Below are 144,179 nucleotides of genomic sequence, written 5' to 3'. Positions count from 1 at the left end.
TATATATATATATATATATATATATATATATATATATATATATATATGTTATGGTTTCGAAATGCTTTGCAAAAGGTTTTAATTCCCGGGATCCACGTAAGCTGAGAGTGAAACACTGTTCCTTGCAGCCGAGGGAGAGGTCCTCTCTTGTCGGGCAGTGTTCGATCATTATGGGCTGAGATGTTAAGTGTAAGACCATTAAGGATAATACCTGATGGGTTAATCTTGCATCTGCCCACAGTCCCTGGGTGTTACAAGGTGGCTTGGCCCAGGGACCACTTAGGGTAAGTGTTGGGCCCATAGAGCCCATAAGATGGGTTTCAGGGTGTAAACTGTCCATAACAGTGTATTCGGCCAGGCCTTGTAACAAAGGCTGGGTTGAACCCATGTGGCTGATGTGTAGATCAATGTTTGGGTCCCACGCCATACAAGGAAACCCAACTAGGCAGCAGTTTGGAAGGCTAAGTGAGTACATAACCTTAAATGGGCCTTAAGCCCATTTCGAACTGGGCTGATTTGATCAGTCAATTAAATTAAAAAGGGGGCGAATTCTGAGATGGATCAGCTGGTAGGATTGGGCCTAGACCCTATCCACTTAGAGAGTCCAAGATCTAAATGAGATTTAGATCTAGAAACCTTCTAATTAGATTAGGAGATGGCTGATCTGATCTGTAGATAAGATAAGGGTTATCCCTTATCACTTAAAGGGACTTCTAACCCAAATATGATTTGGGTTATCCCTTATCACTTAAAGGGACTTCTAACCCAGATAAGATAAGGGTTATCCCTTTCTGAGCCCCTCCGGTAGAAAGAACTGACTACACACCCCTGAACGCGAAGTGGTCTGAGATCCTCATGGCGATCAAGGACGCCCCGTATGTGAAGTGGCCACCCCGATTGAAAGGGGACCCTAGTGTAAGGAATAAGAATCTGTATTGTAGTTTTCATAAAGATCACGGTCACAGTACCGAAAGTTGTAAGAACCTCCGCGATGAGATAGAAGAGCTCATCCATCGTGGATACTTAAAGAATTCTGTACAAAACAGTAATAATAAAGCAGGTCGGCAGGGGGAGCAAGGTAGAGATGCTCCCGAGTCCAGTAGCAGGCAAGCAGAGCAGCCGCAGAGGCAGCCCCCTGAAGAGAGACCAGTTCGGGGGACTATTCATGTGATCATCGTGGGCTGCATTTTGGCTGCAGCTCGGATTTCAGCTCGAGAGGTCAGAAGTGAGGAGCAGAACCCCCCGAAGCGGCCAAGGACAGAAGACCCGATCTTCTTCACTGAGGACGATGCGCGTAGGGTCCACTACCCCCATGATGATGCGCTCGTCGTAAAGATAAGGATTAATGACTTTGAAGTCAAGCACGTCCTCGTCGACTCCGGCAGTTGGACAGATATTCTTTTCAAAGCAGCATTCGACAAGTTTCAGCTCCAGGAGAGCGATCTCAAGCCCACAAGTACTCCCTTGGTAGGCTTCAACGAAGAGGAGGTCAGGCCCCTAGGGAGAATCACAGTACCTGTGGAGGTCGGCACTTGGCCTAACATAGTAAGGCTCAACCACGACTTCTTGGTGGTTGCAACTCCCTCCCCGTACAACACCATAATAGATCGGCCCATCACCCATGCTCTTCGTGCGGTGGTCTCCACCTATTATTTGGCGATGAAGTTCCCCACGGACTTCGGAGTTGGGATAGCGCGAGGCGATCAACTTGAGTCTCGCAAGTGCTACATCGCCGCCCTCAAAGGGAAAGCCAAGGTGGCCGACGATCTCGATCTGGAGCGACCTACGGAGCAATGCGAAGAGCAAGCTGCACCTACGGAAGAGACTGTCTCCGTCCCAACCTCGGCAGAGGACCCAGCTCGGACAATCCAGATCGGTGCTTCAGTCAAGGAGCCTCTGCGATCTCAACTGATTTGTTTTTTATTTGAAAATTTAGATGTTTTTGTGTGGTCCGTAGTAGAGATGCCCGACATAGACCCTAGCATCATAACTCACAAGCTAAATACTGATCCTGTAGTTAGGCCCGTTAGATAGAAGAAACGCAACTTAGCCCCGGAGCGCTGGAGAGCAGTTGACGAGGAGGTTGGGAAGCTCCTCGCAGCCGACTTTATCAGAGAGTTCCATTACCCGAGCTGGGTAGCCAACCCAGTCCTGGTAAAGAAGGCCAACGGTAAATGGCGCATGTGCGTCAATTATACCTACCTCAACCTAGCTTGTCCGAAGGATTGCTTCCCACTCCCCAAGATTGACCGCCTGGTGGACGTGACCTCAGGGCATGAGTTGTTGAGTTTCTTGGATGCCTACTCGGGCTATAACCAGATAAGAATGGACCTTGCCGATGAAGAAAAAATAGCTTTTATAACCGAACTAGGCTTGTACTGTTACAAGGTCATGCCCTTCGGACTGAAAAATGCCGGGACTACCTTCCAAAGACTTGTAAATAAGTTGTTTGAGCCGTTGATCGGCAAGAAAATAGAATGTTATGTAGATGACATGGTCGTCAAAACTAAGTTTTCAAATGATTTAATAAAAGATTTGCACTCTGTTTTTGAAATTTTGCGCAAGTTTAACATGAAACTAAACCCAAATTAGTGTGCCTTCGGTGTCACCTCGGGTAAATTCCTAGGGTACATCGTCAATCGGCGTGGCATTGAGGCCAACCCAGATAAAATTAAGGCTATCCTAGATATGAGACCACCCCGAAAATTGAAGGAGGTTCAGAGGTTGAATGGTCGTATAGCCACCCTGACCCGCTTCATGTCCAAATCGGCAGATCGCTGTCTGCCTTTCTTTAAGGCGATTAAAATCAAAGGCTTTGAATGGACTGATGAGTGTCAGCTCACGTTCAACGAGCTCAAAAGGTACCTCGCCAGTATCCCAGTCTTAACCCAAACCGAGGAGGGTGATGTTTTGGAGTTGTACCTCTCTGCAAGTAACGAGGTGGTAAGCTCGGTACTGATAAGAGAAGTAGACCAGGTTCAATGACCTATCTACTATGTTAGTAAAGTGTTGCAGGGGGTAGAGATGAGGTATCTGGAGATCAAAAAATTGGCGTATGTTCCAGTTGTTGCAGCTTGGAAGCTTCGCCCGTACTTCCAAGCTCATACTCAAGCCCGAGGTGTCTAGTAGGTTGACGAAGTGGGCCATCAAACTCAGCAAATACGACCTCCAGTACAAGCTGCAAACTGCCATCAAGGCCCAAGCCTTAGCTGACTTTGTTGCGGAATGCACTTTTAGCACCGAAGTCCCCAAGCCAGTCGAGCCCGAGGACCCTAGGTCGGATGAGCCTGAGGTTCCTAGGCCGGTTGAGCTCGAGCACCGTGAGGTAGCAACCAGTGCAGCTTCTCTCCTAGTTAGATCGAACCCAAATTGGGATGAGGAGCCCTGGATCCTTCACGTGGATGGCTCATCAAACCAACAGGGCAGCGGAGCTAGAATCGTTCTGTATGGGCCAAGCGGTGTGAAACTGGAGTATGCACTATGCTTCGAGTTCGCAACGTCCAACAATGAAGTGGAGTACAAGGCGTTAATAGCCGGGCTGGCTCTAGCGAACAAAGTGAAAGCCAAGCACATCGTCATCTGTAGTGATTCTCAGCTCGTGGTCAACCAAGTTACAGGTGAATATGAAGCTCGCGAGCCAACCATGATCGCCTACTTAGCCAAAGTAAGAGAGGCTCTGCTTAACTTCCAGTCACACTTCATCAAGCAAATCCCAAGATCAGAGAATGTTGAGGCCGACGCCCTATCCCAGTTAGCTAGCGCTAGTGATAATACCATGAGAACCGTGTACATAGAGAACCTGCCTCGGCCTAGCATTCTTGGGGGGGCTGAGGAGGCCACTCCTGTCGTACAAGCAGAGCCGAGCTAGATCAATCCGCTCGCGAGCTTCCTGCTGCACGGGACCCTCCTTGCGGATCGTAATGTTGCTAGGCAGGTAAAGCGTCAGGTGGCCAAATACGTCATAATAGAAGAACTGTTGTACCGAAGATCTTACACGCTCCCCTATCTGCGTTGTTTGCGACCTTTCGAGGCCGAGCTCGTGCTCCGCAACACTCATGAGGGCCTGTGCGGCGGACACTTGGGGGGCAGGGCTCTCACCCAGAAAGCGCTATGACAGGGATACTACTGGCCAACGATGAAGGCAGATGCGATCAATCTCGTCAGAAGATATGACAAATGCCAGAAGCACGCCAACATCCACCACCAGCCTACCGCCGACCTGAAGTATCTCACTAGCCCGTGGCCTTTCGCACAGTGGGGGATCGATATACTCGGACCATTTCCGCCAGCGACAGGGCAGAGGAGGTTCTTAGTGGTGGTAGTTGATTATTTCACTAAGTGGTTAGAAGCTGAACCTCTCACAACGATCACAACGCGGAATGTGTAAAACTTCTTCTAGAAGAATATAGTTTGTCGTTTCGGACTACCCCGAGTACTGATCTCTAACAATGGTAAGCAGTTCGAGGATATTAAATTCTAGAACTGGTGCAAAGATATGGGAATTCAACAAAACTTCACCTCAGTGGCGCACCCTCAAGCAAACGGCCAAGCGGAGGTCCCGAACAGAGCCATCATCCGCGGACTGAAGGCACGCCTTGACCGACCTAAGGGACTATGGGTAGATGAGCTACCTAGTGTACTATGGGCTTATCGGACCACGGTAAAGACCGCAACAGGCGAAACCCCCTTCAACCTCACTTATGGCACTGAAACAGTCATCCCAACCGAGATCGAGGTTCCCACGCTACATCTAGAAGTGTATGTCAACAAAACAAACGAAGACGAGCTACGCACCAACATCGACCTACTTGACAAGGTACGAGACCTCGCATAGATTAGGACCGCGGCCTACCAGCAGAGAGTATCTCGGTACTATAACGCCAGGTTCAAGAAGCGAAACCTCCGTGTCGGAGACCTGGTTCTTCATAAAGTTATGGTGCCTGAGCCCGGTGTTGGTAAGCTCGGGCCAAATTGGGAAGGACCCTACCGAGTAAAGCAGGTGCTCGGGGAAGGAACGTATGAGCTCGAAACCCTAGAAGGGAAACAAGTACCTCGGGCATGGAATATTGTCAACTTAAGGCAATATTACCTGTAATCACCGAGCTGAGTGGACTACAAGTCGCTCCCAGAGCCTAAGGGCCAAAACGCCGAGCTAACAAAGACCTCGGCACTATAAGACCTAGTCGCCTCTTCGGCATGGGCGAACTCCAGAAGGGGGTGGACTGTAGTCGCTCCCAGAGCCTAATGGCCAATACGCCGAGCTAACAAAGACCTCAGCACTATAAGACCCAATCGCCTCTTCGGCATGGGCGAACTCTAGAAGGGGGTGGACCGTAGTTGCTCCCAGAGCCTAAGGGACAATACGCCGAGTTAACAAAGACCTTGGCACTATAAGACCCAGTCGCCTCTTCGGTATGGGCAAACTCTAGGAGAGTGGACTATAAGTCACTCCCCTGGCCTAAGGGCTAAAACGCCGAGCTAACGAAGACCTCGGCACCGTACAAGACCTAACCGCTTCATCGGCATAGGCTAAGTTTTAATACCAAAGGCGTAGGCAGCTCAGGTGTGAATCCTGTGATGCATAGCCTGCCCTGGTATACAAGTTGGACTCGTTAGAGACAACCAACTTCAACTTCAGTAACCCAGGTGTAGACAGGTCGGGCATATGCCTTTCTATGTTGCTCACCTCGGTGTACATCATAAAATCACCCCTACTAAGTACGGGGAGACAGCTTGGGGTGACGATAGTCGAGAAACCCCACTTCGGGTACTTTAGCCCTAATAGTTCGAGTGAAATAGTCATTTCGGCAAAAGAGTAAATCCAACAACACTTAGCAAAAAAAAAGAGAGAGAGAGAGAGAGGAACATTTCATTACTAGTTCTTATAAAAAAAATTAGCCTAACAGCCCGGGAGAGTACATCAAGGCAAAAAGAAAAAAGAGAACCGAGCTCAACCGCCCGGGAACAACCACTTCAAAGATTCATTTAGAAGAAGAAAAAAGAGCAACCAGCCTCAAGGTCCCACCACCTCTACGTCCTCATCGCTCTCCTCTAGGGAGTTGGGCTCCTCCTCCTCCGCAGTGTCCACCGTCTCTAGGGCCAGGTCCATCATTGTCACGCCTTCAAGGTTAAGGCCGGAGAACTTCTTCCGAACCAGCCATCGGCAAAGCTTGAACCCCGAGCGGTAGGACTTCAAGCCGTACTCGACCTGGAGGTCATGGAACTGCAGGGACTCTTTAAAGTCCTCCACCGCCTTAGCCCGCTCTTCCTCCACCACGGCGTCGAAGTTTAGGGTCCGCTCATGGAGCGTGGACTCCAAGTTCTGGACCTGTTGACAACGAAGCTCCCTATTCGCCGTCACCCTCGAAGACTCCTCCCTATAACGGGCGTTCTCCTCAGACAATCGGGAGATCCATGCTTCCTGGTCCTTAACGAGCAGCTCCTGGGCCTTGCTCCCCTTTTGGGCATGGAGGACCTCACCCCGGGCCTGGTCGAGCTCGCATTGGAGCCTCCACACTTCCGACCTCTGGTTGGTGGCATCCTGGGAGTGAATAGCAGTCTGACAGATCATGGCGTGGATGGTGGAGTTCAGTTGCCAATAGAAAGCCGAGGTAAGTAAAAAAAAGGGGGGGAGAAAACGGGAAGAAGCAGACACTTACCACCATGCAGTGAGCCGAGGTCAGCTTGGAGAGCTACCTAGGGGGCATCCCGGCCCAGTCTGCGATCTCCTCATGACTAACCACCTGTCGGCTCCTCCACGAGGCCATGAGGAAGTTGGTGATGTTTTCATCCCTCCCTTCGGTAGGAAACCGCGGGAAGACAGTGGGGTCGGACCGGGTGGTCGGAGGGTACTGCTCCTAGGGTGGGACCTCTTCTTCTTCGCCGCCTCCCACGGTTGCTCCCTCAAACGGCATAGGTGGGACCTCTGGCAGCGGAACAAAGGCTAGGTCTGCAACCTCGAACTCGGCGGCCCCAGAAGTGGACGCTTGGTCGGGGTGTGACCTCTTCACACTACGCTTCTGGTTGCTCGACAACAGGCAACGTGCATCCACACCAGACATGTTGGCTACAAGAATCACAAGGCATTAGTCCAGCTCGCAAAAAAAAAAAAAAGAGAAGGTGACCTAAAGGTAAACTACCGGAGCTCAGCCAAGTAATCCAAACAGAGAAAGCCAACCCCCGCCCAAGACTCAGCGTTTCCTGAACCTTCGGGTCCAAGTCAATGCCTGGATCTTGAATGGCGGCCCTCTAGTGGGTCGGAAAGGGCCACCCCTCGGGGTTGCGAACTACAAAATAACCCCGCTTTCAGGCTGGGATCCTTTTAGGTAGCTCATGGAGGAGCTTGAAGCCAGGACAGGGGGAAAGTAATAAGAGCGCATTTCTAGAGGGGCTCCGGGGGAGGCATTCTTGATCGACAGTATAGAAGCAAAGGTGTTGAGGGAAAGAGGAAGACAATACTCAAAGAACAGGGAAATAATCCCCACCAAATTCCGAACAGAGTTTGGGTGCAATTGGTGTATGGTGACATTGAAGTGGGAAAGAACCTAAAGGGATGAGAGATCCATCGTATGGATGACCAAATCTTACAGAATATGGTGGACGAATTTCAAAAAATTTCTCTCCCTTCAACTGGGAATCTAATTCACTATTTAGGAAATCATATTTTCAATGATCAATCTTGAACCTTAAACTGAACCATATATGAACAAAAGCAGTAGGAGAGGATTATACCTGATATGGAGAAATAATATCTCCCAACGAAGGTGTTCACGCCCAAGGAAGGATCCAAAGACTGCTCCTACTGAAGATGGCGTAGTGTAGGATGGAGCAGAATCAGTAGTGTTCTTCTCCAAGAACCTAGTCCTTTGCAAGAAATAGCAGGATGGCATGTGAGCACAACTTCCTATCAGTCCCTTCACAAGGAACTGATATCAAGATCGAATCTTGATTTCTCCCACTGAAAAGGAGGTCGAACTAGTAGGTGTGGCAGCAGCAGGAAGGAGGCGGCAAGAGAGAATTTTTGCAAGTATGCTAAATTATTTCTTCTGTGATTTCAGTTCTCAAGACTTGCAGTGATGTTCTTGTATTGTCTAAAGGCTGCCGCCCCATCCTTCTTTTGTAACCTTAAAGGATCAGCTCCTAATCCCATTAGGAGTTGCTGATCCAAATCATATTTGGATCAAACATCCCTTTAGGTGATAAGGATAAACCCTTATCTTATCTGCAGATTAGATCAACCTTCTCCTAATCTCATTAGGAGGTTTCCAGATCTGAATCACATTCAAATCTGGACTCTCTGAGTGGATAGGGTTAAGACCCTATTCTATCTACTAATCAATCCCAGAATTTGCCCCATATTTAACTAATTAAAATAGCCCAGCTCGAAATGGGCTTTAGGCCCATTAAGGTCAAGTGCTCACTTAGCCTTCCTAACTGCTACCCAGATGGGCTTCCTTGTATGGCGTGGGACCCAAGCATTGATCTACACATCAGCCACATGGGTTCAGCCCAGCCTTTGTTACAAGGCCTGGTCGAATACACTGTTATGGACAGTGCACCCCTGAAACCCATCACATGGGCTCTATGGGCCCAACACTTACCTTAAGTGGTCCTTGGGCCAAGCCACCTTGTAACACCCAGGGACTGTGGACAAATGCAAGATTAGCCCATCAGGCATTATCTTCAATGGTCTTACACTTAACCTCTCAGCCCATAATGATCAAACACTGCCCGACAAGAGAGGACCTCTCCCTCAGCTGCAAGGAACAGTGTTGCACTCTCTGCTTATATGGATCCCGGGAATTAAAATCTTCTTGCAAACATTTTGGAAACCGTAATATATATATATATATACTTTGATATCTCATATAAAATATATTTTGCAAAACGAATCTCAATGATTGAAATCGGATGCCGGCATTCTTGGTTTCCATCAGTGAGAGTGCATCCCCGATCATTACCTTTGTCCGACAAAGGGGCTGATCCTGTCACTATGATCACCCACTCAGATGAATTCTCAGACTGCCCCAACATACCCAGGTTTCGACCCCCGCTAAGGATCTCATTGATTGGTACATCAAAGACAGCCCAATCCGACACCTAGTGTAGTATCTTAATCAAGTCTAGGGGTCAGGTGTAACTTTCCAGTTTTGCTCATTAATCTCCATGGTCCAGGGTAATACTGGAAATCTGGTCCGGTTCAAATATTCAATTAATCCTACACTACATGTGCCTAGGGTCTCACCCTGGCGGCTGAGACAAGCTACCCCAACCGACTTGGTGGCACATCAGTGTCAGCCTTATCAGGATAGGTCTCCCTAGACCGATCCACTGGCTGTGAACATTCTAAACTAACATGAGTCTCATTAAGTGTCCAGTTTAAGGGTATTACACAGAAACACACCAAAGGAACATGAATCAAATATGTACTTTATTCATTTACAATAAACTCATAATGTACATCATTCTGATTGGAGATAAGGGCATACAACTGTCTAACAGAGCCTCCACTATCAGAGGATGTAGAGGGAGTCGGAGACCAGCCACGAGCTGCTCTTCAAAAATCATGATCTCGTCATGATCGTGTTCCTAGGGATAGTTGTCAGATGGGATGCTGTAAATAACATCCCTGGGGAGGTTGTAATGAAAGACTAGGGCCTGAAGTCTCTCCATAGACATGGAGGAAGGGCCGAAGCTATCCGGCTCCCAACCCCAGGAAGTGGAAGCGAAGTTACCAGAGGCTTCCCGAGCCTCTAAAGATTGCCCCTCGGGGAAACCCCAAACTCCCCCCGAGCTCGAGGGGACCTCACCCTGGTTACCGTCCCACGGGTACCCAGACATTGTTGGACAAGACATGGGACTCACTAGAAAAAAAAAATGAACTGAGAAAGCGACGCGAACGGGGAGAGCTCAAGCAAACAAGGCAAAGGCGCGACCTCAAAACCAAAAGCAAGGCAAGTTGGCGTAAAAAAAATGAGGCCTGGGGCCCTCCTATTTATAGCCACTGTGCCCGAAAGACAATGACTTCAATTGAAGCGAATCCAACAGCTCACAATGAAGACGGCCGCACGTCTTCTGAAACTGAAGGTAGTTTGGCGCGCTTTTTGGCACCCGAAAAACCTGAAAACCACGCACGGTCGGTCAAAGTAATTTGAATTGCAAGTCAAATCCATCCATCATTTCATGAACTCCCCGCGCTAAAGCAAGACCCTTAGCCCGAGGAGTGGGGGGCAATTTATGGAGGGTGATTTGACCCGACCTCCTAACCAAAGGACACGTGGATATGACTCGATGTAAATGACAGCTCAGCATGACAGCTTGGCCACAACTCGGCGTAATGAGCTCGCTGAAATCCCAGCAGAACAGCTCGCCACAAGACAGCTCGCTACAGAATAGCTTGCTGCAAGGCAGCTCGTTATTGGAGCTCGCTACGAAGGAGCTCGCTACGAAGGAGCTCGCTATTGAGTAACCCGGAGTCTTCGGGAAATTTCTCATCCGACAAGATCGTGCTTGTCAGACTGCTTACACGTCTCTTGTATGACGGCGCAGCACCTACCAGTCCAAAGGACTATGCCCACGTCTCACGTCAGGCGGCGTCATGCACTTCAGCTCTGCATAAGGTCTCTCAACTGACAGGACCGTACTCTGCGACGGTTACCTACACCAGTCGAATCAGCCTGGCGAATAACGGCTGTAGCAGAGAATCAGAGGCGGTTACACCCGATTTGGTAGAGCATCAATATATAAAGGCCTCGATTCCCTAGGGGCAAAGGTGAATTCTTCTGAGTAAGTGCTTATCTCCACTCTTAGCTCATTTTCCTTTACAACTCTCTAACTCTCCACTGAGTTCTAACTTAAGCATCAGAGTGTTCCCGCCGGGCGAGCTCCCCAGGAATCCTTCGTCTTCTTCTCCTTCTCAAGTGTTGTCCGTTGCTAGATAGGAGTGAGGCCCCTGCCAACTGGGAGTGACCAGATCGCGCTACATCAGTTTCATTTCTAGTCAATTTTAAATTTTATATTCTATTTCCACCATTATTTTAAATACTTGTTATTTATCATATTCATTTTTATTTAATATGATGAATTATAATGCTAAGATGTGCCCATTCTTTTTTTTATGAATTTTATTTATTTTGTATTTATGTATTTTCAAATTTTTATTATTTAATTATGGCATCATTGATTGACCCATTTGACCGATTGAATATTTACCTACAATTAGTGGAAAAATAGGGTTTCATTTCTAAATTAATTTTACAAATCTAGGATTTTATACTATTAGCATCATTGCATATGGATTTAATTAGTGGGATTTGATGATGAAAAACAAAAATTGCTAAAATATAGAATTAAATGAGAGAGAATGGTACTGAATTCTTCAAATATGAGACTTCACAAGATGAAGTTGGATGAACTTAATAGTAATATTCAAATTAATTTTCTGCTGTAATTACATTTTCTCCTCACTCAATATTAATTGCTAAACTTTTAGAGTATGTGATTCTTGTATGCCCATATTCTATTTATTATCATTTGATACCTACTCTTTAAGCAGAACCTTTTTTCTTTGTCTTAAGTACTCGTTAGGTCAATTTCATGTGCAAAACAACTTTTAAGTGACAAGGCCCACATAGTTGGATAACAATTAGTGTTGTGTGTTTAGTACCATTGGTGTTTCTACTTGAAACATATTGGGTTCATCAATACAAATTGATGAAAAATATGTTTTGTCACATCACATGTGAGAGCTATTTCAGCTGAAAAGGTGCCTATATATCTAAGACTGATGATGTTTATAATTGAAATGCTAAATTGACATATTTCAAGTTGAAACAACGATCTGTATTGATGAATCCAAAACATTTTACCTAAAAATACGTATAGTAATTTATGTTGATTAACCTAAAATGTTTAAGGTAAAAGCAGCACGGATATCAAAAACAACCTATCAGACAGTCACTACATTGTTTGCTTCTTCCTCAAGCCTCTCTTTCCACTGGTACATGTCCCAACAACACATGAAGACGTGTGTAATTGGATAAGCAATAATAGGATACATTTATGACCCTTTGTCTTATCTGTTTCTTCCATGAATACCACTCAAATGTATGGCTAGCTTCCCTTCAAACTATGTTTTCTTTCTGATGATAACTATTGCTTAGTGGTCAGTGCACTTTGTCCTCAGATTTTGAATTCTGGTACTGTTTATCATTAAGTTCTACAAGACCAGAAGTCGACCTGTGATAGAGGTACCGATAGCTAAGGACTGAAACTTGCTGAGTTGGGTCTTCAAACTGGAGAACCGAACTGATTGGGTCTACATGAGTTAGAAGGGTAGATATATAGATTTAGGGTTGGGTTTAGGGTTGCAAATGTTATTTATCTATCCGATCCAGTTAAGGGTGATACCGAGTCCATGATGTCTATCTTTACATCCAATTCGATTCAATCTGATGTATAGTTAAAGTCTTAGCTAGGGCCTGTTTGGTATGTATTTTCATGAAGTCTTTCGGTTATTTATAAATTGGGTAGATCAATTTTTGGTCTATTTCCGTTTGGCTTGTGGAAGATCTAATCATTAAAAGTCGGAATGCCGAAAAGACACAAAAAATTCATTTTGAAAAGATTCAATTCAAATAAATTTTTTCACATCTTTCGAATTTTATTCTCGCACGAAAAGACACAGAAAGACGCACGAAAAGACATACATCTACTAAATATGCTTTAGGCTGTTCAAATCTTTATGCAAAAACACAATGTATCTTTTAACTATTAGAACTATGAGAAAATCTTCCAAAAAAACATGCCAAACAAAACTCTAATCTGCCAAACAAGACTCTAATTGGATTATTGGGTGAGCTATTGCCACGCCTTACACCCTACACATAACTCATACGAACAGACAGGGGCATAACGTTTTGGCACATGATTCACCATCGATGTGCATTGCACGTGGTGGTATCTGACTACCTTCTCTCAAGTTTCAATCAGCACGAACACGACTACACACCATGAGAGAGAGAGCGAGTGAGCAGGGCTTTATCCGTAAGCCCAAAGGTGCGGAGATTTGAGGGTCACGTTTTGCCCTTGTGCTCAGGGCATCGCCCAGGCAGGCCACTTGCCAGTCACTGTGTGTACGCCATCCTGCAAGCCAAGGACTCTAAGGGCACCTTGGTTGATTATGACTCAAGATAGCTCCTAATAAAGCAAGCGGTGTTCTGGATCAATCGGATCAATTAGAATATTAGGGGCCCGTTTGGTTTGCAGGAATAAGAAAATAGAATTAGAATCGAAATGATCTATTCTGACTCCAACCATTCGTTTGCTTCTGGTAGAATGACATTTTTTCATTTCAGAGAATGGACATTCTCTCCCCCACCATTGGGTATGAGATTTCCATTCCTTCCGATTTCTATTCTGATTTCAATTTCCGTCTAAATCAAACAGACTAATGGAATATATCATTCCGATTTTAACTCCAATGTGGACCTTAAGATATATCTATATATCAAATATTTTGTGTAAATTTATATTTTTTCTTGAAGATAGGAAGAAAAAACTAATTAACAGAAAAAGAACTTTAAAAAAAGGGCCTTGACAACACAACAACAAAAAAAAAGAAAAAAAAATCAAAACAAAACAAAGGCACACCACACCCAAAGCCCTAACTTGAAAAAACACCTGCAAAGAGAAAATCAACCCTTCCAAAGAGAAGAACAAACAGGGCCCCACCCTTGGAAGCCAAAAACCACACCACCGACATCCAACCAAAACAACCTCCCAAGTCGACCTAGAACTAAGCAGTCCCTCTGTCTCTCATGGATTTCCTTAGGCTGTGTTTGGTTGCAATGTAAATAAATTTGCACTGATACAAAAACCTGGCAATGCAAATTATTTGAGTGTAAATTTTGACATATTTTTGTTTCAAATTTTAGTTTATTTTGTTTGATTACAATACAAATAAATAAATTAAAACATAAATCAAAATAACGTGAAATCCAAACAAAATTAAACAAGAATTTGCATTTTTTACATTTATATTCCCATGCATTTGTGCTAGTGCAAATAAATTTCCATTGCAACCAAACACAGCCCTAGGGGTGCTCTCAAAAACTGAAAAACAATTGAATCGATGACTGAATCAAGAAATTGGAAGTTAACCAAACCAATATATCTATATATTTGTATTGATATTATATAATTATATATCTATTTATATATATATAATATAATATATCTATCTATATATATATAATATAATATATTACATATTGTATTGATATTATATAATTATATAATTATTGATAATATATTATAAATTAAAAAAAAATGAAAAGCCAAAGAACCTAACTGGTCAATTGGTTAACCAATTGCTTTCAGCTTACTAAAAGACCGGTTCAATTTATAAAATGACCCACAATTCAGTTTACCCAACGTTTTAAAAAATGATCTAGAAACGGAATTGTTTTGACCATCGGTTTTCGGGTCAACTGTCCGATCGTCCTAACCTTCTGTAGTATATATTAATTAGATGACCCTGACTAGTAATTTCATATCTGCTTGTACTTCATCAGATACAAGCAGTTCTCATATCAACAGTCCGGATGAATGAATCATATGGATCAACAACTTCTTCTTTCAATATTCGGTGCTATGCACTATTAAATCTCCCCTTGACCCCTTTTCTCCCCAAAGTGATGGTTGTGGGATTAGATTCCGCGTCATTGTTGGAACAAACAATACACCAGTGAGACCTCTTGGTTGGTTCTAGCCATCAAATCCGTCTTATAATGGTGATATGAAGCTACAAACTACACTTTGAAAAAGAAATGAGCCCTTAGGTTTAACCCATTGCAACTTATCTTCCATCACAGGTAGTTGAAAATCCAGAGCAATTGACCACATTGTGGGTCTACTGATGTTACAGGCAAACTTTAGTATCATGTGCAACACGATTATCTATACGAGAAGTGAACGTGACAGAAGCATTTAATCAAGGGAACACAAGTTTTGGATCCAACAGGAGAGTTGTAATCTTTTGAGCATCTCCTTCAAATTAACTTGAAAAGCCATTGGTTAGAGAACGATATCTTCAATATTAAAGCCAATAAAGCAATTCATGTTAGAGAAGAAGTAAAGGGTGCCAAATTTTGTGTAAATAAAATCTGGGGCTGTCAAGCATGATAACGGAGTCTGAATCTTCTCCTCACACCAACTTCACAATGTCTCCTATCCTCCTATCGGGAACAGATGTTACCAATACACCGGGATGGGGCTGTGAGGTGCACTCTGTATGAAGCAAATCGCGATTCATGATAATGGAGGTTCGAGCCTGAGTGCGGCCACCTTGTGCTAAAGTGTCGAAACTTGGGACCCAATCCAATCTATCCCTCCCAGGACCAAGACCCTAGATAGCTAGAACCAAGTAGGTACATTCACGGGTTCAGACACGTAGAAAAGAAAATAAAGCTTTCAATTAATATGGTTTCCATATGAAGTACATTGGACATGACCAGCTTCAATTAATTACTAACTCTCCGAGTCCGACTACCAAATGCATTGGACGCTCATATTTTCCCATGAAAGGGTTTTCTTAGCAGTTGAAAAACTTTTCAAAACTGTGAGTTATTGGAAAGAAAATACATTGGACCTATCCTAGATTTCCATGTTAGGATTTCTTTACCGCCGGTGATCAGTTGGCTTTATACCGCTCTTTTTGAAAATATCTCTTCAATTACTGCTAACTAACAACTTCTCTCTCTCTCTTCTTTTATTAGAGCACTGTTATAAGCTGATTATGATCAACAATTTAGTTTCTATGTCAAACGTGTAAGGACCCATTTCAATTTGACAAGAATGGATATCCCTCTAGAATTAATGGACGACTCTCTGTCAAGTTAGCTTGAAAGAAGAAAGCATTAAACAGGCAAGAGGTTGGGCTAGCTTTTTCATGAAAAGACAAGCAAGGCCTTTTAACTTAGAAAACCAAATTAATGGGTCGACCACCACCAGATTTTATCAGGAGGAAAGAAGGCTAGCTAGTGACATCAAGCATTGGTCCACACAAGCAAACTTGGATTCACCAAAGGCCTATATATCTTTGGATGTGAACTCCATGGAGTCACAACTACTTGAAGGATTACCACTTATTAGGATTAACTCGCAGCCAGTCTCAACTGATCTCCGTCTCAGAAAGTCTAGAATAAGGTTCAAGTTAAGGTAATCTCCTAGCTTTTGTCTTTACTTCTTTGAGCGAGCGAGCGAGAGCGAGAGAGAGAGAGAGAGAGGTTATTTGATGAATTAGTTTAGTAGGTAAGCTATGGCGGAATCATTCTCTCTGATCTCTAGAAGGTCTAATGACTCTTTTGTAATTCTTCAACTTCTGCCTTTGATTATAATTAGAGATTTTGAAACTTCATTCGCGTTTTGTTACAAACTCATCATTTTCTATTTGTGTAATTAGTTGTTGGACAAATGGAGGTGAAGCAAGGAATTACAGTAACAAAAACCAAGCTGCAGTCTCAGAATTTTGATGAGATAGGTGAAGATGTATCCAGATCAACGTCAACCCAACTTTCCATATCCATCCCTGCAAAGAAAGATGCTAGCAGCAGCAAAACCTTGAGCATAACTGGACAAGTTGACAGTCACAGTGAACCTGAGGATGGAAGCAGAACAGCAAGAAAGCGAAGCCTTGGAATGAAAATGGACTCATCAAGCGAAAAACTTATCCATAAAACGAAGTCACTGAGTGCCCATTTTCTTGTGGATATAGATAAAGTTATCAAAAATGACACTGGAAGCTTTGGAGAAACAAGTTCTATGCATGATGGAGCTTCTAGAAGCCATTTGGGCTTCTCCTTCTCACTTGCTGGAGCAACCGTGGGTTTTGATGATATCTCAGATGTTAGGAGACTGAAGAAAACCAAACACAGTAAGAGTTTACCAGTTCTACTTCTGCCCTGTTCTACTTCTGCAACTGCTCTTTAGCTTGCACAGCATATGCACTATTGTCAACTCCCATTACTATGAAACTAATCTTCAATCTGACCTCCCTAGTTAATTAGTAAGAAATAATTATTTCTCCAAATTAACTGATAAACCAAGTGAAACATAATTGAATAGTAAAAAAGATGGGCCAAACTGCCCAATTACTCTTAGTATCTCTACTACCAATTTCTTTCGTCTTTCCATTTCCTTTTTTTCTGAAGCTAGGCGACAATTCTGACAAATAAAAAAATTAGATGACAATGCAGTAGCCGACTTCCCCTTATCTTATGATGATGATGATGATGATGATGATGATGATCAAGATCAATGCAATTGGAAGAAAATTCAAATTGAACCTACTTTGCCCATATGTCTAAAGGTAACTTTTAAGACTCTATCTCTTTTGGGCTTAAAAATTTTCAAATACTGTTCAAAAGGGTTTTAACTTCCGTGGCTCATACCTTAGTTCCAAGATGTGAGATACAAGGTGGCGCTGAATGGAAGGAGGAGCTCTGATGCTGAGAAATACATACTCCATGGAGTTACAGGTTCGGTGCACCCAGGAGAGGTGCTTGCTCTGATGGGACCATCAGGAGGTGGGAAAACAACATTGCTTAATCTTCTTAGTGGAAGAGTGAAAACGGACGATGTTAGCTGCAGCATTACTTACAATGACCAACCATATTCCAAGTCATTAAAGCGAAGGTACAAGCTTATAAATACAAACTACTGCAACAAGCTAGCTAAAAACGTAGATAGTTAAATAATTTCTATAACATGATACATGTATATATATGCATGGATGAGCATATACAGTCGACCATGTAATTTAATGTCTTGTGTACAGAGAGCTGCAATTTTGTATCTTAAATTCCATGGGAGTGCAATAGTGTGTCTGCAATATTGTGCTCAAGGTGAAAGATTTATAGCTCATGGTACTGTTACCAACTGTGAAACATGCTTCTATACTGTAGAATTAATTGCTTAGTACTATATAAGATTGATTACTGAGAGATTGAATGCTACTACAATGATGAACAGGATTGGTTTTGTGATGCAAGATGACGTGGCTTTTCCTCATCTCACGGTGAAAGAGACTCTAACGTATGCTGCTCTCCTACGTCTCCCCAACACACTAACCAAACAACAAAAAGAAGAAAGAGCTATGAACGTGATCAGCGAACTTGACCTTGAAAGGTGACCTCTCTGTTTATGATACAAACGCAGAACCGGGTATTTATGTACTCTAATTCGTGTTTGTGAGTAATTATTTTCCATACTAAAACGTAACGATTAAGTTTAACATCACCGTGATAAGAGCACATTACTATACCCATTTTTTGGGATACAAATTAGTGCTCTTCTGATAATGGGTGTGCTTGACCGAACATTTAAGGTTTAATTTGGACGGAATACAAGTGCAAAACTTTGTATTTTGTATGTATTTACATTGTACATATTTGTATTTGTACTCTTTTCAAACTGAACTTAAGGCATTTAATGAGGGGGCCTATGTTTAATTTGCACCAATTTCAAATAAATAGGAAGAATACAAAAAATGGGTTACACTTTTCATTCTTGAACGGGAAAGGTATCTATGCAAAGTATATATTTGAGTTTGCATCACAACCAAACGCAACCTAAGGCTCAGTTTGGGAAGAGTACAAATGCAAATATACACGATGCAAATGCAAGGTCTAAGAATATAAAGTAATACAACATACAAGGTTTAGGAATATAAATTACAAGGTTTTGCATTGCACACATTTGAATTTGTGCACTCTTCCCACAAGGAAGAGTACAAATACAAATATCAACTGTACATATTTGTATTTGCATCCCAAATTGGCATGGTCTAATGATAGACTCTATTGTAATATTTAGGTCCTGTTTGGCGCGTCTTTCTACGCAGTCTTTCGGCTGCTTACAAGCCGGGAAAACTGAAAATCGGTCTATTCCCGTTTGATACGTGGAAGATCTCGTCGCCAAAAAGATGCGGGAAGCCCATTTTGGGCTGATTTCGGGAAGCTCCAAATGAAACTTCCTGTGTCTTCCGTGTTTTAATCTTGCACGGAAAGATGCACATCTGCCCAGATCTTATGTCAAAAGCTCAATGCGTCCATTGATTGTCAGAACTACCAAAAGATCTTCTCAAAATGACTTAACAAAGGGGCCCTTAACCTTTGATTGGTAAACCCATTTGGAATTCAATAACAATCAAGTTGCTATTTAGGGTTTACACTAGGGACCCATAACACAGAATCTAAGATCAGTACAAGATAACAAGAGAGAAAACAGATGGTCTATTAATACATAACATACTAGCTAGTACATAGCTCTGAATTTGCACGCGGCTATTGTGTCTGTACTTGGCTGGTTGATACTCATGTCATGAATCTCTTGAAAACCTGTAACACCCATCTTATCTTTTAGAGAAGATGTCCCATATTTATCCATAACTCAGAAATTTTACTTGGACATGAAATGATAGAGATCAACTATGGTAGCTCTATTATTTTATACCCATAAAACTGTTTCAGTTGCCTGTTTCTCACAGCAGACAGGTTGACAGACCATTTAAACACAAAATAGGTAAAGATAACATTTTCACATATTAGCTTCCGGTTGTAAATTGAAAAGTTGGTGCAATTTTGGCACAGGTGCCAGAATACGATAATTGGAGGGTCATTCGTGAGGGGGATTTCAGGTGGGGAAAGAAAAAGGGTCTGCATCGGCAATGAAATCTTGCTGAACCCATCACTTCTTTTCCTAGACGAACCAACCTCTGGTCTAGACTCAACTACAGCTCTTAGAATAGTTCAAATGCTACACAATATTGCAAAGGTAATAAACCATGGCATTTCTTATTTTCTTTAATTTAGAGGACACCTTTCAATTCCTTGAATTTCAGTGTGGGGTTTTGTAGGCTGGCAAAACAGTAGTGACTACAATTCATCAGCCATCAAGCAGACTATTCAACAAGTTCGATAAGTTAATTCTCTTGAGCAGAGGCAATTCATTGTACTTCGGAAAAGCCTCTGAAGCTATGCTGTATTTCTCTTCAATTGGTTGCTCTCCTCTGATAGTTATGAACCCAGCAGAGTTCTTAATTGATCTTGCAAACGGGAACATAAATGACAAATCAATCCCATCTGTTCTGGAGGATAAAATCTTACTTGGAAGCCAATTTCCTGAAAAACAAGATGGAAGGCCATCCCCTGTGGACGTCCATGAGGTTATAAATTGATCATATGGCTAATCTTATGTCTGCTTATTTAATTCTTTTATTTTTCATGGAATTCCTTCAAATATATCTGCATTCTGTCTTCTCTGCAGTATCTTGTAGGTGCTTATGAAACAAGAGTTGCAAATATAGAGAAGCAGAAGCTTCTGAAACCTGTGATGGTTGATAGTGAGTCAGAGATACAGGGAATGTCACATTCAATAGATTGGGGAGCATCCTGGTGGGAGCAGTATTCAATTCTTTTCAGGAGAGGTCTCAAAGAGAGGCGCCATGAATATTTAAGCTGCTTACGAGTCACCCAAGTTGTATCCACTGCGATAATAATAGGACTCCTCTGGTGGCATTCTGATGCTTCATCTCCCAAAAGGCTGCAAGATCAGGCAAGTATTAATTATTTTCCTAGTCCTGTTCTTCTCTAGATGCTGCTTTTTCGAAGTTGTTCAGTCAATAACAACGAAGAAGGCTTGCAGGCAGGGCTGCTGTTCTTCATTTCTGTATTCTGGGGATTCTTTCCTGTATTCACAGCCATCTTCACATTTCCACAAGAAAGAGCAATGCTTGCAAAAGAGAGAGCAGTAGGAATGTACAAGCTTAGCGCCTACTTCATAGCCAGAAACGCAAGCGATCTTCCTTTAGATCTCATTCTTCCTATTGTGTTCTTGGTGATAGTCTACTTCATGGTCGGATTAAAGCAAACCTTTTCTGCATTTTCCTTAAGCATGCTTACATTATTCCTCACCATTGTGTCTGCTCAGGTAAGAAGTAAAGGGTATTCTCAATTATCAGAGTTGTATTATTTTCCCCAGGAATATAGAAGTCTACATGAAAACTCAATTAGCTTAACTCATTGATTGATAATTTTTCCATTGCAGGGTCTGGGATTGGCCATAGGTGCAGCATTCATGGATGTGAAGAAAGCAACAACATTGGCTTCAGTTCTTGTTATGACCTTCATGTTAGCTGGTGGTTTCTTCGTTCAGGTAAGATTATTAATCCTGACCCATATAAACCACTTTCACCATATTCTTGCTACTCCAGCTCTCAAAGCCAGAGCTTCTGTGTCTCAGTTACAAGCAACAGATTCAGCGCTAATGCAATAGCTGGATGTACCAATTATCTGTACACTTTCTCATCTTGATATGCATAACCTGCCCGTTTCTTACCACTACAATGATCGATGATTCACCTTTTTTTACTCTAAATCTAATCTATGGTTGCAGAAGGTCCCATCTTTTATGTCTTGGATACGCTACATCTCCATCAACTATCACACATACAGACTACTTCTTAAGATCCAGTACAGTTGCTCTGGTTCGGGTCATGGATCGGCTGCATGTGATTCCCCCTTCATTAAGGGACTTAAAATTGATGATGGTGGGAAGGAAGCAGGGGCCATGATTACAATGATTTTTGGGTATCGATTATTAGCGTATTTGTTTCTACGGGGAATCAAACTTAGGAAAAGAGATTAGACCACGGACCAAACTGTTAGATCAGTAGTAAAGATGAAGATGTTTCTTTGTTATTCTTTTACAAGGTTTCAAGGAATTAGTGATTGTTCCAAGAATGATTGGTTCTCTGCCGTGAAGCTTCTGCATTAATATTAAACTTTGTGCTATTGTATGTTCTTTTTATTTTTTATATTTTTAAATTTTGAGCAAACTTATGTGACGCTATTATTCGTTTTAATAACAGTAGAGATATTTCACAAGTTCACGCTTGAGAATAGATCTAATGAATCTAATTAATCTTTGGTGCTACTATGTGCTAGCTAGGGTATAAATGCAGATCATAATATTAATAATTAATAATATTTTAAGGGACAAATACAACGTCTTTAGAAATTTAAGGGAATAATACACTTAAAGTGCCTTTTTTTTTTGGATTTTGAGAGACGGGAAAGTTGGTCCATAGTGTTAGATAGTGTATGCCCTTAGCTCCAATCAGATTGATACACATTTGACATTTATTGTAAATAAATAAAAAATACATAATTGATTCATATTATATCTGGTTTGTATCTATGTAATTACCCTTAAACTAGATACTTATGAGACTCATGTTAGTTTAGAATGTTCACAGTCATTGGATAAGTCTAGGGAGGTTTATCCTGCCAAGGCTGACACTAATGTGCTAGGGTGAGACCCGAAGCACATGTAGTGTGGGTTTATTTGAAACTATGAATCAGACCATTTTCCAGTTGGGCCCTAGACTTTAGAGATAGATGGGCAAAACTCGAAAGTTACACCTAACCCCTACACTCGATTATGGTATTGTACTAGGTGTTGGATTGGATTGTCTTTGATATGCCAATCAGTGAGATCCTTAGCGAGGGTCAAAACCTAGTTATGTTGGGGCGGTCCAAAAATTCACCTGAGTGGGTGATCATAGTGATAGAATAAGCCCCTTTGTCGGACAAAGTGAATGACCGGGGAACAACACTCTCTCTGATGGAAACCCAAACTACTGAAGTTGAGCCTATGATCCATCTTGAGCAGAGAATGCGACACTGTACCTTGCAGCCGAGGGAAATGTCCTCTCTTATCGAGCAGTGTTTGATTATTATGGCTAAGAGGTTAAGTGTAAGACCATTTAGGGCTTTTACCTGATGGGCTAACTCACTTAAGTCCATAGTTCTTGGGCCTTCATAAGGTGGATGGACCCAAGGACCATTTACTGAATGTTGGGCCTGCTAAGAGCCCATACTGATGGGCTCAGGGGTTCACTGTCTTCAGCAGGTGAATTTAGCCAGACCTTGTAACAGAGGCTAGACTGAACCCATATGGCTTTGGTAGAGATCAATGTTAGGGTCCCACACCATACAAAGAGGGTCAAGCTAGCCAACAAATTAAAAGGGAAGTGAGCCTAATAACATAATGGGCCTAAGGCCCATTTCGAACTGGGTTAATGAGATTAATCAAAAGTGGGTGAAAGTGGGTGAATTTGAGTTAAAATCTACTTCTGGATCAGCAAGAGGATAAGATATGTCTTATCCACTTCAAAGTTCATATCAAAATAAAGATTTGGATCAAAGAACACTTTCCTGATAGGATTAAGAAGCTGATCTAGAGAGGTTATAAATAGAGGGTGAAATCCTTCTATTAAATACTTTTGCATATCCCGTTCTTCTCTCTTTTTTTGCCACCCTACCCACTTCAATCTCCATAGTCTTGGACTAATCAATAATTGTTCTTGATTCTAATTCTTGCTAAAAGAATCAGATCTAAAGTTTGCTCACATCCCTTGTGTGATCTGTTGAGCAAGAACTAGAGAAGAGAGGAGAGGATAATAGAGAGGGAGAGAAGAGAGGAGACTCGAGTGGACTAAGAGCCCTCCTTAACTCAATGGGCGAGAGTCAGTATTATTATTTATACCCCAGTCGTACAACATAAAGACAAGAGAAATTTACAACAGTACCCTTGCGGTACTAAACCCGAGAACATAAATAACTGTTAACATTCCCCCTCAAGTTGGAGCATAGATATCAATCATGCCCAACTAGTCACACAGATCATGATGTCTAGAATGGTTTAGACCCTTTGTAAAGATGTCTGCAAGTTGGTTCTCAGAATTAACATAGGGAGTACACACTTCGCCTGTGATGACTTTCTCTCTGATAAAATGCTTGTCAACTTCAATGTGTTTTGTTCTATTATGTAGCACCGGATTGGTAGCAATGTTTATAACTGCTTTGTTATCACAGAATAGAGACATAGGTTTGTCCACTAAGAAGCCCAACTCACTCAACAAATTCTTTATCCACATGCCTTCAGCTACCCCGTGGGCCATAGCACGATATTCGGCTTCAGCACTGGATCTAGCCACCACATTTTGATTTTTACTCCTCCATGTAACAAGGTTCCCTCCTATAAATGTGCAGTAGCCACAGATAGACTTTCTGTCACTTTGGGATCCAGCCCAATCTGCATCTGTATAAACCTCAACTTTTAAATGTCCGTGCTTTTGAAATAACAAACCAGCACCCGGATACTTCTTTAGATATCGGAGGATTCTCTCTGCTGCTTCAAGATGAGAGGACCTAGGAGCATGCATGAATTGACTGAGGACACCAATAGCATATGCAATGTCTGGGTGAGTCATAAAAAGGTATAACAACCTCCCTACAAGCCTCTAGAACTGTTTCACATCCTTGAGAGGTTCACCTCGACTGTCACCTAATTTATGGTTGGGGTCAATGGGAGAGTCAACTGGCTTCACCCCCATCTTCCCTGTGTCTTGAAGTAAATCTATGACATATTTCCTTTGAGAGATGAAGATACCCTTCTTTGATTGGGCAACTTCAATTCCAATGAAGTATCTAGCAGGTCCTAGATCCTTCACTTCAAACTGAGTGGCAAGAAAGAACTTCAACCTCTGAATTTCATCCTCTCAGTCACCAGTAACAATTATGTCATCTACATATACAATTAGGGCAGCAATTTTACATTCTCCTCTTTTCACAAACAGTGTGTGATCTGATTGACATTGCTTGTATCCTTTCTGCTGAACTGCCACATAGAATTTGCTGAACCGAGCTCTTGGTGATTGTTTCAGCCCGTATAAAGACTTCTTTAACTTGCACACTTTCTGTTCATTGCCTTGAGACAGAAACCCAGGGGGTTGAATCATGTAAACTTCCTCTTCAAGGTCACCATTCAGGAAAGCATTCTTGATGTCAAGTTGATGTAAATCTCAGTCCAAATTAGCAGTAAGGGAGAAAAGGACTCTAATAGAGTTCATCTTGGCAACAGGAGCAAAAGTTTCAGCATAATCAACTCCATACACTTGAGTAAACCCCTTTGCCACTAAGCGAGCTTTGTACCTCTCCATTGTTCCAGCAGCCCTATGTTTGACAGTGAACACCCATTTACATCCAACTGGAACATTTCCCTTAGGAAGATCAACAAGATCCCATGTCCCATTCTTATGAAGGGCATTAATTTCTTCCTTCATGGCATTTGTCCATTCAGGAACTGAAAGAGCTTCTGCCACATTCTTAGGGATAGGAACATTGTCAATGGAAATAAGAAAAGCATGGAATGAGGGTGAAATGTTCTCATAGGAAACAAAGTTGAAAATGGGATGTTTAGTGGTGCACAATCTAACACCCTTCCTATGAACAATAGGATGGTTAAGATCATTAGCAGCAGAGGAATAACCAAGAAATATGCAAAGGATAGCATGAGAATCCAATTTCCCACATGTGGAAGACAGATTTTGGACAAAACACCGACAACCAAAGACACGAGGAGGAATAGAAAGAAGGGGAGCCTTAAGAAAGAGAAGTTGATGTGGGGCTTTGTACTCTAACCAACGAGAGGGCATACGATTTATAAGGTAAGCGAAACAAAGAAAAGCTTCAAGTCAAAAACGTTTGGGGACATTCATATGAAGTAGTAAATCCTAAGCCACTTCAAGGAGATGTCAGTTCTTCCGTTCGGCCACACCATTTTGTTGTGGCATGCGGGCACAAGATTTACGGTGAAAAGAACCACACGAAGCAAAAAATTCTTTGGCATTATTTGATTGAAAATTTTGAATTTCAGTATGAAATTGAGTAAAGACCATCCGCTGGAAATTTTGAATGATTTTTGGTACTTCCTCCTTGGTTCGCATCGGGTATACCCAAGTATATCTAGAATAATCATCAATGAGGGTAATGAAATACTTATAGCCACTCTCAGATGGTAAAGTAATAGGGCCCCATACATCAGAATGAACAATATGAAAAGGAGATTCAGATTTACTATTTCTTTGAAGAAACTGAGTTCTACAATGTTTACTTAACTGACACGTTTGACAAAAAAAATCAGAAACAAACATTAACTTAAACAGTTCTGGGAATACAACTTTCAAAGACTAAAAAGACAAATGACCTAGACAACAATGCCATAAATAGGCTCTCTTCTTACAGGATTGACTCGTAGACTCTGTAACATGAAGACCAGCCTTATTCTCCAGCATGTAAAGTCCATCAACCATACGTCCCCTACCAATCGTCCTCCCCGAGGCCAGATCCTGAATCACACAATGAGAAGGGAAAAAGATCATTGAGCAATTCAAGGAATTAGTAACACTACTAACAGAGAACAAATTAATGGGAAATTTTGGAACATGAAGGACATCAAAAAGTGTAAGACCAAGAGGAAGAGATAGGGTTCCTTGACTAGCTATGGAAGTATATGATCCATCAGCTAGTCTCACCTGTCTTTTCCAGAAATAAGGTGATAGGTTTGAAAGTAAGAGGACGTACCAGTCATGTGTTTTGACGCTCCAGAATTAATGATCTATGGAGAGTCAGGGGTGTGAGAAGTAACATGGAAAGTTGTGGCAGGGTTACCTGACGTAGATGCAAATGAGGTTAAGGGAGGAGCATCCATCTGACGAAGTGCTCTACCATAGATCTCTAAATGGTCACGAAAGGAATTTATAATATCCTCCCTCGAGTCAGATCTAGTGAGATGTGTCTAAGTCACAGTAGAAGTGGAGGGTTGATTCTCCCGAGTAACCATGTTGGCCATGTGATGTTTCTTTGTACCTTGCTGTTCGGGCATCTTATTCACCTCTGAACCTTGCTTCTTAGTCAGATCTTGAGCCCATTTTGGTTTCCCATGAAGATCCCAACAGGTATCTTTGGTGTGTCGGGATTTCTAGCAATAAGTGCACCACAATTTATCCTTATCTTTTGTTTTTTTTCTAGAGATCTCCTTTCCTAGAAGATCCCACACTAGTAGAAGCACCCCCTTTTGCTACCAACACAACCGCATCCCCACCAGGACTGTTCATCAAATTTCTTCTACTCTCTTCAGATTGTATAAAGGCATAGACTTCTTGAACTTATGGGAGATCCTTAGAGCTGAGAATCTGGACTCTGATAGATTCATACATAGGATTCAGACCATGTAAGAAGTTAAACACCCTTTGTTGAGAGACAAGTTGCTTGTACATTTTTACATCCTCATCACACTTCCAATCCACACTCTGGTAATGGTCCAACTCTTTCCAGACAGAGGTCAAGTCAGAGTAATATGTAGATAAAGACTTCTCCCCCTGTCTACAAGTGGATGATGCTGCCTAAATAAGTAGATTTTGCTTCTTCCCAGATCTCATTTGCAGTTTCAGCCCACATGAAGTTTTTTCTTATTTGTGGTTGCATGGAGATCAAGAGCCACGACATAACCATACTGTTCTCCTGAGCCCATCTATTATATTCAGCATTCCCAAAGGGTGGTTCTTTGATTCTTCCATTTATATAGCCTAATTTCCCCCTTGCAGTGATGTATAATTTGATCCCTCTTGACCACTCTAGGTAATTTAAACCATCAAGAGGGACAACAGCCATAGGAAAGGATAGGTCACCCCCACCCATTCCATTCAGCATTGAGGAAACTCCAGATGTAGCTGAATCTTCACTACTCATGATATCGGGATTAAAAAAAGAGGAACCAAATGAATACTACCGTACAAGGCTATTGCTGAAAACAGCTCATTCTGACCTACGGTATCACTGGGAGTAAAGGTTGAACCCTGTTGATGCAACACTAGAACAGGTCTGTACAACCTACAATCCTTTTAGGAAACTAAACATAATACTGCAGTTGTAGTACATCACCAGGTTTGAATGACCTACAAATGAACCGAGGTCATATGACCTCCCAACAAAATGAAAAAGATGGTGGAGTTCACCACACAATCGGCAAGCCTGATAGCCAAACAGTCATTGAGATTAATAGGGTAGTCGAATAGCCAATCAATAAGATCAATACAACATCAGCTTCAGGGCATCAACAATCCATCATAGGGTTGAAGGAATAAAAAAAAAAACTCAATTGAATACAGCAGCTTGTTAAGGATACAGTCAATCAACGGTCCATCAATCAGTTGAACATTCAATCAATAACCAGTCAATCAGTAGGGCAGCCGAATGGTAGATGACCAGTACCTCTTTTAACTTCAGAAGATAGCTTCTCTATAAGCTAGAACTCCCTCTACGAACCTCAAGAGATAGCCTCTCTACAGTCAAACAGACGGTGGATGCAACTTCTAGGCTGGAAGATGAAAGGTCTCTATGACTTCTAGGTCGAACTGAGTACACCAGATTAGCAGTTCGATGGAGCCAGCTCTAGAAGATGAAAGGTCTCTATGACTTCTGGGTCGAAATAAGTACTCCAGTTAGCAGTTCAATGGAGCCAGCTCTGGGAGATGAAGAGTCTCTATAACTTCTGGACTAGAAGATGAAGAAGACCATCTGCTCGACATTGAACAGCAGGTTTACTTGACACCACCCTTCAGGCATAAACGACTTGCTCTGATACCATGTTGAGAAAGAACTGGAGAAGAGAGAAGAGGAGAGGAGAATAGAGAGGGAGAGAAGAGAGGAGACTCGAGTGGACTGAGAGCCCTCCTTAACTCAGTGGGCGAGAGTTAGTATTATTATTTATATTGGCCCAGTCGTACAGCATAAAGACAAGAGAAAATTACAATAGTACCCTTGCGGTACTAAACCTGAGAACATAAACAACTATTAACATGATCCTTGGTGAATGATTGCAATTCTTGCTGAAAAATTGTTTTGTTGATCCTGCCTTATCCTAAGTTGTGCCATCTTCAGTGGAGGTGGGATTTGGTGACCTATTTAGGCGTGAACACCTACGGTGGGAGCTACTTTCGTGGATCCCATATCAGGTATATCCCTCCCTTAATCTTGGTTATAGATTTGGTTCGGTTTGTTTCAAGAACGAACCTTGGAAAATGCAGTTTTTCTAAATCAGGGAATACGATTCCCGGAAGGGAGAAAGAAAATTTTTGAAATTTCGCCAAGCCACTCTACATGGTTCGGCCATCCATATGATGGATCTCCCTTCCCTCCAGTGCTATCAGAGCTAGGTTCAAATCTTGAACCAAATTTAGACCAAATCTGAACCTACGCAAATCGGGAGTTTATAGTTTTCTGAGAATTTGGTTCTCAGTTTGGGGCGTTTGATCTGAAATTAATTCTTTATTATTCCGATATGATTATGGAATTGTTCTGTGATTGTTTCTTGATTATTTGGGTTGTATGTGTGATGGAGATCGAAATCTTTTATGGCGCCAAGATTTGCATACCCTGCATTCTTTATTCTATTATTTTGGTTTGTAAATATATATTTTTTATTTTCTAGACAAAATGTATAAGATTTGATTTGATGTAATTAAAAGAAAATTAGGGTTTTCTTTGTTTACATTGGAAGAAGTGCTGGTTCGCGTAGAAGAGAAGAAGACTTTTTCAGATGCAAGATCTGCAATCTGCGATTTGCAAAATCCGTTTTTGCTTTCTGCGATTTACTTTTGTTTTGTAGGTTTGCAATCACACATACAACCCTCTAATTGTGTTTCTTGCTAATTCTTGATTGTCTTTAATCGGTTGGAATTAATCTCATATCATAATCTTGAATTGAATCTTGTAATGAACATGGGTTGTGTTAATAATGAGGAGATGCACTATAAAATTGGGCTATCCATTTGCTGATCCAATCTATTTGATTGCTTCATAAGATGATAAGGATGTCATAAACCGATGTGAGAGGGGTATATCCTAAAATGGAAGACTCTCTCATAGTACCTTGGGGTCCACAAATATGATAGGTCAGCACTTATTGGACAAAAAGGTTTAACCTAAAATGACAATGAACATTGTTTTACAGAGGCCAAAGGGAAAGCTCATAAGATGAGTGGATGTGATCCTTCATAGAAAGTGGTGGGGCTTTGCAGTTGAAACAGTTGGCTCTATGCACCTATGTGATTTCTCACATTTCTAGAGACATAACCGCGTCTCCGTCATTGAGATAGGAGAGAAATCTCAGAGATAAAGAAATGGAAATGGAACATAGATTAAAAGCCTTTTCTATGTAATGCAAAAATTAGGCCTAATCTCTCGAATAGAGAATTTGGATGTAAAGGAATCTCACAATGGGCTGACCGAGGAGGACAGAGTGTTAAGGAGACAATTAAAAAAGGAGTTGGAAAAAGTGTTATTGAGAGAAGAAATCAGTTGGAGACAAAAATCTAGACACAAGTGGATTAAGGAAGGCGATGGGAACACTAGATTCTTCCATGATTTGGCCAATGGGAGACGAAGAAAGAATTTTGTGACCAAGCTAGAGATAAGAGAGGAGGTGATTACCAACCAGGATGACATAGCCAGAAAATTTGTGGACCACTTCAAATCGATTTATAGAAGGCATTTGAGTGAGAGAACAGTTATGGAAAGGGTGGATTGGCCAAGGATTGATGAAGGAGTGGCAAGGTGGTTGGAAAGAGATTTCGAGGAAGAAGAGATTAAGAAAGCTATCTTTCTAATGGATAGATCCAAGGCTCTGGGTCCAGATGGCTTTACAATGGGTTTTTATCAAGACTATTGGGAGGTGTTAAAAGAGGATATAGCTGAAGTCTTTAAGGACTTTGCAGACAATCACACTATAAGCCCTGGAATTAATGCCACCTTTTTGGCCTTGATACCTAAGAAGAATGATGCCAACCACCCAAAAGATTATAGGCCTATTAGTCTAGTGACAAGCATCTATAAAATTCTTGCTAAAGTGCTCTCATTGAGAAACAAAACAGTCCTCCCTACCATCATTAGTGAAACTCAAGGGGCTTTCATTCAAGGGCGACAAATAACAGATCAGATCTTAATTGCAAATGAGTGTGTGGAAAAAATGAAAAGGTCTAGTAGGAAATGATTCATTTATAAATTGGATCTTAAAAAGGCATATGATTTGGTGGACTGGGAGTTTCTATTAGAGGTTATGCGGAATGGTGGTTATGGAGACAAGTGGTGTAGTTGGATCTTTGGGTGTATCAATACTTGTCACTACTCTATTCTGGTAAATGGTACGGTGAGGGATTTTTTTTCCAGCTTGCAAGGGTGTCAGGCAAGGGGATCCACTTTCACCATTCCATTTTACCTTAGTAGCTGATATGATTAGTAGGATCATTACTAAGGTTGACAGCGAAGATGCCTTCAAGGGTTGGAGAATAGGGAGACACCAAGTCCCCGTCACCCACCTTCAATTTGCAGACGACCTAATGACTTTTTTGTGAAGGAGGTATTAGTGAAAAGGTAGCAAACCTAAAGGAGCTAATAAAAGGATTTGAAAGTGTCTCTAATTTGAGAATAAATCTGGAAAATAGTTGCGTAGCAAGTATAAATTTGGAGGTAGGGGAGGTCGAGGCTATTGCGGAGTGTCTTGAGTGTTCCACCTCTGCTTGGCCTCTGTCATATTTAGGGCTTCCTTTAGGGGCAAATCCTAAGGAGAGTAGATTTTGGACCCTAGTGTTAGAAAAATTTGAGAAGAAATTAGTCTCTTGGAAGATGAACTATATCTCTTTAGGAGGAAGAATTACCCTAATAAGAGCTAGCTTGGCTAACTTACCTACCTATTATTTGTTTGTCTTTAGTATACCAGTTAGGGAAGCTAGGAAGTTGGAGAAGTTGATGAGAGACTTCTTATGGGAGCCGGGACAAGAGAAAAATGATCACTTGGTTAATTGGTAAATTGTGTGCAGAAGTAAAGAAGATGGGGGTTTGGGAATTGGGAGGGTAAATAGAAAGAATCAAGCTCTGTTAGGGAAATGGTTGTGGAGATGGCCTTTGGAAAGAGAGAGATTGTGGCATGAGGTGGTGGGAAGCATTCATGGGAGGTCAGAGAATGGATGGGATGTTGGTGTATCGAGGCAAGCTAACCTAGCAGCACCTTGGAAGGCTATTCACAACACCCTTCCTCAATTCCTCAATTTTATCAGGTATGAAATTTGTTCTGGTAACTCTATCCTTTTTTGGGAGGATATTTGGGTAGGAGACTCACCGTTAAAGGATTTGTTCCCCTCGCTTTTTTCTATTTCTTTATACAAAAAAGAGGTGGTCTCAAAATTTGTCTCATCCTTGGGAACACCCTTAAATCCTACACTTGGGATTTTGGTTTTCGTAGAGAACTTAGGGATGCTGAAATTGAGTCTCTTTCTTTTTTGCTTGGGTGTCTTAATCAGGTTTGTTTGGATCCCTCCAAACCAGATAAGAGGGTTTGGACTCCTAAACCCAATGGAACATTCACTTGTGCTTCTTTTTTCAAGTCCATCTCTCAACTTTCCACTCACCAACCCTTTCTGTCAAAAGAAATTTGGTGTAGGCCAGTCCCCCAAAAAATTATGGCTTTTTGTTGGGAAGTTTTCCATGGAAAAGTAAACACTTTAGACAACCTATAAAAGAGAAGACCTTTTCTCTATATTTCTCCTAATTGGTGTATCCTCTGTAGAGCTCACGGTGAGGATTGTTACCATCTATTAGTATCTTGTCCCTTTTCTGCAGACCTTTGGGCTTGGCTACTTTCGTTGTTTGGGGGTAGTTGGAGTCTACCAACAGAAGTTCACATGCTCTTCAACCATTCTACCTTTTATTGGCCTACAAAAATAGGGAGAATTATGTGGAGATGTGCTCGTGTTGCCTTGACTTGGACTCTTTGGGAAGAAAGGAATCTCATAATTTTTCAAGATAAGGAAAGGAACAACCAAGATTTGAAAGACTGTGTGTTAAACAGGGCAATACATTGGCTGAAGACCTTGGAAATCTTTCGTCAATTCTCCTTTAATGACATTTGGAGAAATTGGTTAGCAGTAGCAAGGTACTCATCTTTAAAGGCCAAATCAATTACAAGCTGGTCTCCTCCACCCGAAGGCTCAATTAAGTTGAACTTTGATGGAAGCAATATGGGCAATCCAGGATTATCCGGAATGGGGGGTGCTTTGAGAAATGAAAAGGGAGAGATTTTGTTGCTCTACTCGGGTCCTTTGGGAATTGGGAATTCCATCAGGGCAGAACTTTTAGCTGCTATACAAGGGGTCAAATTTGCAAACCAGCTGGGGGTACAACAACTAATACTCGAGGGGGATTCCAACGTGGTGGTGGGTTGGTTGAAAAATTCTGAAGAGGCTATGTGGCAATACAAGAATGAAATGAAGAAATTTAGTTGGTTGACAAGGAATATGTTGGTCATTGTACAGTGGATGGGGAGATCAGCAAATGCCTTGTCAGATGTGTTAGCTAAGCAAGGGGTAAATAGGGAAGAATTATTTTGGGCTCAATTGTGATTCTTGTTTTTCTTTCCTAGTTTACTTGTAAGTTTCAAGGAGGGGCTGCAGCTCGCGCCTCTCACTGGGATGATGTATGAACTCACTCTAATTTGCTTCTAAATCAATAAACTTACTATTATTCATAAAAAAAAAACATGAATCAATTTAGGTTGTGGACTAATATTTTGCCTTTTATTAGAAATGGCAAACGGACAATTTGCCAAACTATTGGATGATAACAAGCTTAAGGGCCCAAACTACGCTAACTAGTTTCGTAACCTTATGCTGGTTCTGACATCCGAGAAATTGGACAAGGTTGCTAAAAACCCTGCACCAGAACGTCCGGGTGATTGGGCTTCTGAGGCCTGTAAGAAAGAGTATTAAGAATGGGAGAAGAACTCTCTTGCATGGTGTTACATTATAGCATCCTTAGACAATCTGATACACAGATAGTTTGATAAGATCGAAGTGTCCAAGGATATCATGGATAGTCTAAGGACCATGTATGAAGAGCAAAATCATTCTAGTCGACAGAAGGTCCTAAAGTTGTTTATGACCACACAAATGACTGAAAACCAACAATTTCATGACCATTGTCTAAAGATGATGGGCTACATTAATGAACTGGAGGCTCTCGGGTCTGGGCTAGATAATGACACCAAAATTGATGACGTCTTAAGTTCCTTGCCTCCTTCCTTCAATTAGTTTATTATGAATTACAACATGAATAAGCTAAAGGTTGGCCTTCAGGAACTTAGCAATATGTTGTAGAAGGCTGAAGAACTGATAAAGAAGGACAGGCCGATAGCCATGCTTGTTGAAGAAGGCAAATCGGGCAAGAAAAAGAGGAAGGCTAAGAAGAAGCCTTAGAAGAAAGCTGGTAAACCTAAAACGCAGAAGAAGGATAAGATATCAGATGCCTGTCATTTCTGCAAGTAGACGACCATTGGAAGAGGAATTGTCCTCAATATCTTGAGGCCAAGAAGCAAGGTAATTTCGAATCATTTGTCATAGAAACCAATTTGTTGATTACTTCTACACCTTGGTGTATTGACTCTAGGGCTTCTACTCATGCATGTAATACAATGCAAGGGTTCAAGGCAAGTAAAAGGCTGAGTGACGAAGAAGTGGTACTTGTGGACTTTTGCAACAATTGTAGCTATAGCCATAGGAAATGTAGACTTATTTTTCAGATAAGGCATTACAGTACTTAAAGATTGTCTTTATATATCAACATTAAGAAGAATGTTGATTTCAGTTTCAAATTTGTGTCGGGATGGTTATTCTATTTTGTTCAATAATATGATTATTATTAAGCTAAATAACAAATTCCTCACTTATGGAGAACTTGAGAATGGTCTCTATATTCTCCATCCTTCTCTGGAAACAAACATCGAAAATTATACCTAAGAAGGGATCACGTGATATGGTTAATCCCACGTGCCTGTGGCATTACCGACTTCGCCACATTAATATAAATCGTATCACAAGGTTGGTAAATGATGGTCCTTTGAATTTTCTAACTATAGAACATCGTCCAACCTGTGAACCTTGCCTTTAGGGTAAGATGACAAAATGGCCATTTACGAAAAAACTTAAAAGATCAACAGACACTTGACTTGATACATACTGATGTATATGGTCCCATGAATGTTAGGACACGTAACCAGCACATTTATTTCATAACATATACCGATGATTTCTCTTGATATGGTTACGTGTACCTAATGAGACATAAGTCTGAATCATTTGAAAAGTTCAAAGAGTTTAGACAAGAGGTACAGTTAGGGAGACAAATCAAGGCGAATATCTCTTCGACGAATTCAGGGACTACTTAAAGGACAATGGGATTCTATCACAATTAACTCCTGCTACACCACAATTAAACGGTGTATCGGAAAGGAGAAACCAAACTCTATTGGATACGGTCCGTTAACTTCTCATCCACTAAGAACTACCTATATCCGTTTGGGGGTATGCATTGTAAACTGCGATATACGTGCTAAATCGGGTTCTAATAAAATCCGTTCCTAAGACTCCCTATGAACTTTGGACCGGTAAGAAATCAAATGCAAGACACTTGAAGATTTGGGGTTGTCCGGCACATGTTAAAAGAACAAGTGCTAACAAATTGAAATCCAAGACTATTCGTTACCTATTTGTAGGTTACCCCAAAAGCTCTGTAGGTTATTTATTCTATGACCCAAAGGAGCAAAATGTGTTTTACAGTCGAAATGCCTATTTTTTGTATGAAGACTACATCTTGGACAATCATCGTCATGAAATCGTTCTTAATGAGGAAAGGCCAAGAGTAGTGAGAGATGTTCCACATACTCTAGATAATAACCAACCTATAAGATCTACCCGGATTTCTAGGCCTCTAGTTCATTTCAACTATGATCAAGAAATTACTTAATAGAAGCCACGATCAGTGAGGAAGATCCCATAACTTATATAGAAACTATGTTGAACATACATTCCTTGAAGTGGATAGATGTCATGAAAGCCGAGATGGACTCGATAGAGACCAACAAGGTCTAGACTATTGTAGATTCACCCCTGGTATAAAAGCAGTTGGTTGCAAACGGGTCTATAAGAAGAAGATAGACCCTAATGGTAAGATTGATACCTATAAAGCTTGTCTTGTGGCATAGCGGTACACTTAAAAAAGGGGAATCAATTATGAGGAAACCTTTTCGCCAGTAACTATGCTTAAATCCATAAGGATCTTACTACCTGTAGCAGTACACTATGACTATGAGATTTGGCAAATGGATGTCAAAATCGCATTCCTAAATGGAGATCTTTTTGAAGATATCTATATGCAACAACCGCGAGGATTTATTGTTATAGGTCAAAAACACATGGTGTGTAAACTCAATCGATCCATCTGTGGACTTAAGCAAGTTTCTAGGAGCTAGAACATCCGATTTGACTCTACCGTCAAATAGTTTGACTTTGAGCAGAATCCATATGAGCCCTGTGTTTATAGAAATATAGTGGGAGATAAGGTTATGTTTTTTGTTCTTTATGTAGATAGCATTATACTCATTAGGAATGATATAGGAATGTTAACTACAGTGAATGTATGGCTTTCGTAGCAATTCTCCATGAAAGATCTTGGAGAAGCCTCCTACATCTTGGGACTTCAACTCTATAGAGATAGACCGAAGAGGATATTATGATTATCTCAGTCTACTTACATTGACAAAATTGTCAAAAGATACAGCATTGGTCTATCTTATTTGAGACTTCAGATAAGGTTATTTGGTTGTTAGAAGAGGGTGTTCTCATCCAAATCTGTTCAACATTACAATCAACCTCCTAGTTGTAAGAAATATTAGTCTATCTTATTTAGTTCTTAGATAGCACCCCTTGATATACCTTCATTGCCTGACTAGCAACTCGTCGAAGCTTGTCTACCCATGACACCTAGTTTCCCATGGAATCACCTCTTCTTCCAATGGTGTGTCAGAAAGAATGAGTAAAGTCCCATAATAAACACTTGTTTTTCCTATGCACCTTCTTGGCTCTAGTGTGGAGTAGATTTTTAGCCTAGGGGGTCTATGTTGGTCTCCTAGGATTCTTGCTTTGGAGCTACAATGGTTGGGTTAGCATTGTGTAAAAGAAATAAGCTTTAGAGGGGTGTGATTCGAGCTGCCTTCATAACTACTATCTATGGGCAGTGAGGAGCCTAAGATGTTTTTATAAATTATTAATTAATATTTTGATTTACACTTGAAAATTTAATATTTTGTTTATTTTTTAATATTAAAAAATTAAAATAATAAAATAAAAATCATTAAAATATAATAAGTATATATGTTTACTTGTCCTAAATGGATACCCATAACCTAACTTAACCCAACCCTTTTAATTTGACCCAATGGGTCTGCTAAACCAAATTTGTTGTAAAGGGCTACATAGGTTGGATAGGTCTCCCCAAACCCCTAGATCCCATATATCCCAAGTGAAGGTGGGACTTGGCCCCAAGTCTTTGCTACAACCAGTCAAAGACTTTATCAATAAGCTAGCTAGCACCTTCCTGTCCTAGTAGGGGTGGCAAATTTTTACCTACCCCAACTAATCCATCCAACCCATCCACTTGTAACCCAAACCCTTCCATTGTGACACTACAAGAAAACTGACCTATAGTGGTGGATCCACCACTACAGCATCCAATATATGCTACTATAGGAGTGTAGCGGCGTATTAGTGGCAGTTACACTTCCGCTCCTACAAGTTGCATAGATAAAAACAATTTGCGGCAAATAGAACATCCATCGCTACATCACTATAACTTGGCGATGCAAAGGCAACAATTAGCGACAGAAATATGTCATTAAAAACATGACATTCATTGTCGGATTAAACGATTGCGGCAAACAATCAGCCACTATAGATCAGAATCACAACATATGTATATAATATAACGGCGTTTGTAACAACTACTAAAAGTGATACTCCATTAGTATAAAACATATACCAACAAATATAACCACCGCTATAACCAATTCTGTGGTATATATATTACATATAGCAGTGATTATATTCGTTGCTATAAATTAATTTATGACATATATTGTATATATAGCGACAGATATAACTGCTGCTATAAACTACTTTGTGTTGTATATTCTATGTATAGTGGTGGTTATATCTGTCACTATATATAAAAGTTAATAGATTTATAGCAGTAGATATAAGTAGTGTATAGTGGCGATTATAACCACCATTGTATCAATTTGTACAAATTAATTTAAATAATAATGAATTCGTAAGTTGTCAAACCTGTAATACCTGTTGATGCAAAATATCATATTTTTATATTTGTAACTTTAAATTACAAGTAATTCAATAACAAAATATAATATATCCATATATATCCAAATTTTAGAGTTTCTCTACATCTATCATAATAAATGTATAATAGCTAGTTGTTTTGTTTCATATTAAACAAAAAAAAAAATGTAAAAACTATGACTTCTTCAAATTATGCTCCCATATGCCTATTGTTGTGTCTTATTTATATATTCAACTTAAAAAAAAAAGAAAAAAAATTAAAAAATTAAAAATTAAAGTCATGTAGACTAAATTGCATATAAAACATCATTTAAAAGCAAATATAATTCAAATATAACTTACACAAAATGATGGTTAAGCGATAATTACTCCAATTGCATCTTCAATTGTTTTAAAACAACCATATAGTCGAATTAAAGCTTCTTTCTGTATAATAGGCACATCAATAGATATCTCATAAAAATCTGAACCTAATTCAATTCCTACTTTTGTTGATGGATCTTTATTCAAAAGAATTCCTCGAGCCACAATGATTCTAGAGTTTTTAAAACTCTTGAGATGAACATTTATCTGTTTTAAAATGAAAGTAATGAATAATATATAACACTAGTAAGGAATGATTTAGTGCAAGTAGTAAACTGTAAAATCAAAGGGAAGGGCCTTTATTGTTGTAATGATCATAATATGAAAAATACTTTCATGTCATTTGAAAATTTAATATTCTTTGTTTTCTTTCTTGGTGACACCTGTAATTCAGAAGTTAATTTTCAATTATTGGATTTAAAATATCAAGAGTTATTTTAATTATAATATGCCTTATTCATACTTCTATGGGATTCATGGGTCCATTATTTTAAAGTGGGGTGCTCAACATTGCTCGAGCAAAAGTTACCTAATAATATCAAGTTTAAAATAATAATGTTAAATTTCAAAAATATAGTTATAAACTAGTTTGTATATGTTTCATTACTTACCTCATGGGTTACAATTAAGTAGCTTGATGTTGAGGAATAATGTTCTCGAGTAGAATGTGCAACTGCATTTTGATTGATAAGATTAATAGATGTATATTCATTGAAACCAAAGTTATCACTATTTTCTCCAAGTGTACAACATTTTCCTTATATTCATCCAGTTCCTTTCTCATTTCAATCACATTCTTTTTTTGAGCAACATTATCCATCTATCGACTTTGAGACCATTTAGGTGTTATACCCCATAAGCACTTAAGAGTGGGGCCTAAACTATAAGTCCAAACACGGCCTGATCGCTCTTCTCCCATTACTTGAGAGAAAATATCATCCTTGCCAATATAAGACTTTTCAACTGCAGACATTTGAGATGTTCACTCATTAAGCATTAACTACAAGAAAAAATAAATATTGAAATTAATTATGTAGTTATCTACGTAACATAATACCTTAAAATATGAAAATTATCAAAAAAAATAAATATTTATACATACAATTATACGTGAAGATTCCTCATCCATGGGCTTCCCATCTTTGCGTGTTTGTGCCTTTATAAAATTTCTGCCCGTGATGGTTTTTTTCCATCTACACTCTTCTGTTGTTATCATCATTTAAAAAATGTTAAATATCAAATAATTCATTAAATTAGCATATCGTGTGGGTCCACGAGTTTTTCTAGTATATCCTATCACAAACAAAAGAGATATCAATATACATGGCATATGAAACATGTGTATAAATTTGGAGATTAACATTTATCATATTAGTACTATGATCCATAGAATCAGTTTGTTAAGGTGATTGTGATTGGATAGAGTCCTCTTCAAGTTGTGGTGCATTTGTTGGGCTCTATTGTGGTGGTAACTGCTGTGGTGGAGTAGGTTCATCAAATTGGGGCACATTTAGACAACTATAATCTGCATGATCGTCGCCCCATATCAACCTAACACATTAAAATAAAATAAAAAATAAAAAAAAATTCAGAATGTAAAATGGAAGGAAACTAAAAATTCAATATGGCTTCCAAGGGTAATCTTGTCTATCATAGTCCTAAAAAACTAAAGAATTCAATGTGCATATAGAAAAAAGTCCCAAATAAATGAAAGGGGGGGGGGAATGATGCAAGTTCCTTGTGCATCTAGATAGCCGAAACTCTCCTCGATGACAAATGTACAGATCCTAGCTCCAACAGCATGTTGAGGGAAACTTTCTACTATAAGCAGTGTTGTTTTTCCACACAAAAGCATTAATTGTGGATCTATCTAGGGGCCTAATAGAGCGCAGATTTATAATCTCAATATTGAGCCCTTCTTTTGCAAGCATATTTGTAGCCTTAGCTTTTCCGATTGGCAGGCGAAAAAGAATCAAGAGCTTCTATAGAAATAGGAAAAGATTCACCATATAACAACTCATTTTGAAGGAAAACAACAAGATCAAGGTCCTTAATAGTGGCTTTTAGAAGGCCATGAGCATCCTCTGACGAGTATGGAGCCAAAACTTTTAACCCATGACAGGAACCATTACCATGCTACATTACAATAGGAGTGTTGGTCAACAACAGCAGCAACGCTATTTGGTCCTATGAAAACAATGGGTATAGATATATGACCAATAGACATGTAGTTTGATTTTGCAGCAGAAATAATAATATGGTCAATTGCCTACATGGAGAGTTCAATGTTATAAACTCTATTACAGGGTCATAATAACTAGTACCAACTCTAATTCGAACAAACCTAGCCTCTATGATTGGAGTATCAAGAACCCTATCAGGACCATATTTCTCCAACAGACCTTTAGATATCTTGTATGTGCCTTGGTATTCTCCAACCTCTTCACCAATCAAAAAGAGTACTTTAGGGTTAGCAAACATTTCCTCATCAAGTGCAAAATTTAACACTTCACTCATTGTCATCTCTTTCAGCTTAGAATTATAAGATGAAGGTGATTTTTGAATTATATCTTTCTTTCACTCTTTTTTTTATTTTAAGTTTCTTTAATATTTATATTTAAAGAGGTTTATTGCATTTCTGTCCCTTAAGTGCTTTTTTTTTGTTTCTTTGGATTGCATAAAGTAGGGTAAATTTTAGTATGATTGGAATCTATTTCATTGGGATTTCAGTTTTCTTAATTTCTCTTCTTTGGTTTCAAAGATAAGTTTTCATTTCAAGAACAAGGAACTTTAACTAAATAACTTGCCATTCAGTGTGCATATGTAAAACAGGAGGAAAATGCTAGAAACAATAACACTACTATAGGGATATTAGTGGGTTGGGTCTAGTACAGGTTTACCTCAACCTGAACCCAAATTGAAGCAACTCCAATTTTGAACCTGACTACTAAATGGAGGGGGGGTATTGAACCCGCCTTGTTCCACACCATAATGCTAATCGACTGGCTTTAGGATGGGCTCACCTCAAGATGAACCCAGCCGAAAACACAATTAAGGATGACATAGAATTTTCATCAAGAAACATGTTTTTGAGCTTGATCTATACTGATGCATTTTGCCTTTGTTTTGGGGATCCTTAGCTTAGAGCTCAGCCAGGTGGCTTGTTGTACTATTATCCCATGGTCGTGCATGACGATGTTGCCACTTAAGAAGCTTCATATGTTCCCTATATGTGAATTAAAATGCGTAAGATAATTTTATCTTCTAATTTGATAAAATTAAGAGTGGAAGTTTAAGAATTACTCATGAAAGGGACAAAGTTTGTCATGGTTAAATAACACATATCGATGAGCTTGTATATATGAATCATAATCTAACTTCAATGTATCAACCTTTCCTACAACACAACCTCTTTGTAAGAAAATAGATGATTGTTCTTCAAGAGTAAGGTTGCCATGGTCATCATTCCGTATAAGTTGGCCTAACTTTGTCTCTACATTATGCAAATATCTTGAATAAAATGTCAAGCACTCCTCTACTATATATCCTTCTACAATAGAACCCTCTAGTCGACTTCTATTTCGCACTTAGGACTTCAATGTGAGTAAATACCTATAATTAACATTTCTATCTATTAAAAGACATTTTATAACATAACATAAATCAATGAAGAATTACCAATCAATTTAATTTTCAATAGGATGAATTAGCAAATGTACCATGATATCAAAAAATGGTAGAGGAAAAATTTTTTCCAGTTGGAAAAGTGTAAATATAATTTTAGAGTCCAATCGTTCAAACTCCTTTATTTGCCCAACTTTGGAACACAATCCCCTGAAGAAATTGCTTAGTTCAACCAAAACTAAACTCACACTTTTAGGTAAAATTTTTCGTATAGCTAAGGGAAGTAGTTGTTGCATCAAAATATGATAATCATGGCTCTTAAGCCCTGAAATCTTACGCTCCTTTAAATTCATATGTCATGAAATGTTAGAAGCATTTCAATCAGTGACTTTTAACTCCCTCAATACTTTGTAGAAAATTTCTTTATCCTTTGATGACAATGTGAAGCAGGCAGGAGGCAAATATGTCTTCCCTCTTACAATAGATTGTGGGTGGAATGCTTCTCTTATACCCATATGCCTTAAATCAAGACGAGCATCCATATCATCCTTCGTCTTATCCTTAATATTCAATAAGGTTGTAATCACACTATCACACACATTCTTTCCAATATGCATTGCATCCAAATTGTGACGCAACAAATTGTCCTACCAATATGGCAACTCAAAGAAGATTTTTTTTTCTTCCAATTATAGTAATTAATAGAATTGTCATCGGGTCCTTTTCTTTTCCTAGTTGTACCATCATTTCCTTTTCCAAATGTAAAAGTAATACCCTCCAACTGAGCTAGAACATCAGACCCATGCAATGTAGTTGGTGCATCACGAAATTCTTCCTTGCCATTGAAAGACCTTCTATCTTTCCTGAACCTATGATCAAACGGGAGGAATCGTTGATGACCTATGTAACATACCTTATGACTACCCCTCAAGTATTGAGAACTGCTATCCTTATTGTAACAAGGACAAGCATAGTAGCCTTTAGTGCTCCATCCAAATAGAGCAACATATTTGGGAAAATCACTAATAGTCCACATTACTACTACATGCAATTGAAATATTCTTTTACTTAAAGCATCATATGTCTCCACTCCAATTTCCTATAATTCCTTTAGCTCATTCATAGATTGTAAGTATACATCAATGTCATTACCCGGTCAAAGGGGATTGGATATAAGGATAGGATGAAATACTACTACTTCATGCACAACCACGGTGGCAAATTATATACCACAAAAACAACAGGCCACGTGCTTTGATTAATTCTCATTGTCCTAAATGGATTAAAACCATTTGATGCCAAACCAAGTCTAACATTACGGCTATCTAAAGAAAAATCTGGATGCAAATTGTCAAATGTCTTCAAAGTTGGGGAGTCAGTAGGATGCCTCAACACCCCATCTTTGGTGCGGCCCTCCTCATGCCATCTCATAAGAGAAGATGTATTTGGTGACATGAATAACCCCTAGTGCCTTGGTATCAATGGAAAATGGCACAATACATTCTCAACAATTTTTTTATTCTTTGACGAAGATCTTCTCTCACCATTTAAATTCTCAGGCATTTTTCACTTAGAAGCACCACACTTAGAACATGACTGATCATTAGCAGCCTCCTTCCAATATAACATACAATCATTTTTGCAAGCATCAATTTTTCTATATTTTAGTCCCAAGTTAACAATAATCTTCTTGGTTTTATAGAAAGAGTTTGGTAGTGTTTCACCCATAGGAAATGCCTCCTTTAACAACACTAGCAACATTGTGAAATATTTATTACTCCACCCAGAAAGACACTTTATATGATATAATCGAACAATGAATGACGATTTGGTAAATTTCTTACAATTTGGATATAATTCTTGATTAGCATCTTCAAGCAATTTAAAAAACTTCTCAGATTCTACATTATGTCTATATCTAGGTCTATGCTCTGCCTTACTTGCCTCATCTCTCAAGTTTGAAATCCGAATGTATCATGCAATAACCCATGCATGTCATCACTTGAGTTTGAATCGTCATGCATAGTATCTCCACCTTCAGAGATAACAGAAGACCTATCTTCCCCATGAAATATCCAATGGGTATAATTTGTATTAAACTCCTCACATATAATATGATCGCATGCTTCTTGTCTTTCAACCCAAAAGCAATTATTACATCTATTGCAGGGACAACGGATACAACCATCACAGGCTGAATTACTAAAGGTAAAATCAAGGAAATGGTCAACTCCATTTAGGTAGGCCTGGGACAACCTACATTATCCAACAATAATTCTAAGTATTGGTTAAGAAATTCATTTTGGATAAGGAGAAAAAGAAAAGAAGGAGGAATTATTGATTGAGATACTTTGGTTCATGAATCCAACTTTTATCCATTATTGGTAACTTTGGGTACACCAAGATATAAGCATCTACGCTTCCACCATTCTCTGTGTAAGAAGATAACATTTTCCTGATAGCAATGGAAGCCTCAATCCAACAAGACCATTCTCTTTCCCTATTTCATCGGTATCCAAAGAAATATATATTAAGATGCTTTAAGGAAAATATTAATAAGCAAAATATCCAAGAAACTAAATTTGTTCAAGGTAGAATTGCTTGGTTTCCCATACAAACCAAAGGATACCAGCCCTCATGCACCTTAATAAAATATACCCTCTTTCCTTGGGAAGGGAGAAGAAAGTAGAATGAAAAGGATTACCAACACCCTGTTGTGGGCTGATGGCATCCATCTAAAATCCAGGTTGACCCAAGAACCTACTTGATCCAATCATGTTTTAGTTCGAGTCCTAGGGGTCTCTAGGTCTGGTTCAGCTTCTAATAATATTGATTTTTTAAGGCAACATTGCTTGGTTTTTTTAATTATTATTCATGTAACTACATTTTATATTTGTATACTAAACAATCCTTCTTCTTTTGGTGAATAAGCTATGATTAAACCCTAAAAGTTTCAATTAAAACTACAACAATGGCATGTTATATAGTTCATTAAAGAGCTTATAATAATTTTATATAGTTCTATTAATAGATCCTAATTTTCAATAATGTAAAAAAAAATAAAAGCAGAGAGCAGAGACTGGAAAATGTGAAAATCCTTAAAATATATCTATGTATGGAGCATGGCGGCAGCTTTCTGAGATTATAATAAGGATTAGTTAATTCTAAGCCAAATCAATTCTTTAATCTTTGTTATTTGCTAAGAGATTCTCAACAATCATCTTGTGCTAAAAATGCAAGGAACTTGCTTGGTATATAATTGCAATGGTCTTAGCAAACCTCATCTAATAATTTAAGTATCTTTTGGAAAGAAAATAGTATATCTAGGTATGGAATCTGATAGTCCAACACCAATCTATAGATGGTATAAAGTATAAACCATAAGATAGATTTTTGAAAGAGGAAGCAACAATCCTAATGGAAAAATGGAAATTGATCATTGAATGGTATTGAATAGCTTGGATAATGTAGTTAAGAGTTTCAACCAAAGCTAGGATGTTATCAAAGCATCCTTGCTTGGTAGTGATCTCTTGAAAGCCACAAGAGTGCCAAATCAGTCATTGAGAACCATATCCAAATACATAAATTGTTAATAGGAAAAAAAAAGAACAAATAGACTGTAAAACAGTCAGTAGTTTTGGTCAATGAGATAAAAGATCACAAAGCAACACCATAACGCCTGCTAGGTTGCTGATGTGAGTTTCAACAACCCATGATAGCATAGTTGTAGGCGAACAAACCAGCATGATCCTTTATATCAAACACCTTCCAATCTTCAACTAGTCCACCTCACCCAACAGCCCCAAAACTACCCTTTAAAGTGGTTATTTGTTACATGCTTGCAGGTTTATAGGGTTACAAGTTACAAATTTAAGGTTCTATTTAACTATGATCTTTAATTGGTTACAAAATTAACTTATAGATTTAATTAGGGTATCCCACTTACTTTATTGATTTTATTTTTTCCAATTTAGTTTGATGGTTATCTCACTCTCCTAAATTCATTCTCACTTGTTTTGTTGGGAAAACCTATGCTAAATCTCAAAGCAACAAGATGAGGGCCTTGTGGCCTAATACCAGATGCTTAGGCCCATCCCAATCACCTAACTAGCAGCTGTTTGGGTATGCTTTGCATAAATTCTTCATTAACAATTATGCATTCTGTTGTCTGTTCATCTAACTAGCGGCTGTAGTCCCAACCACATTTATAGATTATAATACATAGCTACAGCTATATAGCTGCATGTGTGAAAATTGAATCAACCAATCATCTATTTCAAAACTGTCATGTTTCTATAAGCATTATCATCATCTAAGCCTCCCAACTATATAGGTCAGCTACATGAATCCTGGTTTCCCATTCCGTTCTACTCACCATCAATGTTCCCACAAGGTTATCACAATAAAAAGGAAAAGTTCCTATAAGTTGTGGGTGATGTTCATAAGGCTTTAGGGAAGATTAGCTGAATCTTTCTTCCATGAATGGTATCTGAAGAGGTTGAGAAAAGGAGATAGGGTTGTTTGAAATATGCTACCCTTCAGTCATTTGGATTTAATGGAGAAAAAGAAATTTAAAAATATATGAACAGAAAATCAATTCTGATGATATGATAACAAGGAAGATTAAGGGTGTTCTGTATTCATGGCTGTCAATAACCATGAATTCTATGGATGTTTCTTACTAGATGGTTTAAATAAAGTAGAAGATCTGAATATCAGATCAATTTTTGTATTCACTGACTAAAAAAGCATTGTAAATACCATCAAAGACCAGTGTTGGACAAGATAGTATCTCTGAAAAATCTTTTCACCTTTTTTTAAAGTAAGACATGTAAATAGAACTCTAAATAATGCTGTCCATGAACTAGCATATGATACTTGTAAGTATAATATAATTGTCTATAATGAGAGAAGCTCAAGTTTAGGATGTAATAGCCATGTTTCGTAATAGATCTCCCTTTTTTCATTTGACAAAAGAAAGGTAATAAAAGACAAGACAAGACTACTACATAAAATAATCATATAACTGTATTAATGATCAGTACTAGAATATTCAATCTATTTACTGAAACAGTATAACAATCAAATAAAAACACCCAATTAATGATCAATATTAGAAGCTTTTTTTACAAGAAAACCATACCTACTTAAGTTATTTAAATGCAATGAAAGACCTTTGCCTTGTTTAGACAATTTCCAACTTCTGCAAATCACTTTTTCCTTGATTAGACAATTTCTAGATTCCACCAATTACTCTTCATTGGATGAACAAATAAAAAACATGGTTACCCTATTCAGTTCCACATCACTCCTTTGGCTGTTGAGAAGAATAAGAAGAGTGAGTAATAAAGAGAGAAAACATAACCTGGTTGCCCTCTTTGATTTCAGAGAATACAGAGGTTCAAGAAACCTTGTTTAAATGATTCAAACTCTTAGCTGAACAAAATGAAGAAACACACCCTGTTCAATTGCAAAGAAGAATATAGAGAGTCAAAAACACAATTTCCCACCAATCATGAACAAATAAAGTGTGGTTGCCCTGTTCGGTTTCAATGATTACAATATCTACTCGGTTGCAAACAAGAAGAAGAAGAAGAGAGGTTGCCCTGTTTGATTGCAAAGAAGACAAAAGGTCAAAAATAAAATTTCCAAATTTCATCAATCATGCAAAAACAAAAAAAAAACGTGATTACCCTATTCGGTTCCAATCGAATAGGGTAATCACGACAAATAAAGTGCGGTTTCCATGTGTGGTTTCAACGATTACATTATCTACTTGGTTGCAGACAAGAAGAAGAAGAGGTTGCCCTGTTTGATTGCAAAGAAGAAGACAAAAGGACAAAAATAAAATTTCCATATTACATCAATCATGCACAAACAAAAAACGTGATTACCCTATTCGGTTCCAACCATTAGCATTACCCATTCCATTGTAGACAAGAAGAAGAAGAAGAAGAAGAAGAAGAAGAAGAAGCTAGAAAGAAAGAAAGCGTACCTGTTATTCAAATGGAGAATAAACATGCAACGAGACTGTAGGAGAGAGCAGAGTAGAGTTGGGGAAGACAAAGAACTCAAACGACAAGGAACTCAATCGTCAATATTGCGCGAGAGTTCACTCAGTGCGGGCAAAAAAATGCGCAATATGTTTTTTATTTTCATTAGTTAAATGATCTAAAATGATACAAGCCGTTGATCTAGTGTTTAATAGAGGTGTAAATCGGGTGGTGCCACCCGCAGCTCGGCTCAACTCTGGACTGGCTCTCGCACATAGGTTGTGTCAGGCCCAACACAATGGTCCATGTCATGTTGGGTTTAGGGTTTTAGGTCCGTGGGTCAGACTGATACGGCATGACCAAGCGAGTCATGCCGTTCGTGGCCCGCATGTCAGCACGACCCAGACTGTAGTTTTCATGGCCCAACACTACTCATATATACTATTTATATATATAATATTTATATATTTTATATATAATATATTAATAAAATAAACAATTGTTTATTTAACTATTGTATATATAAGCAATTCTATACATCAAAATTCATATAAAATTAAAATTTTAAGTTTATTTTTTCAATTTTTTTAAATAAATAGGCAAAAATAGCTTTAGCTTGGCCCATGGCCTGACTTGGGCTAAGGCATGGCCCACGGGCCAACCCAGCCTGCAGCATGGCATGGCACAACATGGGCCCACACGAGCTTGGGTCGTAGGTTAAGCCGAACCAACCCCAAACTTTTCATTGGGGAGGACAGCACGGCCCGTGAGCCAGCACAGCATGACCCACACTTTGTGCGAGCCACACACAAACTGTGCCATATCGGCCCGACATGGCCCACTTTACAGCAACTGTTATTGGTCTTCAGTGGCGCTTATGAATAATCGCCACTAACAAAATATATATATAGCGGCAGTTTCCAAAGTGTCGCTAAATTGATTGCCGCTATATCATATTTATAGTGGCGCTTTTACAAACTTGCCACAAAAAATGAATATTTAGTGGCGAATATACATATGCCTCTTGAAAATCCGCCACTATAAACCAGTTTTCTTGTAGTGTGAATAATTGCAAGCCGGTTCTCGGGTTCAGGTTCGTTCACTTTTGTACCCCATCAACATGTCATTTCATTTAATTCTAGGTGGGGTCAATTAATACATCAGTGATTTTGATTTTTTTTTTTTTTTTTCATTTTAGTGAGGTAGCAAAGAGATTTCGTGGTGTCTGTTGGGCCCAATTTTCAAGCCCAAAACTTTTGTTCTAATTTCTTCAGTTGAGGAATGCTTCAAGGCTGTAGTCAGACCCAAAATAGTTCGGGCTCGTATTATAAACTGAGAGATGTTGTTAAACATTGGAATATGAAAATGGATAAAATATGGACCGAGGTACATTTATCATACAAAAAGATCAATTTATCCTCTCCTTCAATTCTATCTTTAATTCCCATCTATTCTTTCCACTTTTCATAGAAATGGGGCCTTCTGGGCCATCTATCTATCTATCTATCTATATCTATATCTATATATATATATATATATATATATATATATATATATATATATATATATATATATACATATATATTAAAACAAAGCGGTCAAGAATTTTTTTCCTTTTTTCAGTTTTTTATTTTTTTATTCTATATCATTTTTTAAAGAACCAATGAGATGCTCTCCTTCCCCAACAATCTTTTCTCCTAAAATTTATCCTAAACTACCTCCCCCACTTTCTCCTAAATCATCTTCAATTCCTATTTACCTCCAAACTTATCTCTAATTTACTAGAGAATTTCTCTCCAAATTATCTCTAATTCCTGTTTATCCTCTTTGCCATTTTTTATTTATTTCTATCTAAAGAAAGTTTAAATTAAAAATTTAAAAATCATCTAAATATTTTCACAAATTATATAATAACTTTAAAAATATTTATTAGAAACATAAATAATAATCATAATATATTTAATAATATTCTTATTATTAATAGTTCTAAATTTTTACAAAATTCATCGCAAACTTATGTACTAACAATATAAATTATGATTTTCCAGATTATTCAAATTAATTTTTTTTCAAATAATAGAAATTTAACATTAAAAATAAAGTATTATTTCAATATTTGAATAACTAAATATCCTAAATTCAAATAATGAGTATTTTTAAATATTTTATATATTATTTAAATATTTTAAATAACGAAATATTTAACATAACTACATTTTAAATAGCTAAAATAACAAAATTATGCAATAAAATAAAAAACCATAACATAATATTCAAATTAATAGTAATTTAATATTTTTACAAAATTAATAATGAAGTTATGTAATAATAGTATAAACTTTAAAATAATTATTAAAAACACAAAACTAATTGCAATAGATTTAATAATATTCATATTAATAATAATTTTATATAAATTATGCACTAACAATATAAATTATGATTTTTCATACTATTCTTAAAATAATAAAATATTATTTCAATATTTTAATAACTAAATATCTTAAATAAGAAAAATACTAAAATTAACTAAATAATTACATAGAAAAATGTTTAATTATTTAAATATTTCAATAACCAAATATCTTAAATTAAAATAATGAGTATTTTTAAATATTTATATATTATTTAATTATTTAAATAACTAAGTATTTTAAATAACGAAATATTTAACATAACTATATTTTACATAGTTAAAATAACGAAATTATGCAATAAAATAAAGAAATCCTGAAATAAAAAAAAATATTACATAATATTCAAATTAAGAATAATTTAATATTTTTATAAAATGAATAATGAAATTATGTAATAATAGTATAAACTTTAACATGTTTATTAAAAACAAAAAATCATTATAATAGATTTAATAACAATATAAATGGTTATAAAATTGTGATTTTTTAGATTATTCAAATTAAATGTTATTCAAATAACAGAAATGTAACATTAAAAAAATAAAACATTATTTAAATATTTTAATAACTAAATATATTAAATATACAATAATGAGTATTTCTAAATATTTTATATACTATTTAAATATTTAAATAACGAAATATTTAACAAAACTATACTTTAAATAAATAGTTAAAATAACGAAATTATGTTATAAATTAAAAGAGTTTAAAATAAAAAATAATAACATAATATTATAATGAATAATAATTTAAAATTTTTAAAAAATTAATTATGAAATTATGTAATAATAGAGTAAATTATAATTTTATATATTATTAGATTCAATTAATTATTAAAATTACAAAATTTAAATAAGAATATTATTTATATAACTAAATATTATTTTAAATAACTAATTTCACTTATATCAATTAATATTTCTAGAAAAGTAACGTTTAAAAAAATATTATTCATTAATAGTAATTTTAAAATCTTAATCTATATTTATTATATATTTAATATACTAAAATTAATATTTATTATACTTTCAGAAATTATTTTTTGTTTATTTATAAATATATTTTCAATAATTGTGTATAAATCTATATTTGTTTTGTTATTGTAAAGAAAATTTTTAATAATTATTAGAAATTAAACTACTGTGATTTAACTTTTTAAATTTAATTTATTATACTTATTGTATTTATTGTATTTTTTGAGATTACAATATTTATTGACTAACTTAATATATTTTTTAGTATTTTTAGTATTTTTGTAATTATTGTAATTATTTATGAACCCATGCTATGCAAGAAAGTTAAATAATAGTTAATAGTTTGATGAATTTACTAAAATAACACAATCGTATACTCTTAGTATAGTGAAAGTTAAACTATCACGGCAATTAAATACCCTTATTACACATAAGAGTTAAGGGTTGATTAATTGGGGTAGTTTAGTACAAAGTTAAAATAAACTCTTTTGTGTTTGCAGTATTATTAAGCAACTATGATAGTTTACTGTTATGATAGATAAGAGGATTTAATAAAGTAATTAAACTATAATAAGAGTAATTACACAATCTTATGACACATAAGAGGGTTTAATAATTAATTAAATACCCTTATACCCTCTTATGACACCACTTTTTTTGTATGGAAAACAAAAATTCATGGCAACTTTATTTAATTACTTAACACATAAGGGTATTGAAACTTAAAAGTTAAATTTAATTTTAAAAATTATAGTGCAATTTTTAAAAAAATAAATTTAAAAATTAGATTTATGATATAAAACATTTTAGACTAAGAAATATGGAAAATTTCCCACTTTTTCATATTTAAAATATAAAATATTATATATATCCATGCTTAGGTTGTTCGATTTTGGTCGATTTATAAATGGCCAAAGTAAAACTGATCCAACTTGGTCGAATTGGGAAATTTTTTAACCAAAGCTGACCTAAAATACTAGAAAACTGAACAACTCAAGTCGAGTTGATCGGGTTGGTCGGTTTCATCAGTTTGATGAATAAACCTAACTGAAATTAATAATTGTTATTTCTGTATTATAAAGAATTTATTAAAAGTAGTATATAAAATATGAATATTTATTAATTATTTAAAAAGTTGAAAATATAAAACAATTGTATACTCTTATGTGTATCTATTAGGGTTGACATTTACTAGAACACACCTTTAGGGATGCCAATTTTCCCCATCCCCAACAGGGACCCAACTTCCTCGACCCGATGGGGCCGAGGATGGGGATTGTTTTGGCTAGGTGGGGGTAGGGATAGGAATTAATAGGAATCCCCAGTCAGGGTCAGGGATGGGGATTGAGGTCCCCGCCCCGCCCCAATCCCGATTATATATATATATATATTATTATATTATTTATATTATATACTATTATATATTATACATATATTAAATGTTATTTATATTAGATATAATATTATATTATTTATATTATATATCGAAACATATTTAAAACATTCTTTATGATTTAATTTTTTTATTTTAAATAAATTTATTTTTAAAAAAATACTATTATTTGAAAACATTTTGGGGATTCGGGTCCCATAGGGAACCCATCCTTATCAGGGATCGGGGGATGGGGGATGGGGGTTAATTTCAAAATCAGGGTCTAGGACGGGGAATATGATCCCCGCCCCGAACCCGGCCCGTTGCCATTCTTACGCACCTTATAGTTTTACATATTTACTTAAACCTACCTTATAGTTTTCATTTTACTAAAACATCCCACATATTTTATAACTTATTTACTTAATCAACCTTTCATTAAGGAGTGTTTGTTTTGCCATTAAACTCATGATTTTTTATTCCAAAAATACCCTTAACACTTTTTTTGTATAGAAAACAAAATTGACCAAAATATAGCCAATAAAGGGGTTGCCCGTGTATTATTAAGGGCAAATTTGATATTTTTTATTTTCTTTTGATTAAATTTATTTAAATGAACATTAAAGTCAACACTGTCATTTTGCATTGTCATCTAATGGAAAATTGATTAAATCCATTGCAAATTATAAGTGGTGTTTTAGTAAAATGCTAACAATTGGGTAGATTTTAGTAAATCCATGAAATTATAAGAGGTATTTTAATACATGACCATTTCTATTATTTAACTTTCACTTATTAAATTCCTGTGCATTGCATAGATCCCTACTAGCAGGTTCAGGAATTTACTAAAATCCATTATTATTACACATAATAATAGAAAGGGTCCCGCTATTTTTGAGTATACGATTGTGTTATTTAATTGCCATGATAGTTAATTAGTACATCATGGCAAGAACACAAACTAAATAGCGGGGATTTTTTTATAAATTCTTAGTATTGATGTCATAAGCATGGTTTTCAAAACTGGACTGGACAGGATGGTCGGACTGGAAAAATCAGTAACCGGTCAGCCCCCGGGTCTGGTTATACTAAAAATCGGAAATTCCTTAGAAATGTTGAAATAGTCAGAAAATCGTTGACCCGGGTAGTCGGACTGTTAAACCGTTTGATCCAGGCAATGGTTTGCGGATTATCCTTTTTCTTCTAACCCTTCCCAGGCCCTTTAGGGTTAGAACCTATGTTTTCATTCTAACCCTTCCCTCCTCTCAGCTCTCACACCCAACCGACCACTTGCGGCGGCCAACACCTCCGGCATCCGTTGGTGACACACATCGACCGACAACGATTAACGGCAATTAGTGACGGCAAGTTTGCAGCGACAGCCAGTGTATTTTGCAGCACTTCCAGGCTCCAGCAGTAAAAGTTGCGGCAGGCGAGTTTGCAGCGGCGGGCAACGAGTTTGTAGCGGCTGTCCAATGAGTTTATAATTTTTTTTTCTGAGAGAGGAAAACTTGCTTCAAACAACCTTTGGTGAAGCTCGAGGGTCTAGCTGTAGCCATGGAGGCTGCTAGAACAGTGAAGGATGTTTACCCTCATGAGTTTGTTAAGGCTTATGCGGCTCATCTCAAGCGATCGGGGAAGATGGAGCTTCCTCACTGGACTGATATTGTGAAGACCACCACATTCAAGGAGCTTGCACCATATGACCCAGATTGGTATTACATCAGAGCCGCTTCCATGGCCCGAAAAATCTACTTAAGATAGGGCAATGGTGTTGGGTGATTTAGAAAGATTTATGGTGGCCGTAAGACGAATGGCAGTCGTCCTCCACACTTCTGCAAGAACAGTGGTTCTATTTTCCGACACATTCTTCAGCAGTTGCAGAAGATGAACATTGTTGATATTCTTCCCTAGGGTGGAAGGATAATCACCGCAAGCAGGCAGAGGGACCTGGACCAAGTTGCTGGAAGAATAGTGGTTGCTCACTTGGTCATTACATATTCTGTTTTCTGAAGGTCCTGTAGGGCTTTCTTTTATTTTTGAGGTAGCCATGAGTATTGTTAGGTGTTTTCCTTCTCTACTGCGTAGTCATTAGAAAATGGAATTTGGTTTACTTTAGTTATTCATTCTGAGTTTTCAAAAAAAATAAACATTTTTTTTTTCTGATTTTTTTTGCGAGTTTAATTGATTCTTTGAATTTTTTGCTTAATTCTTTGTTTAATTAATCTTGCTTAGTTATTTTTTTTTCTGATTTCTTTGCTTAATTAAATATAGAGATTCACATACTCACATTGGCTTAATTAATTTTGTTTTATTAGTTTTTTCAATTCCTTGCTTATTTAAAATGTGAATGATGATGATGATGATCACATGATGTCAAAGAATGATAAAATATTAAAATCTCTTTTTTTGGATTTTTTTATTTTTTGCAAACATATGGTTTTTGTATTTTCTGAATCAATTTTCTGTAAACTCAATTTTCAGTTTTATTTTTCTGTATTTATCTGCACTTTTTTGTTTTATTTTTCAGTTTTTTGTTTCTGTATTTTTTTTCTGCATTTATTTGCAATTTTCTGTTTTATTTTTCCATTTTATGTATTTTTCAGTATTTTCTATACTTTTTTTGTATTTTCTATTAGTTATGTACTTTGTTATTTTTGTATATAGATAGTTTTATTTTTCTGTCTTTTTTCTGTATTTTTTGAATTTCTTTTATGTTTTTTCTGTTTTATTTTCTGTATTTTATTTAATTTTATGCTATTTTGTATTATTTATAAATATATATATATATTTTTAATTTATTTATGACATCACACATCGAACCTTTCAACCCAAATGGTTGAACCGCTTAACCGGAAACCGGTCCCCTAAACGGTTCTATTTCCGGTTCGTTTTTAAAAAGCATGGCCATAAGATTGTGATAGAAAGGGTAAATAATAGTTTACTATATAGTTTAATTGATTTTTTTTTTATATAAAAAATCACGGTTACAAAAAGGATGTCATTTACTAAAATAATTTTAAATAGCCAAAGTCAAACTATCATGGCAATTAAATATACTTATTACACATAAGTTTGTGTCATTTTAGATAATCGTGTTAAGAGTCATTTACTAAAATACTTCTTATAGTTTATTCGAAATTATGCACTAACAATATAAATTATGTACTAGCAAGTTCACCGGATTTTGGAAACCCACTAGATGAAATTAGGAGAGTTGATCACAACCTGGTTTAGTTTGGTTGTAGGATATTTTGCCAACCAAATCAGCATGGTCAGGTTGGGGTGTTGTTTACCTAAAATCTATTGACCATTAGTGAAAACCAACTAAATCGGGTTGTATTGATTTGGATTGATTTTCTGTTTGCTCAATTGGTTTAAAAGATTACATTGAAAACTAAATTTTAAATTTAAAAATTACATTAACATTATTAAAAAATAAATTTACAATATAAAATATTTGAGACTAATAAAGATGGGAATTTACCACTTTCCCAGATTAAAAATTATATTTAAATTAAAAAGATATTAATATATATCTATGATTGCATCATTCGATTTTTCTTAATTTACAAATGGCCACAGCAAAACCGATCCTAATTTCAACCAGAAATATTATAAACTAAGCAATTCAGGTCGAGTTGATCAGGTTGGTTGGTTTCATGAGTTCAATGAACAAGCTAAGCTAAAATTAATTATTGTTATTTTGTACTTTAAAAAGTTATTAAAAGAATTATAAAATATAAATAACTAATCATTATTTAAAAAGTTATAAATTTAAAACAAATGTATACAATTGTATAATAATTAATCATTATTTAAAAAGTTAGAAATATAAATAAAACACTCTTATGTGTTTTATCGTTTAGTTTTCCTTAGCAAATCCTATGCATCGCACGGGTCCCCGTTAGTATATATTAAAACAAAGCAGTCAAGAAATGTTCTCCTCTTTTTTATTTTTTTTATTCCATGTCATTTTTGAAACAACCAATGAGATGCACTTTCCCAATAACCAAAATAATCTCTTCTTCTAAAATATCTCCTAAACTACCTCCCCCACTATCCCCCACTTTCTCCAAAATTATCTCTAATTCCTATTTATCTTCTAAACTATCTCTAATTCCTATTTATCTCTAAAATTATCTCTAATTTAGTAGGGAGTTTCTCTCCTAAATTATCTCTGATTCCTATTTCTCATTTCCCCTACCTTTTATCTATATCTAAAGAAAGTTTGGGTTAAAAATTTAAAAATTATTTAAATGTTCTAACAAAATTATATAATAACTTTAAAATATTTATTAAAAACACAAAAATTAATTTTATATTTTTACAAAATATATTATGAAATTATGTACTAAGAATTTAAATTATGTTTTTTTTTCCAGATTATAAATTTAAATGTTTTTCAAATATTTAATAACATATAATAGCTTTAAATAAATCAAATTAAAGAACAAAAAAATTTAAATATGTTATAGATTATTGAAATATTTATCATAACTAGATTTTAAATAGTTAAAATAACGAAATTATGTAATAAATTTAAAAAAAATCTTCAAAGTAGAAAAATAATTATAACATAATATTGAAATTAATTATAATTTCATATATTATAAAATTAATAATGAAATTATGTAATAATAGTATAAATTATGATTTTATGGATAATTAAATTCAATAAATAGTTAAAATTTTAAAATTTAAATATTTTACATAATATTTAAGTATTGAAATAACTAATTGTTTTAAATAACAAAATACTCAACATAACTACATTTTAAATGGTTAAAATAAAGAAATTATTTAATAAATTTAGAAAATTTCTGAAAAGTAGAAAAATAATTATAACATAATATTTAAATTAATAATAATTTAATATTTTTACATAATATTGTAAATAATTAATTTCACGTATATCAAGTAATAATTCGAGACAATAACTTTCAAAAATTTAATATTTACTAATAATAATTTTAAACTCTTAATCTATATGTATTATATAATTATATATGATAAAATTAATATTTACTGTATTTCAATAATTATTTATTGTTTTTTGTGATAAATGTATTTTCAACAAATTTATTTTGTTTTTTTTATTTAACAGAAAACTTTCAATAATTATTGAAGATTAAATTACTATTATTGAAATTTTAAATTTAACTTATTATATTTTTGTTATAAGTTATTGATTAATATTTATTAGAGATTAAACTATTAGTTGAAATTATACTATTTATTGACTAAGTTAATATATTTTTAGTACTTATTGTATTTTTGTAATTTCTATAATTATTATATTTTTTATTGTCAATATATTTTCAATAATTGTGTATTTTCGCTATAAAGTTTCAATAATTATTGGAGATTAAACTATTGTTATTTATGAGAGACAAGACTATTAATGTAGTTGAAATTATGAGTGTTCATGAGTTGGTTCGGTTCGGTTGTAGGCTATTTGGCCAACCAAATTGACTTGGTCAGGTTAAGGAGTTAGTCAGGTGAAACTGACTAACCTTTTGTGAAAACCGACACACTCAAGTTTTATCAGTTTGGATTGATTTTTTGGTTTGGTCAGTCAATTCAAAAGATTTAAACTTAAAAATTAAATTTAATTCTAAAAAATACAATGCAATTGTGAAAAAATAAATTTAAAAATTAAATTTATGATATAAAACATTTTAGACTAAGAAATATGGAAAATTTCCCACTTTTTCATATTTAAAATATAAAATATTAATATATATCCATGGTTAGGTCATTCAATTTTGGTAGGTTTACAAATGGCCAAAGTGAAACTGATCCAACTTGGTCGAATTAGGAAATTTTTGAAATTATTTATAATTTCAAATTTTTATTTATTTTAAATAAATTTATTTAAAAAACTACTATTATTTGAAAAAATTTTGGGGATTTGGGTCCCCTACAAGGAACCCATCCCCATCGGGGATCAGGGATGGGGGTTAATTTTAGAATTGGAGTCAGGGATGGGGAATATGATCCCCTCCCCGAACCCACCCTTTTGCCATTCCTACATACCTTATAGTTTTACATATTTACTTAAACCAACCTCATAATTTTCATTTTACTAAAACATCCCATATATTTTACAAATTTTTTACTTAATCAACATTTCATTAAGAAGTATTTGTTTTGTCATTAGGCCCATGATTTTTTATTCAAAAAAGACCCTAACACTTTTTTCGTATAGAAAACAAAAGTGACCAAATATAGTCAACAGAGTGGTTGCCTGTGTCTTATTAAGGGCAAAAAATGTATTTTTATTTTTATTTTCTTTTGATTAAGTTTATTTAAATGAACAATAGGGTCAACATTGTCATCTAATGGAAGATTGATTAAATCCATTGCAAATTATAAGTGGTGTTTTAGTAAAATTCTAACTATAGGGTATATTTTAGTAAATCCATGAAACTATAAGGGGTATTTTAGTAAATGACCCTTTCTATTATTTAGCTTTCACATAATAAATCCTGTGCATCGAATGGGTCCCCGCTAGTAGTTTATTAAGGTTTAGTTTTCCAAATCAAACAATATTTGGGGAATAAGAGGAATTCAATGTTTCCTATATATTCATGGCATCTTCCATTATTGTTAAATAATCTATTCTTAAATAATAATCTATTGTTAAATAATCCATTAGCTATGAAAATTATTAAAAATTTCTAAAAAATATTCTACCAAAAATTAGTAAACAATCCATTATTTAATAATTGTTGGTTATTATTAAATGTTCATAACTTCAACGTTTAGCGTAATTTACATTAATCATTATAATTTAATAAATTTTCATTAAATTTTTACAATAATAATTTATTGATAAAAAATATTGCTAATTATCGTAATTTATTAATTTCTGCAAAATTAATAATTATAGTTAACAATTATTTAATAATTTAGGGAATTCTTTAAATAATAATCCATAATTTTTAAACATGTAATTAAAAATTAAGAAATGAATCAATGAAAAACATTTTCTCCAAAACTATTTAAATAATAATCCACTATTATTATTATTATTATTATTATTATTATTATTATTATTCAAATAAATAATTATTAAAATAATTAGGAATATTAAATTAGGGAATCAATCTATCAAAAATTGCTTTAAAATTATTAAAATAACAATCCATTACTGTTATTTCAATAAATAATTATTAATTTAGAAAAATTATTAAGTCAATTCACACCAATATAGACCACTTGCTTGACTTCTATTATACCTGGTTTTACATTAATGAACAACAAATGGTTTACTTTTAATTAAAATAATTAAATAATTTATTAAGTTACCATAATTACATTAATTTATTATAATTATATTTACTTTGATTAAAAGTAAATAATTTAGGCTTAAAAAGTAAATAATTTACATTAATTTATTGTTATTTTAAATAATTAATTTACTATACATTACAACTAATCAATAGAAATTTCAATATTTTTTGAAAATTATCATAAAATATTATAATTTATTGTTAGTTAATTAGTTATAGAAAATTATTAGAAGGGCAAATTTCTTAAAGTACCCAAGTTTTCTGATAATTAACATCATTGTTGTGAGCATCGGGAAACAATTCACTTGGGCTGGGAATGGAGTCGCCACCCATCAGATCAGGAAATGGAGGTGATAGAATCTCCGAGAATGGTATCAAATCAATTTGGTTCAAAAGTGACTCCAAAGACCGAGGCACCGACTAAACCAATTTGGGTAAGACTTGGATGGGAGAGGGAAGGGGTTAGGCACCCCTCTATTGGGTCGAAAGGTGGGGCCCACATGGGATACTAATAACCAAACATGAAATTGAACAATTATTTAACCAAAAATGATGATAAAGAAAGCCAATCACAAAAATAAGCCAACATTAAGTATATTTTACCTATTTTTATTTGTCTATTTTTTTTTTATTTTTTTTATTTTTATATTCATTAATTGTTCAAATTTTTTTAATTAAACATTTTTTATTATTTTTTTTTCAATTTTCAATTTTAATTTTTTATTATTACATCTTTATATTCTTTTTTGTATTTTCTCTCTTGTTTTTTTACCAATTATTTACTTATTTATTTTCTTTACTTTCTTATGGAACCCTATTGATGTATTTGTTCACAATTACCTTCCTTTCCCTACCTTTTCCTTCAAACCAAACATAGCCTTACGAGAAGATTTCCGGTTATCAATATATCATTAACATAAATTATCATATAAATTCTCACGTTCCCTCTGCAGTAAATAAATAATGATGGATCTGCTGTAGGGGTTTGGAATCCAATGTGAAGTAGCCAAGAAGTAAGTCTAGCATACTAGGCCAACGGTGCTTGCCTAAGCCCATATATGCAATTTGCACACATGAGATCCATACTTTGGGTGTTCAAACTTCAAAGCCTTTAGGTTGCTCGACATATATTTCTTGTTTTATATATCCATTTAAAAAGGCAATATCAAAATCTAATTGCTGAATACACCATTTTTGAGAATGATGTAGAGCTAGTTGTAACCAATTTCACAACTGGGCTGAATGTAGCATCAAAATCATTTGTAGGTATTTGTGAAAAACCATGAGCCACTAAGCGAGCCTTACATCTGTCCATTGTCCCATCAACTTTCCTTTTTACCTTTTTACTTTGTAAGGGACTAGAATCCATGTTCTGTTTTTGAGCAGGGCATTATATAGCATTTCCATTGCCAGTGAGAATGTTAAGAAGTGGGCTCTAAAACATGAGTTTGTGCATCAGATGAAAAAATTGAGGTAGTGGGTATTTCACACTTACGTAGGCCCCAGGTGGTAGAGAGCCCCGTCCATCGACCTAGTGACCATGGGAATTGGGATGAGTATGAGTGCTTATGGGTGGAGGAACGGGCTGAGTTATATCCAGAAGCTCTTGAATAAGACGTCTACCCCTAACCCTAAGAAGAGATGGTGAATTGATAGTGGGGCTGGAATGTCCATTAGGCCCATTATCACTCGGTAGTGAATAGTGATGTATCATCTTCATTTGTTGAATCAGATCTGCTGTGGATGGTGTTGGGCCTGAAATTGGTCGAGTAATGTCCACCATTTTGTATGGAAGAGGAACTTCTCTGTGAAGTCTAAAATCCCATGAAATACTTTTCATAAAAAAAAACACATGTTTGCATATGTATTCATGTCCAAAAGTTGGATGAAAGAATCTGGAATTGAATTTGTTCATGTTGTAAGGTCGCAAAAAGGGATGACATATGCACCCAAATACTTTCAGCATTCTGTAGTCTGCAATGATACCAAATAACTTTTCAAAAAGTGAAACACCATGCAAAATCGGATTGGACAGTTTATTAATTAAAAACATAGCAGTGAGGAAAGTAGGTGGCTAGTAAAGATAGTGTGGATTCAATGATAGCACCGTGTTTTCTTTCCAATATTGTCCCATTCTTCTCATGGGTGTAAAGCCAAGCAAGTCTATGAGAAACTCCATGTTCATTAAGGAAAAGTAGAAAGTTTTTCTGTACACTCCTCCCCAATCTGATTGAAACATTTTTATTTTGGTCCCAAGAAAGGTTTTAACATGTAATTTAAAATTGAGAAAAATATCATGGACCTCTGATTTATTACACATGGGAAATAACTAAAAGAATTTACTAAAATCATCAACAAAAACTACATAATACTTGAAACCATTATTTGACTTTACTGGGTTTGAGCCTTAAACATCTGAAAACACCTTTTGACTACACTGATAGACTTAACAAACCACTTGACTATCAAATTGACCAACATAAGGTAAATCAAACTTTGACAAAACTGACCTCACTACCTCAAGAGTTGGATGTCCAAGCCTGCCATTCCAAACCTCAATTGAAACTTGTTCACCAACTAGTGTTGTAGGAGACTTATCCAACAAACTACTGCTAACTTGAAGTTGATATAAACCATCTCTACTAGGCCCTTGTACAACTATTCTCCCCATGTAATCTTTAAAGAGAAAGAAATTCTGATGAAATTCAAAATATATATACATCATTATCATATATAAATTTGCTAATAGATAACAAATTTTTGGTGATCCTTATTGGAGCATGAAACATATCATTCAATTTGAATCCAGACTGAGAAGAATATAAAATTGACGTCCCAACATGCATAGTTTGCACATTTAATCCATTAACAAACCTTGGTTATTAATCAACTTTGAAGATCGTCAACACCTGGATTGCACAAGTGTTTGGATACCAGGTGGGATCAAATGTAGTTGAAACTCCGTGTGAAACTCTGCTTTTAAAATCAAGGGGATCGCTTTCATCATTATTTAAAGAATAGTCAAACCAGCATTTGCACTTGGATACCATGTGGCCGGGCTTGTTGCAGACTTGACAAAACACAATGAAACCATTGCCACGTTTGATTTCCCTCACCTCGACCAGATGTATAGGTTCGGTTCTGTTGAAAACTTTGACCTTTATTCTTTAAGTTGGCCACATTAGCAAATGGCTGAACAGGTTCAACGGTATGGGTGGGTACCACGTGGATCAAGCCATAGACTTGGCCTTATATTCAAGCCCGAGGCCACAAAGGATATAAATGACAAGATCCTCATGCGACATGGTTTCAACTACATCAGCTAAACTATTAGCAATAGACTTGGCCTTATGGACATATTGTGTAATGGTAAGCGTACCTTCCTTAAGAGTAAATTTGATGCTGGAGTTGCAGCTTCCTTGAACGACACACATTGTAGAATAGAATTTCTTCATAAGAGGATCGCAGACCAACAACTTGTCCCATAGTGGTTTCGGTCAAGGAAGAGATGAGTCAGCTGAGAACAATTTGATCCAACTGGAATTAAGTAGTTTTTTTTTTTTTGTCAATTCGATCGACAGGTAGTGTGTCATGCACGTTCGGTAACTGAGGAAGAGAATTATTGGAATCATCAGAGTCAAGATCACCGGGAGGAAGCAATGAGTGAAGGCTTTGATACTGTGTGTCATGCACTTTTCTTTGGGAACTATTTGAAAAAATAAGAAATCTAATAAAGAAATAAAAAAGTATTTAACCAAATACAAAGTAAAAGAGACAAAGGGTTAAAGTAGACAACAAATTGAAACAAAAATAAGAATTTTATTTCATTTAAATTTGAATAATACAAATCATGCAATGGTTGGATGAATAAAATATGGAAAATAGAATGAATTGAGAAAACATAAAAGAAATACTATATAGTTACAAATTGAAAATAACAAATTACATTATTAAAAAAATATCAAGTAATTTAAATAAAATTAAAACAAAATTTACAATAATTTGAAAATATACTATACAACTATTGAGTATACAAAAAATATTGACTTCATCATATTCTTTAAGTTCCACCTGGATCATCTGCTTCAGGTGAAACATCAGGTGTAGTGTTATGCCCTCTTCTGTCTTGTAATCTATCATTAGCATTCAATCAATCTTTAAAGTAGATGCACATCTCAAAACTTTTATCATTCATGTAGCTTTTCTTGTCGTCCAACACCCTAGTACATGTATTAAAACAAGACTTCAATGGAACTGTAGACACTAGAGGGATTAGTAGATCACATGCCATGGCAGCAAGAATTAGATATATTTTTTTTTATGTTTACTCCACCAAGCTAAAATATTAAAGTTATTCATTTCATCCGAGGTGAAGGAATCACCTAAACTAGAAAAGTTTGCTTATAAAAAAAAATTAAGTTCAGTAAATGAACTTGCTAATGAAAAGACAATAGATTTCTGCCTCCTACTTATTAGATGCCAAAATTTTTCTTTTCCACTCCCAGAACTAGTGTTAGAAGTGGAAGATACACTTGCACAAGTTGTTGATCACTTGTACCCTGTTATTTCAGTTTCATATAAACTATACATTTCAAATAATAAATTATTAATATCTTCTTTTTTATTTCCAATTTCAATATTCACATTTTCACAATAGGTTTCAATTAAAATATCTAAACCATCTTTCCTAATCCTAGGATCTAATACTGTAGCTAAGCAATAAAGAGGAGAAATGTTCTCCCAATATTTTTTATATCTATTTTCCATTATTTAAACAATACTTTTAAATTGTGAATTGTTTCTATATTTTGCAAAACAATCACTAATCATCATTAATTGATAACCTAAATTACAACTAGTTGGGTAATAAACACCTGATAATTCAATAGTTCATCATAAAAATGTTTTAAGAAATCTTTTCTACAATATGTCATTTCCTATTCTTCATCAGTTATAATATCATTTGACATTTTTACATTATAAAAATCATTAATAATTTGTTTTTAAGAAATACAACTTTCTAGCATAGCATAGGTAAAATTTCGTCTATGTTTAACATCTAATACAAAATGTTTATATTTTAAACCATAATTTTGACATAAATATTTCAATTCTTTTTTTTCTTGCTCCATAACTTTTAATATATATAATATAATTTTTAATTTTAGAATAAATATGATTAAAAATAATATTTAAAGCATCCTGAGTATATACGTTTAAGATGTGACATGCACATTTAATATGAAATAATTTACCATTTAAAAATGGTTTTAATTAAGATTTTAAAATATTTATTGTTAAATCATTATTACTAGCATTATCAAAACTAATATAAAATAGTTTATTGTCAATTCCATAAGCATATAAAATATTTAAAATACTTGTAGCAATAGTTGGGTTAGTATGTGTCCATACAAACCTAGTAAAACTTAAAATTCTTTTTTGTAAAAGTTAATATCCATCAATAAAGTGATTGGTAACACAAATATAACTTATATTAAATTTAGAAGTCCAAAAACTCTAGAATTAAGACTTGATAAAAATATAAATTAAATTCTGTTTATATGAACAAAAAGTTTTTAAATCATTCGATCTAATAGTATTCCTAGAAACTTTTTTAAATTGTAGATCTATAGAATTATGTAAAAATCTTTCAAATTTAGTATCTTCAACTAACAAAAATGGTTGTTCAACATGCACACTTAATATACTTTGCTAATTCTTGTCTCATTTCTTCTTAAGAATATTTAAAAGTACCAAAAACCACATTCTCAATTTGTGTTTGTGTTGTTTCTTTCCATTCTTCTTCTTTTTCTTCATTCTCATGGGTGACCAAATGTCCACCCAAGTGGCCAGTACCACCCTTGCTACAGTAGCTAAAGTATTTCTTACATGTTTGGCAAATGACTCTTTTTCCCTTCCCCTCAACCTCCTCTACTTTTAAATATTTTCCAAAGTAGAATAATCAACCTAGTGGCCTTCTTTTTTCTTTCCCTTAGTATCACTATCAGTACTAGGGGTGGAAATTCTGTCAATATCAATAGCATCCATATCGGTGCTAACACTATCGTGTTGTGACTGAATATTGTCGACATTGATCATGTTGATGTTAGGGAATTGGTTTCAAGAGAAGCCTACCATTTTTTAAATTTCTAAAAAACAAAAATTAATTTAATTGTACTAACTCTCGGATTGCCAGTTTGGAATCTCAATTTGATTTCTACGGTTGAAGCCTTCAAGCCTCCCAAATTGTTAACTTGAGATACTTGAGCAAGCCTTCTTTTTGTTGAAAATTCAATAAAGCTGAAAATTAGAGAGTAGAGTGTAGAGAGAGAGAGAGAGTATGAGAATCAAAGAATGTATGAGAGATTGAGACTTGATAGAGTATGAGAACTTGAGAAGAGAATTGTTGAATTGGTGTGATGAGAATGGCGGAGGATAGGGCTATTAATAAGAATTGAAAATAATTCAATTGCCCAAAATACCCTAAAAACTAGTCGTTTTGTAATTGTTAAGAGGGGTATTTTGGTCAGTATAAAGTTATTTATCACTTTACCTAAATGCCCCTAAACTAGTAATTATATAGCTATTGGAGGGGCATTGCTATCATTTTTTCTCCCCTCAAAGCCAAAATACATAAACACCCCTTATATAGTTGTTGGGGGTATTTTTGTAAAAGAACCCCAAAAAGCTTAAATTAGCCATTGGGAAGGGTACCCCAATAGCTAGTTCATTGGGCGGGCCTAGCTGTGTCGTGCTACGGGTTAGGTTGTTCAGGCATGCGGGCTGTGGGCGGTACAGCACGCCTGTGGGCATGAAACCCCTAGCCTAATACGACCTGCATTTTTCATGTCGGGCCAGCCAAAAGTCATGCCCCAAGTGACACAACCCAATTTACAACTGTAGAATCAGGGTATATCCAAATCCGATCCAACACTATTCATGTCAGATCGGATCCGATTTGAAGATCCAATTGGATCTAATAAGCCTTGATTTGAATTTGAATCCTATCGGTAAGTTCGATCTTTGAATCTGATCCGATCCGACTTGTTTTCTTTAAAATTAATAAATTATTAAAAGAAAAATAAAATATACCAATTTAAGTAAAGAAAAAACAAAAAATATAGATTTTTTTATATTATTTTCATCATATATATACATGTTTTTTATAAAAAATAAATAATATAACAAATTTATAAAAGTTCAATATAAATAATATATTTATAAATAAATAAATAACATATATATATATATTATATTTATATTTATAAATATATAACATATATCGGATCAAATCTTCTCGAATTGGATAGGGGTGATCCAAATGCAATCTGATTTCTGATCATAGAGTTTGGATTACAACCAATAACTTAGAGAGGATGAATTACAACCACTCGTAGCTTCAAACTCTAATGTGAGTAAGTTGATGCGGTATTCTCTAATAAGGTGAGACTTGCAACGAGAAAGCTGAATGCTGAATGTGAAACAACAAGAGTGGCCAAAGAAAAAGAGACACACACATCCCACATACAATGAATACATTAGCAAACCGTGATTAGTTGTTGAATGACACTTCTGGTGGTATTGCAACGGCAGATGGGCTTTTATAAATTTTAAACGGGTTAGATGACATTGACATGTAACTTTCACTAAGGTAGGGTATGTTTAAATCTAGTGGGTGAGACCCTAAAACATATTTAAGTCAAAGTTTCAACCCTCCTAAACAGGTAGGAGTTCACTTGTCTACCAAAAAAAGTGATAACTAGCTCCTCTCTTACTCATCCAATGCTCTTCAAATCTTTCTCCTTTTTTTTAAATAAAATCCCACAATTTCAAAGACGGATCCAATGTAAAAGCATTGAGCATACATGGCAGTGTTTTTCTTTTATTTACTTTTACTTTTTCTAAAGAAACAATACTTGTCTTCACATTGAAAAAAGAAAGGAACCGATACTTGTCTTGTTATTAAAACAAGAAATATTTCTTATCGGCAAATAAGAAATTGATACTCTTCAACAAGCTAATAAATACCCTCCCATGAGGTTATACAGTCTCTTATTGCGGTTGTTGAAGATCCTTGTCATCTATGTTCTAGCAGCCGTAGCAGGTACACCTCTCTTCCACATTTTATTGTATATATACGACCTTACTCAGCATCCGTTGCCCCCCACCCCCCCTCTCGTTGATAGATTTTCTATTTTTGTAAATGCAAATGCATTTTATATATATATATATATATATATTAAATCTGTAGAATAATTTAGTTGTAATGGTATTTATTCATTCCTTTCGTTTCCCCTTGTGAAGTTGCATGTGTCAAGTTAGATAGAAAGAAGAATATTAAATCAATCAAAAGAGAATGGGACTACGATGTGGTACAATTAAGACCTCGTTCTTTTGTCAGGCACATAGTTATTGGGATTCTTTTGTAAGAAATATTATCAAGATTAAAAAGACAATTTTACCAAACAACCCCAACTTGTATATGCTGATAGAAACATTTTAGTCTTATAATAGTATGGCCAATAATTCTTTTGCCTTATTTACTTGGAAAATAAAAGAACATGAATAAATGCATTTATCCAGATAAATATTTTTTAGAAAACACTTACTCGAATAAATGCATTTATCCAAATAAATAATTTACCGAAAAACGAACAGGGCCTAAGTGATTTATCCACTTAGCAGAAGAAGAGTAACACTTATCAAAAGAAGTAATTTACCCAAGGGAAATACACTTTCAGTGATTCCTTCCCTACAAAAAATAAAAAAAAAAATGCAAGATTGACCAACTTTGCCCCCATCCATCTACCCTCTCTCTCTCTCTCTCTCTCTCTCTTTTGAACAAACAAATATTGTATAATCAGCGAAAACAGAAGAAGAAAATTCACTAGATCTGAACATGACAAAGTAGAAGAAACTCCAAGAAAAAAACAAACCAAACAAAGGGGGCTATTGAAGACTTGACAAGAAAAAGGGGCTTCTAATACAAACCTTGGATTTTATATGCTAACCAATAAACTCTGTGTGATAGGTGTCTATGACTTAGGGCTTGTTCATTTCCTCTTAACTCTTATATCTTAAGAGGAATCTTACAATTTTAACAGTAAAATGGGTGTTATTATTATTATTATTATTACTGATTACATGGAATATAGCTACTGTACTTTAGCTACGGTCGTAAACAACCGTAGCTAAAACATGGAATATAGCCACGCACTGCTTCATGTCCGTGGCAAAATGATGAACTTTAGCTACGGACATTTTCTGTAGTTAAAAGCTCTTCGTTCGTAGCTAAAAGATACTTATAGCCACGGTTTTAAAGTTTCCGTCACTATAAGTTACAAAAGTAGAATTAGACCTATAACCACGGTCGTTTTGTTTGTAGCTAAAGCTCTTTATTTGTGGGTAAAAGCTACTTATAACTATAGCCACAGATAATAGTTATCCGTGGCTAGAAATTGATTAGAAAATATTATAAAACAATAAGTATATTAAGAATTAATAAACTAATAAATATTTAATAAACAGATAAAAATTAATAAGCAACTAAATATTTATTAAAATAATATTTAATAATTAAGGATTTCTATTAATAATAATCAAACTATCAAATAATTTATTAATAATTTCATAAGTACATTAATAAAAAGATAGTAATTTATAAAATATAAATAAATAAACATTGATTATTGTTTAATTAATTAAAACTAATCATAAAAAAATTAATTTAATTATTTAAACAAAATAATAATTTAAATAAATTAATAATAGTTAATTATCAATGAAAAATAATATTGACAATTAAACTAAATTATTTAATTTCATAAAAAATTATTTATAAAGTAATAGTATAGTAATTATTAATTAAATAATTAATAAATGAATACTTAATTAATTAATAATTGTATGTGCTTCATGGACCAAAGGCACCTTGGCTCACCCATTTTACCAAGAAATTAAACCCGTTTTTCCTCAAAATGTAATTTTTAGCTTTTTTATTTATAAAAGATGAAAAACTAAAAAGAGTTATAAATAAGATCTATATATATTATTTATTCTATATATTTCAAAACTATATTATTTATTCAATATAATAAAACATATACACACTACCAATGCTTAAAAAGGTGAACCAAACCGGCTAGCTAGTCGGTCTATATACTAGTTCGATCCTACCACTAACCTTGTTCTCTTAAAAAAAAGGGGCCAAAACTGTACACCTAGCGGGTCCAACTTAAGAACCAATGAATCAGTCCTGGTTTTGTGTAACTACTAATCAATTTTCTCACTTTTTTAATTACTTTGAATTTATCTTGTATGTAAACTTTTATTTTAATTATACTCTGAATGCACCTTACCTTGCTATATTTGCGGAAAAAAACACCTGTTTTTTGGCATCAAATCCTAACTTTTTATATTAAAATTTTCAAGGTAGAATAAAAGATATATGTTATAATAGACTTTGAATTTATGGATTTAATTTATTTTAAATGGATAATAAATCAATAAAAAGTATTTTCCACACAACCCGCTCTTAATTTATATTAATTTATTCTATAATCAAAAATTATTGAATCAAATATTACATTAATTGGGAAAGAACCGAACCGGCATAATCAGTTTGGTTCGGTTCAGTTAAGTCTGGCAAAACCAACCCATTGACAACCCCAAGTGAGAGGGGTTTTGTTCTATTCGAAACCCTCTTCTGCTCTTCGTCTTTACGGTCTGCTCTCCCTCTCCCTCTCCCTCTCCCGCTCTTTGTCTTTCCTCTCACTCTCAGTCTCACTACGCTGACCCCCGAAGTCGCCATTCGCAACACTGGCCATCGTAGTGGCTTAGCCCTATTAATCGAGCCCTATCTCAGCCTCTCTCATTCTCATTTCTCACTTAGCACTACCACCGCTGTTCATTGATCTGGCCACCCATTCATAGCCCTCGACCGCTCCGACCACCCATTCGGCATTGTCTAAGCAATTGTCTTGTCGTTTACTCACTGTTAAGGACTGGAGTTCGGCAGCTGATAGCGATTCCAGGTCTACCAACGTTTGGTTTAGAACAGGAAGATCGATTCCAGGTCAATAACCTTTCATGTAGCGTGTGAAGAAACCCATCTGTGTTTCTTTTTGTTTTTTCTGCAATTTTTCCTGTCTAATATGTTGTATTTTTTATAGATTATCTGTTTTTTTTCTTCGATTTCAATCATCTTCTCACAAAACCTCAAACTGTCATTTGTTCAGAAGCCACTTAAGAGTCTAATGAGAAGCTACACTTGTAATCCCTTTGCTCTCTCCTACTAATAACCATTATCACCTTCATTTTCGCTATTGTTCTTATTTTTAATTTCTTCAATCTAAACCTTCTGCTACTAATGATACTTTTCACAAAATCTGATCAGACGTGATTTGCTCAACATTTCGCCTACTCTAACCGAGGCTGCTGGTGCCATTGTTGATGTAAGTTTCTGTTTTTGGATCTCTACTTCATTCACTTCGACATTGTTTCTTCTTTTTCTAGTTCTGTTCAGATAAATGCAACAACATATTTAGTGGTGCCACCTCAGTTGTACAAGAGTTTTGGGTGTTGAAAAAGAACAAGGTTTCCTAAATGTACACATTTTCATCGACATATTTATTTCTATTCTGATATAGAATACCTATGGGGCGGGAGATTATTGTAAGACTTGGTGATTAAAATGGTACTTGATTTATTTACTTAGGGCTCTGAGGTTGCACAATTCTGAGGCTTATTTTGGCTCTATAGGCCCATATAGCTCTGTCCCAAACAGATTCCACAAAGAAAAATATATTTTTGAAACTTCTGACATACTGAAGCTTAGAAACATACTGAATGATAGAAGGATACACAAGTAAAGGTGTGGTTCAAGTGAAAGAAAGAGAAAAAGAAAAAATGAAAGCTAGTTACTTAATAGAGATATTATCCAAAAGAGAGCAAATAGGCAGAACGGGATTCATGTAACCGGTTGCAAATAGTTATATGAGATGAAAATGGATGGACAAGGAGGATTTGTAGCCATTAGGCTGTCGCAAGTTTCATTTGGCTCAAATTTATATCATCAATAGTATGGAAGGAGCAACACTGTATGGGTAAAACTGGCATGTTTAAAGTGTCTTTTCAATTTAATATATTCAAGAAACAAATGTCTACTGGTGAGTGCCTTAGGTGAACAAGCAGATATTGTCAAGTGTGGATTTGAGATGTTAGTAGGAGGATCGGCCAAGCTAGTAACAACCTGCAAATCCCATTCCAATAATTTGAGATGAAGTTGTACCAAAGGAATGAACAGAATATTAGAAAACCAATATAGAGACAAAATCCAAAAAAACTGCTCAACGTAGAGACAAAATTCACATTTACCAGTCCAGGTATCTGCATAATAAGATTGATTCCAACTTACACAATGTACACGAGGAATAGTCTTCATAAGAAGGCATGGTTTTCACAACAGCTGGATTCACCCATTCCTAAATCTATGCATTTAAATTTCTACAAAAGTTAATCTTTTTTCTCTCTTCCTTTCCACTATAGGCAACTAACCGAACAGCAATGGCTTTCTGATAAGAAAAATACTTGCATATCCCACCTAAGTGGTCTACTTGTTATTGTAATGAAGTACATTTCATTAAAGAAAAATGCTAGTGTTATTAATAAGGAGTGTTGTGGGCCTTATTTCCTTAAATTACAAGAAAAATGATAAAACCAAATAGGGGATGTTTTGCAAATAAATGGGTTATGTGCAATTTAGTTTTGTTATTTTGTGATTAAAGGGGAAGGGTAGGACCAATGAAGCAACCATCAGTCCCCATTACAAAATTGAGTTCCCAGACCTGCTCCTTTGTTCTGAACCTGGTTTAGTTGTTTCCCAAACCATCTTACCTGAACCTGTCTCCCATAGCCTAATGTAACCAGGATGGATGAAGGTTCAGTCATAGCTTTGTTATTGATAAAAAAATGAGTTTAAAATTTCAGAACTAAACAGGGAGTTGAAAGCTCTTGAGGGTATAATGGTGTCCACCACCAAGGAATCTCTTAAAATTAAACTTTGATGGCTGTAGTCTATGCAATCCTGGAATTTTAGGCATTGGAGGAGTTTTCAGAAACCATGAAGGAGGGGTGACTGCTATTATTCAGGACTAATCAAGTAAAAGAAATCAATGGAAGCTGAATAAATTGCAGTACTTTAGGGACTAAAGTTGGGCTAGTCACTTGGGTACAAAAATTTTATAGTGGAAGGTGACTCAAGGACAACCATTAAGTGGCTATGTGAAAACTGTCCAGTTCCATGGAAACAAAGGCACATGGTAATGGAAGCAAGGAATACAGCAAGGAAGCTGAATACTACAGTGGTCTGGTCATGAAGAATGGCAAATTATGTGGTCCAAACCAATTGTTTTAGGAGACTAGAAATAATGAATGGGAGGGTAATGTAATGGAAAGAAAATGAACTACCAATCATGGTTGCCACTAGATATATCCCAAATTGCACTTGGATCTTAAAACAACCAAAATCAGTCATAGGTAAACTTACTAAAATCCTACAATAGTAAATTCTGTGTTGGCACTTGAAAGAGTCAAAGACAAATAATTGAATCAGCAATAGTGATCACTTATCCGTTGTAGATGCAGGGATCTGGTAGATCATTCCAATGGATTGACCCACATGAGTAATTGTAGTAGGCAAACAGCAATCTCGAATCTGTGGTAGCAACCTTATACCATAAATGCCGAAGAAGAGATATCTTCAAGGTGTCTGTATGGTTCTAAATGTGCCAAAATCCAGTCATAAATTATAATCAGAGATCTGACCACCATTGGCAATCCAAACTAACTCATAATCAAACCAACAGTAACAGGAAAACGCTAGCCCAAGTTGGAGATGATGGTTTTAATATTGCTTTTGGTGTGATTGCTGCCTAATAAGGCTGCAAGAGAACAAGTACCTTGCGGACTAACCCCCCCCCCCCCCCTTTTTCTTTTCTTCTTCCGGGAAACCAAAATCTGAAAATGCAAATGGCAATTGGCCCCATCTTTCTCTTTCTCTCTCTCTCTCTCTCATCAGAAGGTTGTACAATGTACGTGGTGTTTAGTTTCCAAGTTCCAACCGTATCCCATTAGAGAAGACTCCCCAAAACCAAAAGTTGTTCCATCAAAACTCAAAAGCAACTTTGCTTCATGCAATTCATCCTGGGCATTTAGTTAGTGTTAGAGCATCTTCCTCAATTATTTGGATTGGAGCAATTGAATTTCTGGGAGCATGGGGCTCAGGTTAGAGCTCAGGTTAGAGCTCAGGTTAGATTTGGTTGTTATAAAATTTGAAGAATTGCTTCATGAGGCCTGAATCTACATTCTACAATTCAAGAGATGGTTGTATAGATTGTCTATTATAGGGTGGCAGGAAAGAATTAAAGTTAGAGACAAAGCAGGTGGTACTAACTGGCACTTCTGATTGATGTATGATTGGGACCCCAAACTCATTGTGTGGTTTCCCTTCCTGAAACAGAGAGTGAAAGCTTTGACTAAGACTTAAGGGAGTGGTGCTGCTCTGCCTCACTACTTTCACTCACTCATCGCTCAAGCGCTCGGGTCAAATCAAAGCACTCGGCTCAAGCGCTTGGGATTGAGTTTCATGTATTTAAGAACCTTGAACTTGTAATAGATTTTAAACACATGGATATATTAAAACACCTTGAGATGCAATTCATTTTTTCATTATAAAATCTTTTATTGGAATTCTGAATTCAAGTTTCATCTTTTATTATGAATTGAATATGTTGTGCTTATATTTGATGCAGGAAAAAAATGCCATCAACCATATATCAACAATTTTAGCTATGAATAGTTAAAAACCGTAGCTATGATTCATGTTTTTTTTGCTAGAGACTACTGAGACCATAGCTATAGGCTCTTATTTTAGCTACGGACAACTTAAGTTCATGGTTATAGTTTTTAACTTTTAGCTACGATCAAAGTAAATTGTAGGTATAGATTCATATTTTTAGCTACGGTCATCTCAAAGCCGTAGCTATAGATCTAAATGTTATAGCTTTGGGCATTTCGAAACCGTACCTATAGAGCAACATTTAACTACGGTTGTAAAACAAACTGTAACTATAGTGTCAAATTTGTAGCCATGGTTAACTAAAAAACCGTAGCTAAAACTTCACATATAATTATTGAATTGGTCTTTAGCCAGACATAAACTGTAGCTATAAATTAGTTTTAGCTACGGATGATAGCATCCGTAGCTATTACCTATAGCCACCGCGACTTTAACTACTGTTTTCTGACTGTAACTAGTCCATAGCTATAAACCTATAGCTACGGTTTTTTGGATTTTTAGCTATGGTTTTGTCCGTAACCAAAGATCATTTTTCTTATTGTGATTGTAGAATAGGATTTGGAAAGAGAGTTCCATACTTCATAAGAGGATCGCAGACCAACTACTTGTCCCATAGTGGTTTCGGTCAAGGAAGAGAAGAGACAACTGAGAACAAGTTGATCCAATTGGAACCACTTTTCATATGCTGGATTGATTACCTTCTTGCTTGAATCATTGGGATCTGGGATTTCCTTGGCAGGAGCAATGCTGGAACCATCAACTATGCCCATTAGTTTGAGTATAGAGGTTGGGGATGAATTATGCTCTCCAAATTAAGTAGTTTTTTTTTTCTCTTCCATAAAAAAGTAGTTTTTTTTTTCAACTCAACCAACAGATAGTGTGTCATGCACATTCGGTAACTGAGGAAGAGAATTGGAATCATCAGAGTGAAGACATGAGTCACCGGGAGGAAGCAATGAGTGAAGGGTTTGATACGTGTGTCATGCACTTTCCTTTGGGAACTATTTGAAAAAATAAGAAATCTAACAAATAAATAAAAGAGTACTTAACCAAATACAAAGTCAAAGAGACAAAGACTCAAAGTAGACAACAAATTGAAAGAAAAATAGGGATTTTATTTCATTTCAATTTGAATAATACAAATCATATAATGGTTGGATGAATAAAAAGTTACATTATTAAAAAATATCAAGTAATTTAAATAAAATTAAAACAAAATTTACAATAATTTGAAAAAATGCTATACAACTATTGAGTATACAAAAAATATTGACTTCATCATGTTCTTTAAGTTCCACCTAGACCTCCATCTCGTCGACTTTGATCATCTACTTCAGGTGAAATATCAAGTGTATTGTTATGCCCAACTTTGTCTTATAATCTATCCTTAGCATCCAACAATCTTTAAAGCAGATGCACATCTCCAAACTTTTATCATTCATGCAGCTTTTCTTGTTGTCCAACACCCTAGTACCTGCACTTAAACAAGATTTCGATGGAACTGTAGTCACTAGGGGTTAGTAGATCACGTGCCATGGCGGTAAGAACTAGATAATTTTTTTCATATTCACTCCATCAAACTAAAATATTAAAATTATTCATTTCTTTTGAGGTGAAGGAATTAACAAAACTATAAAAATTTGCTTGTAAATAAAAACTAAGTTTAGTAAATGAACTTGTTGATGAAAAGGCAGTAGATTTCTGCCTCCAACGTATTAGATGCCAAAATTTTTCTTTTCCACTACTGGAAGTGGTGTCAGAAGTGGAAGATGCACTTGCACAAGGAAATTTCTTGTGCCCTGTTATTTCAGTTTCATACAAACTATACATTTCAATTAATAAATTATTAATATCTTCTTTTTTATTTTCAATTTCAATATTCATATTTTCGCAAAATGTTTCAATTAAAATATCTAAACCATCTTTCCTAATCCAAGGATCTAATATTGTAGCTAAGCAATAAAGAGGAGAAATGTTCTCCCAATATTTTTTATATCAATTTTCCATTATTGCAACTATACTTTTAAATTGTGAATTGTTTTTATATTTTGCAAAACAATCACTAATCATCATTAATTGATAATCTAAATTACAACTATTTGGGTAATAAACACTCGATAATTCAATAGTTCATCATAAAAAATGTTTTAAAGATTTTTTTAACAAATTTATATTTCCTATTCTTAATTATAATATCATTTGGTATTTTTGCATTATAAAAATCAGTAAGAATTTGTTTGTAAGAAATACAATTTTCTAACATAGCATATGTATAATTTGATCTATGTTTGACATATAATACAAAATGTTTATATTTTAAATCATAATTTTGACATAAATATTTAAATTCTTTTTTTCTCTTTTTTTTTCTTGCTCTAGAACTTTTAATATATACAATACAATTTTTAATTTTAGAAATATGATTAGAAATAATATTTAAAGCATCCTAAATATGTAAATTTATGATGTGGCATGCATATCTGATATGAAATAATTTACCATTTAAAAATGGTTTTAATTAATATTTTAAAATATTTATTGCTAAATTATTATTACTAACATCATGTAAATTAATAGAAAATAGTTTATTGTCAATTCCATAATCATGTAAAGTATTTAAAATACTTGTAGTAATAGTTGGGCCAATATGTTGCCATTTAAACCTAGTAAAACTTAAAATTCTTTTTTGTAAAATCTAGTATTCATCAATAAAGTGATCGGTAACACAAATATAACTTATATTAAATTTATAAGTCCATATATTAGAAGTAATTACAACTCTAGAATTAAGATTTGATAAAATATAAATTAAAGTTTGTTATATGAATAAAAAATTATTAAATCATTTGATCTAATAGTATTCCTAGAAACTTTTTAAAATTGTAGATCTATAGAATTATGTAAAAATCTTTCAAGTTTAGTATCTTCAACTAACAAAAATGGTTGTTCAATATGTACCATTAATATATTTTGCTAATTCTTGTCTTTCTTCTCGAGAATATTTAAAAGTGTCAAAAACCCTATGCCCAATTTGTGTTTGTGTTGTTTCTTTCCCATCTTCTTCTTATTTTTCTTCTTCTTCTTCTTCTTCTTCTTTCTCATGGGTGAGCAAATGTCTACCCAAGTAGCAGTACCACCCTTGTTTTAGTAGTTGAAGTTTTTCCTACATTTTTGGCAAATGACTCTTTTTCCCTTCCCCATAACCTCCTCTACTTTAAATACTTTTCAAACTAGGCTAATCAACCTAGTGGCATTCTTTTTCTTTCCCTTAGTATCACTATCAGTACTAGGGGTGAAAATTCCATCAATATCAATAGCATCCATATCGGTTCTAACACTATCATGTTGCGATTGAATATGGTCAGCATTGAACTTGTTGATATTAGGGAATTGGTTTTAGAAGGAGCCAACCATTTTATTAAATTCTAAAAGATAAAAATTAATATAATTGCACTTACTCGGATTGCAAGTTTGGAATCTCAATTTGATTTCAATGATTGAAGCCTCAAAGCCTCCCAAATTGCTAACTTGAGATACTTGAGTAAGCCTTTTTTTTGTTGAAACTTCATTAAAATTAGAGAGTAGAGTGTAGAGAGAGAGAGAGAGTGAGAATCAGAGAATGTATGAGAGATTGAGACTTGAGAGAGTATGAGAACTTGAGAAGAGAATTGTTGAATTTGTGTGATGAGAATGGTAGAGGATAGGGCTATTAATAGGAATTGAAAATAATTTAATTGCCCAAAATACCCTAAAAACCAGTCATTTTTTAGTTGTTAAGAAGGGTATTTTGGTAAGTATAAAGTTATTTATCACTTTACCTAAATGCCCCCAAACTAGCAACTATATAGTTGTTGGAGGGGCATTATTATCATTTTTCTCCCCCAAAGCCAAAATACATGAACACCCCTTACAATTATTGGGGGTATTTTTGTAAAAAACCCTAAAATCTTAAACTAGCCATTGAGAGGGGTACCCCAACAAGTAGTTCGTTGGGCAGACCACGCTTGGTCCATAGGTTGTGTTGTGCTATGGATTGGGTCGTGCAAGCATGCGGGTTGCAGGCGGTACGGCACGCCCGTGGACATGAAACCTCTAGTCTGATACGTCCTACATTTTTTCATGCCAGGCCAGCCAAAAATTGTGCCGCGGATGGCACATCCCATCTTATAGCTCTAGAATCAAGGTATATCCAAATCTGATTCAACACTGTTCTTGTTGGACCGGATTTGATAGGCCTTGGTTTGAATTTGAATCCTATTGGTAAGTCGGATCTTCGGATCTGATCTGATCCAAATTGTTTTCTTTAAAAATTAATAAATTATTAAAAAATAAATAAAATATACCAATTTAAATAAAGAAAAACAAAAAATATAGGTTTTTTTTAATTATCTTCATCAATATATATATATATACATTTTTTATAAAAAAATAAATAATATAATAAATTTATAAAATTCAATATAAATGATATATTTATAAATAAATAAATAACATATATATATATATAGTATGCATATTTATATTTATAAATATATAACATATATTGGATCGGATCTTCTCGAATAGGATAAGGAGTGATCCAAATGCGATCAGATTCTATTATCCGATCCAAAGATCCAAACAAAAGTAATGCAAATTTGACCAAATAAGATCGGATCTCGAATCGAATGATCTGATCCATTTACACCCCTTAGATGATTATCATAGAGTTTGGATTACAACCAATAACTTAGAGAGGATGAATTATAACTGGAAACAAATAGAAAAGGCAGAGTTCTAATGTAACTAGTATCAGTATTACTCGTAGCTTCAAACTCTAATGTGAATGAGTTGATGCGGTGTTCTCTAATAAGGTGAGACTTGCAACGAGAAAGCTGAATGCTGAATGTGAAACATTAGAGTGGCCAAAGCAAAAGAGACACACACATCCCACATACAATGAATACATTAGCAAACCGTGATTAGTTGTTGAATGACAATTATGGTGGTATTGCAAGGGCAGAATTGGGATTTTATAAATTTTAAACGGGTTAGATGACATTGGCATGTAACTTTCAGTAACTTTCGCAAAGGTAGGGTATTTTTAAATCTAGTGGGTAAGACCATAAGACATATTTAAGTCAAAGTTTCAACCCTCCTAAACAGGTAGGGGTTCGCTTGTCTACCAAAAAAAGTGATAACTAGCTCCTCTTCTCTTACCCATCCAATGCTCTTCAAATCTTTCTCCTTTTTTTTTTTCCTTTTTTTTTTGAATTTTTAAAAATAAAATCCCACAATTTCAAAGACGGATCCAATGTAAAAGCATTGAGCATACATGGCGGTGTATTTCTTTTATTTACTTTTACTTTTTCTAAAGAAACAATACTTGTCTTCACATTTAAAAAAGAAAGGAACCGATACTTATCTTGTTATTGAAACTAGAAATACTTCTTAAAGGCAAATAAGAAATTGATACTCCTCAACAGGCTAATAATTTTCTTACTTTACCAAACAACCCCAACTTGTGTATGCTGAAAAGGGCATTTTAGTCTTACAATAGTTTATCAATAATTTTCTTACTTTATTTATTTGGGAAATAAAAGAACATGGATAAATGTATTTATCCAGACAAGTATTTCATGGAGAACCCTTATCCAGATAATTCTATTTACTCAGATAAGTAACTTACCGAAAAGTGAACGGGTCTAAGTGATTTATCCACTTAGCAGAAGAAGAGCAACACTTATCAAAAGAAGTAACCCAAAAATTTACCAAAGGGAAATACACTTTCGGTGATCCCTTCCCTACAAAAAAAAAATGCATGATTGACCAACTCTGCCCCCATCCACCACCAGTGTGGAAGAACAAGGCCTTAGAGAATGTGCTCATTAGGGTCAATCCACCCACCTTGGAATCCACCCATTCTATTGGCAGGTCAATACGGGTCGAGTAACCCATTAGGGTCAGTGGAAAAGGGTCAAGGTGGGTTGGGTCAAGGGTACCCAATAGAGTTAGGGTGGGTTGGTCTATACTCACCAAATCTCAAAAATACGATTATAGTTAAAGTGACTTGGACTCAGGTCTCTTAGCACGCACACATCTTATTATGAATCCAAACCACCATATCATGTTTCATTTTGTGGTTTCAAATGAAATAAAATAGATTTTATTAAATTTCGTGTTTAAATTCAATTTTACACGTAAACACTTTTACAAAAGCAATTTTAAAGTAATTTTATGAAAAGTACTTTTACGAAAGCACTTTTATAGAAGCAATTTTACAAAAGTACTTTTACATGAAAGCACTTTTGTGAAAGCACTTTTATAGAAGTACTTTTATAAAAGTTCTTTTACGAAAGTACTTTTACAAAAGCACTTTTACACGAAAACACTTTATGAAAGTACTTTACAAAAACAGTTTCAAGAAAGCATAAAAGCACATTTATGAAAGTACTTTTACACAAGTACTTTATGAAAGAACTTTTACAGAAGTACTTTTGTAAAAGTACTTTTATGAAAGCACTTTTGTAAAAGTTTTGCACTTCCTGCAATTTTCTATAATTTTTTGGTATTTTTTGCTTTTATTTGCAATTTTTGGGTATTTTTCTACATTTGAAATTTTCTAGTATTTTTCTGCATTTTCTACAATATTTATGCTTTTCTACATAATTGCTGCATTTTTCTGGTGTTTTTTATGCATTTCTTGTAATTTTTGGTATTTTTTTTTTGCATTTTTTCGTATTTTTCTGGTATTTTCTATATTTTTTTTTGCATTTTTTGTAATTTTTGTTTTGTGTTTTTTGCATTTTTTTACTATTTTCTAGACTTATCTACAATTTTTGCATTTTCGAGTATACGGGTTGACTTGGCCCGTTTTTTGTCACGCGGTAGTCTTGAGAGAGATAATTCTCTCAAAAATGTTTTTTAAAATATACTGATCAACCCAACCCGTTTCTGTCATGTGGTAGTCTTAAGAGATGATTTTCTCAAAATGTTTTCTTTTTCCGGGTATGTGTCAACCTAGCCCAGTTCTTTTCACGTGGCATCATTGAGAGAGATAATTCTCTCAATGATGTTTTTTGTCACGTGGTAGTCTTGAGAGAGATAATTCTCTCAAAAATGTTTTTTAAAATATACGGATCAACCCAACCCGTTTCTGTCATGTGGTAGTCTTAAGAGATGATTTTCTCAAAATGTTTTCTTTTTTCGGGTATGTGTCAACATGGCCCAGTTCTTTTCACGTGGCATCATTGAGAGAGATTATTCTTAGAAAAATTGTTATTTTCGAGTGTATAGGTTGCCTTGACCCATTTCTTCCACATGACAGTTTTGAGAGTTGCTCATCTAAAAAATTTGTTATTTTCGATATATGGGTCAACCCGACCCGTTTCTTCCATGTGACAACCTTGAGAGAGATGTTCCTCTTAAAAATTATTATTTTGGGTATATGACCCATCTCGCCCCATTTTTGTATTTATAGGTGAGGGTAGATGGGTTAATATGAGTGAGTGTGGTTAAAGGTCAATATGGATGGGTCAAGTGGGTCAATATGGGTGGCTTATAACCTTCTAACAAGGATTGATGATGGGTCATGGTGAGTTGGTGAGTCAATATGGGTGGTTTGGTATTCAACCCTTACCCAACCTAACCTAACCCACCCATTTGCCACCCCTAGCTTGGGTAATAATTACATCGTTCTTATGATGCATGCGTACACAAATCCTAATAATAATAATAATAATAATAATAATAATAAGGAAACTAGTTGTGATAATAAAAGATCAGAATCACAAAAAAATATTTGGCAGATATTCAAAAGAAGAAGTGCCCGATTAATACGTAAATGGCACTTTTTTATAAAATTTCGCCATTTTTGTGGTACTAATCTAAACCATCTAGTCTGAGATAAATCGTATTGATAATGACCCTTTAACCAATTTTTCCATTCATATTCATTCATTCCCGAATTCCGAAGTTTTTTATGCTTTGATTCGGAATGAAATATTCCTTGTGTTCAAAGTCACACATAACATCGCAGTCACACAGTCTGTTCTCGTCTACCCACATAACATCGCAGTCACACATGAAGAACATCTCATCCTCATACGTAGTATTATGCAGGGGAGATGTTCTCAATTCACGGGGATAGTGTGTTGTGGATAAACATGAACAGAGTTCTCGTGAGCAGAAAATCCAGAGTCTGAAGAATCTCGTCAAGGTTAACTGTTTGACTAAAATAATATTGATTGTAAATATTCTTTTATGCCACCTCCCATGGTAATTAGTTGTCATTTGTAGGAAGCTCAGAAACAGTTTGGGCTGTTTTTTCTACACTTTCATAGAAATGCATAAATGGCTGTATCAACATTAAATTTCCTTCTTCATTTTTTTTTTTACAAAACATTGCCTATATACTTTGTAATTAGGCCTCACCTCTCAAAGCCAAAAACCGCAGCTTGAAAGCCCCTCCAAATGGTAGGGATGATCATTGGCTGGGCTGGCCTAGGCCCACTCCAATTAGATGGGAACTAGCTAGTTTTGAAACAGATTTACCAAAGGGTATCTAAATGTTTTCCATTATTATTCGGTGTCCAGTAAAATCCAGAATTTCTGTCTTCTTTTCTTCTTTCTTCCTTTTGACCCATGCATTGATACAACTAAATTAGAAAGTATCCTATGATTTTAGATTGAGGCTTTTAATGAGATTCTTTCTATTTATTGGTTATGTATTCTTTCTTAGACATTTATAATGTTATTTATGCATTTTATAAACTTTGTTTGAAGAACCATGTAGTTTTGAAAAATATATTATCATACTTATTTAATATTATAATAAATGAATTGTTTAACACCCCATTCCTTTTAATATTCATGGATCAATCGTTAATCATGAATCACGGAAGGAATATCGTTGCATAAACATTAAACAAAAGATGTGATTCCTTCTTATTTCTTATTCAACAACCTCTCCTTTTTAAAATGTTCATATCAAAGCTTGTCTTTTTCTAATCAACAACCACCAACAATCAAGAAAATATCTCTAGCTATTCGAAACTTTATTTTGTTTCTTGTGACTGGGACCTATGAAGGAATCAATATCAGACTAGGAGAAGACAATATTAGAGTGCTTGAATATTGTTTAATTAATGGGAAGTGGGAGTTTTGGTTGAATATTGTTTAATTAATGGAAAAGTGGGACTTTTTTTTTGTTTACGTACTCTTCAGTCAGTCTACTCTACAAGGGATGAAAAAGCTGTTTTCAGTTTTCACACTTGTGTTCGCTAACTGTAAATTACACATCCACATTGACTAAACCAACAACTTAGATCCCATATCATAATTTATGCACACCACACACATATCTAGAGTCATTCATGGGACCTATGAAGGAATCAATAGCTTTTTGTTTTGTGCTTGGGCGGTTGAAGGCCCGCTAGCCCATGCCCCTAAAGCGCGCCTGAGCCTGACCCAAGACTCATAGATGTGTTGGATTCTTAATGAATTCAAATCTGTTGGATTTCTTATTGAATCAAATTCAGACATACCTATCCCTATGCTCTTATGAGTTTCTTCCATGGTTTTCCGATTTTTAATATTGCTCTAAATAAAAATATAAACGAAATATATATTTTACACTAAGAAATATTAATACCATGATCATGAAAAATAAATAAAATCCAAAATTAATGAGGGCGCTATCATTTGTTACAGTATTAGTTGTGTTTTCTTTTGTTAACTCAAGATTTCTCATGCCTTGGCTATTATTTCCATATACGTACATAACATGACAGAAAAGGATCGATGTCCTCCACAAATAAAATAGCACCAAGTGCAATCGTCCCTGAACTCCTTACAAAGGATAATTATAAAAAATGGAGAGTTTGGCTAAGAAACTACTTGCTGGGTGGAGAGCTTTGGGAAATTGTTGATGGAACAGAGCCTATCCCTGAAGCTACTCAACCTCAGTACAAGATGTGGAGAAAGAAGAACGCACAGGCTCTACACACTATCTAGATTACATGTGGAGCTGATATGTTTTCTCAGATCGAACTAATTGATGTAGCTAAAGATGCCTGGGATAATTTGGCCTCTATTCACAAGTCAGCAGAGGAAACAGAACCAAGCCCAGCAGAGGAAGAGGAAGGTAAATGTCTATTATAGGACCCACCCTTTTTCCCTTAAATTTTGCCATTGGATTTTGCTTTGTTTCAGCTTTCAAGGGAATCTCAATTATTTCGGAAATTTTAAACTGCTCGTCTACCGCGAAGATAACTTATCATCTCAGGTCTCAACCCATTCCATTCATGTATCATCATGTAAAATGGGTTTTAGTGCTGACTCCACAAATAGAAGTGTGAACGTTTTTTAGACATATATCTATACTGTTACAAAAGTTTTGCCATTCAAGTTTCAATTAAACAGCAAAATTAAGATTACTCGGTCATTTTAGATTTTGGGTTTTGGTATCAATCGAAAGGGATGCTGTCCACTCTAGCAAACCAAAGGGCAGAATACCACTCCAATTGTCTACCCGGCCTCATTTTCTGGATGAATTTTTGGACAGAAAAGTTATGAACAAGTATACAAAGAAAGCTTTATATATTGGCCTAGGATAGTGATCAGATTTCCGATTATTTAATTCCTGCCTACAGAGTACCGACCATGGCATCTAGAAATATGATTGAGTACTGAGGGTTAGTGCATCCATCATAATTATGTCCCAAACATAACTTGAAAGTTTTCTAATTGAATCAAATTTGTGACAGATAATCTCCAGGACTATAGTATGTATCTGCCCCTACAGAAGGCCGTCGACCAGGGTGAGTGGGAGAATGCCAAAAGATTCATTGATGGCCATCCAGATGCAGTGAGGGTCAAGATCACAACGATAAGGGATACTGCTCTACATATTGCGACTGACAATGGCAATGTTCTCATGGTGGATAAGCTGATACAATTAATGTCCGCAGAAGACCTGGAACTGAAGGACATTAATGGTGACACAGCCCTTTCCCGTGCTGCCTTGGGTGGGAATACAAAGATTGCGGAGTTATTGGTTAGAAAGAGTACAGGTTTGGTATGCATACCAAATAATTATGGTTTTATCCCAGTTACTGTGGCTGCTGGCTTTGGCTTCAAGGATACGGTGCGCTTCCTTTACTCAGTCACACCAGAGGTTGAATTTAATCCTTAGAAAAGTAATAATAATGGAGCCAAACTTCTTACTGAAGCAATTACTACTGAGCCTGAGATCTACGGTGAGGGCATAATGTTATAAGCTTATATTTTAGGGTAAAGTAGCAGAAGCACTTCATCACAATATATATTAACACCCTTATTGTTGTTTGTTTTCTTCCAAGATGTCGCTCTGGATCTACTCCAGCGCTACCCACGGTTAGCTATTACTCAAAATAAAGATGCTGATACATCACTGACTGCACTAGCTGAAAGGCCTTCAGCATTTCCAAGTGGAAGTCAGCATGGCATTTGGACACAATGGATCTACTCAACTAGGTGCCCCCATTTCTTCTTTTGGTCACACTCATTTGAGTGCAAGAATGATTTTTCTTTTTTTTTTGTTTATATGATAAAATAAAAATTTATTAGAAAAGAAAAAAAAGCATATATAGGAGATCCAAGCAGAGCTCAAATCAATTAAACGGAAGCCCCAACACTGCCAGGTAAGGATGGCAATTTTCTCCATTCCCGACGGGACCCGACTTCCCCGACCCGGTTGGATCGTGGATGGAGACTGAGGTCCCCACCCTGCCTCAACCCAATTATATATATATATTTAATATGTATATTAATATATTATTTATATTATATATATCAAAACATATTTAAAACATTATTTATTTTTCTAAAAAATATTGTTATCTAAAAAATTTTGGGGATTCAGGTCTGCATGGGGAACCCATCCCCACTGGGGATCGGGGATGGAGGACAAATTTTATCCCTGGTGGAAATCAGGGACGAGGATGAGATTAATTTAAGAATCATGGTTGGGGACAAGGAATATGATCCTCCGCCCTAAACCCGCCACATTCCCATTCCTAGTGCTAGGACCCAACCATAGATCCTCTACCCCTTCTTTTGGTACTCTTTAAGCCTCTAGGAACTTATTTGATGAACAACGCTATCTACATACAAGTCCACAATTTTCGTAGGTTTTTCTATTACACGACAAACCCCCAAAGTGAAAGTTGATATCAGCTTCGTCCAGAGAGTCATTTTTTGTTCGATCTTAATCCTCCATTTGCCATTGATCCAAAGCAGCCCACAAATAATCCTCATTTCTCGGGCACACTCTTTGCCTAAGAAGAAAAGACCTAAGGTCTCACTCATCTGAACTGACTCCTTTACAAGTTTACCCTAGTACCCTACTCTCACAATACGCTTATGCTCCGAAGTGATCACTTTTACCCCATCTTCTCTCTCCACAGAGAGAAGATGTGAGTGAAGTACTTTCTTTCTTGACCCTCGCACAAATGCCACCAGGGCTCACCCTACCACCATCTTCACTCATAGCTTCTAGCCCACCTCCACCTGAATCGAGCAATTAGCAGATATAAGCAAGCTTTCTATTCTCTAATCTCTTGCAGAAGCTTTTAGTTGCCTTCCTTTTAAGCCGTAGCTTGGCTTGCACCGTTTGGGAGGCCTGAAACATTGATTCAAAGGATTTCATTGAATTGCTTTAGAGATGCTTACACAAGAAGATTGAGCAGAAAGCATGTTTTGATCAGAAAGCCCAAGCATTCTCTAAGCTCATTGAACCACATCAAGCACAATCATTAGAGAGACCCCGTTCAGTCTGGTGTTTGGAGACAAGGAAGTAATCCTCGTAGAGATTGGGTCCCTCATACTCCAAACCAAATTCTACAATCAAGAAGTAAACAACAAAGATATACGGATTGAACTCAATCTATTGGAAGAAGCCCAAGACCGAGCACATGTCAGGATGGTGGCACAACAACAAAAGATGGCCAAGCACTACAACACCAAGGTCCATGAAAGAGAGTTCAAGATAGGGATCCCGTTCTTTGCAAGGTCATCATACCTAAACCTGGTGAGGACAAGCTCGGACCCAATTGAAAAGGGTAGTACAAAGTAACAATACATTCTTAATTTATAAGAACTCAGAGTCAACCTTGCCAAAGACTCTTGGGCACCTACCGTCCTAAGGTTGGGACAAAGTCAGTCGAAGACCACGGCTGGCCTGGCTGAAAAGCATAAAATTTATAGGGCTACGTGCCATTGAGCTCCCCACTACGACCTTTGAGAGCTCAAAAACACTTTGTCTAGTAGGAACCAAGGTGGTCTAACAAGAATTTTCGCCAAGTGATCATGACCAAGAACCATAGTTAAAAACAAAGCAAAATGCACAAGAATGAAGACAAAAAGAAAGGAGAAGTTCTCATTCATTTCGAGAAAATTATTGTACAAGGCAAAATCTCGGCATCCCGAGTTATACATCAAATCAAAAAAGAAAAAATAGAAAAGAAATTGTGGATCACTACTCGTTTGCTGCGTCGTTGGCATGAGTCTTCTCCTTGAACATGGTCACGTTATTAGGCTAGGCAAGTTGCTTTCCCGTCCTCTCCTCAATGTCCCACGAGCCAAGCTTCTCCACCACGGGAGCCACCTCAGGGAACAAGTGCAAGACCCTCCTCTTGCATTGAGAAAACCCGATCTACCAGGAGTCAATGGCATAGTTGTCAAGCTCAAGTAGGAATGCCTCAAATGCCTTGTACTTAGTGATCGCTTCCTCCTTGGCCCAGGCCAGCTTCACCTTAGCCTTCTTGGCCACCTTCTAGGCCTTGACCTAATTGTCCTTTAGATGGTGCACCCGACTCTTTAGCTTCCTCAGGTCGTCATCCCTATCCTCCATGGCATTCTTCAGTTTGGTCACTTCAGCTTTCAAGTAGGAGTTCTCCACCTTCCAAGCCTCAACCATTTGTCGAAGACTACGTATCCAATCGACCAATGTCATAGTACAAACAACACCATTCTTATGTTGTCTGATCTGAGGTGTGCTAAACCAAGGACACTGTTAGATAAGTCCTACCAACTAGACGAGGCCGAGGTGGAAGGACGAAGAAGTGCATTGAGGTAATTTGCAAATGCAAGGAGTATCAAAGGCTTAGGGAGTTGTTCCCTGGGTAGGCATTCCGATGCTCAAGTTAATAAGGCAAATGGGTGTTCGGTTAAGACGAGCCAAAGAGAAAAAACTAGTTTGAACGATGGTGAATGCAAGGGATGCAGAAGTAGGTTGAGATGAAAAGTCCTTTGTCTCAAGGAGGTCCCTCTTTACTCGGTGGGGCATGTCTTCTTCTCCGTGTGGGACTCTACTCTCTTACTGTGCCTTTCAAGATGTGACCACGATGAGGTGTGCTAATGTGGTCTGAAGACGCCAGCCACAGAGGCTAACACGTGGCAGCTTCGGCCAATTGAGGCATCACCCGAACACATGGTTCATGGGTTATTTGTGTAAGCTTACCTTGCAAATCTGGAAGCCATTGTGGGAATGACCTTCAAAACAGGCACTAAAAGTCTTAAGTTTCTGGCCCAAATCTTGTGATTATACCCACCCCAATTTGGGTCCCAAACTAGAGAAATGAGCCTTACAGTGCTCCCTAACCAAAGAAACTCAAGCTAAGGGTCCATTTCATTCGTAGATAGGACCAAAATCGAAATTGGATCACCTATTTTTGATGTATGTTTGGTTCAATTAAGAAATAAATTCAAATTCCATTTGTTGATGTTTGATTTACTAAGAGTTGCAATCAGAGTCAATTGAAAATTTTTTATTATGTATTAGTCTATTTATTATTTTATTAATATTTTATGTATATATAATTATTATTTTATTACTATTTTGAAAATTTTCTATTTATTACTATTTTATTACTCTGTTATTATTATTATTATTTTATTAATATTTAATAATTAATAATTTGTATTTTATTATTACTTTCATTTTGTTATATTAATATTTTATTTGTATTTAATTATAATTATTATTTAATAAATAATATTTTCGATTTTTGTTATTACTTTGTTATTCTCATTTTATTATTATTTAATAATTAATATCTCAGAACTTGCCATTTATTTATGAATATTTTATTAATATATTGTTCATTTATTATTACATTAATAATATTTTTATTACTATATTTTCTTAATAATTTGTTATTTTATTCAATTTTATTGTTATTTTCTTATTAGTTTATTAATTTCTATTATTTGTTTGTTATTTTAAAATTAATTTATTGTTATTGAATAATTCATGTGTTAGTATTTTAGTATTACTTTAATTATAATGTATTAATATTTTATTTGTATTGAATTATTATTGCTAATACCTTATTATAACAGTATTATTTTATGAATGTTTTACTAATATTTCATTACTATTTTATTAATACTATGGTGTTGTTTTATTATTTAATTACTAATTTTTTATTATTATGATTTTCTTAATACTTACTAACATTTTATTTATATTTTATTATTATTATATTTAACAATTCATATCTTTGTTTGTTGTTATTAATTTATTAATACTTTATTATTTTATTAATTTTAGGGTTTGGGGGATTTTTGTCATGAGTTCTTACTTCTTGACGAACTTTGGAATGGGAATCTGATTGGGGCGAGGGGGCTAGAATGGCCATTCTCCCATGTGGGGGGCACCCATTCCCCAAAAAATGGGAATCAGAATCCGATTCTTTCTAAATAAATGGTAGGAATCAAAATAGAAACCAAAATGTGCCATTCTGATTCCAATTCGAGGCACCTATTCCTAGAAACTGAATCAACAAGGTTGGGCTTGTAGAAGGCACCAAATATGTAGCTAGGCAAATCACTTTTGCTACAATAATGTTGTGCTTGCACTAAAACAAAATCAAACCTTTTGATACAATGGTACAACACCTCAAATTAGATGACTTGACATTTTGGTGGGGTTACAAAAGAGAACTCATCTCTAGGAGGGGGACTTTGGTCACTTCTAAACAAAATGATAGGGGATAAAACCATTACAACGTGAACCTGGACCAGAGGTGCTAAGGTATACCAATTCCATCTTCTCAACTCGATAACTACCTAGATGACTTTTCGAGTGGAAGATAAAAAGCCTTAGATTGTGTTCGGTTTGATAGAAAACAATAGAGAAACAAAAATGTGAGAGAAACTTCTCAAGAAACTTTGCCATATTTGTTAAAACTTTCTATCAACTTTTTGTTCCTATTTAATTGTTTCCCTCTTATTGCTATATATATCAAACCAAACATAACCTTTGTTCGGGTGGTGTTTCAATTGGCTGAAGCTACCTCGTATTAGCCTCTGCCACCAATGTCTTTGGACCATGTCAACACACCAAATTTTGGCTACACCACGAAAAGGCATACTGAGGAAGTAGAGTCATACATGGACAAGGAGACATGCCTCATTGAGGAAAGGGGAACCTCCCATGAACCTAAATGGGCAACCTCATTCTAACAACCCCGTAGACCTCATTTGAATACAATATGGATGTTTGGCTATATAAAGGCATCTCACCCTCGAGATAAAGGACTTTTGGCTCTCAACCATGATTTAAACTAGTATGTTCTCTTTGGTTCATCCTAACCCATCACCCATCTCCCTTACTATGTTGAGGTTGGAGCGTCTACCGGGGAACAACTCTCGGGCCTCTAATCCTCTTCGTGATTGCAGATTACCTAGGTGCATGTCTTCATCCTTCCACCTCGGCCTCATCCCATTGGTAAGATTTATTTGACTATGTCCTGGGTTTGGGACACCTCGAAACAAACAACATTAGATTGGCACTATTTGTGGGAATGCACAAGAAGCCTATTCCCTATTCTCTTTCTCTCTCTCTCTCTCTCTCTCTTTCTCTGTCTCTCCCTCTTTGTGCCCTAGAAACAACATATCATTTCTAAGAACACTGCCTACAACTCTAGAGCCCATTCCCCATCAATAGGATCTCGCTCATAGCACAACTCCCCTATATGGGAGGCTCAACTACAAGCCCAAGTCAACCCCATCTGGTTCAACACTCTATAATAGGTCAACCACATCATCACAATGATGGTAGCACTAGGATAGAAAGGACAAGTCCCCCTAGCCACTACCCTAGTCGTGTAAGTGCCCACGATGGTTGATCCTTGGACTGGGGACCCCAAAAGGTGCCCTACACACCAATCGAAGACTAAGATCAAACATGAGCAACCCCAACCATCTTGGAAGCTTGACTCCCAACCTTGGACTCGAGTGAATGATGCTCACACTCAGTCCTACCACACTAGCACTCGACTCCCTACCAAAGAATGACTTGGCCAAAGCTCCCACCATCAGCAACTGCAAATCTTGTTTGTTGAGTCCAACTCCGTCTAAGATTGACGAGCAGTGCCCAAGATAGAGAAATCAATGGACATCGGTCAGGCTAACCAGAACGTGGAAATTAGGAGTTTGCAAGAGAAATTAGATGAGTTGGAACGCAGCTAGGCAGACCTCAACGTTGCCCCTCTAGCAGTCCGCTTGCAAAGCAATGCCCTACAAAGGAGCTGGTTTTTGTACAAGAGATCATGGATGAACTCCTTCCCGTTGGGTGGAAACTCAAATAGTTCGAGAAATATGATGGGACCTCGAACCCCAATGATCACCTTGAAGATTCCATGGCTGTAATGATATTGCACAACTCATCTAGAGGTCTTATGAGCAAGGCTTTTGTCGTGACCCTCCAAGAAGTAGCCCGGACATGGTACGCTACCCTACCACCACGCTCTATCACTTCATGGGAGTAGCTTAAAGCATGACTTTTGGAAAAATTCACTTCTGTCCATCAACACTGGAAGAGCTTGGCTAGTCTTATGTAGGTGCAATAGAAAGAAGGGGAGACACTGAAGGATTACCTAACAACGTTCTACACTGAGGCCCTCCAAATCTAGTGCTTGGATCAGTTAGTAGTCATAGCCTCCATCATGAATGGACTGCGCTTGCCCAGGTTTAGATTCTCCTTGGAAGAGAATCCTCCTCCCACTCTAACCGCAGACGTGGCACACGCAAAAGTACATAAATGCCAAAGAAGCCTAAGAACTTCATAGATGAGAAGAGGAAGCTCAACATGACTGAAAGCACTGAGATTGTGGTGATGGAAATATAGACTGTGACGGCAAAAGGTAGGACCGCTATGGAGACCACAAGCCGAGGACCCAACCATCGATGTATCGCAACTTCACCCCACTCAACATGTCATGGACCGAGGTGCTGATGCAAATTCATGGTTGTAGTTTTGTTCAATGACTAGAGAAGATGAAGTCCCAAGGCAACAATAGGAACCGGGACAAATATTATGACCTCCATCACCACTTGGAAGACCTCGTCCGACATTGGTACCTCGGCAAGTTTGTGGACATCAAGGAACAAAGACCGAAAAAGAGCATGGCCGCATTGAAGTGCCTATAGCCCAAGACCCTCCGATCGAGGTCATCATTGTCATTTCAAGCAAAATGGCTTCATGAGATAAGAGCAGCTCGGCCTAGAAGGCCTATGCCTGGCTGCACAAGGTTGATATAGGGAGCCAAAGATGTTGTAGGGCGCCTTCATCACCTTCATTGATGATGACCTCAGGGAGGGTACAAGTGTCACACGATGATGCCTTGGTAATATTGGTGGAGATCACCAATTTTGAAGTGCATTGGATCCTCATGGATATGGGAAGCTTAGCGGATATTATATTCGATGTAGCATTTGAGAAGCTCAACACCCCTTTGGTAGGCTTTTTGTGGACATGTTAATACTAGAGGGGAATATCAACCTGCGACTAATGATAGATAATGACATCACTACCAGAACAGTCATGGAGGAATTCATTGTTATTTGGGTCCTGTCCCATACAACACCATTATTGGCCAACCAACATTGAATGTGCTAGAAGCTTCAATCTTAACCTACCACTTGGCAATAAAGTTCTTAACCGTGCATGGGGTAGGCATCACCTGAGGAAACCATCTTATTGCAAGGTAGTGCACTGTGACAACCTACAAGGGAAGACCCACACAGCATGGCCAACCCATGGAGGACCTCATCTAGGTACCCCTCTTTGACGGTGACTCAAAGAAAACAGTCAAGATAGGGTCTCTCATAGAGGAAAGTCTCTAGGACAATATCATCCAGTTCTTAACAACTAACACCGATGTCTTTATGCGGTCTATAACTGACATGCTAGAGATCGACCCCAAGGTCACCCATTGGCTCAACATCGACCCACACTACCGACTCATGAGGTAGAAGAAGAGCAGATTCACCTCTGAATGGTGGCAAATGATAAATGAAGAAGTCCATAAGCTACTAGAAGCCAAATTCATTTGAAAAGTGGCCTACCTAGATTGGCTCACGAATGTGGAGAATTTGCATTGATTTCTCCGACCTCAGCTAGGCTCGTTTGAAGGATAGATTCCCCTACCATGTATAGATCAACTTGTCGACACAATGGTGGGGCACAAGCTCTTGAGCTTCATGGACGCCTTCTTCATCTATAACTAGATATAGATGCAACCTGATAACCAGGAGAAGAACGCCTTCATCACCAACCGATGTCTCTATTGCTAAAATGTAATGCCTGCCTTTCGGGCTCAAGAACACCGACACCACTTTTAAAAGGACGGTGAACCAATTTTTAGAGAATAGCTTGGCCAGAACGTGGAGGCATATTTGGATAACATGCTAGTGAAGAACAAAAAAGGTGGAGCTACACTTGGCCGACCTAGAAGAGGTCTTTAGTCTCCTTCGGCAATACCGCATGAAGCTGAATCCAGCAAAGTGTGTATTTTGGGGTCGGCCCTAGAAAGTTCCTAGGGTTTATAGTTACATAGAGAGGGATCAAAGCGAATCTAGAAAAATTCAAGCCATCCAAGATATGCAGTCATTGCGGATGCATAAGGAGGTACAATGCTTCACGGGGCAGATAGCCACTCTGAGCAGGTTCATGCCAAAGTTTGTAGACCACTACCTCCCCTTTTTCAAAGCCCTCAAGCAAGTAAAGGATTTCTAGTGGACCAAGGAGTGTGAACGGTCCTTTCAAGAACTGAAACAGTACCCGAGCTCGCCACCCCTATTAACGAAGTCGACCTAGCGATAAACTCTTTCTCTACCTCTCTGCTAGGGACAAGGTGATCAGCTTGGTCCTAGTAAAGGAAGGTCATATTCAAAAACCTATCTACTACACTAGTAAGGTCCTTATGGACACAAAGATGCAATACTCAAACATGGAAAAGGTCGCCTTGGCCCTCGTTACCTCAACATAGAAACTCAAGCCCTACTATCAAGCACATAACATTGGGGTACTCACTGATCAACCACTAAAGTAGATACCACAGAGGTCAGAGACATCAGGGTGGCTAATTAAATGGAGCATGGAGCTTAGCGAGTTTGACATCGACTATGCCCCTCAGCCAGCCATCAAAGCCTAGGCCTTGGCTGACTTCTTAGCAGAATACACCTTCTCGGTCTAGGACCTAGCCAAAGGACCCTCATCTTGGATACTTTACGTCAACGGTTATTCCAACCGACAAGGGAGCAATGCCGGTTTCGTACTCCTCAGGTCATTCTCGAGCACACACTTTGATTTGAGTTTAAGACCTCAAACAATGAAGCAGGGTATGAAGCCCTAATGGCCGGACTCTACCTTGCATGAGAAGTCAGAGCAAAGAGAGTCGAACTCTTCTGTGACTCCCACTTAGTGGTGAAGCCAGTTCGAGCTCTTTGCCATACAACAGATACTGAGAGCCAAGAACATCCAAACTAATGCCCTATCTAAGCTCACAAGCTTGTCGCAAACAGATCTTGGGAGCACAACTTGGATGGACACTTTAGCTCACCCCAGCATCTCTGAAGTGGCCTTGATAGTTCTCTTGGAGAAAAAGGAGCCATCCAAGATGGGCCCCACTTTGCAGTATCTATAGAACGATACACTACACGAAGACTTGACAGAAGCGAAGAAGCTCACTCATAGAGCAGCTCGATACCTCATCAGGGGTCATCTCTATTGCAGATTGCACACTCTACTATACTTGAGGTGCCTCCATCCAATTGAAGCCAACTATGTCGTTAAGAAAATGGATAAAGGCATTTGTGAAGACCACCCTGGTGCTTGAACCTTTGTATACAAAGCCCTCTAGAAAGGCTACTTTTGGCTCACCATGAAGTAGGACGTAGCCCAGCTTGCCCAAAAATGTGATGGCTAGACACTCCAATTTGCACCACTACCCAATGGTCCCGCTAACAACAATTCCTAGTCCATGGCCCTTTGCTTAGTGGGTATGGACATCCTCAGAGCATTCTCTATTGCTTCTAGGCAGAATAAGCTCCTCCTCGCCGTCATGGATTACTTAACCAAGTGGTTCGAGGTCGATCCCCTAGCCCACATCAACGTTCAAAACATTCAGGGATACTTGTGGAGAAACATCATTTGCTGCTTCAGCATTCCTCGAGTGATCATCATTGACATTGGCTCACAGTTCATTGATAAGATGTTCAAAGTTTTCTGAGCCAAGCTCAAAATAGACCATCACACAATGTCTATGCACCGACCTAGAGCAAACTCTAACCCAACTAGGAAGGACCGTGCAGGGTAACTATAGTACTTGGACCGAACTCGTACACATTGGAAGACCTTGATGGCAAACCAATACCGATGAGCTATTAAGTAAACACTATTATCACGTAGTACACATACAGGCCTAACCAAGGCCCAATGATCATCGCACACAAGCCCGATTGACTTCTAATAGTTGGGACCTAACAGTCACCACACACAGGCCCATTCGACCTCCAAACGGCTGAGGCCTAATGATCGTGAAACACTCAAAGGACTGGCCAACCTTTGGTAGCCGAGGCCTGATGGTCACATCACAGAGGAAGACCCGACTGGCCATAAATAACCAAGGTTCAAAAACCAGCCAGCCCTAACTAGGCACGGTGGGAATGATGCCCTTTCCACTTATGGCAAGAGGGCATCCATTGAACTCCATGCACCCACCCGACACAGAGTTGAGACAAAGCTAATCAACCATGGCCAACATGACTAGAGAACATGAGCCCTACAAGACCAGGCGCCATCTGGTTCCCTACCAATGTCGAGAGCTCAGAAGCACCTTAACCACTACGACCCGAAGTGGGCTACCTATAGGATTTTTTCCAAGGATAGGAGACCTAGGTCACTAAAAGACCAAGGTGTACCTCAACTCGGCAAGCTTAACACAATAAATAGACATGCAAACTACAAGGAAAGGGATAAGAGCACAAAAAGTTTTCATTAATATTCAAAAAGTTTCACACAAGTATAAAAGCTCGACATATGGAGAGGTATACAAGAGCACAAGAAAAAGGAAAAGGAAAAAAAGGACGCTCATTCCTCGATAGGATAGTCTTCAACTCAAGGTTGACCATCGGTAGCCACAGTAGCTTCAGCAGTCTTAGCTCCTTGCTCTTGGGGCAACTGCTCGAGATCGAATAGGCCAAACTCCCACACCACATTCACAGCCTCGAGAAATAGGCACATCACCTGCCTTTGGCAAAGAGTGAAGTTGTCCTACTAGGAGTTGGTGGCATAGTGGTTCAGGTCATTTTGATAGGTCATCAAGGCTTTGCACTCAAAGATTCCCCCCTTCGTCCGAGCTACCTTCTCCTTGGCCTCTTCCAACCCCTTCTTCAGCTACTCACGGGTCTCCTTGAGATAGTGGACGTGGCTTTGCAACTTCTAGATGGTCTTGTTCCTCTCATTCATCCCCCTATTTAAGTTGGATAACTTAGCCTTCAAGTGAGTGTTCTTGACCTCCCTTGCCTTGTACAAGCGCCCAAGACCACATAGATGGTCAACTAGACTGACCACTAAGCACACCAACTGCAACAAAACAGGAGTTAGCGAAGACATAGGAAGTTGAGAAGAAGATCGAGGAAGGACTTATCGCCATGATTTAATGCATAGCCGAGCTTCCCAGAAAGCTATTGATATGGTTGTCGGTCTCCCTTTTGATCTCTAGGAGCATGACGCCTTAGGTGAACAACTCAACTACACCTTCAGTCTCTAGGGTGTTAGTAAGCCAGAATGTCCAACGTGACACATAAATGCCAGCCTCTTCACCGTGGCCACCCCCTTTGAGTCCACAATGATCACCCCCTCAAATGACCTTGGCCTTTTTGATTGCTGAGGAGTAACCTCCACAGAACGGTGCTAGGAGTCCATGGCGCCTAACATTATGATTGAGGCCCTCACCGCTTGGGCTTTCCTCATGGTCGTAACCTGCATATGCCTAACACAATCCTTAGTGCCACCAGCTATGTCTGAATCTGCACAAGGCAATCACACCAATCAAGAAATAGAATAAGTAAATGGGAGCATGTCATGAACTAGTTACAAGACAAACATATCAGACTGGAACTGATCAGCTGAGGGATGCATCAACCCGACATGAATCAACATATCAGGTGAAATGTACTCCTTAATGTGCACCTGCACTACCCTTCTAATGGCTGCAATTTCCTCCCTTGACAGCTTGCCACAGTTGGAGCCTTGTCCTTTGTTCAAGGGAATAACCAACTCGAAAGAAAATGGCTAGCTATCTCAGTGCTTGACAAAGAAGAAGCCCTCCTTCCATTGCTTAATCGAGGAGGGGGCTCCAATGAGCACCATAGGGTTTAGCCAGACAGATAAATAGTAACAACCATGCTAGTGCTTTTCCAAGTGGAAAAGTGCCTAAACATCGGCAGGGTGACCTGTATGTTCTAAAGGGTATAGTAGCGGAGTAGCCCGACTAGGTACCTAAACGAGTTCGACATCAATTGGATAGGCTGGACGTGATAACCCCTCAACATTGTTATAACTCCTTGGTCTAAAGGGAACCTAAGACTCATGATCATGTTGTTTTGTTCTCATACACACAGATCTCGCTAGGATGGGCCAAGGTGGCCCTCTCGCCTATATCACTAGGCACCTCAACTCAAACTCCTTGAGAATGCTATATGCCTCCCGGATGTGGACCATGTCTATCGATGAAAGACCGTAGGGAGCCGAGGTGAGTCACTCCTCGAACCTCATCTCAAGAACTTGCTCTTCCTCTAACTCTACCTCGGCCTCGACGTTGGACTCACTAGTCTCTTCGATGCCAACCTCTCTTTGGACCTTGGTCCCCCCGACCTCGGTCTCGTCCTTAGGCACCCTAACCTCAACAACCTTAAACCGACGACTACATTGCCTCTCACTCCTTGAAGTAAAACCATTGAATAGTGAATAAAACGAAGAGGGCAAGGTCAAAGACATCCTACCGAAGAAAGAAAGAGCTTGGGTCACCTGAAACACCAAGAAAGAAATAGTTCAAAGTGTTAGCCGAACTTCAAGGAACACTCCCTCTCAAAATGCTAAATTGAAATGGATCGATCACTATAGAGGCAACCAACGGTCCAGATGTAGTGCTGCACTTTGCACATGTGTAAACTCGAAAAGATAAACGATGTGACTTCCAACCCGTATGGGCTACGACAAAAGTGTTGAACCAGTCGAATGACCTGCCGGCCCGGTTTGCCGAAGCTTCAACCAGCCAAAGAAAGATTGAAGTTCTTTAACCGAGGACTTGGTAGCTCTTCCTCTCGACCGCGATTGAGCACTACACTCTTCAATTCTAGAACTAGGAGAGTGATGTTTGAGTGGTGCCTCAGCTAGCCAAAGCTGCCATGTGTTAGCCTCCGTAGCAGACATCTTTGGACCATGTCAACACACCTCATTGTGGTTGTGCCATGAAAAGGCACACTGAGGAAGTAGAGTGCTATATGAAGAAGGAGACACGCCTCGTCGAGGAAAGGGGAACCTCTCGAGAACCTTAGTGAGCGACCTCATTCCGACAACCCCGCGGACCTCATTTGAATACAACACGGATGTTTTGTTATATAAAGGCATCTCCCCCTCAAGGTAAAGGACTTTTGGCTCTCAACCTACTTCTGTATCCATTGCATAAACCATGGTTCTAACTAGTCTGTTCTCTTCGGCTTGTCTTAACTGATCACCCATCTTCTTTACTAACTTGAGTGTTGGAATACCTACCTGGGGAACAATTCCTTGGGCCTCTGATCCTCTTTGTGATTGCAGGTTACCTTGGTGGACGTCTTTGTCCTTCCACCTCAGCATCATCCCAATTGGCAGGATTTGTCTGACTGTCTCCTTGATTCAAAACACCTCAGATCAGACAACATCATCCTTACAATTTTAATATATTTAGTTAGGGAATAGAAAGACCATAATTATGTGATTTGGACAACTTAAGGGAAATTTTACCCATCATTCCAAAACAGATCTTTTAGAAAACTTACACCAAAAATAAGTTCTAGTCATTGTAACCATCTAATTTTATTACACTCGGAAATTTCCAAAAGAAGGTGACAATTGGAAAAATGTCTCTCTCTCTCCATAAACATTTGGTTTATTGGAATAATATCTCCTAAAAGCAAAATCCCACGGACACTCTGTAAGCACATCTAACCACACATAGAGAACATCTATCAGGAATTTGAGAAACATGTACAGAAAATATTCTTAATGAACCGTTGGACTTTGTGTTTTCAGAGTTTTTGCTGAGGAGATTTGGCTCAGTCTTTTGCGTCCTTTGCTAAGTTTTAAGCCCCAGCTTTTAGTGAGCAAATCTTGGAAATTGGCCTCGATGACTTGACCCAACTGCACTGCTACAACTCGGTGCCTTCATTCATGTATAGATTCTTATTGGAAGATTGAGTTTAGTTTTTACAAGCTAAGTTGCTTTGATTATCTTAGGCTATGTTTGGTTTGAAGGAAAATGCATGTAAAGGAAGGAAAAGGTAGGAAACCTTTACAAACTTTGTATAGGTTTTTCTATCTTTCCCTTCCTTTCCCTACTTTTTCCTTCAAACAAACATAGCCTTGGGATTCGTTGTCATCATTCGAAGCTTGAAACTTATCTTTTAGCATAGAGAATTAATAGAAATTATCGATGGCTAATTACTATGACAATTGTCAAATTTAGTATTTCCTCTCATCTTTCTTTCTTTTGTACTTGAAAATATCCCTATCCCAGCTGTGAAAATCAAAGGCGTAGACAGTACCGGCAACGGAGATCAAGTCCGAATCATCCACAGAGGTCTCTCTCTCTCTCTCTCTCTCTCTCTCTGGTTAGTGTATTATATGGCACAAAGCCTAGCAGACCCTGACTCCTCTTTCTCTCTCTCTTGAAAGTATCCACAAAATTTGCTACCTGTCCCTTTGTTTGGAATAAAACAGCCTGTTGTGGGATGATCATGGATCCTCTTTAGCAGACTAGCTGGGTAAGAAATTTGCATAGCTGATCCATACCATCTTAATACTTCATTTAACTTGATCTAGAAAAATTCTCTGAAAGAAAAAAGAGAGAATTCTAAATACTAACAAAAGCCAAATCAGATAGTAAAAATTATCAGATAATGCAGACTTTTGGCAGGGCCACAGTTTTAGATGATAAAACCGCCATTATCAAGTGGTTGTTCATGTTTCTTGAAATGCATACGTTACGGGTGGCAAGTTATGTTGGCTCAAAGACCCTATTGCTTCTATAGCCTAGATCAAGAGGCTACCTTGGGTAAAATTTATTCCTACTAGTAATAATATATATTTTCAACTTTTCATCATAAGTGAAATTCTTATAGTTTATGTTGCAGTTGTTTGGTTTTTATGTCGGCTAGCGTGGAGTGCCTTTAAACCATTAGGTATGAAAAAAAAAAAATTGGATCATTTGAACTTTGGTTAAGTCATGATATTTTTTTTCTTTTTCTAATTATTTTGTCAACTGCTCAGGAATTCAGCAATTGTACAGAAATAAGCTGATATTGATTCAAGTAAAAGAAATACTAAAAGTCATTTGTTCTGAAATTGAGAAATTGGATGAATCACATCTTAACAAAGTAGAAGGTGACATTATTACAGGTGTCCAATTTGGGATTGTTGAGCTTGTTGAAGTTATCAGGTCCATTCCTGTAGAATTATATGTCCTAGATCATAATAATCGAAACCTGATTTCACTTGCAATTGTACATGGACAACATAAAGTCTTCAACCTCATATATGGGATCAGGTGCAAAATACAACCATCTCAACGATATTGATTACTTTGGCAACAACATGTTACATTTAGCTGCAGAGTTATCACCTTACAAACAGCTTAGTAGAGTGTCTGGGGCAGCTTTGCAGATGCAACGAGAGCTTCAATGGTTTAAGGTCAGCTCTTCTTCATTAGTTAGTTCTAGATGATGTACAATTTGAGTCCAGATCGGTTGGAGGCAAAACCATGCATGGGTCCAGTGTGCATGATTTTGTTTCCAGCCAATCAGGTCCTGAACAATGTCATTTGAGTCTTTGCATGATGCTGATTGGTATGTTATATATATCAGCTCACAAACCACTTTGCTATGATGTATTAATGTATATGTTTTAGTGCTGCGCTAAAATAATGGAATCAGAGCCTTCAATGTATTTTTGTGGCTCTACCTTGAATTAAATGAAGTGACATCAAGGTGGCATAATACCTCTAAAACTCTCGAAAACTGTCAAATAACAGGAGGTGGAGAAGTTCATACCACCCAAGCACAGAGAAAGTCGAAACAACAACGGCAAAACACCTCAAGCTTTGTTTACCGAGGAGCACAAGGACTTGGTCAAGGAAGGAGAAAAATGGATGAAGGACACAGCACAGTCATGTATGCTTGTGGCTACTCTGATTGCTACATTTACATTTGCAGCAGCATTCATTTTGCCAGGAGGAAATAATAATGATACGGGCATTCCTATTTTCTTACATACCACAGCTTTCTTAGTTTTTATTATCTCAGATGCATTATCGCTCTTTTCTTCTTCTACCTCAGTGTTGATCGTTTCAGGAATTCTCACATCACGATATGCAGAACAAGATTTCCTCGTATCATTGCACAGGAGATTGATAATTGGTCTTGCCACCCTATTCTTCTCAGTAGCAACTATGATGGTAGCCTTTGGTGCAACCCTTTTCCTTGTTCTTCATCATCGAGCTCAATGGGTAGCCATTCAAATAACTTTGCTTGGCAGTGTCCCAGTTTGTTTGCTTTACCGCAGTTTCCCCTATTGGTTGACATGGTAATCTCCACATATGGATCTGGCATCTTTGGTCTAGGAAAGTGATAGATCAAGGCTCTGTTCATGTGTGAGAGAGAGATTGAATATCTACTGTAAAATGTGTTCATTGATTAATTTTTCTTTTTTTGGTTTGCTATGTCAATTAATAACATTTGTGGGTTTAGATTTGTGAATTTGTAACTTAATTGGGATTGTCGAGAAGTAGTTTAATTTGGATTATTCCAATACTTAACTAGGCTCTGTTTAGATTGAAAATCGAGAGAGAGAGAGAGACTATTTAATTACTGTTGTTTCAACAAGTTACACAATTTTTTACGATTTCATGATAAACAAATGATCCTAAACGCGACTATATGTAATAGTCATAGGTTACTTTGCTTCTCTAGAGAATCCATTCTCAATGAGAAAGTACAAGGAATTGTAGCTTGCTAATCCTGATATCAAGTGTCAAATTAAAGGGTGAACATGAAGTTTGACGATAAGAGGGGCAGTAATTTGCTAAGCCTTTGCGTAATTAAAGTCGTCTATTCAAGCATCTCTGTTGCAAATGGTTTAGGGAACCGTTTGGGGTGGGAGTTTAACTTCAAATATATGCAACTGCTTAAATTAGAGTCTGTTTGTCAAGTCTTTCTGCGCTGTCTTCCGTTTATTTAAAAAAGCCCGAAAGACAAAAAATCAGTCTATTTCCGTTTGATTCGCGTAAGATCTCGCCGCCGAAAACCCTGCGCCGAAAAATCTGGAAAAGCCCAATTTGAGCTTATTTCGTCGTAGCTTCCGGGTTTTTACGCCCTGCCCTCTCGGAGCTTCACCATACGTGTGCGACCTTTCACACGCACACAACTATGAATAGTAAACCCTCGATGAACCCCCCAAACCTCTCTAATTCGTATACGTGACACCTCTTAGGTCTCACAGGTTCTCTTCCACTTCCCCCTCTTCCTCCTCGGCCTCCTTCCCCTTCATACTCTTCTTCTTCTTCTTCTTCCTCCTGCTCCGTCATCGCTATCCTCTGCTTCGTCTCTCTTCCGTCGTCGCATCCACCACATTTCCACTAAAAATTTTTTTCCCTTTTTTGCAGGAGATTACAAATCCTCTGCTTCATTCTTCCGTTGTCATCGCCTTTGACGCCGGCTTCTAATCGGGATCACATCCTCCCGACACCCCCCGTACCGTCGATGTCCATGAGGAAGACCCAATTATTCGAGCGATTCCGGACTCGGAGAGTAGTGATTCTATCGGTGAGTCGAACTGGTGGGCCGACTTGGCTGCGAGCGTTCATGTGTTCACTGGATCTATACTGAGGATGGAGCTTGCGGAGATGGAGATGATCAAGGCAAGGGAGGCTTGGCGGGTTGAAAAAGAGAGGCGCCTAATTGAATCGGAAGCCGAGATGACTCAGATGTTGCTGGAGACACAATTGCAGGTCGCCTCGTTTCTTTTGCAAAAGAATCAGAAGCGGAAGCGAAAGTGAGTCAAAGATGAAGACGAGTAGAACTCCGATCGCCTCCTTGTCACTGTGTTCGTTATTTTTAAATTAAACGATGACTTGGTCGAATCTTTTTTTTTTTTTTTTTCAATTCTAAACTTTCTGAAACCAGTATAAGTTCATAGCCTTGCCACGACTCGGAGTTTTACAATGTCACATGACTTGGTGAGATGATCGAGTCAGTAGTTACTCACTCGGCCACTTCATCTATGCTCCTTTCAAGAGGATATAAGTTCAGTGGCCAGCATGAACCGTTACAAATTTTTCCAAAGATTTCTTTTTGGTATTTACATTGTGCTTTTTCCCTAACTCCAGATTTTGAGCATGCAATAACAGTGTCGGTTGTCATGACTGTAACCTTACCATAAGTTCGAATTATCAAAACATGGACTAAGTAGCCCAGATCAGTTATGTGCAATAACCACACTTACCAAGGCTGATATTGTCTTCCAACAGATTCATGAATATGTATATTTACTAAACGGTCAGGTTGCCTAGATAAAAGTTCAATGCTTTTTTTTGACTGTCAGAACATCTTCTCAAAAGAATTTACCAAATGGGCCCTTAATTCAATTACTTTGAAGAAGCTCATCAACTTGAGCTGTTTGGGAATAACAGCTAGAGCTTCTATATGACATGTTATCCCACTCAGTTCTAATTGTCTTTTTGCTAAAATAACATTGATTGTAAATACTCGTTTATGGCACCCATGGTAACTTGTCATTTGTAGGAAGTTCAGAAACAGTTTGGGTCGTTTTCATCTAGAACATAGAGACGTATAAATAACTGTATCAACCATCGTTTTTAAAACCGACCTAGAGACCGAACCAGTCAAGGGTCCGGTTACTGGGTCGAACGGTCTGACCATTCGAATTGAACGGTTGGTCTGTACTGGCAAAAAAATAAAACATAAAAAAATAAAAAACGGTTAAAACCGTTTGAACGGTTAACTGTTCAGGTCAGCGATTTACTGACCAAAATCAACGGTTTTTTAAGAAAATCTTGTTTTGGGGAAAACCGAAACTGGTCACCTGACCGGTTTCCGGTTTTTCGATCCAACCATCCAGTCCGGTCCGATTATGAAAACCATGGTCTCAACATTAAATTTCGTTCCTCAATTTTTTTTTTTTTTACTTTACCAAACATTTCTTTTATATTTTCTAAGTAGGCCTTACCTCTCAAAGCCAAAAACCGCAGCTCGAAAGCCCTTCAAATGGTAGGAATGATCATTGGCTGGGCCCGCCTAGGCCCAGGCTGAGCTTAATACCTATTATTTGTGTCATATGTAAAATAACAAAAAGTACACATAAACAGAAGAAAAAAATTTGGGCCCAGGCCCATAAATTTTTTGGCTAGGCTAGTTTTATTGACCTTAAACATTCCCTAGCCAATTGACCGAGGAGCCCAGCCTGATCTTAATAAGTCAATCTTAACACTAAACTTTCTTAATAAATGAGAACGTGCTTATCGAAAAGAAGTGAAGAAATTGGGCCAACTCGAACCCAACCCAGATATATAGGCTCAATCCAACCCAAAGTTATTAGGTTTGGTAAGAACTAGGGTTGGTGGGTTGTTCAACAACTCAGGTTGGATAAGGGTTGAATTAATTTCAATTTGGTCTGATTTGGTTCAACTTGCACCTCTAAGACAATGGTATCCATTTGTCTAATACTCAACCTGATTGGGTTTCAGATTATCAGCCCATTGACTAGGGGCGCTCGTAGTTTGGTTATGCCTATTTTTGAAACTGAACCAGGGTTCTCGGTTTATGAAAAATTGGTAATCGAAATTGAATTGAAGTCGATCGGTTAATCAATTGATTGATTCGATTCATCGGTTTTTTGGTTTTTAATATTTACAAAATATTATAAAAAATATATAAATATATAATAAAAACTAGAAATATATAAAATATTATATTTAAAATAATAAATAATACTTGTAATCACGAGTACCAACTTGCAATTTTTGCGATTTTGCAAGTGGCATAACTTGTGATTTGTGATTTAGCCCAATGTGTGACTTGCAATTTTAAAAAATTTGTAATCTGCGATTTGTGATTTCACAAAGTCCATGGCCTGTGATTTGTGATTTCACAAAATCTGTTATCTACGATCTACAATTTCACAAAATCCATTACCTATGATCTACAATTTTGCAAATACTAGAGATGTTTATATAGTTAGTAGTAAATAAACTGCAGAAACTTAAAGCATGATAAAGAAGGATAAAGCAAATAAGGCACACACACATACACATAAGACACACAAGATTATAGAGGTTCAATATCGGCCCCTGCCTAGATCTTTTACCTCATGCCACTCTTGTTGAGGATTTTCACTAGCCAAATAGGCTTTCATGGGTGTTAATAAAGCGTTGACATCTAGCTAAACATCCAGGTGCTTGTAATATCTTTTCTAGCAAGACATGTGGGTGTCCACACTACCTTGTAGTTGAGTTTTTGGGTGCCAACAAGACATTAATAGTGTTCAAACTTAAACACCTACTTGTACACAAGTTAATACAAGCATAGCATAATACAAGTTATAACACAAGAGACCTTTAAGTATGAAGATATGGTAACATAAAGCTCAAACAACTAAGTTGTAAGAGTTTTCTCAACATGTTCAAACTAATGCAGTGATCTACAATAGATTGGAGAGATTGTACAAGCTCAAGAATCTCTTGAACAAAAACAACTCTTGCTAACTTGCTCTCTTTAAAAAACAACTATACACTATGTATAGGGATAACACAATTTTTTCCTTTCAATTCATCGTGTTTTCTTTGAATCAAGCTAAATACATCTATTTGTAGAGGATTTAAGAGCAAGTGATCATTTTCTAGCCGTTGGGAGGATTTTTCTTTTCTTCAAAATGATTTAAATTTTCACCAACATGATATAAGGCTTTCCAAAGATGGTAATAAGCATTTGAGCCTTTAAATGCTCAAACCCATTTAGCAAATGGTTCATGTCCCTAGGTAATTGTTGGCCCATTTATGTTCAATTTGTATGGCGTGGGACCCCAACAATGACCTTATATAAGCCTACATGGGTTCAGCCCAACCTTTGTAAAAAGGCTTAGCCAAATTCACTGTCAAGTATAGTGAACCCCTATATCTATCAGCATAGACTTCTAATGGGCCCAACATTTACGGTAAATGATATTTGAGTCCAGCCTTCTGATGAAGGCCTAAGGATAATGGAGTTAAGTAAGATATAGCCCATCAGGTAAACAACCATTAATGGTCTCTTACACTTAACCTCTCAGTCCACAATGATCAAACACTACCTGACAGGGAAGGACCTCTCCCCTGACTGTAAGGTGCAGTGTTGCACTCTTTGCTCAGATGGGTCATGCGAATTAAAACCTATTGCAAACATTTTTCTTAAAACATAATGTATATATTATCATATAAATATATTTTGCAAAACAAATCTTAAACACAGCTGAAATCAACTATCGATAGTTTTGGTTTTCATCTGATAAAGTGTAGTCCCGATCATTCACTTTGTTTGACAAAGGGGCTGATCCTATCACTATGATCGTTCACTTGAGTGAATTCTCATATTGTCCAGCATAACTAGGTTTTGCCCCCCCAAACGATCTCACTGATTGGCATATCAAAGACAACCTGATTCATTACACAATGCAGTTCCATAATCGAGTCTAGGGGTTATGTGTAACTTTTCAGTATTTCCCATCAATCTCCAAGGTCTAGGGCATAACTGAAAATTGGTCCGAGTTCAGTGTTTCAAACAAACACACACTACATGTGCTTCGGGTCCAACCCTGACAGTTGAGACTGACTGCCCCAACCTTCTTGGCAGCACATTAGTATCAGCCTTAGCAGGATAAATTCTTCAAGTCTATCCAATAGCTAAGAACATTCTAAACTAACATGAGTCTCATAAATGTCCATTTTAACGAGTAAATACACAAAAACACACCAATCATAAAATGAAACAATTATATATTTGTGCTCATTTACAATAAATGTAACAGTACATCAATTTGATTAGAATTAAGGACATGCACCATCTAACAATGCATGCTTGAATTTCTGGAATTAAACCACTACATAAAGTATCAATAACTCTTCCATGTTGCTCCATCTACATTTCCACTTCTTGTGCTTTCTCGGTCGCCACGGCTTTTGCTTGAGCATGTATTTTGAATGAGGCGCGTTTTTCTCTGAATCATAAGTGCTTCAACAACAGTTGACTTCTTAGATGTTTCATGCAAAGAAAGGTTTGATCTTTGTTGGTCAGCTCGGTAGAAAAGGGCGGAAACAACCTCGTATTGGTTTAGGACATCCATGAACCTCTAATGTGTGCATGTCCAAGTTAGACAAATTTCAACATGATTGTTGTCTAGAACTAGAAAATTTGTAGCACTCCCAATTAATACCTCTAAAGTAGGCTCAACAGCTGGAAGGTGGCCAGTAAAAGATCATGATGCTCCTGGTCACAATTAGAGAAATCAAGCATCAAATAAATCTTGAATAAGCTTCTTATCTGAAACACTAGTACTGGTTGGGCATAGAGTATTACAAATATCTCATTTATTAATATTAGTGTTTGATTGCAGTAGACAACATAAATGAAGATCCCACAGGTGGAAGCCGAGAAAATTAGACAATGTTAAAGGGTTGATGGATTAAGGAAAAGGGCAGGCAGGTAGGCTACTAACAAAATGCCCTAGATGGATAGAGAATGAGTGCATGACAACTAAACCCATGGATTCTGCTCCCAAGGTCTGCCATGGCCAAAGCTTGGTCAGAAGTAGCCTTTTCTACCACGGAAAACAAGTTCACAGATCTCAAGGACCAACTTTTTTCAGAAATAAGCCAAAAGCATTATGCAAGTAAGTACATCATTTCAAGTTCTGGACATTATAATTGGCTCAAACCTGTGTAGCCACCTGGACAAGTTTAAAAAAAAAAAAACAGACCAATACTGCAATTATTTTTTCTTTTTCAATTTTGGCATACAAATTTGGTAGCTATAGCATATTCAATATGTTCACTTATTGTTTTAGCAAAAGTTGGGATTAGGGGGCGGCTACACTTTACATTATCATGGATAATTGGCCCAAACACTTAGGCTATCAAGTATCAACTTTACCTGGTCATCTCATGTGCAGTTAGTTTTCATGTGTGCCACCAAAACTCAATTGAATTTGATCAACAATCAAAGACTTCAAATCCTGAACTAAATCTAAGGTCAACATTTCTTAATCTGACAGCAAGGCAGAAATCTTTTGATGTGCCAGGTGTATTGTATCTTGGAGGTCTATTTTGTGAAAATTTTCTGTATAGGTTTAATGAAGGTGACACCCTCAAGTAGGAATTGTTGGTTGGTCTATTTTTTCAAAGGTTCATGTGAATGAGATTGTTGCAACTCTTTTTTGTGGAAGCTGACCTAGATAGTACAATGTATAGGATTGTAGGTGAATATTCTTACTAAATGGTCACAAAAATATGCTTATTCATGAGGAACTAAACAAATAGTTTAAGTGCTGAATAACATGAAGCAATAGTATCTAAATGTAGTAATTTAGTATTGCTACCAACTCATCTCAATCAAATAAGAGCATAAAACTAAAAGGAATACCACTCTCAGAAACAGTTAAAGCATCTATTGAAGACCTTGCAAATAAATTTATCTTATTGCACTTTTATGAATCTCAAAGGGAAATGGAATATTCACCTTAAATAGAGACCTGCATTCAAAGAAAAATACGAAATTCCATCAAACCCTCACTTTCATTATATAAAAAATTAAATTAATTAAAAATCTGAATTGACACAAACGGACCCAAACTGTTCTCGGAGAACAGGTAAACCATGAATGGAAAGGATATGGCGTACGACTCTGAATGTAGGATTACCAAAACGAGCATGCCATTGAAGAATCGTGGCACATTCACCCACATTGGACTGAATAGTGGGTTGGAATGCATGCAAACTGAACGTATTGGGCAATTGATAGAGGCCATTCCTATGGGGCCCATGAAGAAGTTCCCTCCCCGACATATGATTCTTCAAAACAAAATAATCAGGGTGAAATTAAAAAATGGTGTTATTGTCACGAGTAAACTGAGAAATTGGTAAAAGGTTCTTGGAGATAGACGAAACATGCAAAATATTCTTTAATTGAAAGGTAGAAAGATGGATAGGAAATGGAAGAGGAACCAATGTGTTGATTTCTCAAACCTGAGCCATTACCCACTCGGACTTGATCCTAGCCATTGTATTCAGAATGAGTTTGAAGATTCTAGAAGCCTGGGGTCAATGTGATTTGTGGCCCTAGAATCAAGATACCAATTTACGTCAAAATAAGGGGAAGCATGAAATGCTTGAGCACGGGTGGGTTTAGATTCACCATTATAGGAGATTTCAAAGCGCCTTTGACAACTGAGAAGGAAATGTCCTGGTTTAGAACAAAGTTGACAAATTAAATTGGTGCTACGATTACCATTATAGGAGCCACGACCGCAGTCATTAAAACCACCATGACCACGATCACAAGAGCCTTGACCACGACCGGGATTGCCATTGTTGTGAGAGGATGAGTTCGTTTGAAGGAGCATGGGAATCGGTATGAGCAACATTAGTAGAGGGCATTTGAGAGTCAATAGAAGCATGACACTGCCGAAGTAAGATTTCAGGACAGAGTAGTAAACCATTAAAGTCATCAACAAAGAGAATGTCAAATTCAATCTGTGTAGTGATGGGTGAAACAAAGGACTCATAGTTTGGACCAAGGCCTACTAAGATATAAAGCAACATATCTGTAGGAGAAACTGGATCAGAAACACTAGCCAATCTATCAACAATGTTTCGGGCTTGTTGAACATACTCATTGTGATCGAAAGAGAGCCTTTCTTCATAGTTTAAATCTGAAGTCGCAATTGAAGAATCCATGCTCGAGAAGGAGAGCCATAAGAACGTACAAGGACATTCCAAGCAGCAGCTGATGTAGAAAAACCAACAACCTGTGGTATCACCGCTTCAGTCAAGGAATAGATAATCCAACTCAAAACGAGTTGGTTATAGCGCTACCAATCATCATAGGTTGGATTGATGATGGAACGGGTGGTATCACTTGGATTAGGGATCTCCTTAGGAGGGGCTGTTACAGGCCCGCGAATAGGATCTCGTCACGGGTCGGTCTACGGGAAAAACCTCCTGTTTTTCCTTATTCCTCCATTTTCTTGAGGAACCTATCTTGGTGCCTTAATGGTGATTTATTCAAGAGATCACCAACTCTCATTGTTCTTTCTCGACTGAAATTTTCGATGCCTTTATTGAATATTATCAGCTCCTTAAATAGGAGATTACAAGAGATAAGAGTCCTACTTTTAGGAAGACTCCCTACTAATTTATACTACTAAACAGATAAAATAAGAACACTGAATAGGTAAGACTCCCTATTAATCCTACTATTGAAAATAGATAAGATAAGAATGCTGAATAGATAAGACTCCCTACTAATCCTACTACTGAAAACATATAAGATAATAATGCTGAATAGATAAGATAGAACTGTATCTAACTGGAATTAGATAAGATGAGAACTGAAAACACCCAATTACTGCTGTTGTCGGCAGCGATACTTCTTCCCAATAAACGCATCCACATCAGGGGCTTGAACAGATTCATCAACTAAACCCATAAAGTTGTAAGTGTTGAATAACAGGTAGAACTGAGCATGCCAAGCAGTATAGTTATCAGGAGTTAGCTTAATGGGAAGAAAGTGAGTGACATTAGGGATGGCATTGATGGTGGAGGGGATGCCAAAGGAAGAGGAGGATGTGGTTGATGAGGTAGAAGAGTTCACAGGGGAAGAGGATGCCATCGAAAAAGAAAATTGAGATAGGCCTATCAGGCTCTGATACCGTCTAACAGTAATTGAGAAATTACACTCACTTCAATCACCGAGTGCAAGTGCTTGTATTAATTTATAGCTGAAGTGTTCGAATACAAAAAGAATTGAATCACACAGGGGTTAAGATAAGCGTTGTACAAGATATACATTAGTTGGGTTAGATAGACTACTTAGAGTCCGTTTCATTCTGGGTTACATCGGTGGTGAGAGGAGTTTTGTTTATGCAAGGTTTCTTCACCGACGTGAAATGTGTGAGAGAGATTGAATATCTACTTAAAATGTGTTCATTAATTAGTTTTTTTTTCTTTTTTTTTGGTTTGCTATGTCAATTAATAACATTTGTGGGTTTAGATTTGTGAATTTGTAACTTAATTGGGATTGTCGAGAAGTAGTTTAATTTGGATTATTCCAATACTTAACTAGGCTCTGTTTAGATTGATAATCAAGAGAGAGAGAGAGAGTATTTAATGACTGTTGTTTCAACAAGTTACACAGTTTTTTACGATTTCATGATAAACAAATGATCCTAAACGCGACTATATGTAATAGTCATAGGTTACTTTGCTTCTGTAGAGAATCCATTCTCAATGAGAAAGTACAAGGAATTGTAACTTGCTAATCCTGATATCAAGTAGTGCCAAATTAAAGGGTGAACATGAAGTTTGACGATAAGAGGGTTGGGTTAGTAATTTGCTACTCCTTTGTGTAATTAAAGTCGTCTATTCAAGCATATCTGTTGCAAATGGTTTAGGGAACCGTTTGGGGCGGGAGTTTAACTTCAAATATATGCAACTGCTTAAATTAATTCAACTACTTTGAAGAAGCTCGTCAACTTGATCTATTTGGGAATAACAGCTAACTTCTTTGAGAGCTTCCTCTATATCACACGTTATCCCACTCCCGTGGTAACTTGTCATTCGTAGGAAGTTCAGAAACAGTTTGGGCTGTTTTCTCTTCCGGAACATAGAGACGCATAAATAACTGTATCAACAATAAATTTCGTTATTCAATTTTTCTTTTTTAATTTTCCAAACATTTCTTTTATGCTTTCTAAGTAGGCCTTACCTCTCAAAGCCAATTAATTAACCGAGGAGCCCAGCCTGATCTTAATAAGTCAATCTTAACACTAAACTTTCTGAAGAAATGAGAACGTGCTTATCGAAAAGAAGTGAATAAATTGGGCCAACTTGAACCCAACCCACATATAGGCTCAATCCAACCCAAAGTTATTAGGATTGGTAAGAGCTAGGGTTGGTGGGTTGTTCAACAACTCAGGTTGGGTAAGGGTTGAATTAACTTCAACTTGGTCTGATTTGGTTCAACCTGCATTGTATAATACTCAACCTGATTGGGTTTCAGATTATCAGCTCGTTGACTAGGGGTGCTCGCAGTTCGGTTTTGCATATTTTTGAAACCCAACCAGGGTTCCCGGTTTATGAAAAACCGATAATTGAAACTGAATTGAAGTCGATTGGTTAACCGATTATTTGGTTCGATATATCGGTTTTTTTGACTTTTTATATTTACAATATATTATAAAAAATTAAAACAAAGAGTTTTATTAGAAAATTTAAAACCAATTTTCAAAGTACAAATATTTTATTATGTAATTAATCAATCAAATACCTGATGGATTTAATCTCATATATGATGCAAGTGCAAACTACATTAACCAAATCAGTAGCCTACGCAATACCCATTTACCAAATGAGGGTGTCATCCTACCCAATAAGATTCTACCTACCGCAATATCAAAAAATTGCAACGCTTTGGTGGAAGGCCTCAAAATAAGAAAATTCACTAAAAAAATTGGGGCCTTTATGACGTATAATTCATGACATTGATACAAAAATTTGTAAAAAATAGTTGACTTTGTGAAAAAAAAAAAAAATCAACTTTTGGCAATGGCAAAAAATGACTGTTGTTAGCATTCTCTTTTTTGTAACAATGTTTTTTTTTTGGCCTTTAGCGATGTTTACCCTCGTTAAAACTTTTTTCCCGCCACTCGTACCAAATGCTATGCAGCTGCAAATGTCATGCATAAGCACCACAAAAAAATCCTTTCTCACCACAACAAATTGGTGGGAAAGGGCCTTCTTTGATGTTAATCTAAATATAGTAAAAATGTTAAAAAATTGTCAATGTAGAAGAGTAATTAGTTATTAGTTAGAAATTATAAATATTTTATTAATTAAATTCTTGGTTGATTAATGCTAATAATAGTTATTTAATTATTGATTAATTGAATATTAGATATCATTTTAATTAAATTTGATTAACAATGAATTAATTAGTAAGTAATGTTTTGTATTACTTTATATTTTATTATTGTTTATTAATTAGTAATACCTTTTTATTAGTAAAATCTACACGATAATCTGATGTTCAAGCTTTGCAACTATCAAGAGATGTTAATACAGTTAGTAGTAAATAAACTGCAGAAAAATTGAAGCAAGATAAAAAAAAAAAGATAAAGAAAATAAGGCACACGCACACATACACACAAGACAAACAAGATTTATAGAGGTTCAATATCAGCCCCTGCCTACATCCTTTACCTCATTCCACCCTTAAGGATTTTCACTAGCCAGCTAGGCTTTCATTGGTGCCAATAAAGCCTTGATATCTAGCCAAACATCTAGGTGCCTGTAATACCTTTTCTAGTAAGACTTGTGCGTATCCTCAATACCTTGTAGTTGAGTTTTAGGGTGCCAACAAAACTTTAATGGCGTTTAACTTTAACACCTACTTGCACACAAGATAATATAAGCATAGCACAATACAGGTTATAACACAAGAGACCTTTATGTAGGAAGATATAGCAATATAAAGCTCAAACTACTCAGTTGCAAGAGTTTTCTCAAGATGTTCTACCTAATGCAGTGATCTACAATAGATTGGTGAGATTGTACAAACTCAAGAATCTCTTCAACAAAAATGACTTTTGCTAACTTGCTCTTATGTACAAGGATAATATGATTTTTTCCTCTCAATTCCTCGTGCTTTCTTTGAATCAATCTAAACACCTCTATTTGTAGAGGATATAAGAGAAAGTGATCATTTTCTAGCCATTAGAGGGATTTTTCCTTTCTTCAAAATGATTGAAATTTTCACCAACATGATGGAAGGCTTTCCAAAGATGGTAATAAGCATTTGAACCTTCAAATGCTCACTTTTTGAAGTAGTGGACTCCTAATGCAATACAAAGGAATGGATCTTTCTCTCTCTAATTGACTGGTTCCTTTAATCATTTGACTAATATCCATTTGAACTTAGTCTGTCTAGGTTAGTCTGTTGTGCAGTTTTGGGTAATCGACTATCTCTTTTAAAAAAGGAATTTTTATGTCTTGATTATCGCAACAAGTTTACTATACCTTTTAGGGTAGTCAATCATGTCTCAATCATAACAAGATATGCCTTGGTTGTCACAGTTATTTACCTATTCCTTTTGGGGTAGTCAGCTATGTTTCATAGACTTGGCAAGACATGTCTTTTAGATAACCTAACACTTAAAAACCTTGTAAATGTTTATCCAAAGGTTTGGAACTTTTCCCTTTAGCTTTTAAATAGAATTTTAAGATTGTAATTTCTTATATAAGTTCAAGAAATCCTAGGAGCCAAATCCATTCTAACCATTGATTTTAAGGTTGCCGAATATGAGATCAGTCTTGTTGAGCATCATAAAGAGTGTATCTTAAATAAGTGATTACATCAAGACCATAAATGAATAACACATTTGAACATATCTTAAACAATTGATTACATCAAGATCATTACAAGAAAAATGATTTTTAGTAGCATTCAAAACTGCTTCAAAGGTCCCTAAAATTGCCCTTAAAGACTTTACCGACAGCCAACAAACTACTGCTAAAAGAACTGTCGCTAGACGTTCTAGCAACAATTTTCTCAATTATTGGTATAAACATAAAACTTCCGCTAAAAATAATTTTAGCGGTAGTCGTGACTGCCGCTAATACTGAATTGATTGCCACTATAAGTTTGGCATACTTTGTTTTAGCGACAGTCATGGGCAGTTGCGACTGCCGCTAAATCTTTTTTCTTTTTTTAATACAATCCATAATTTCTTTTTAAATTATTCCTGCTTTCCTTCAAATAATCTATTTTGTCTACATTCATCTAAATTATAATGAAATACAAAAATCAATACAAATGTAATTTAAAAACCTTCAAGTACAAGAAAATTCATTTCCAATATACTACAAAGTCTTGGGTGAGAAACTCTGGTTGGGAAAGTTGAAGATTCTCTAATGAAAGCTTCTATAAGCCAGTAGTAGATTGGACCGAGAGAGACAAGAGTGATTTTTAGTGAAAATTGATCGAAAACTTGTGTGTTAATCAACTTGGATTACATCGTTTTATAAGTTTTGGAGAGTTGTCACGAAGAGGGGTGTGTCTATTTGAAGAGATTCTTTGTACAGTCTCAAATTTAAATTTTGTGACAATTCTCAGTTAATATGACTGTTAACATTTGAATAATGTCCCTTGATTAATTATTGAAGGAATGAGAGATCCATCATATGGATTGCCGAACCCTGTAGAAAGGTTGGGCGAAATTTCAAAAAATTTCCTCTCCCTTCATCTGGGAATCACATTCCCTGGTTTAGAAAATCTGCATTTTCAAAGATCATCAATCTTGAACCATAAATCGGACCAGATCTGAAAACAAAAGCAGGAGAGGGATATACCTGATACGGAGAAACAATATCTCCCAATGGAGGTGTTCACGCCCAAGGTAGGAACCAAAGACTGCTCCCACTAGAGATGGCGCAGTGTAGGATGGAGCAGAATCAGCAGTGTTTTTCCAAAGAACCTGATCCTTCACAAGAATCAGCTGGACGACACGTGAGCACAACTTTCAATCAGCCCATTCACAAAGGACTGATATCATGATCCAATCTTGATCACTCCTATTGATGTGGAGATGCACTGGCAATGGCGGCGGCGGCAGGAAGGAGGCGGCAGGGAGAAATCAGCGCAGTCTTATTGGAAGCCATTTTCTCTCTTCTGTAAACTCTTCTCTATAGCTGAGAATGTGATCTTCTAAAGACTGCCGCCCCCTCCTCCTTTTATAACCTTAAAGGGATCAACTCCTAATCCCATTAGGAGTTGCTGATCTAAATCATATTTGGATCTAAATTCCCCTTAAGTGATAAGGATAGACCCTTATCTTATCTACAGATTAGATCAGCCATCTCCTAATCTCATCAGGAGGTTTCCAGATCTGAATCTGTATTCAGATTTGGACTCTCTGAGTGGATAGGGTAAGACCCTATCCTATCTACTATTCTAATATCAGATCCACCCCTTTATTAAACTGATCAAATCAGCCCAGTTCGAAATGGGCTTTAGGCCCAATAAGTATATGTGCTCACTTAGCCTTCCAAACTGCTGCCCAGTTGGGCTTCCTTGTATGGCGTGGGACCCAAGCATTGATCTACACATCAGCCACAATGGTTCGGCCCAGTCTTTGTTACAAGGCCTAGCCGAATTCATTGAAAAGCCCAGTGAACCCCTTGAGCCCCCATCACATGGACTCTATGGGCCCAACACTTACACTAAGTGGTCCCTGGGTCAAGTCACTTTGTAACACCCAGGGACTGTGGGCAGATGCAAGATTAGCCCATCAGATATTACCCTCAATGGTCTTACACTTAACCTCTCAGCCCATAATGATCATACACTGCCCGACAAGAGAGGACCTCTCCCTCGGCTGCAAGGAATAGTGTTGCACTCTCTGCTCACATGGATCCCGGGAATTAAAACCTTTTGCAAACAATTTGAAACCGTAACATATATATTTATATCCGTATATAAAATATATTTTGCAAAACAAATCTCAACAATTGAAATCGGCTGCCGATAGTCTTGGTTTCCATCAGAGAGAGTGCATCCCCGATCATTACCTTTGTCCGACAAAGGGGCTGATCCTGTCACTATGATCACCCACTCAGATGAATTCTCAGATTGTCCCAATATACCCAGGTTTTGACCCCATCTAAGGATCTCATTGATTGGCATATCAAAGACAGCCCAATCCGACACCTAGTGCAGCATCATAATCGAGTGTAGGGGTCAGGTGTAACTTTCCAGTTTTGCCCACTAATCACCAAGGTCCAGGGCAATACTGGAAATCTGGTCCGGTTCAGGGTTTCAAGTAAACCTACACTGCATGTACCTCGGGTCTCACCCTAACAGCTGAGACAGGCTACCCCAACACTTGGCGGCACACTAGTGTCAGCCTTAATAAGATAAATCTCCCCAGACTTATCCAACGGCTATGAACATTCTAAACTAACACGATTCTCATTATGTGTCCAATTTAAGGGTATTACACAGAAACACACCACTATAACATGAATCAAATATGCACTTTATTCATTTACAATAAATGTCATAAGTACATCAATCTGATTGGAGCTAAGGGCATACAACTGTCTAACAATTATACCCGATCAAGTTATGACCGTTGAATTAACTTAAATGTCCATGGCCATGGTTCGGCCACCAAGACTCAAACACACCCTTATGTGTAGTTCAAACCAATTAAATGCAGTTTTCTTAAGTCATTATTTGCAATCGCGAGTTGAACTTGCGATTTTGCAAGTGGCATTACTTGTGATTTCTAATTTCGCCCAATGTGTGACTTGCAATTTTAAAAAATTTGTAGTCTGCAATTTGTGATTTCACAAAGTCCATGGCCTATGATTTGTGATTTCACAAAAATCTGTTCTACAATCTAAGAAAATCCATTGCAAGGTAGCAAATTCTTAAGTTCTTACTTAAAAGCTCAAGTTAAATTCAATAATTTTTCTAGTATGGGGCAAGGCTTAAAAGAGGAGAAAACAAATTAAAACAAAAAGTTTTGTTAGAAACCTTACAACCAATTTTCAAACTACAAGTATGGATGTGTCCTTTATCATCTATTTAATCAATCAAATACCTAATGGATTTAATCTCTAATGCGACTAAAGTCCAACAAATTTAATTTCATCCTCATATATGAGATAGGTACAAACTACATTAACCAAATTAGTTGCCTACAAATACCCATTTACTAAATGAGAGCGTCATACCTTCCCAATAGGATTCTATCGCAATGTCAAAAAGTAAAGTTGTAGACACTTCTGGTGGAAGGCCTCAAAATAAGAAAATTCACTAAAAAAATCGGGCTTTTATGACATTTAATTCATGACGTTGATACAAAAAGTTGTAAAAAATAGTTGAACTTGTAAAAAAAATCAACTTTTGGCAACGGTGAAAACCGACAGTTGCTAACATTCTCCTTTTTTTAACAATGTTTCTTTGGGTTTTAGGGATGTTTACCCTCGTTAAAACTTCTTTCCTGTCACTTGTGCCAAATGCTTTACAGCTCCAAATGTCATGCAAACATCAATATAAGCACCACAAAAAAATCCTTTTTCGCCAAAAGAAATTGGTGAGAAAGGGCCTTCTTTGATGTTATTCTAAATGTCATAAAAATGTTAAATAATTGTCAATGTAAAAGTGTAATTAGTTATTAATTAGAAATTAGAAATATTTTATTAATTAAATAGTTGGTTGATTAATGCTAATAATAGTTATTTAATTATTGATTAATTGAATATTAATATCATTTTAATTAAATTTGATTAACAATTAATTAATTAGTAAGTAATGTTCTATATTACTTAATTATTAATTAATATTAATAAATAGGAACTTAATTATTAATTGATAATTATTAGTTAACATTTATTTTGTTAACTCTTATTATAAATTACTTAATTAAATGCTTTTCAATAAATGTAAATGAAAATGCTTAGCCCTACTTGAACCCACATCTGGAACCCAACCTATGATTAAGGGTGCAAGTTGGGCAAGCTAGGTTGGATTTTAGATCCAGGCCAAACCCTAAGAATTAGGCCTGAGGCCCAAGTCAGGCCTAAGACCGAGGTCATGCCTATACTATTTAGTTCAAGCCCAATGTTGGGATTGATGGCCTTACCCAAGAGGGGGTGAATTAGATATAGTTTTTAAAACTTAAACTCCTGAAAGAATTAAGCTCAAAACCCTTCTCCCAAAAACTGAAATTAAGTGTTCTTGTTAATTCAAAACAAGATGCAATGGAATAAAACTTACTTAGTAGATTCATTAGATAATCAAGAATATGTTCTCAACAATTAACTTTTCTATTGAATATAAATCTATAGCTTCAAGACAAATAAACAATATTATATCTTGGGCTACAGTGGTTACTAGTACAATCAATAGATATGTAACAATGATAAGCATAAGTAATTGCTCAAAGTAAATAGCAACTAAAAGTAATTGAAACAAAGAAATAAACAAGTTGTTAAGTGGTTAATAGTAATGCAAGAATAAGCAATAAATGTAAATAACTACAAAATATAAATGGTAATTGAAAGTTGATGATGCGCGATCCGGCCGGTCTTAGCTGTCAACGACTTTGCCTCTGAATTGAGTAATTGGGGACCTGAAACGGGGGAGATGAAGAAGCTCCGAGGAGAACCCGGTGTAGAGGCTCTGAAGCTCAAGTTAGAATCCTTCAAAGGCAAGATAAACCAGATAGCGCAAAGTTTGCATACCTTGTTCTTGGGGGGTAGGGAGCCTTTTTATAACCACTTCGCGCACTCACTTCCAGGCTTCTGTCAGATCGCGCCTGACTATCTCTGAGCTCCTACCAGTTTGGATGTCATCCCTTCTGTCCGGGCAGAACTGCCACTGTTCCTTTTGTCGGAGCCGTTTCTGCGGCTGGTGACGACGGTGGCAGGTGGCGGTGGCAGGAGGCCGTTTGAAGTGCGGCTGTCAAGCGTCAGATCCCAAATAAGTCAGGTGCGCCGCCCTTGGAAACGGACATCCTTGGTGTCAGGTATGGTACGCTTGGTTAGTCTGGCGTTTCGGAGGCGAAGTGCCGGAGTAACGGGGGGGACAAAGTCTTGAGTTCGGTTTGGGGAATGCTCCGAGCTTCCATGGGCCAGCTCGGGTCACGGCCTGGTGAGGCTTATGGCCCAGGAGAGAGATCGGGCTCCTTGTAGGGAGCTCGGGTCCTTAGTAGCGAGCTCGGGCTCCTTGGTAGCGAGCTCGGGCTCCTTGTAGGGAGCTCGGGTCCTTAGTAGCGAGCTTGGGCTCCTAGCAAGGAGCTCAGGTTCTTAGTAGGGAGCTCAGGCTCCTAGTAGGGAGCTCATGCTCCTTTTTCTTTTGGTGCTTGTGTTTTGGGCGCTCTGTTGCCCCGAGCTGTTCGCTTTTGCCACGCGTCGAGTGATGGCGAGGTCGGGCCAAATTTCCCTTCATCAAAAGTAAATAAACTAAAATGTAAACAACATTATTCGATAGAGTGCCTACTGCTACTAGAATCTCAATAACGTAACAGATAATTGTTTGAAAGAGGAAATAACATAACTAAATAGTAAATAAAATTACAAAACTAATAATTATTGAAAAACTCTGGATCTGGAGTGAGAAGCAAACAAATCTTCTAATGCACCCTATACTTCGGCTGAGGAAGACATACCTACGACTTGGGTAAGAACGCCTTCTGTAAGTGATGAAACTATCCAGCTTAGTACCAATGATCAAAAGCTGGGTTGAAAATCTTCCTTGATAGATCCTCTGGGTCATTAATCTCTTCAGGGTGAGTAGGAGTTTTTTCTTTCTACTATTACCATTAGTTTATGGATTCTGAGAATTGGTAGAAGTTGAGCATGCCATAGAAGATAGTTGTCACTATTCAGTTTGATGGGAAAATAATGTGTGATGTTTGGTATCGATGTTGGTGCACCTGAAGTTATATCTGAAGTCAATGATCCAAGACTATTGTTACCTCCTTCGATTGAGCTATTGATTGATGACATGAAGAAGAGGCTTTGATACCAAGTTTGAAATAATAAGAATATTAAATGGATTAGGATTTTGAGAATGATTCGAATAGTTGCTTTACCATAACCATGATCAATATTTATAATTGAACCAAAAGACTCCAAGTACAACACTAACTAGTATGGATTACAACAAGAGAGATGGGAGGATAATGATTATCTAACTAGTTTATCTAGAGAAGAGAGAAATCCTAGACAAACTATAATTGGGATTAACCATTTTGAGTGGATTCTTGAAATCTATCTGATGATGTGGTAACTATTGGTGACATATCACCTTTATCCTCAATACCCAACATCAATAAGTGATAGCTTGGCCCTTGCAGTTTGTACTAGGTTAGATCGATTGCCCTCTATATTTATATATACCTGTTTGAAGAAACATTGATATATTCTTTAAGAAATAAATTGGAAAAGAAATCAAAATCTATGGGTGTTTACTTGAACACTTGATTGCAAAATATTCTCCTTTATGTGAAGATGATATGTTTGCAGAATATTCTTCAGGGTTCGGGTCCTCGGTCAGCTTCCCCAAACTCTACCACTTCAGATTGCACCAAGGCATTCCCAATGATGTCTCCCCTCAGCCTCTTAGAACCAGAACTTTCATCAGGAGACTCACTACTCCACCAGTCGCACTTAGCGCCTCCAAGAGTAGTTCTCTCCCTCAATACCTGGACCTCGGGCCTCCGAGGTGAGCCCTTAGACCCGTTGCTAGAACTCTCACTACTGGACGAGGTGGAATGTGTGGTGCTAGTGTCAGAGAGATCAGGAAGCTCATAGCACTCAGGACCGGAATCTAAATACGACATGGTTCTGGAAGGAAGTCCTTTACCTAGTACTCCTAGCTGAAGAAGAAGGCTAAGGGTTCAACTAGTAAATGGCTAAGGTCTTTAAAGACTTAAGCCGAAGCAAGCAAATGGCAGTGGCACCCTCAACTGGTGGCCCTATTTAAAGTAAAACAAATGGATCAAATCACTTTGATCCAATGGTCATAGAGCTTCCGACCTAACAGCTTGAACTGATGCATGCCATGTGGCGTTGACCTCGGGAATGCAAAATGATGCTGAGCGAGTTAGCCGGTTGCCCGCCGACCCCAGGTTAGAAACAATCCAACCCAAGTGACCCATCGCCCATCTTGCATATGGCCATAATCAACCGATCCATCGCCCGTCTCACGTATGGCCATGGCCGACCAACCCATCGCCTGTCTCATGCATTGTCATGGTTAGTCAATGCCAATGCCTATCCCTTGTATGGATCCACGATGACACCTATGAAGAACATGGCCGGTGAACACAGATGCCTTATGCCTGTACAAGACACAGCTCTGCACCCTCTGCCCTCCGTGATTCTCCTAAGAGTTTGAGTCAACAACAAAGCAGTTGCCACAGGACGACCAAGTGGAACTCTTAGTATCCAAGGCCAATGTCTTTGTGCTTCTGAATGATGCTCTCTTCAGCCAAGCTAAGGCCTTTGCCTAATGCGCCATCCAATGCCTTTAGGTGACATTGTGGCACTCTCTTCGGTCAAAGCCGAGGTCTTCGCACAACCCGCCATTGGACCTCGTTCATTACAGCCTCTAGAGTATGGGACAAGTGGTATAGGTGCATGTGGCAAGGCCCAGGATGGCACGTGGCACCGATTGGATTCAATCCTGGCCACCCATTGCTAACCACCTCCAAATAATCCCAAGGCAAGGTCAAGTATAAATAGGGGTGCCCCTCTCTAGGTAAAGCCATCTTGTTCATTCTTGCTCTCCTGCTTATTAGCTCTCAAGTGACCTCGTCCGATCCCTTTCATACACTTAACTAACTTGACCGTCGAAGTTTTTGCCCTTGGGATAACACCTGGGGCCTCTGACGTATTCTCTTACTCTCAGGTTGGACACATCAACCTCGACTAAGGAAGCAAATTTACCTTGTTGCCTTCGGCCCCATCCTTGGCAACAATAGACACCACTCTCAAGCAATTCCCAAACATATATCGACAATTATTACATACTTCAATTTGAGTAAAGCCAGTTTTGAATCTCAAATAGCTGATTTATAATCAGGTTGAACATGGATCCACCCCAATCAGTTCCAATTATATGTATATGTATGCATATGTATACATAAATATAACATGCATACTAAAGTTGGTTTAATAATGTGTTTTTGTAAACATTGCCAATGAAAAGAATCTTGTGAAAGGGTCATAAGTACAAGTCTCATGGAAGTTAATTATTTTAACTCACTTTATTAGCAATATATAATATCAAAATTATCCCTAATTCATTTTATTAACAATATAACATTCTGTTTTAATTTATTGATGTTATATATTACCCGAGTCTGAAATATGGATATAAATCCAATGGATAAGGCTCATTTCCATCCAAATCTTAATAAGATTGTATTCTAATCTAGGTGTGTCCAATTTGAACACAATTTGTTTACAGCTACAATGGCAGGATTGTCCTATATCTAGGATCTTGTGCTTGGAGAGAAGTTGAAGAAATATCAAATAAGTCAAAGAGGAACAATAGTACACAATGACTATGCAAAAATTACAAAAAAAAACGAAAAGCCAATTCATTACAAAATTACAACCAAGGTCATTGCTGTAGGATCATGCTAGTTAAATGATCTCACTTGTTTGAGGATATGGATCATGGTTTTGGTTTATTTTATTATCATCTGATACACTATGTTTGCAACTAATGCATTCCAAAAAATGAGGCCTTGTTTTCATTGCTCTTCATGGCAGCCATCAACTGGAGTCTCAAAACTACTGACATGGTTTACAGCACCATAGAAAAGCTCTTCTCAACCTGAAAAAGGTATCAAAGATCCTTCAAATTGGCTCTCCTCTTAGGATTCAAATAACAGAGAAGATTGTTGTAGATGGTAACAACTTTGGAAGAAATCAACTTCCAGATTTCCTTGATTCAAAAAGCCCCCAAAATGGCATTGTGAAGGGAACATCTCTTATACAAACCAAGAATCTATAAAATTGAAAATAAGATGTATTTGTGATTCAAATGATTTGAATGGATAATGGGTGTTTAAATTTTATTTGTAATTGATGTTTTTAATTTTTTTGTATTTCATTTCTGATGGTGCGCAATCTGGAAGCTCCTATCTGGAAGGTCTCATGGATGCTGTTAGCGTAGCGAGTTGGACTAATCTGTAAAACAGAGATCAAAGAGACCGGGGTGGATGACTTGAGGAGATTGTTTCGATGCTTAAGTCAATACTCTAGTTACTGGTTGCGAGTCAAAAGTTTGAGTGCTAGAGAGCTTATATGCTAGTAATCGCGCATACCTGGGTCTTAAGGGTTGATCCCCTTTTATAGCTAAGGTGTCGTGGGTCTTCTCGAAACATTCTCGAGATCTTTGGCCCGAAACATTAGGATCCGTTATGCTGTAAGAGGAAGGTAACATATCCGTTAATGGGGCTTGTCACTTCCCTTTGGTCCAGGCGGGATGAGGATAAGGCCAATGATCACGCGGCGTGACCCAAAGAAGTTCGGAGATAGCTGGAAAGTCATCGAGTTCGGTGACATGGTACTTCAGCGTACATGGGTAACGAGGTGCTTTGGTCCTGAGGTGACCAAGTACCCAAGCTCCCTCAATCTGCTGACGGGGTGCCATATGCTGACTCGTCATCCTACTGGTAGATCACATCCATGTGTCCTTTACTCACTAGGTCGAGCCAACTCACCCCTCATCAATTGCCCCCCCACTCCTCATGTCAAGGGTTCTAACTTGGCATGGGGAGTTCATGCAAGTTCAGGTGGATTGGGCATGAATTCTTGGCGGTTCGGAGTGCAGTGGTTTGGTCAGACCTTTGTGACCTGCTGGCTTGACCGGAGCCACCCTAGATCGTGTACCGGGCATGCATGGATGTCACGCCGTTTTATAAATACCGTAGATGTCAAAACATGTTCTCAATCGATTTCGATCTCGGGTGGCGTGCAACTGGTTTTAATGAGATCCGTTGGATTGCTTAGATCTCGACCGCCAAATCTCGGTCATGCTAATTATAAATAGTGGCCTAGAGGGCCTGTTTTCCTTGCCATACGTTGCGTGCTCGAGTTTGCTAAGGTCGCACATCGAATCTTCCAGGTTGGTGTCAGTTGCTCTTTGCTTCCGTAGTCGTCCCATTTTCTTTGATCTTCCTTGGTGAATTCGTTTTTTCTCCACTTTTAGTTCTCATTTTTGTCTTTATTATGTCGAGTCTTAGCACAAATAGTTTTTTCGACATTAGTGGGGAGGCTGCCGACGTCGAGGTGGGGACCTCGGCACAAGTGAGAGAGTCTCAGCTCATCGAGGTGAATGCCTCGACACGGGGTCCTGATTCCAACCCATCCAAGGGGGACACACCGAGGAAAGAGTGCGAGGTCTCTAGTAAGGGGACCTCCACTTCGTGCCGGTCTTGGGTCCTAGACAACTTTGGTCCCTTCATCATGATGGCGGATAGGCTGCTATCTCTTGTAGCTCGGTATAGGTTGCTCGATGACCTTGTCTACAACATTCCTTTGGGAAGATTTCCTTAGGAGCACGGTCACGACGAGATCATAGTCTTCGAGGAGCAGCTTATTGTTGGGCTGCGCTTCCCACCACCCTTTTATTGTTGAGGTCGTTAAGTTCTTTAACATCGCCATCAGTTAGCTTCATCCAAACTCCATCTGCAACATCATAGGAACCATCTCTCTCTTTCATGAACATAACTGTGCTTTGACCCTTGATATTTTCTCCTCGATCTGTTCCATTAAGAAAAACTCTGCTTGTTACCTCCTCAAGCATAGGCGAACTTATTATATGTCTCCTCGACTTGGCAACAAAATTTTACACGACCTCCCCAACAAGGTTCTGGCCTAGAAGACGTGCTACTTTGTAGTTTGTAATACTGCGGGGTGGCCATTTCTCACTCACTGGAGGCTGAAAATTTAGGACCCTGGCATCAAGTTGGACAAGGAGACTTAGAAGGAAATCCACACTTTGGCGAAGCTCAGGTTAAAGTTCGATAACTTCATGTCCGAGGAGAAACTCATAGAAGTCGGTCTGAGTCCTTCTGGTAGGTCATCACTTTGGTGCACACACTTGTTTGTTTTGTTGAGTTTGCTCTCACTTTGACTTTGCTAATCTTGTTGTCTTTGTAGGTGCTATGGATAGAGTCTCCGCAAGTGCACTCTTCGGAACTATGAAGAAGGGGAAGAAGAGGAGGGCAAGCAAGAAGCCTCGTCTTGAGGAAGTTCCGAGTTCGCCTATCGTTGCTGTCGAGACCCCCATGGCCCCTCCCATCATCAATCTAGTCGATGAAGATCCACATCAGAGTCCTCCACACCGGAGTCCACCACCTCACTCTCCCGAGGAAGCTATAACACCTGAGCTCCAAGCCATTCTCAGGGCCAGCTATTCAGCTGAGGGCTCCAAGGTAAGGCCAAGCATCCTAAGGGGCCAGTTCAGTCTCATGAAGAACAAAGAGGTGGTCTACGAAGAGGAGATCATCCAATTCTTTGAGTTTCCACTTCCTGAGCTTGCACAAAAAGTGGCGAGCTACTGTATGGTGGTACGTTTCTATGCTTCGGGTACTTTTTTCTCTTGCCTTATTTTGATACTTAGAGGAACTTTCTCTTCTTTCGATAGATGAACTGTATGATCCATGGCCTAGTTCAAAAGTGTGATCGGCCAATGTGGAAGGCTGCAGAGGTCGAAGAATCTTCTAAAGCTGCTTAGCGCGAGCTGCACCAAATTCGTCTCCAAATCCATCAGTTGGAGGGTGGTGCTCGGGCTCAAAAGGAGTTGATCGACCTCTTGATGCGGGAAAAGGAAAACCTTGAAGCCCTTCTGAAGGAACGCATGACGACCTTTGACGAGGTGATTGAGGAGGCCCGTGTTAAGGCTGTTGATGAAGCCCGAGCCAAGGTGGTCAAAGAGTACAAGCAGTCGGAAGAGTTCGACAACACCATCCAAGAGGCCGATGCCAGGGCCATTGAAGCCTATAGGAATTCGGAGGAATTCATGGAGGCCTGTGTAGATGCTTACCGTAAAGGCTTCAAACTCAGTAGGTGGCTGACCCGACGGGCTTTCCCCGAGCTCAACCTCAAGGCAGTCACCATAGTCAGGGTCACTCAGGCCATGGCCGAGGAAGCTGAAACAGTCCTAGACTCCAAAGAAGAGGGGAGCGACGATGACTTGGGCGAGGAGATAGCGGAGGAAGTTGGGGAAGCCACGGAAGCTAACGCTGCTGGTGATGCCATGGATGGGGTCAAGGAGTCCCGAGCTGATTGAATCATTGCCTCTTTTCTTGGACCCCCCGTATATATGTAATGTCTCGAGCCTTCAAGCTCGAGTTAATAGATGTAGCTCTTTCCCCTCCTTTTTTTTGCATGTACTCCAAACTTTCCTCTATCAATACAATGACGTAGATTTTTCCCAAAATCTTTTCTAAGTATGGATTATTTCCAAAGTCCCGAGCTAGAGAGCTAGACCCAAGTGCGAATAACCTGACCTTAGTGTACACTGAAGTGAGCAGACACTGTAGGGTATGTGCCCAACCTATCTGCACATGAGCTACTTTTTATTTTCCCATGCCGAAAAGACGACTAGGTCTTAACATGCCTATGCCGAAGAGGCAACTAGGACTTGTCTGCCCATGTCGAAGAGGCGACTAGGTCTTAACATGCCTATGCTAAGGAGGCGACCAGGACTTGTTTGCCCATGCCCAAGAGGCGACTAGGACTTATATAGTGTCGAGGTGTTTTTTTTTCAAATCAACACCATAGTCCTTAGGCTTAGGGAGTGACTCACAGGCCTCTCTCCAGCTCGATGTCCTTCTGACCAGCTCGATGATCTTATGGACTTAGTAGATTTTTGGTTGTGTAGAAGTCGTGAACTCATTGGTAATATCTTCTCAAGTTGTCGACGTTCCAGGCTCAAGGTACTTGTTTTCCTTCCATGGTCTCGAGCTCGTATGTGCCTTCGTCGAACACTTATCTTACTCGATACAGGCCCTCCCAATTTGATCTGAGCTTACCTATGCCAGGCTTAGGTACCATTACCTTATAGAGCACCAGTTTGCCAACTCGAAACTGCCATTTTCTGACCCAGGCATTATAGTATTGAGCTACCCATTGCTGGTAGGTTGTAGTCCGAATATATGCCAAGTCTCGTACCTCTTCAATCAGGCCCAAGTTGGCCCGGAGCTTGTCGTCGTTTGCTTTTTGGTCATATGCCTCGAGCCGCAATGTTGGTACTTCAACCTCTACTAAAATCACAGCCTCCGTTCTGTATGCTAGGTTGAAGGGTGTTTCGCCCGTTGTGGTTTTGATTGTCGTCCGGTTGTGGTTTTGATTGTCGTCCGTTCTATACGCTAAGAAAGTTTTCAGTCCGCGGAGGATAGCCCTATTTGTCACTTCGGACTATCCATTTGCTCACGGGTGTGCCACCGAAGTGAAATTTTGTTGAATCCCCATCCTGGCACACCAACTTTGGAACTTGATGTCTTCAAACAGTTTCCCGTTGTCTGATATCAAAACTTTTGGTAGACCAAAATGGCACACGATATTCTTCCAAAAGAAGTTCTACACGTTTTGAGTTGTAATGTTTACTAGTGGCTCAGCCTCCACCCACTTTGTGAAGTAGTCCACTGCTACGACCAAGAACTTCCTCTGTCCAGTTGCCAGGGAAATGGTCTAAGGATATCAATCCCCCATTGCACGAAGGGTCACGGGCTAGTCAGGTACTTCAAATTGGCAGCAGGTTTATGGAGGATGTTGGCGGGCCTCTAGCACTTGTCACATTTCTTGACAAGCTTGCTTGCATCTGCCTTCATGGTGGGCCAATAGTAGCCCTGCCTTAGTGCCTTTTGGGCAAATGCTCTACCCCCCGTGTCCTCCACATAGTCCTTCATGGATGTCGCAAAGTACCAGTTCAGCTTTTGAATTTCGCAAGCAACGTGGGTAGGGGAGCATGAAGGACCTCCTATACAACCGTCCATCTATAAGGACGTACCGGGCTGCTTGACGCTCGACCCTTCGAGCTACATTGCGCTACACTGGTAAGGTCCCATGGAGCACATAATCAACAAGCGGGTCCATCCAGCTTGGTTCCGCTGGTAAGGTCCCCCGAGAATGCTAGGCCAAGGCAGGTCTTCTATGTACACAGTTCGCATAGTGCTGTCACTTGCGCTTGCCAACCGTGACAAGGTGTCGACCTTAGCGTTCTTGGACCCCAGTATTTGCTTGACGAAACATGACTCGAAACTAGGTAGGATTTCTATGACTTTGGCTAAGTATGCTACCATAGTTGAGTCGCAACCTTCGTATTTTCCGTTGACTTGATTTACTACCAATTGAGAGTTGCTGCACACGACGAGGTGTTTGACACCGATTTCCTTTGCCAAGTTTAGCTCAGAAATTGGTGCCTCATACTCTGGCTCGTTGTTCAACACTTTGAATCCGAACCGGAGAGCATACTCCAGCTTCTAATAGAGCCTGGTGTGAGGTTCCTATACCAAGCCTGGGCTAACCCTTTGAATATGGTGTAGAAAGACACACACATACATGCTTCATCTGCCCCGACGAGATGCATTTAGGATTGAAATGCATCCACATGATCGTTGGGGTTAGAGTTTTCGTCATACTTGTCCAATGGAGGTACCTTAAAGTCTTTCGGCATTGAGACTACCAGTAGCTCTGGTGATAGGGGGAGGATTGGCTCAACATCAGCAGAGCCGATCGAGTAGCTGTCGAGCTCTTCTCCTCCCTTCCCTTGTTCTGATCTTGAAGCTGAGTGTTCTTGGCCGAGGAACGATGAGTCTTGTGACGCTGCCACTGTTGGTTCTTTTTCGATTCTACATTCGAGTTTCCGACCTCTATCTTCTCTGGAATTTCTATTTTACTCCAAATATTGGAGCGAGGTAGATCCGGAGTCCTTCTTCCTTTTGATCGCGAGACCGGTGCTGGCTGTTGCAGGGTGCCAAGGTGTCTTGATTTGAGCTTGCACCTCGGGCCCCGATCTGACGATCGTTGTTCTCTTGATGTTGCTTGCTATTTTTCTCTGATTGGCTAATTTCGGGCCTATCCTTCGAGTTCCCCCTTTAAGAGATGGTGTGTTTAGAAGCGTACCATTAAGCACTTCAGAACACCAGTTTAATATTTATAAAATTTTTCTAATTCTCAAACAATTACAAACGCAGTATATGGTGAGAATGGGTTGTATCCATAGGGAAGCAAGGGAAAAATTACTACATACTTATGTCCGGGAAAGAGAACACAATTGGGAGTTGCAAAAACACATAATTTAATTAATTAAACTGAAATTCATTAACATAAAATTCAAACAGTGGTGGAAGTGAAAAGTGCATAAAAATAAATAAATAACAAAAAATAAATAAATAAAAGAACTAATTAAAAAGTCTATAATCCGATTAGAGATAGCAGTCTCCAGATCTCTCCTTTGACCCTCGAACTTCTCGAGTTAGACCTTCCGTCTTACCTAGTCAAATTCTAGATCTGCAGAAAAGAAAACAAAAATCAAACTGAATGAAAGTAAATTGCAGAAAGGAGAAAACAGAACTAAAAATTAAAGAATAGAAATTAAATCTAGAACTAGTGGTTGGGATCTGAATCCAGAAGTGGCAAAAGTGGCTTAGGCGAATTGCAAGCAGGAACCCCTCCTCTTGCTTGGGCGTCCTCCTCTTCCTCTACCCTTGAACTTCTTAAGATTAGCCTCCTGTCTTACCTAGGGACAGAATCCAACCCTTTCTCAGGAGCCCTTGGGTCCTTTTTATAGAGAAGGGTGGATACAAGTGCGATTAGAGAGAAAGAGAGGGGCGGCAGTTGGGTTTTAGCAAAGATATGGGCACCCTAGGGTTTCTAATGAAGGGTTAGGATGGTTCTAGGTTGATCCTAAGGCTGAGAAGAAAAGAAGAGGGCACCCAATATTATGTAGGGCTAAGATTTGGGCGCCCAAAAATGGATGGTGAGGATTCAAGCGCCTAGGGTTGAAAGGTGGAGATTAAAAGGAGTGGGTGGTGCCCTAGAGTGGATGGCTGAGATAGAGGATGGAATGGAGGGCTGAGAACTAGTGGTTAGGGGCTGAATGGTGAGGATTAGAAGTTAGGTGACACCCTAGGGTTTAAAAGCTACAAAGAGAGTGCCCTAAAATGAATGATGGAGATTAGAGGTGGAGTGTGGAGATTAAACATCTAGGGGAAGCTAAGGTTTGCTAAGGATGAAAAGAATGGGTTAGAAGGCGCCCTAGGGTTTGCTAAGGAGAGGGGAGCATGCTAATACAGTAGGAGGGGCGCCATTTTGGGTTTAGCAGATAGGAGACGTCCTCCTGTTCTCAGTTTTTCACAAAAACACCCTCTCTCTCAGTTGGACTTTACACCAGCTTCCCAAAACTGCAATTCAGCCATGAAACCTTCCCAGTTTTGTACAGAGACCCTAAGAGGTCACATCATTGAAATTAACTGGGAAAAGGACCCAATTTGATTACTCTAAGGCCGAAAATACCCCGAAAATGATGCCCTTAATGCATCAAAATGTAGAGTTATCAAGAGACTGGGGGAGTGAGTTGTTGATCTACTCTACCCCAAGGTGGGGTCTGACCCTTGGGAGGGACCGGTACTTATGAGGTTCTCCCATCCCGAGGTGGAGATCGGCGGATGCTCTGATGAGCCTGGTGCTAGGTCTGTCCTACTTGTTGGTTCAGCTGAAGCGGTGGAAACTGCTGTTGATAATGCTGGTAGAAGTAGTACTGCTAGAACTTTTGGAATTGATGCATTTGTTGCATCTGAATCTGCATTGCCCTAACGCTCTGGGCGAGGTCGATGAACTGAGAGTGCCTGACCCCAGGAGGGATCACCGAAGGTTCCAAGAAGGTGGTAACCGCTTGGGGCAACGGGACACCGATCTGTTGTGATGTCTAAGGCGATGTCAGAGAGAGGATCCCTGAAGCAGTTAGGGGGATTGTGAAGTGTCCTATGGTCACTAAGGAGCCTTGGGGAAGTGACATCGAATACTCTTGCCCCTAGTGACGTTCATCTCAATACTCTTGCCTGGAGAAGTTGTCATTGAAAGGAGAATGTGGTAGATAAAGGTAGAGAAGCTAGACTTTTTGCTAGCATCCCACAGATGGCGCCAATTGATGGTGCGCGATCTGGAAGCTCCTAGTTGGAAGGTCGCCTGGATGCTGTTAGCATAGTGAGCTGGACTAATCTGCACAACAGAGATTAGAGAGACCGAGGTTGATGACCTGGGGAGGTCACTTTGATGCTTAAGTCAGTACTCTGGTTATTGGTTGCGAGCTGAAAGTTTGAGTGCTAGAGAGCTTATATGCTAGTAATTGCACGTACTTGGGTCTTAAGGGTTGATCCCCTTTTATAGCTGAGGTGTCGTGGGTCTTCTCAAAACGTTGCCGAGATCTTCGGCCCGTAACATTAGTTTCCATTCCGCCTTAGGAGGAAGGTAACGTATCCGTTAATGGGGCTTATCTTTTCCCTCCGATCCGGGCGGGATGAGGATAAGGTCGATAATCACGTGGCGTGATCTTGAGAAGTTCGAAGACAACTGGAAAGTCATTGGGTTTGGTGATATGGTACTTCAGCGTACATGGGTATAGTGGTGCTTTGGTCCCGAGGTGACTAAGTACCCGAGCTCCCTCAATCTACTGACAGGGCGCCATATGCTGACTTGTCGTCCTACTGGCAGATCATGTCCATGTATCCTTTATACCAAATCACCCCTCATCATTTTCAATTTAGATGAATGTAAAGAAAGTAGGTTATCTAAAGCAAATTAGAAAAAATAAAAAAAAATGATTATATGAAAAAAAAGTTTAGATTTACCAGTAGACTTATAGCAATAGCCGCTAAAGATGGCCTTGACTTAGCAGTACTCACAACTGCTGCTAAAAAATCACGTGTCAAACATATAGCAATAACTGCTAAAGATGACCTTGACTATCGCTAAAAATCACGTGTCAGTAAAGTTTTAGCAACCGTTTTGTATTTATACCTAGCGGCAATTTGCCCTGTCAATAAAGTTTGTAGCGGAAGTTTTAAAGACCTTTAGTGGCAGTTTAAAAGTCATTTTTCTTGTAGTGCACATTATCCTAGCGCAGCCCGGCCCGGTGCATGCATGTGTGTGGCAGTCCGAGTGCACTCTCTCCACAAGCCCTATAAGACAAACAAAATACATAGGGCAATAGATAAATCCAAGAATAGTGCTCTTTCTACTCCATGTGGGACTCAACACACTCCACTAATAACAAAAAAAAAATACCAAAAAGCAATGATGAATCTAATTTAAATCACAAAAAGCCCAAGAAAAAATGTACCAACATCTTAAATTTGAAAATGACCTAAAGTATCGCCATTATTAAGGGCCACAATTCGGGTCATGACCTAACTAGGTCATTCTTACAATACTGATACTTTTTGATTGATCACCCAAACCTTGTTAAGCTTCACAGATACTATATTGTTACCTGAGGGGGTTCCTCCTCTTCTATGACTATTGTCTTTAACGGAATTCTGGCCATTTCTAGGGTATGGGGTCCATGGGGATAGGGTTTTTCGTTGGTACAGGAATGGGGAGTGGCTCCCCATCTCTGTCCCGGCTTATTGCCATTCCTAGAGAGATAGAATCCTCTAACCAATTCACCATGACCTTTAGGCATTTCTCTTAAACTCATCACCATTTAAAAAAAACCTCCAAAGAGCCCTATCAATGATCATTAATAGAAGTTGTCCAATAAGCATTTAAGTATTTTATATGACCAAACTATGCCTAATGACCACTCTACCTTATTAAATATTTTTACGATAAAATTACCCCCAATTACTATGGGCCTAGAGTGGGTCTATGCTTGGGTTAGGCATAATTTTGTCATGAAAAATATTTAATGGAAATCTTAAATGAAGGTGAATTTTGTACAATCAAACTCGAAAGCTCTCTAAAGGTTTTAAAAAGCGATGCTAAGTTTAAGAGAAATGAGAAAAAGTTATGGTGGGTTTTAGATAATTTCCCAAAAAAGTAATTTTCACCCAAGCAATTATTAGGTGTTAACTTCAGCTCCTCCACTCTTGCCCTATGATACTCTTCAAAATATTCTCCATTTTTTTTTCTTTTCATCAAGTTTTTTAATATAAAACCCCGCAATTTCAAAGATGGATCCAATGTAAAAGCATCGAGCATCCATGGTTGCATCCGTTTCTTTTATTTGTAAGTGCCTATAGGACCTGCTTTTACTTTTTCTTGAAGAAATATTACTTTTCTTCACATTAGAAAAAGGATCTGATACTTGTCTTCTCCTCACTGTACTCTTAAAGAAGCTAAATAAATACGCTCCCCCCCCCCCCTCCCCTCTCGAAGTTTCTCCAATCTCATCTTGCAGAGAAGGTCCACGTCATCTGTTCTAACAGGTACACCTCCTTCCTCATTCTCTCTCTCTGAGATAGATTTTCATTTTTTTTGTTAGTGTAAAATGCATTTGAATGATAAACCAGGTAGAATAGTTTTATAAGTTGTAAATTGTAATGATATTCATTCAATCCCTGGCTGCATTTGTAAACAATGCAAATAAGTGTGAATGCCAATTTGTAGAGTGTAAAATGATTTATATAAATTGTAAAGTTGGGTTAGCTTTGCACTGACAAATTTATCTTCTTACCAAACAAACTTTTAGTTGTACTGGATGCAAAGACAAATTCCAATAAACATATGTTTTTTATTTTTTATCAAAAGCCCACTTGAATGCAAATTTACTTCTTTTATATTGATGTACTTTTATAATTTATTATCAATATAAATATGCATTGGTCTGTCATTTGTCAATACATAAATATAATGTTTCCAAATACAAGCAAAAATGAACCAGAGTACAAATTTATCCTGAACCAGGATTTATACTCCATTTGCATTATTTTCAAACACAGCCTTAGCCTTAATTATTGAGAAGAGTGCAAATACAAATACATACAAAATACAAAGTTTTACACTCTATATATTTGTATTTGTACTTCTTCCAAATTGACTCTTATGAAATTGCACGTGTCATGTTGGACAGGAAGAAGAATATCTCCATCAGTCAAAAGACAATGAAACTTTGTGTGTGTGGCACAATTAAGGCCTTGTTCCTGTCCTGAGAATGTATTTACTAGGGTACTGTCAAATTGTGTGTGGCACAATTGAGCCATTGACCAATTCCCCACTTTGTACAGTGTGAAAAAATGAGGCCTTAGAGCATGTTCCTAATTTATAATCACTTGGTGCTTATAATGCATGTACACAAATTTTCTAACACCTTTAACTGAAGTTGATGTTGTGAGGGGATGTATAACTAATAATTAATGACATCTCCACATCGACAAGTGTATATGCCCCAAAATCACTCATTATTATTGGTTATATAACCCCTAGTATACAGCCATCATGTTCAGATGATCCAGACTAAATCCGTATTTTTTTAAGCATGAAAAGGCAAACTTCATTCATTAAGCAATGCTCAGAGAACAAATCAATAGATCGCAAGCAGCAAGAAAAGCCGAAGAAAAACTATTAGATTTGAACATGACAAAGTAAAAACACTCCAGGAAAACAGACCAAACAAAAGGGGAAGGGGCGAAGGCTTGACAAGCAAAGGGGGACTGTTTGAATGCCAATCTGCTATTAGGAAGTTACACTCTATATAAAATCCAGATTTTCTATACAAACTAATCTGTGTGACAGGCGTCCAAGACTTTGTGTGATGCTCAAATGTTACTCTTTACACAGGTAAAATGGAAAATCTGTCATGCAGTAGTTGTCTAGTATAGAAAAAGAAGAGTTGAAAATCCGGTATCATTCCATTACAGAGATTTTTTTTTTTTAATTTCCTTTTACTTTCAATATATTTTTCCTTTTGGGTTATTATCTAAAAATTTCTCTTCACTTTTCACCATTTCTTTTCAATTTACCCTAATTTTTCCAAACCTGATCCCCTTGTTAGATCGTCTCTCTGCCAAAAACATCAATCCAAATTTTACAAAACTAAACTGATTAAATACATACCCACCGAGGAAGAAGTAGCAATTATTGTCTAGCTTTGATACCCAATAAGTACTAACGTGTCAGGGAAATTCCCGTAAAATTTTTCATGAGACTCAACCTTGAGGAAAACGCTGTGTCTTGATCCGGTGCTAGTGATATTGATGACTAAGAATATTTAACATTATGCTGGTTCGATTGTAAGATGATTGATTGTACTCACAAATTAACAATTACCATCCCGTAAGCTTATGCAGCAGATGGCAATGATGATAATCTTGGTCAAGGCCCAGACTGGGTTAGCACTTAGCACCACTGTTTTCAAAACCAGACAGGACTGGACGGTCGGACCAGAAAATTCGAGAATCGGTTATTTGATCAATTCCATTTTTTTTTAAAACCGTTTTTTTTTTTTTTCTCAAAATCGTTGATTTTGGTCAGCAAACTGTTGAATCGGCTGGTTAATCGTTCGAATGGTTTTGACCATTTTCCAATTTTTTAATTTTTTTTTCAGAATGGGCCAGTTGTTCAGGTCAAACAGTCAGACCATTCGAACCGGTAACCGGACTCCTAACCGATTAGGTCTCCAGTTCAATTTTAAAAACCATGCTTAGCACCTATAATAGTGGGCTAACTTAGGCCTGGGCCCAGTTGCCTCTGCACAGTACAAAGCCGGGATTCCAGCCTTTCAATTCTGGGCCGGCCTATACTTGTATGTTGTCATTAGTGGGGTTGTTCGTGAGATGTATTGCAGAAAAAAATTTGTGAAAATTATTCAGTACTTTTCTTGAACATTATGTTTCTCTCTTATTTTCAATCAAACGGAACACAGACTAAAATCATAAGTATGATATTCAAAAATGGCACTGATCAGAGCTGTCCTTGAAAAATTCTGCTTCTACAGTAGTACAGCTAAGAAAGTTGTTATGATAGAAATATAATTAGGTTTTAAGAGTAAAGAAAGAAATCATGATATAGTAGGGTTTTGAATCTTTTTAAGCAAATTCCCTGTTTACATAAAATTCACTCTAATGTATTTAACAAGTTTACTGTTTCTGGAAAATTAGATTCAAAGTCTAATTTAGAAGCCTTCTAGCCTATAAACATGCCTGCAATGACCAGTATAGTATGTGATCATCTTGATAAGAAATTCAATTTTCCTTGAATCATTTGTTGCAGTTGCACTAGTCATGTTTTCTTTGTTTACTCAAGATTTCTTATGCCTCGGCTATTATTTCCTTGTACATGACAGAAAAGATGTCATCCACATATATAACACCAAGACCAAGCTCAACAGAGGAAGGTAAATGTCCACCCTTTTTCCATTAAATTATACCATTGAATTTTGCTTTGTTTCAGCTTTGAAGGGAATATCCAATTTGATGAGGAATGGATTAAAATTGAAACAAAAAGACCAATCCCATGTATTCCTCTTGTTAGGCAAAATTGAAGCAAAAGAACCCCCATAACATTCTCAATTGGGTTAAAACTAGTTTGAGCACAATCCATGTATTGTTTTGTGGTCAGATGGGCTTTATTAAATTTTATTAATTTTTCTTTTAATTATTAAATTGTAAGATTGAATTTATTTTTATTAATTAATAAAATTTGCATTTTTTTAATGCAATTAATTTTTAATCAAATTTATTCCAAATAATTAATTTTAAAGTTACCCAAGTTATGATTAATTATAATTGTTATAAATTATTAATGAAATTTGTTAATGTAATATGTGTTAAAGTTTTGTTACTTAATTTTGAATTTTTATTAATTAACCTTTAAATTATTAATTATTTAATTACTCAAAAATTAGCCTTCAAACTTTAAATTTATATGGCTATTAAAGTTTCATCCAACCACATGCTTTGGTGATACGAAGAGAACTTTAAACAGCAAAATTAAGATTATTTGGTCATTCTAGATTTTGGGGTTTTGGTTATAATCAAAAAAGATATTGTCCATCATAGAGGTAGGGGTGGCCACGAGCCGAACTGTTTACGAATTTTTCAAGCTCGGATCGGCTTGGTCTAAAGTCTAAACCAAGCTTTGAGCTGAACTAATCAAGTCAAGCTTGAGTTGAATACAGCTCGGCTCATGCGTCTCACGAGCCTAGTTGAGTATATGTACATAAGGTGTCACCTCAGCTCGACTATTGAATTTGACCTTGGCTCAGCACCTTAGTTACTGAGAGAGACCTCGGTTCGGCACCTCAGCAATTGAGGGAGACCTCGGCTTGGCACCTCGATAGTTGAAGGAGACCTTGGCTCGACACCTCGACAACTGAGAGAGACCTTGGCTTGACACCTCATCAACTAAGGGAGACCTCAGCTTGGCACCCCGACAACTGAGGGAGACCTCGACTTCACACCTCAGTTGCTAGGAGTGAGCCCAAATAAAACCGAATTACCGAATCGAAAATTTCAGTTTCGGTTTTTTTGGTTTGGTTTTTTCAGTTTTTGGGTAATTCGATTTTCGATTTTGGTTTTCAGATTTAGAAATTTCGGTTAATCGAAAAAACTGAATTAATTAAAATTTATTATATAATATATAATATAATATGCTATATATTTATATATTATTAATATATTATATATAATGTATTATAATGAAATTAAATTTCATAATATATATATATATATATTATAGGTTATAGTATATAATATTATATATATTAATTAAATTCAGTTTTTAATCGAAATAATCGAAAACCAAACCAAAAATTTTGATTTGGTTATTTCGGTTTTATTGTAATTCGGTTTTCGTTTCGGTTTTCAAATTTTTAATTTGACTTTAAAAATTTTGATTTATTCGATTCGATTTTTAACTGAATACTCACTCCTATCGACTGCTAGAGAGACCTGCAATCAAAGATAATAGAACTTGAGCCAAATTAAATTCAAACTTCCGAGCTTTTAACTTGAAAGAAGCTCGAACTCAAATCTCTAATTCAAATCAAGCTTGAACCTAATAATTTATGAGTAAGCCGAACCCGAATAGCTTGATATTCAACTCACCTCGCCTCGAATCCACCCCTATTTACAGGACCAAAGGGAAAAATACCACTCCAATTAATGCTTAACCGGCCTCATTATGTCGATGAGTCTCTTGACAGCTGAAAAGTCAATGAGCAATTATACAAAGAGAGATTTATTTATAATTATTAGGGCTGTCAATGGATCTGGTCAGACCCGATAAGCCCGATGAATCCGGACCAATTGGACGGATTCTGGTTTCAGAACTTGTCCCGATGAATCGGTTCTGGATCTTAAAAAAATCTCAATTACTATAGGGTCGGAACCGGGTCCACCTTGATCCGAACTGATTTTGGACCCAACCCCCCCCCCGGCCATCTCACCGTCCATCTGTCCGCCCGTCCAGGTTGTATTAGGTTTTTTGTTGTTTTTTAACAGGGTTTTAGCTTTTAATTACATAGCATTATCGAGTCCATCGGATCGGATCCGATTGTCTCAAGAACCGATCGATTCAATTCTAAGTCCAAAATCACAGACCCTATAGGGTCTGGATCGGTTCCGAGTCTGTGGGAATGTTATTGGTTCCAGGAACCCAGAACCTATCCGTTGACAGCCCTAATAATAATTATCTACGATGAAGATCAGATTTCCAATTATTTCGTGTCTGCTGTATATAAACCATGCTAGCTAGAGATATGGTTGAGCACTGACCTTATGTCCCAAAATAAGTTGAAAGTTTAATTGGTTTGGTTGGATCAAAACAGTGACAGATAATCTCCGGGAGGACTATGTAAAGTATCTGCCCCTATACAAGGCTGTGGATGGTGGTGAGTGGGAGAGTGCGGAAAGATTCCTTGCTGTCCATCCGGATGCAGTGAGAGCCAAGATCACATCTTTAGGGCAGACTGCTCTGCATGTTGCGACTTTGAACGGCAATGTTGTAATGGTTGAGAAGCTGGTACAGTTGATGTCTAAAAATGATTTGCAAGTAACGGACAACCATGGTATCACAGCTCTTTCCATTGCTGCCGTTGGTGGAATCACAAGGATTGCTGAGGCCATGGTGAATGGAAATAGAGGTTTGGTATGTATACGGAATTCGTATGGTTATATCCCAGTTGTTGTGGCTGCTATCAGAGGCAGAAAGGATATGGTGCGCTTCCTTTACTCAGTCACACCACTGGTTGAATTTAATCCTGAGATAAGTAACAATAATGGAGTCACACTTCTTATTGAAACAATTTCTGCTGAGATCTACGGTGAGAACGTGGACATGTAATTAAGCTTATATATATAATATATATTTTAAGTAGCAGAAGCAATTCATTACAATATGTTGTTGATATCCTTATTGTTGTTTGTTTTCTTCCAAAGATGTTGCTCTGAATCTACTCCAGCGCTTTCCAAGGCTAGCTATTACTAAAGATAAATTTGGTGAGACAGCACTCAGTACACTGGCTCGTAGGCCTTCAGCATTTCCAAGTGGAAGTCAGCATAGTATTTGGGCACAATGGATCTATTCAAGTGGGTGCCTCCATTTCTTTTTTTTATTTGGTCACACACACATACACATATATATATAGAGAGAGAGAGAGGATGATACAGACTTTTGGCATGTCCAATGTTTTTGGTGACACCTGATATTATCAAGTGGTGGTTCACGATTCTTGAAATATATATGGTACATGTGACAAGTTATGTTGGCCCAAAGACCCAAGGTTCAAAGTACCGATATGATAATCATTGTATGATGTGCATGTGTTTTTGAGTCCCAATATTATTGATTATAATGTTTCTCTTCATATAACCTGTTCATAGATATTTTAACTTTAGATTTACTGTTACTAATATGTTTATGTGATTTTATGCATTTCCCTACATGTATCTGAGCATTTTTATATCTTTCATCATTATTCATGCATTTCTAAAATGTATTCATATCAAATAGTATAAACACTTTCAACATTTTATGTTAAGTGAAAAGTGTAATAGTTTATGTTGTAGTTTTCTGGTTGTTACGTCGAATAGCATGGAGTGCCCTTAAACCATTAGGTATGCGAAAAAATCACTCACTTGGATCATCTGATCTTTGGATAAATCATAATCTTTTATTTTTCTAACTATCTTATTGACTATCCAGGAATTCAGCAAGTGTACCAAAAGAAGCTGGTACGTATTCAAGTGATTGAAATACTAAAAGTTATTTGTTCTGAAATTGAAAAATTGGATGAAGCGCATCTTCAAGAGGCAGGAGTGTACTTTGCAATGCATAGAGCTGCCAAATTTGGGATTGTTGAGATTGTTGATGGAATCATCGACTCCATTCCCAATACACTATATGCCTTAGATGAAAATGGTCAAAGCATAATTACAGTTGCAATTGTACATCGACAACATAAAGTCTTCAACCTCATATATGGGATGGGTACAAAAGAGAGCTACATCATGCCATTTGATAAACAGCAAAACACTATGTTACATTTAGCTGCAATGTTATCACCTTACTCACAGCTTAGTAGAGTCTCTGGGGCAGCTTTGCAGATGCAACGGGAGCTTCAATGGTTTAAGGTAAGCTCTTTTTTATTAACTCCGGATGATGAACAATTTGGGTTCAGATCTATTGGGGACAAAACCATGCATGACCCCAATGTACATGATTATGTCTCCAACAGTTCCAAACAATTTCATTTGTCTTTGCATGACACTAATTAGTATATTATCAAACAATTTCATGTTATCTTAGCCAAGTTCACGTATACGCCTCACATAGTGCACCCCACAGGCGCCTGGTCCAGAGCACATCTGAACCGTGTACTGGGAACATCTCCCAAGGACAAGTATGGAAAATGTTTCCAATGCACTCTAAGGTATGCATGAATGTATGGCACCTATGGGGCACTGATGTAATCTCGTTTTAGCCATGGGCTAGAAAAACAAGGAAATCAGAGCCTTCAATATATTGTTGTGGCCCTACCTTGAATTAGATGAAGTAATGCCATGGTGATGTTGCAGCTGAACATCAGAGGCAAAGGGCTAAAACCATGTCCTAGAAAAAGTGAACTCATCAACTCGTGGTATCTATCTCTAAAACTCTCTAAACTGTCAAATAATAGGAGGTAGAGAAGTTTGTACCACCCAAGTACAAAGAATTCCAAAATTCAAATGGCCAAACACCTCAAACATTGTTTACAGAGGCACACAGGAACTTGGTCAAGGATGGGGAGAAGTGGATGAAGGACACAGCAACATCATGTATGGTTGTGGCAACTCTGATTGCAACAATTATGTTTACAGCAGCGTTCACTATGCCAGGGGGAAATAATAGTGATACAGGCATTCCTATTTTTCTACACACCAAAGCTTTCATGATTTTTATTATCTCGGATGCATTTTCGCTCTTTTCTTCTACCACCTCGGTGTTGATGTTTCTAGGAATCCTCACATCACGATATGCAGAAGAAGATTTCCTAGTATCATTGCCCAAGAGATTGATAATCGGTCTTGCCACTCTATTCTTCTCAGTAGCAACTATGATGATAGCTTTTGGTGCAACACTTTTCATTGTTCTTCATCATCGAGCTAAATGGACAGCCATTCCTGTAACTTTGCTTGGTAGTGTCCCAGTTGCCTTGTTTGTATTATTGCAGTTTCCCCTTCTTGTTGACATGATAGTCTCCACATACGGATCTGGCATCTTCGGTCTAGGAAAG

At 37.4% G+C, this 144,179-nt stretch overlaps 3 protein-coding genes and 2 pseudogenes across 46 annotated transcripts in view; 4 read left to right on the top strand and 1 right to left on the bottom strand.

Moving 5' to 3' along the window:
* The first annotated feature begins 16,079 nt into the window (after positions 1 to 16,079).
* On the top strand, positions 16,080 to 21,944 carry LOC104587924 (ABC transporter G family member 22-like). 2 transcript variants are annotated; one of them, XM_088888284.1, is made up of 11 exons: positions 16,080 to 16,218; positions 16,463 to 16,933; positions 17,256 to 17,368; positions 17,456 to 17,694; positions 18,031 to 18,186; positions 19,650 to 19,833; positions 19,916 to 20,224; positions 20,326 to 20,617; positions 20,708 to 20,988; positions 21,106 to 21,213; positions 21,454 to 21,944. In XM_088888284.1, exons 2-11 carry the CDS (start codon positions 16,474 to 16,476, stop codon positions 21,703 to 21,705), a joined length of 2,394 nt encoding a protein of 797 aa, XP_088744410.1. In that variant the 5' UTR covers positions 16,080 to 16,218; positions 16,463 to 16,473; the 3' UTR covers positions 21,706 to 21,944. The 2 variants fall into 2 exon arrangements, with proteins under 2 accessions (XP_088744410.1, XP_088744407.1); XM_088888281.1 differs by having other exon boundaries at positions 17,244 to 17,368.
* Positions 21,945 to 39,168: 17,224 nt separating this feature from the next.
* Positions 39,169 to 48,264, bottom strand: LOC148803537 (pyruvate dehydrogenase E1 component subunit beta, mitochondrial pseudogene; annotated as a pseudogene). The gene is made up of 3 exons (XR_016076393.1): positions 48,126 to 48,264; positions 39,609 to 47,736; positions 39,169 to 39,506 (listed from the first exon to the last, which is right to left on the bottom strand). The product of XR_016076393.1 is annotated as a pyruvate dehydrogenase E1 component subunit beta, mitochondrial pseudogene (transcript).
* A 6,167-nt stretch (positions 48,265 to 54,431) lies between these two features.
* On the top strand, positions 54,432 to 54,902 carry LOC104587925 (small ribosomal subunit protein eS19x pseudogene; annotated as a pseudogene).
* Positions 54,903 to 70,859: 15,957 nt separating this feature from the next.
* LOC104591030 (ankyrin repeat-containing protein NPR4-like) lies at positions 70,860 to 103,429 on the top strand. Of its 42 annotated transcripts, XM_088888237.1 has the most exons (12): positions 70,870 to 71,264; positions 71,586 to 71,643; positions 84,818 to 85,170; positions 85,793 to 86,284; positions 86,387 to 86,540; positions 100,651 to 100,790; positions 101,135 to 101,197; positions 101,293 to 101,381; positions 101,523 to 101,671; positions 101,751 to 101,798; positions 102,016 to 102,306; positions 102,647 to 103,429. In XM_088888237.1, exons 11-12 carry the CDS (start codon positions 102,124 to 102,126, stop codon positions 103,199 to 103,201), a joined length of 738 nt encoding a protein of 245 aa, XP_088744363.1. In that variant the 5' UTR covers positions 70,870 to 71,264; positions 71,586 to 71,643; positions 84,818 to 85,170; positions 85,793 to 86,284; positions 86,387 to 86,540; positions 100,651 to 100,790; positions 101,135 to 101,197; positions 101,293 to 101,381; positions 101,523 to 101,671; positions 101,751 to 101,798; positions 102,016 to 102,123; the 3' UTR covers positions 103,202 to 103,429. The 42 variants fall into 42 exon arrangements, 40 of the variants coding, with proteins under 40 accessions (XP_088744399.1, XP_088744397.1, XP_088744289.1 ...); XM_088888187.1 differs by adding an exon at positions 101,887 to 101,927 and having other exon boundaries at positions 100,651 to 101,671; XM_088888193.1 differs by adding an exon at positions 101,887 to 101,927 and having other exon boundaries at positions 100,651 to 101,671; positions 101,739 to 101,798.
* A 32,417-nt stretch (positions 103,430 to 135,846) lies between these two features.
* LOC104587959 (uncharacterized) overlaps positions 135,847 to 144,179 on the top strand; it is an 8,468-nt gene continuing 135 nt past the window's right edge. The window contains exons 1-7 of the mRNA XM_019196077.2: positions 135,847 to 135,894; positions 138,750 to 138,800; positions 141,234 to 141,728; positions 141,844 to 141,993; positions 142,474 to 142,521; positions 142,610 to 143,037; positions 143,583 to 144,179. The exon at positions 143,583 to 144,179 is cut by the window's right edge and continues 135 nt beyond it. Of these exons, the coding sequence (XP_019051622.2) occupies positions 138,755 to 138,800; positions 141,234 to 141,728; positions 141,844 to 141,993; positions 142,474 to 142,521; positions 142,610 to 143,037; positions 143,583 to 144,179 (1,764 nt within the window). The 5' untranslated portion in view covers positions 135,847 to 135,894; positions 138,750 to 138,754. The remainder of the gene's footprint in view (positions 135,895 to 138,749; positions 138,801 to 141,233; positions 141,729 to 141,843; positions 141,994 to 142,473; positions 142,522 to 142,609; positions 143,038 to 143,582) is intronic.

Source organism: Nelumbo nucifera, chromosome 1, assembly GCF_055504915.1.
Source record: "Nelumbo nucifera cultivar China Antique chromosome 1, China Antique-T2T, whole genome shotgun sequence".
Taxonomy (NCBI): domain Eukaryota; kingdom Viridiplantae; phylum Streptophyta; class Magnoliopsida; order Proteales; family Nelumbonaceae; genus Nelumbo; species Nelumbo nucifera.
This window is presented reverse-complemented; position numbering and strand designations above follow the sequence as displayed.

Bases quoted from the DNA above. Each gene is read 5' to 3' on its own strand.
- LOC104587924 (XM_088888281.1), top strand. From the start codon at position 16,474: ATGGAGGTGAAGCAAGGAATTACAGTAACAAAAACCAAGCTGCAGTCT. The intron at 17,695-18,030 runs GTACAAGCTTAT...AATGATGAACAG, and splicing joins TCCAAGTCATTAAAGCGAAG to GATTGGTTTTGTGATGCAAG. The intron at 20,989-21,105 runs GTAAGAAGTAAA...TTTCCATTGCAG, and splicing joins TCACCATTGTGTCTGCTCAG to GGTCTGGGATTGGCCATAGG.
- LOC104591030 (XM_088888168.1), top strand. From the start codon at position 86,507: ATGGCATTTGGACACAATGGATCTACTCAACTAG. The intron at 86,541-101,134 runs GTGCCCCCATTT...TCCCTATCCCAG, and splicing joins CAATGGATCTACTCAACTAG to CTGTGAAAATCAAAGGCGTA. The intron at 101,198-102,163 runs GTCTCTCTCTCT...ATATGGGATCAG, and splicing joins AGTCCGAATCATCCACAGAG to GTGCAAAATACAACCATCTC.